This window comes from Dendropsophus ebraccatus, chromosome 9 (genome assembly GCF_027789765.1).
Source record: "Dendropsophus ebraccatus isolate aDenEbr1 chromosome 9, aDenEbr1.pat, whole genome shotgun sequence".
NCBI classification, from domain to species: domain Eukaryota; kingdom Metazoa; phylum Chordata; class Amphibia; order Anura; family Hylidae; genus Dendropsophus; species Dendropsophus ebraccatus.
The window spans coordinates 9,336,559-9,457,411 of record NC_091462.1 but is presented as its reverse complement, the minus strand read 5'-3'; the positions used below and the strand labels follow the sequence as shown (position 1 = coordinate 9,457,411).

The following is a 120,853-nucleotide window of genomic DNA, read 5'->3' as shown; positions in this document are numbered from 1 at the left end:
CAGAGCCTCTGTAGTATATAGCTGTCAGCTGCCAGAGGAGGAAGAAGAAGAGCCTCTGTAGTATATAGCTGTCAGCTGCCAGAGGAGGAAGAAGAAGAGCCTCTGTAGTATATACCTGTCAGCTGCCAGAGGAGGAAGAAGAAGATCCTCTGTAGTATATACCTGTCAGCTGCCAGAGGAGTAAGAAGAAGAGCCTCTGTAGTATATAGCTGTCAGCTGCCAGAGGGGGAAGAAGCAGAGCCTCTGTAGTATATAGCTGTCAGCTGCCAGAGGGGGAAGAAGCAGAGCCTCTGTAGTATATAGCTGTCAGCTGCCAGAGGAGTAAGAAGAAGAGCCTCTGTAGTATATAGCTGTCAGCTGCCAGAGGAGAAAGAAGCAGAGCCTTTGTAGTATATACCTGTCAGCTGCCAGAGGAGGAAGAAGAGCCTCTGTAGTATATACCTGTCAGCTGCCAGAGGAGGAAGTAGAAGATCCTCTGTAGTATATACCTGTCAGCGCCAGAGGAGAAAGAAGCAGAGCCTCTGTAGTATATAGCTGTCAGAGGAGGAAGAAGAGCCTCTGTAGTATATACCTGTCAGCGCCAGAGGAGAAAGAAGCAGAGCCTCTGTAGTATATAGCTGTCAGCTGCCAGAGGAGTAAGAAGCAGAGCCTCTGTAGTATATAGCTGTCAGCTGCCAGAGGAGGAAAGTGCAGAACCTCTGTAGTATATAGCTGTCAGCTGCCAGAGGGGGAAGAAGCAGAGCCTCTGTAGTATATAGCTGTCAGCTGCCAGAGGGGGAAGAAGCAGAGCCTCTGTAGTATATACCTGTCAGCTGCCAGAGGAGTAACTACATAACCCTGGTTGCAGAGGGTGGCGGCGGAGCTCTTACATTTGGGGGATGCCTTATTTTAAGCAATCCTGTAAATCCTCCACTATGTCTTATTTTCGGGGAAACGGGGTATCTGACTGTCCACCTGGCTGTGGGCACAGTAACTGGGCGAGTGTAGCCTCCAGCTCTGTTGGTGGATGTGCACATTTCTATACACCATGCACATCAGTGTGTGTGTGTGTGTTATTAACCCTTCATCACCTACCATGGTACAGAGCTAAAGTGTGACATAAACATGATAAAAACAGCATAAATGTACATGTTACTAACAGCAATAAGCCAACCATCTATAAGAAGCAATGTAATGTAATGGGACTATAACAGGCCCTGAGGTCCCAGCGCCGCTGGTGATCTCCCGCCTTCCCGGCCATCAGTTCTTGGTGTTTTCTTGCCATCAGCGATGATGAGATTAGGACTCGGTGATGGACGTCCCGGCGCTGGTAATAAAATTGTCATCTCCGCTAGTACAGAAACAGCAGGAGAGGATTCAGCCGGACGTCTTCATGATAAGTCACCAGTCAGATGAGATGCAGGAGACCAGCACAGTTGGGCACTGTTCACACTGAGGCCTGGATCTATCAACAGGTCACCCCAGATCCACTTGGAGATCACCCCAGATCCACCGGGAGATCACCCCAGATCTACCTGGAAATCACCCCAGGATCCATTACACAGGATCCAGTGCACAGGTCACCCCAGATCCACCTGGAGATCACCCCAGGATCTGTCTGTCTCCCAGCCTCAGTGCAGATGAGGACACTGGGTGTAATGTACACAGATCTGTTCTCTTCCTCAGACGTCACTCAGTCTTATTGATTGTCTATATGTCTCTCCGGGGTGGATAGATGAGGTTCTGCACTGTGGGGGCTCCCTGTGTATACCCGGCGGCAGCAGTGTATGTGTACAGTCACCTGGACCATCCAGTCTTCATCATCAGCATCAGAGACCTTCATCCTCAGCACCCCGTGTGCTATAGGGACATATCAGCTGGTTAGATTCATCATATATAGATGGTGGAGCTAAGCTTTCCGTATTCTCAGCTCCGGACCCTGCACAGACATAGAGATACATAACAGAGGGGGAGATGACTGCAGACATTTATTATTGGCGTCAATCTATCACAGTCTGCAGTGATCTCCTGAGCGCCCTCTAGTGGTGGCAGCAGGCAGGGAGAACCTCATTGTGTGGCGCAGTATTGGGCTCACCAACATACATGTGGTGTAATGCTGTCTGATAAATCACTGTGAGCACCTCCCGCTGTGTGTTCAGTGTGGTGTAAAGCCCTGTTCACATGATGTTTACCACACCTTCCCACAAAAGAAGAACACACCACCAGACCAGAAGCATCTCTGTGATGTATAACACTGCTGCAACGATAGAAACATCCCCCTGTGTGTGAGCTTTTCTGTCCATCTCCCCTCCTCCCCCCTCCCTTCTGAGACAGCTGATATAAACAAGTCCCTGTCCGGCTGTCTCTGCACTCTGTGATGCCGGGAAGGTAAATCTGAGGTCAAGTTGCTGGTAACTTATTACAAAATTCACGTATTCTCCATCTTATCATTACAGATGGTCACCCTGCAGGGATGCTGCATCCAACCAAGTTGTTCTATGTTCAATATCACAGTGATAGACTATTGGTGCCGTGTGTGTATATAGGTGTTTACACACCTATATAAACACGCTCATAGCAGCCCTTGAGAAAGCGAAGTGACACTATCACAGGTCAGCAGGAGGTGGCACGTCTCCGCTATTCCACAGGGAATTTGAATAAAGAAAATTATTTTTTTGGTGAGTGTCGCAGGAATGTTTTCTTTCTATAGAATGAGATTATTCTGTGGACTGCCGAGCCCCAACACAGCTTATTATTGAGATACTGCTGGGCAGTGTAGTGAAGAATCAATGACCTCAGCTGTATACTTATATACTTCAGCCCAGAACAGAACAGCCTTTTACATGTAGACCTGTGAGAGCAGCGCCACCTGCTGGATGACAGGAATGATGACACTTATGATGATATGTTTCCATATATCACAGCGCTGTACATATATTATATTCCCTCACTGTGTAGACTCCCAATATATGAAGCCCATCATCCCTGACCCCAGGAGCTCACACTCTAATTTCCCTATGTAACTGAATGTATCACTCCCATCATCCTCCCTCACCCCAGGAGCTCACACTCTAATCTCCTATCACACACAATGTATCATCACCCCCATCATCCCTGACCCCGGGAGCTCACACTCTAATCTCCTATCACACACAATGTATCATCACTCCCATCATCATCCCTGACCCCAGGAGCTGACACTCTAATCTCCTATCACACACAATGTATCATCACTCCCATCATCCCTGACCCCAGGAGCTCACACTCTAATCTCCTATCACATACAATGTATCATCACTCCCATCATCCCTGACCCCAGGAGCTCACACTCTAATCTCCTATCACACAATGTATCATCACTCCCATCATCCCTGACCCCAGGAGCTCACACTCTAATCTCCTATCACACACAGTGTATCATCACTCCCATCATCCCTGACCCCAGGAGCTCACACTCTAATCTCCTATCACACACAATGTATCATCACTCCCATCATCCCTGACCCCAGGAGCTCACACTCTAATCTCCTATCACACACAATGTATCATCACTCCCATCATCCCTGACCCCAGGAGCTGACACTCTAATCTCCTATCACACACAATGTATCATCACTCCCATCATCCCTGACCCCAGGAGCTCACACTCTAATCTCCTATCACACACACACTGTATCATTACTCCCATCATCCTCCCTGACCCCGGGAGCTCACACTCTAATCTCCTATCACACACAATGTATCATCACTCCCATCATCCCTGACCCCAGGAGCTGACACTCTAATCTCCTATCACACACAATGTATCATCACTCCCATCATCCCTGACCCCAGGAGCTCACACTCTAATCTCCTATCACACACACTGTATCATTACTCCCATCATCCTCCCTGACCCCGGGAGCTCACACTCTAATCTCCTATCACACACAATGTATCATCACTCCCATCATCCCTGACCCCAGGAGCTGACATTCTAATCTCCTATCACACACAATGTATCATCACTCCCATCATCATCCCTGACCCCAGGAGCTGACACTCTAATCTCCTATCACACACACTGTATCATCACTCCCATCATCCCTGACCCCAGGAGCTGACACTCTAATCTCCTATCACACACACTGTATCATCACTCCCATCATCCTTCCTGACCCCAGGAGCTCACACTCTAATCTCCTATCACACACAGTGTATAACCACTCCCATCATCCTCCCTGATCCCAGGAGCTCACACTCTAATCTCCTATCACACACAATGTATCATCACTCCCATCATCCCTGACCCCAGGAGCTGACACTCTAATCTCCTATCACACACACTGTATCATCACTCCCATCATCCTTCCTGACCCCAGGAGCTCACACTCTAATCTCCTATCACACACAATGTATCATCACTCCCATCATCCTCCCTGATCCCAGGAGCTCACACTCTAATCTCCTATCACACACACTGTATCATCACTCCCATCATCCCTGACCCCAGGAGCTCCCACTCTAATCTCCTATCACACACACTGTATCATCACTCCCATCATCCCTGACCCCAGGAGCTCACACTCTAATCTCCTATCACACAATGTATCATCACTCCCATCATCCCTGACCCCAGGAGCTCACACTCTAATCTCCTATCATACACAGGGTATCATCACTCCCATCATCCCTGATGGCCCAAATTTAATTTCTCTATATTACACCATGTATTGCTCACATCATTCCTCACCATAGGAGCTAACAATCTAATCTCCCCACCTCACAAACAATGTATTCCTCATGCCTGTCCTATCCCCAGGAGCTCACTATCCAGTCTTGTTATCCCACACAGACTGGATCACACCCATCATCCCTGGCTGGCCCTCACAAAATATTCTCCCTCTCAGACAAGGAAACATTGGAAACAGGAACTGAGATACATAAAGGCGACCTCCACCTCTCTCTTTACTTATCCCTCTCAATAAAGGTAACACACAATTCTTGGTCACAAAGCAGTAAACAGTCTCAATACTTAAAGGGGTACTCCACTGAGACATAACTTTTGATATGTTGCTACCCGTGGTGAGACTAACAATTCCTTCCATACTTGTTATTATCCATTCAGTCTCCTTCCCCCAGTTGTCAGCTGCTGCTTTCTGCTGAAGGCACAAAAATCTGTGTGTGAGCCATCAGCAACTTTACCTCAGATTAACCCACCCAGCATTAGGAAGAAGCTACAATGTTGCAGATACAGCCTGCCAGGGACTTGTTTAGGGGGAGAAGAAGGGAGGGGGAGAAAGAGAGAAAAGCTCACACACAGATTTTTTTTGTTTCAGCAGAAAGCAGCAGCTGAGAACTGGGGGAAGGAGACTGAATAGATAATAACAAGTATGGAAGGAATTGTTAGTCTCATCGTGGGCAGCAACATATCAAAAGTTATGTTTCAGTGGAATACCCCCTTAAATCACAAGGGAGCTCCCTGACATAGCTGAGGTGGGGTCCCTCTCTTCATTAACTGGTTAGGACAGGGCCGAACAGTCGTAGTCCATACAGTCCTTCTTCACATGGGTTCTGACACGTCTAGTACTCGAGTGCAGACAACGTGAGATGTAGCTCCCTCCATTCCCCTGTTGAATAGGTCTGGACGAAAGTCCAGGGGGTCCTAGAGGACAGTCAGGTCTTTGTGCAATTTAAAGGGGTGGTCTAGGCTGCCAGTAACCGAGCATCTCCTCTCCTCAGTTTGGGTGTAGAGGTTTTGCAGTTCACTTCCAATAGAGCTGAATTGTAATACCACACACAACCTGAGGACAGTGGCGGCGTTGTTTCTGTAAGAAAATAGCTGGGAGTTTTGTATGACTTGCAGGAGCTGGAGCTTCATGTGTACCCAAGGGTTTCAAGGCCTAAACTAGAGTATGGCGGCTGGCGGCACCTTACCTCTCACCTCTTTACTCAGCAGTTTACCTCCTTTTCCTACCAACAGGATATTCTCTCTCAGATCTGGGAGGGGATCGGACAGTGCGAAGGGTCCCCCACTTTCTAGGGATCTCGTATGTGAATATCTCACTTGCTTCTGGTCTTAATACAAAATAACCACTAGGTGGCACCAGCATTCTCAGTACACAGACAGAACCTCCTCAGTGTAGATACATTGCAGAACATGCCAACACAATGAGGGACGTAACACAAAAGTGATAAACGTGAGGATGACACGTCCGACAACCAGGAAGCAACAAGAACAACATGTGACCCGCGCCATCCAGATAAACTCCATTCCAACCCCTGGGTCAGGTGGGGAAGGATGGAGCCTGTCTTCCTATTGCAGTAACTCACAGTCAGTGACCAGCACAGTGAATCAGTCCCATGGGGTCCCTGACAGGACCGGTCACATATCTGGACACAGTCTGTGCTGGGGGAGCAGTTATTATATTACAGCTGCTATGAATAATATGTGATGTGTCCCCTGTATGTAGAGAAGAGACGCGGCACAGGCTGATCGGGAAACAGGGGCGTAGCAGCTGCAACAGGGCCCGTCTCATCAGGGGGCCCCATGGCCTGCTCCTGCAATACACTGGGCCCCTGAGCCGTCATCGTTTGCAGCACTAGGTGACCGAGCGGCCTTTCTGGGTTCTGCAAATGTCTCTTTGTGACATCTACAGTGGCTTGGGAAAGATCACATCAGATGGCGGTGGTATATACAGATCCTCCAGTCTATGGAGTATACGGGTTATTGTGGTGGTATATACAGATCCTCCAGTGGGTGTTGATGAGGACAGGGCTGGAGATCAATCTGTCATGATTAAGCAAGAATGACACCACTGGACACTTTAAAAGGAGGCTGGTGCTTGGCATCATTGTTTCTCTTCTGTTAACCATGGCTGTCTCTAAAGAAACACGTGCAGTCATCATTGCAATGCACAAAAATGGCCGAACAGGGAAGAGTATCGCAGCTAGAAAGATTGCACCTCAGTCAACAGTCTATAACATCATCAAGAACTTCAAGGAGAGAGGTTCCATTGTTGCCAAAAAGGCTCCAGGGCGCCCAAGACCAGCAAACACCAGGACCGTCTCTTAAGTGTGGTCAGCTGCGGGATGGGGCTACCAGCAGTGCAGAGCTTGTTCAGGAATGGCAGCAGGCAGGTGTGAGGGCATCTGCACTGTGCACTGTGAGACTGCGGAGACTCTTGAAGCAAGGCCTGGTCTCAAGGAGGGCAGCAAATAAGGCTAGGTTCACACTGCGTTTTCAGCATCCGTTTAACGGATCCGGTTTTTTTAACAGTCAAAAAAGTAGTGTCAACAGTACTTTATTGTGCGTAAAAAAAAAAACGCATCCGCTTTAATCCGTTTTTTTTTATAATGGAAGTCAATGGAAAAACGGATCAAAAACGGATGCACACAAATGCATCCGTTTTTTGCAATCCGTTTTTTTGCTGAAAAACGGATGCTGAAAACGCAGTGTGAACCTAGCCTAAGCCACTTCTCTCCTGAAAAAACATCAGGGACAGACTGATATTCTGCAAAAGGTCCAGGGAGTGGACTGCTGGGGACTGGGGGAAAGGTCCAGGGAGTGGACTGCTGGGGACTGGGGGAAAGGTCCAGGGAGTGGACTGCTGGGGACTGGGGGAAAAGTCCAGGGAGTGGACTGCTGAGGACTGGGGGAAAGGTCCAGGGAGTGGACTGCTGAGGGCTGGGGGAAAGGTCCAGGGAGTGGACTGCTGAGGACTGGGGGAAAGGTCCAGGGAGTGGACTGCTGAGGACTGGGGGAAAGGTCCAGGGAGTGGACTGCTGAGGACTGGGGGAAAGGTCCAGGGAGTGGACTGCTGAGGACTGGGGGAAAGGTCCAGGGAGTGGACTGCTGGGGACTGGGGGAAAGTCATTGTCTCTGAGGAATCCCCTTTCTGATTGTTTGGGACATCTGGAAAACAGCTTATTCGGAGAAGACGAGGTGAGCGCTACCACCAGTCTTGTCTCATGCCAACTGTAACCGGCATCCTGAAACCATTCATGTGTGGGGTTGCTTCTCAGCCAAGGGAATCGGCTCTCTCACAGTCTTGCCTATAAACACAGCCATGAATAAAGAATGGTACCAGAATGTCCTCCAAGAGCAACCTCTCCCAACCGTCCAAGAGCAGTTTGGCCATCAACAATGCCTTTTCCAGCATGATGGAGCACCTTGCCATAAAGCAAAGGGGATAACTAAATGGCTCAGGGAACAAAACATAGAGATTTTGGGTCCATGGCCAGGAAACTCCCCAGATCTTAATCCCATTGAGAACTTGTGGTCAATCATCAAGAGACGGGTGGACAAACAAAAACCAACAAATTCTGACAGAATGCAAGCATTAATTGTGCAAGAATGGACGGCTATCAGTCAGGATTTGGTCCAGAAGTGGATTGAGAGCAGCCGGGGAGAATTGCAGAGGTCCTGAAGAAGAAGGCGCAACACTGCAAATATTGACTTGCTGCAGTAACTCATCTAACTGTCAGTATAAGCTTTTGTTACTCATAATATGATTGCAATTATATCTCTGTATGTGATAAAAACATCTGACAAACACATAAAAACCAGAGGGCAGAGGATCATGGGAAAATATCAGATTTGTGTCATTCTCAAAACTTTTGGCCATGACTGTACGGTTATAGTGATGGTATATACAGATCCTCCAGCCTCTCCTCTATGGAGTATACAGGTTATTGTGGTGGTATATACAGATCCTCCAGCCTCTCCTCTATGGAGTATACAGGTTATTGTGGTGGTATATACAGATCCTCCAGTCTATGGAGTATACGGTTATTGTGGTGGTATATACAGATCCTCCAGTCTATGGAGTATACGGTTATTGTGGTGGTATATACAGATCCTCCAGTCTATGGAGTATACGGTTATTGTGGTGGTATATACAGATCCTCCAGTCTATGGAGTATACGGTTATTGTGGTGGTATATACAGATCCTCCAGTCTATGGAGTATACGGTTATTGTGGTGGTATATACAGATCCTCCAGTCTATGGAGTATACGGTTATTGTGGTGGTATATACAGATCCTCCAGTCTATGGAGTATACGGTTATTGTGGTGGTATATACAGATCCTCCAGTCTATGGAGTATACGGTTATTGTGGTGGTATATACAGATCCTCCAGTCTATGGAGTATACGGTTATTGTGGTGGTATATACAGATCCTCCAGTCTATGGAGTATACGGTTATTGTGGTGGTATATACAGATCCTCCAGTCTATGGAGTATACGGTTATTGTGGTGGTATATACAGATCCTCCAGTCTGCTTTTCTGTGTTTTCTATCCACTCCTGGCTTTGGTTGAAAAATCCTGTGTGTGAACACAGCCTAAGGGTACAAACACACACACCGTATACAGCAAATACGCAGCAGATTAGATCTAAATAACTGAACACAGCATCAAATCTGCTGCGTATCTGCTGTGTGTGTTTGTACCCTAAGGGGGGCATTCCCATCCCCTCAATCACAAAGTCAGCAATGCTTTACAGCAGCTAAATTTGTTTCACTTTCTGGCCAGATCAATAGTCCCAGCCTACCTCAGCTGGGCTGTACTAGTATATCACCTGTTTGATGGCACACTGCAATACATGTGTTGCATTGAACTGTATGAGCAAACAAATGACTCCTTATACAAGTCTCCTAGGGGCTCAAAAGTGTAAATAAATAAATAAATAATCAGCCCCGATATGGATCTTAAATGTAAGTGAAAAATCTGAACTTGCCAGGTCAGGAAGGAGTTAAAGGGATGAGAGATGGGAAAAAAATTCAATTTTTATACATGAGAAAACTTGTGTCGGAGGTTTAGTGAACTCTCCCACAGTCTATTAGACAGTCGTAGAGCGTCTCATTATACGATGACGATCTTTATTTACATCTGACCAGACGACATCTTCACATGTGAGTCAGGACATGTCACCCGCTAATCTGATGAGACACCCAGAAACCGGATCTCACAGATAAGAGACAGCCTGGGATGGAGCATTCCTAAGAGACAGTCAGGAATGCTCCATCCCGGGCGGATCTGCTCTGTCGTAATCTCAGGGTTCTGTTTAGGCCAGGTTCACACGTACGGTATCCACAGTGGATTTCACGCTGCGAGTTTGCAGCAAAATCCGCTGCGGATACAATCCCTGTCACTTTCAATGAGAGTACATACTGGCAGGGGGATGGTCATCCCGCAGTGAGTATAAAAGCCAGCCCCATTAACCCCCCACCCGCCGGGAACAGACTTTACCTGTTTCACGCTCCAGCTGCATCTGAGACTCTCGGTCCCCATAGGTCCCGCTCAGCCAATCAGTGCATGGCCCCGCCGCAGTCACTGATTGGCTGCGCGGGACCTCAGAGAGCCTGGAGCCTCAGATGGAGCTGTAGCATGGACCACGCAGGAGGTATACGAGTATACGCAGGTGGAGTAGGTGGTATACGAGTATACGCAGGTGGAGTAGGTGGTATACGAGTATACGCAGGTGGAGTAGGTGGTATACGAGTATACGCAGGTGGAGTAGGTGGTATACGAGTATACGCAGGTGGAGTAGGTGGTATACGAGTATACGCAGGTGGAGTAGGTGTTATACGAGTATACGCAGGTGGAGTAGGTAGTATACGAGTATACGCAGGTGGTATACGAGTATACGCAGGTGGAGTAGGTGGTATACGAGTATACGCAGGTGGAGTAGGTGGTATACGAGTATACGCAGGTGGAGTAGGTGGTATACGAGTATACGCAGGTGGAGTAGGTGGTATACGAGTATACGCAGGTGGAGTAGGTGGTTTACGAGTATACGCAGGTGGAGTAGGTGTTATACGAGTATACGCAGGTGGAGTAGGTGGTATACGAGTATACGCAGGTGGTATACGAGTATACCCAGGTGGAGTAGGTGGTATACTAGTATACGCAGGTGGAGTAGGTGGTATACGAGTATACGCAGGTGGAGTAGGTGGTATACGAGTATACGCAGGTGGAGTAGGTGGTATACGAGTATACGCAGGTGGAGTAGGTGGTACACGAGTATACGCAGGTGGAGTAGGTGGTATACGAGTATACGCAGGTGGAGTAGGTGGTATACGAGTATACGCAGGTGGAGTAGGTGGTATAAGAGTATACGCAGGTGGAGTAGGTGGTATACGAGTATACGCAGGTGGAGTAGGTGGTATACGAGTATACGCAGGTGGAGCATAGGTATATGCAGGTGGAGCAGGAGGTATACAAGTACACGCAGGTGGAGCAGGTGGTATACGAGTATACACAGGTGGAGCAGTAAGTATGCGAAGCCAGTATACAAGTATACGCAGGTGGAGCATAGGTATATGCAGGTGGAGCAGTAGGTAAACGAGTATATGCAGGTGGAGCAGGAGGTATACAAGTACACACAGGTGGTAAACGTATATAGGCAGGTGAAGCAGGAGGTATACGAATATATGCAGGTGGAGCTGGAGATAAACTACTATACGCAGGTGGAGCAGGTGGTATACGAATATACGCAGGTGGAGCTGGAGGTATATGCAGCCAGTATACATGTATACGCAGGTGGAGCAGATAGTATACAAGTATACGCAGGTGGAGCAGATAGTATACGAGTATACGCTGGTGGAGCAGATAGTATACGAGTATACGCTGGTGGAGCAGATAGTATACGAGTATACACAGGTGGAGTTAGTTCGCTGTGAAGTATTCCCTTTGTTCTTATCTATTATAATCCGTCTCATTATCAGATCGGGGGGGGGGGTCAGTGGATCCAGGAATCAGGCTGCTCTGGCTGAACTTGTTGCATTCCGCCCTCTGGCCTCACGTGTCCCGGGATCGGCCGTCAGCGCTGTGGAATCCGCCGCACACTTCCTCAGATAGTGGATCAGTGCCGATTGTCAGTGTGCAGTATGATGGGAGTTGTAGTCTCAGAGCGGCAGGAGAGATGCAGTTTGCTGCGCACAGGTTTATAGGGTTAATATGAGGATCGGTCATGTGACGGTGGATGAGTACATTAACCCCGTCCAGTCCGGCGGGTTTCTCACTTTCTTCCCCGGACTCTCCTCCGATGAGGAATGATCTGCATTCTGGGTGATCAACATTCCAGGGACTCCGCATTCTCCACCATCCGCCCTGTGACACAACAGCGCGGAATCTGGAGCAGTGACGGAGCGGCACATACCTGAGGGCGCGTCACCTCACGCACATGGCGCAGACACTACCGCCTCCTGTCATGTCTTCCTTCTACCCTCCCCCGCACTCTCATCACCTGAGACTCAACACCACTGTCCTGATACAAAGCTCCGAACCCTCTGCTGTACTACAGACTACAGTGAGCGCCCCCTAGTGCTGCACTTATCAGACCTTATGTGAGGAGCAGTCACCATAGCAACCAACCAGAATGCTCATTTCTAATAAGACCTGTAAAGAATGAGCGCTGGCATCTGACTGGTCGCTATGGTGACTGCTCCTCCACACAAGGCCTCATAAATCCCCCAATGCCTCAGCTGTGGAGATCCAACATGGCCGCCGCCTGTACTGCCGAGAACAAATAACTCTGAAAATATATCAAACATATAAAACCATAACATGGCAAATGATGGGAGTCACAGCCCCCGGCTACTACTCCCCTCATTATCTCACAAGCCGCCATGTATCATTGTAACAACACCTCCTCCAGTACAGGGGGCCACAGCAAGCACAGTGACAGGAGGGGTACAGGGGGCCACAGCAAGCACAGTGACAGGAGGGATACAGGGGGCCACAGTAACAGGAGGGATACAGGGGCCACAGCAAGCACAGTGAAAGGAGGGATACATGGGGCCACGGTGACAGGAGGGGTACAGGGGGCCACAGCAAGCACAGTGACAGGAAGGATACATGGGGCCACAGTGACAGGAGGGGTACAGGGGGCCACAGCGACAGGAGGGATACATGGGGCCACGGTGACAGGAGGGATACAGGGGGCCACAGCAAACACAGTGACAGGAGGGATACAGGGGGCCACAGCAAGCACAGTGACAGGAGGGATACAGGGGGCCACAGTAACAGGAGGGATACAGGGGGCCACAGCAAGCACAGTGACAGGAGGGATACAGGGGCCCACGGTGACAGGAGGGGTACAGGGGGCCACAGCAAGCACAGTGACAGGAGGGATACATGGGGCCACGGTGACAGGAGGGGTACAGGGGGCCACAGCAAGCACAGTGACAGGAGGGGTACAGCGGGCCACAGTGACAGGAGGGGTACAGGGCCACAGCAAGCACAGTGACAGGAGGGGTACAGGGGGCCACGGTGACAGGAGGGGTATAGGGGGCCACAGCAAGCACAGTGACAGGAGGGGTACAGGGGGCCACAGTGACATGAGGGGTACAGGGCCACAGCAAGCACAGTGACAGGAGGGGTACAGCGGGCCACAGTGACAGGAGGGGTACAGGGGGCCACAGCGACAGGAGGGGTACAGGGGGCCACGGTGACAGGAGGGATACAGGGGGCCACAGCAAGCACAGTGACAGGAGGGGTACAGGGGGCCACAGCAAGCACAGTGACAGGAGGGGTACAGGGGGCCACAGTAAGCACAGTGACAGGAGGGATACAGGGGGCCACGGTGACAGGAGGGGTATAGGGGGCCACAGCAAGCACAGTGACAGGAGGGGTACAGGGGGCCACAGCAAGCACAGTGACAGGAGGGGTACAGGGGGCCACAGTAAGCACAGTGACAGGAGGGATACAGGGGGCCACGGTGACAGGAGGAGTACAGGGGGCCACGGTGACAGGAGGCCACAGCAAGCACAGTGACAGAAGGGATACAAGGGGCCACAGCAAGCACAGTGACAGGAAGGATACAGGGGGCCACAGTGACAGGAGGTATACAGGGGGCCACAGCAAGCACAGTGACAGGAAGGATGCAGGGGGCCACAGTGACAGGAGGTATACAGGGGGCCACAGCAAGCACAGTGACAGGAAGGATACAGGGGGCCACAGCAAGCACAGTGACAGGAAGGATACAGGGGGCCACAGCAAGCACAGTGACAGGAGGGATACAGGGGGCCACGGTGACAGGAGGGGTATAGGGGGCCACAGCAAGCACAGTGACAGGAGGGGTACAGGGGGCCACAGTGACAGGAGGGGTACAGGGCCACAGCAAGCACAGTGACAGGAGGGGTACAGCGGGCCACAGTGACAGGAACGATACATGGGGCCACAGTGACAGGAGGGGTACAGGGGGCCACAGCGACAGGAGGGGTACAGGGGGCCACAGCGACAGGAGGGATACATGGGGCCACGGTGACAGGAGGGATACAGGGGGCCACAGCAAGCACAGTGACAGGAGGGGTACAGGGGGCCACAGCAAGCACAGTGACAGGAGGGGTACAGGGGGCCACAGTAAGCACAGTGACAGGAGGGATACAGGGGGCCACGGTGACAGGAGGGGTATAGGGGGCCACAGCAAGCACAGTGACAGGAGGGGTACAGGGGGCCACAGCAAGCACAGTGACAGGAGGGGTACAGGGGGCCACAGTAAGCACAGTGACAGGAGGGATACAGGGGGCCACGGTGACAGGAGGAGTACAGGGGGCCACGGTGACAGGAGGCCACAGCAAGCACAGTGACAGAAGGGATACAAGGGGCCACAGCAAGCACAGTGACAGGAAGGATGCAGGGGGCCACAGTGACAGGAGGTATACAGGGGGCCACAGCAAGCACAGTGACAGGAAGGATGCAGGGGGCCACAGTGACAGGAGGTATACAGGGGGCCACAGCAAGCACAGTGACAGGAAGGATACAGGGGGCCACAGCAAGCACAGTGACAGGAAGGATACAGGGGGCCACAGCAAGCACAGTGACAGGAGGGATACAGGGGGCCACAGCAAGCACAGTGACAGGAGGGATACAGGGGGCCACAGCAAGCACAGTGACAGAAGGGGTACAGGGGGCCACAGTGACAGGAGGGGTAGGGGGCCACAGCAACAGGAGGGATACAGGGGGCCACAGCAAGCACAGTGAAAGGAGGGGTACAGGGGGCCACAGTGACAGGAGGGGTACGGGGCCACAGTGACAGGAGGGATACAGGGGGCCACAGCAAGCACAGTGACAGGAGGGGTACAGGGGGCCACAGTAACAGGAGGGGTACGGGGCCACAGTGACAGGAGGTATACAGGGGGCCACAGCAAGTACAGTGACAGGAAGGATGCAGGGGGCCACAGTGACAGGAGGCATACAGGGGGCCACAGCAAGCACAGTGACAGGAGGAGTACGGGGCCACAGTGACAGGAGGGATACAGGGGGCCACAGCAAGCACAGTGACAGGAGGGATACATGGGGCCACGGTGACAGGAGGGGTACAAGGGGCCACGGCAAGCACAGTGACAGGAAGGATGCAGGGGGCCACAGTGACAGGAGGTATACAGGGGGCCACAGCAAGCACAGTGACAGGAAGGATGCAGGGGGCCACAGTGACAGGAAGGATACAGGGGGCCACAGCAAGCACAGTGACAGGAAGGATACAGGGGGCCACAGCAAGCACAGTGACAGGAAGGATACAGGGGGCCACAGCAAGCACAGTGACAGGAGGGATACAGGGGGCCACAGCAAGCACAGTGACAGGAGGGATACAGGGGGCCACGGTGACAGGAGGGGTACAGGGGGCCACAGCAAGCACAGTGACAGGAGGGGTACAGGGGGCCACAGCAAGCACAGTGACAGGAGGGATACAGGGGGCCACAGCAAGCACAGTGACAGGAGGGATACAGGGGGCCACAGCAAGCACAGTGACAGGAGGGATACAGGGGGCCACGGTGACAGGAGGGGTACAGGGGGCCACAGCAAGCACAGTGACAGGAGGGGTACAGGGGGCCACAGTGACAGGAGGGGTAGGGGGCCACAGCGACAGGAGGGATACAGGGGGCCACAGCAAGCACAGTGAAAGGAGGGGTACAGGGGGCCACAGTGACAGGAGGGGTACGGGGCCACAGCGACAGGAGGGATACAGGGGGCCACAGCAAGCACAGTGACAGGAGGGGTACAGGGGGCCACAGTGACAGGAGGGGTACGGGGCCACAGTGACAGGAGGTATACAGGGGGCCACAGTGACAGGAGGGGTACGGGGCCACAGTGACAGGAGGTATACAGGGGGCCACAGCAAGTACAGTGACAGGAAGGATGCAGGGGGCCACAGTGACAGGAGGGATACAGGGGGCCACAGCAAGCACAGTGACAGGAGGGATACATGGGGCCACGGTGACAGGAGGGGTACAGGGGGCCACAGCAAGCACAGTGACAGGAGGGGTACAGCGGGCCACAGTGACAGGAGGGGTACGGGGCCACAGCAAGCACAGTGACAGGAGGGATACAGGGGGCCACGGTGACAGGAGGCCACAGCAAGCACAGTGACAGGAGGGATACAAGGGGCCACAGCAAGCACAGTGACAGGAAGGATGCAGGGGGCAACAGTGACAGGAGGTATACAGGGGGCCACAGCAAGCACAGTGACAGGAAGGATGCAGGGGGCCACAGTGACAGGAGGTATACAGGGGGCCACAGCAAGCACAGTGACAGGAAGGATGCAGGGGGCCACAGTGACAGGAGGGATACAGGGGGCCACAGCAAGCACAGTGACAGGAGGGATACAGGGGGCCACAGCAAGCACAGTGACAGGAGGGATACAGGGGGCCACAGCAAGCACAGTGACAGGAGGGATACAGGGGGCCACAGCAAGCACAGTGACAGGAGGGATACAGGGGACCACGGTGACAGGAGGGGTACAGGGGGCCACAGCAAGCACAGTGACAGGAGGGGTACAGGGGGCCACAGCAAGCACAGTGACAGGAGGGGTACAGGGGGCCACTGTGACAGGAGGGGTACGGGGCCACAGCGACAGGAGGGATACAGGGGGCCATGGCAGCAAGGGGGGGGGGGGGGGGGGTTACAGGAGGCCAGGGTGAAAGGAAAAGTACGAGGGCCATAGAAACATGAGCGGTACAGGGGGCCACAGCAAGCACAGTGACAGGAAGGATATAGGGGGCCATGGCAGCAAGGGGGGGTACAGGGGGCCAGGGTGAAAGGAAAGGTACGAGGGCCATAGAAACATGAGGGGTAGGGGGGGCCACAACGACAGGAGGGGTAGAGGGGGCCATAGAAACATGAGGGGTACAGGGGGCAAAGGTGACAGGAGGGGTACAGGAAGGACAAACAAGGGGGCAAAGGTGACAGGAGGGGTACAGGAAGGACAAACAAGGGGGCAAAGGTGACAGGAGGGGTACAGGAAGGACAAACAAGGGGCCAGAGTACTAGGAGGGGTACAGGAAGGACAAACAAGGGGCCAGAGTACTAGGAGGGGTACAGGAAGGATACATCCCATCAATTTTTGGGGCAGCCATGTTATTTCCAAGTAAATGCGGCTTCCAGCAAAAGTGGAAAATCTGAGAAATAATAAAAGCGCCGCCACCAGGGGGCACCATAGCTGAAGGGTCAGGAGAGGTCATGTGACCACCACTCGTCACAAGGAGAGGACGCCATCATTGGGTCTTTTTCTGGTGATTTTCTTTCCATTTTTGCCTGTTTTTCTGGTCATTTTCCTTTCACTTTCGCTGTTCTGTAACTTTTCGCCATTCCGGATTTTCTCTCCCTTTTCCCTTTATTATAGTTATACTTTCCGCCACGGTCTCCGGTGATTTTCATCGTTATAATATTTGTCGCCTTTGTCTCCTTATTTGCGGGGTTTTCACCATATTAGACTTTTTGCCGCCATCTCCGCTTTCTTATTTTCCCCATAGTAGAACACTTTACGTTTTTTTCCCTCTTCTGGTGATTTTCTCTCCCGTTCCGTCTTATAACTTGTCGCCATTTCGGATTTCCTCTTCCCTTTGATCGTATTATACTTTGTTGCCATTGGTTAGTGCGGTTTTTGTATTTACTTCTCGCAGGAATGTCGCACTGCCATAAAGTGACTGCTGCAAATCTTAGATGTTCCTCTGATGACAGGTGTTGTGGTGGTGACCCGCTCCCTCCTCCCGGGGGTTGTGGTGGTGACCCGCTCCCTCCTCCTGGTGGTGACCCGCTCCCTCCTCCTGGTGGTGACCCGCTCCCTCCTCCTGGATGCTGGGGGTTGTGGTGGTGACCCGCTCCCTCCTGGGGGTTGTGGTGGTGACCCGCTCCCTCCTCCTGGGGGTTGTGGTGGTGACCCGCTCCCTCCTCCTGGATGCTGGGGGTTGTGGTGGTGACCCGCTCCCTCCTCCCGGGGGTTGTGGTGGTGACCCGCTCCCTCCTCTTGGGGGTTGTGGTGGTGACCCGCTCCCTCCTGGGGGTTGTGGTGGTGACCCGCTCCCTCCCGGTGGTTGTGGTGGTGACCCGCTCCCTCCTCCTGGATGTTGGGGGTGTAGTGGTGACCCGCTCCCTCCTGGGGGTTGTGGTGGTGACCCGCTCCCTCCTCCCGGGGGGTGGGGGTGGTGACCCGCTCCCTCCTCCTGGATGCTGGGGGTTGTGGTGGTGACCCGCTCCCTCCTCCCGGGGGTTGTGGTGGTGACCCGCTCCCTCCTCCCGGGGGGTGGGGGTGGTGACCCGCTCCCTCCTCCTGGATGCTGGGGGTTGTGGTGGTGACCCGCTCCCTCCTCCCGGGGGTTGTGGTGGTGACCCGCTCCCTCCTCCCGGGGGTTGTGGTGGTGACCCGCTCCCTCCTCCCGGGGGTTGTGGTGGTGACCCGCTCCCTCCTCCTGGATGTTGGGGGTGTAGTGGTGACCCGCTCCCTCCTCCCGGGGGGTGTAGTGGTGACCCGCTCCCTCCTCCCGGGGGTTGTGGTGGTGACCCGCTCCCTCCTCCTGGATGCTGGGGGTTGTGGTGGTGACCCGCTCCCTCCTCCTGGATGCTGGGGGGTTGTGGTGGTGACCCGCTCCCTCCTCCCGAGGGTTGTGGTGGTGACCCGCTCCCTCCTCCTGGATGCTGGGGGTTGTGGTGGTGACCCGCTCCATCCTCCCGGGGGTTGTGGTGGTGACCCGCTCCCTCCTCCTGGTGGTGACCCGCTCCCTCCTCCTGGATGCTGGGGGTTGTGGTGGTGACCCGCTCCCTCCTGGGGGTTGTGGTGGTGACCCGCTCCCTCCTCCTGGATGCTGGGGGTTGTGGTGGTGACCCGCTCCCTCCTCCCGGTGGTTGTGGTGGTGACCCGCTCCCTCCTCCTGGGGGTTGTGGTGGTGACCCGCTCCCTCCTCCTGGATGCTGGGGGTTGTGGTGGTGACCCGCTCCCTCCTCCTGGGGGTTGTGGTGGTGACCCGCTCCCTCCTCCTGGATGCTGGGGGTTGTGGTGGTGACCCGCTCCCTCCTGGGGGTTGTGGTGGTGACCCGCTCCCTCCTCCTGGGGGTTGTGGTGGTGACCCGCTCCCTCCTCCTGGTGGTGACCCGCTCCCTCCTCCCGCACAGTGTGGGTGCGCCCGGCCGGGTGTGTCGGGGGGCGGGGCTCCTCCTGTCACCTGGAGTTGTTGTCCCGGGCGGGTCACTCTGTGCCCGGCATCCCAGGTGACATGTCGGGCGTCGCTCAGCCATGAGGAGGCAGCAGCAGCAGGAGGAGGAGGCGGTGGCGGGTGAGCAGGGTCCCGGTGGCCCGCAGGGGGGCTGTCCTCTGCCCGGTGACCCGCTGCCCGTGCTGCTCGGGCTGGTGCGGCCGCTCTGCCGGGTGTTGCTGCTCCTGTTACCCGTCTATGTCTCCGGGCGGATCGGGCTCAGCCTCTCCTGGGTTTTCTTCGCACTTTTCCTCTGGATTTTCTGGAGCCGAAACAAGAAGTCAAAGTTGGCCCGAATGCGGGCGGCCTGGGATCTGCTGGACAACGAGAGCCAGGAGGTGACCCGCGGGCTGAACGCCCAACAGCTGCCCGCCTGGGTGAGTGAGGAGGGGGCGGGGCGACCACCCGCGGGAGATTATAGCTTTATAATGGACGAGTGCCGGGGGATTATAATGGACGAGTGCCGGGGGATTATAATGGACGAGTGCCTGGGGGATTATAATGGACGAGTGCCGGGTGATTATAATGGACGAGTGCCGGGGATTATAATGGACGAGTGCCGGGTGATTATAATGGACGAGTGCCTGGGGGATTATAATGGACGAGTGCCGGGTGATTATAATGGACGAGTGCCGGGGGGATTATAATGGACGAGTGCCGGGTGATTATAATGGACGAGTGCCGGGGGGATTATAATGGACGAGTGCCTGGGGGATTATAATGGACGAGTGCCGGGTGATTATAATGGACGAGTGCCGGGGATTATAATGGACGAGTGCCGGGTGATTATAATGGACGAGTGCCGGGGGGATTATAATGGACGAGTGCCTGGGGGATTATAATGGACGAGTGCCGGGGGATTATAATGGACGAGTGCCTGGGGATTATAATGGGTGAGTGCTTGGTGATTATAATGGACGAGTGACGGGGGATTATAATGGACGAGTGCCGGGGGATTATAATGGACGAGTGCCTGGGGGATTATAATGGACGAGTGCCTGGGGGATTATAATGGACGAGTGCCTGGGGGATTATAATGGACGAGTGCCGGGGGATTATAATGGACGAGTGCCGGGGGATTATAATGGACGAGTGCCGGGGATTATAATGGACGAGTGCCGGGGGATTATAATGGACGAGTGCCGGGGGATTATAATGGACGAGTGCCTGGGGGATTATAATGGACGAGTGCCTGGGGGATTATAATGGACGAGTGCCTGGGGGATTATAATGGACGAGTGCCGGGGGATTATAATGGACGAGTGCCTGGGGGATTATAATGGACGAGTGCCTGGGGGATTATAATGGATGAGTGCCGGGGAATTATAATGGATGAGTGTCTGCGGGATTATAATGGACGAGTGCCGGGTGATTATAATGGATGAGTGCTGGGGAATTATAATGGATGAGTGTTTGCGGGATTATAATGGATGACTGCCAGGGGATTATAATGGACGAGTGTCGGGAGATTATAATGGACGAGTGCCTGGTGATTATAATGGACGAGTGTCGGGAGATTATAGCCTTATAATGGACGAGTGGGTTTCAAGTGATTCTAATTGATCTGAGATTGTTGTGGTGATAATAATGTTATAATGGAGGCGTTGGTGTCTAGAGATTATAATGTAATGTATGTGTATGTCAGGTGATTATACTGGATGTTGGGGTGTCAGGTGATTATACTGGATGTTGGGGTGTCAGGTGATTATACTGGATGTTGGGGTGTCAGGTGATTATACTGGCTGTGTTGGGGTGTCAGGTGATTATACTGGCTGTATTGGGGTGTCAGGTGATTATACTGGCTGTGTTGGGGTGTCAGGTGATTATACTGGCTGTGTTGGTGCCAGGTGGTAATTATAATGTACGTCTCCTCTCGGCCGTCTTCTCACACTCTGCCTCCTGTGTTATTGGCTGAGATGATTCCTATTATTGCTGGTTGTGGTGCAGATCGGCCGGCAGGAGTGTGAGCGCCATCCGCTGGTTATATGCCGCATCTGTGGTTTGTTGGGTCTCTCTGTGGAACGCTGCTCTCTGATTGGTTGTTCTCCTCTTCATGCTCCTGAGATCTCCTCTGCTGGTTTTCCATTGGTCGCTGTTCTTCCTCAGGATGTATATATATATCTATAGGCCGCCCAGGGGTGATCTCAGGTCACACACCTCACTGCTGGGGTTTCACAATCACAGTAACAATGAGACAATAGATGATGTAGATCGTATACATGACGTAGCATCATATACATTATATACATCACAGGGAGCTCCACCCCAGACTACAGGCCGCAGCCACCATGTTACATGTTCAGGGGAACCCCAAGAACTCCACCCCAGACTACAGGCCGCAGCCACCATGTTACATGTGCAGGGGAACCCCAAGAACTCCACCCCAGACTACAGGCCGCAGCCACCATGTTACATGTTCAGGGGAACCCCGAGAACTCCACCCCAGACTACAGGCCGCAGCCACCATGTTACATGTTCAGGTTCATGTCTGTAAGATTAGAAAGAGACTGAACAAGTATGGCCTGGAAGGAAGAGTTGCCAGGAGAGAAGATCATGGCCGCACAGATTGTATGTAAGCCACAGGACCTCACAGGAGCAGGACACCTTTAGCCGACCATGAACTCTCTGTATACCCCGATATTCCAGAGTCAGACATGGAGCGTATGTTCAACATTCAAAGCCGAAACTGGGTCATGTGACCGGATGATGATCCCGAGCACAACAGTAAAGAATCCGAATCCAAACCTGAACCCAAAATGCAAAGAGATCTGTGTATAAACCAGTGCGACAACCCTCAAGGTCCTGAAGAAGAGTGGGACAAAAGGGACTAATGGGTTATAGGGGAACCCATCCTGCCAATCATGGCTGCTCCAGGGGTCCGCAAGCTGCTTCATCTCTGGTAAATTAATCCCTCTTACTTTCTGCGGAAGCCATAAGGCTGCAGCTTGGTCTTCACTCACCATTGTGGCCAGGGCCGGCTCCAGGTTTTCGCGGGCCCTTGGACGAATTAGCCTTAGCGGGCCCCTTTGTGGAGCAAATCATGTGGCCACAGCACTGAAATCTTCCGGCATCTTGTCAGCTCTTTCCTTTCTTGATTGGCAGAGCAGAAAGCCAATGACTTTTTGTCCTTTAAATCATAGCACTGAATTTAACTATATGTGTTCCTCAGGAGCACATACAGTAAAAGGCTGACACCGGCAAGGGGTCCACTACAGCCAATGCATATTTATTTTGCAGACAGCATTTACGAGTGCAGTGTTCAGTGGGCAACCTGCCTGTGTGGGCCTGGGAGTGGCTGCCCCCTTGCTCCCCCCTAATTATGGTACTACCATAGACAGAAAGTTTGTCAGGCTCCCATACTGATGGTTCCCTGCCTCCCCGCTCCGCAGTGTCACTCACCCCAGAGGCTGAAGGCAGATTTCTGGGAGTGGGACTGACTGGGAGAAGTAGTGACTACACCGCTCTCCTGTTCCCTGTGCAGTTTTGCTCGCGTGGGTTGCCAGCACATAAACCTCACAATATGTCTACAACATACACTATATAATATCTACAACATACACTATATAATATCTACAACATACACTATATAATATCTACAACATACACTATATGTACATCCTACAATACATACAGCACACATTGCATGAAGTATATGTACACCCCACATTACACACACTATACATATAATACAGCCCACAATACATTCACTATTATACATATAATATACACCCCACAATACATACACTATACATATAGTATACACCCCACAATATATACATTATACATACAGTATACACCCCACAATATATAGACTATACATACAATATATACACTATACACCCCACAATATATACGCTATACATACAGTATACACCCCACAATACATACACTATATACACCCCGCATTACATACACTATACATATAGTATACACCCACAATACACAGACAATGCATACATTGCATGCACTCTATACATTATACTATATACACTATACAGTACATATAGCATACACTACACATTATTGTACACACCACTATTTGTTTTAGCCCTGGTGCTCCTCAGAGCTTGAATGGTGGAGGACCTTGATCATGTGACTGTGATGTCACAAAAAGTCCTGCACTTTCCTTGTACAGTGTAGTAATGACCTATGCAAACATGCAGTGGCATTGCTGTGTATTTCTACCACACTGACCTGCAGCTGGTGGATGTGAAGCACGCCCGCTCCCCTGCCCCTTCCTCTCTCACAGGTATTGTGATCCAGCCGTCCGGTGCTGCTTCTGTGTGAGCCTTCAGCCCGTGCAGTAGCAGGATCACATACAGGCTGTGGCCTCTGCTTCATGGCAGGATTGCAGGGAAACAGTGTATTTAAACCTACAGTCACTACAGGAGAGTGTGACTAACTACACAGGTCCTCTTTAGTCCCTGCAGCCCAGCCAAATCTCCCTCGGGTCGTTCTATCTATATTAGCCAGCAGACTTGCAATACCCCTTCTGGGCCCCTAGAGGCGCTGTGGGCCCCGGCACTTGCCCTAGTCAGCCGGGTGCTGACGCCGGCCCTGATTGTGGCCACTGAGGAGTCTGCTGGGGGAGTTGTTGGTTGTAGGTTGTAGTTAACAAATTTTAAGACCATTTTAAAGGGGTATTCCACTCAAACATAACTATTGATATGCTGCTGCCCATGGTGAGACTAATGCTGCGTTTACACGAAACGATAATTGGCCCGATCGTACAATTAACGATGTCGGAGTAACGTTTTTTTTTTCATAAACGATCAGCGTTTAGACGGTACGATATGTCATATGGAAAATTTGTTTTGCGATCGCTTAAGCCTATCTTGCACATAGGAAAAATCGGTGAACGACTGTTTACACAGAACGATATGCGAATTTTTTACGACGACGATTTTAGAACATGTTGTAAACTCAAGATTTCTCGTTCCTCGTTTGATCGTTCGCTGCGTTTACACTTACGATTATCGTTCGAATTCGATCGTTATCGTGCAAATTCGCACGATAATCGATAACCGTGTAAACGCAACTTAACAATTCCTTCCATACTTGTTATTATCTATTCAGTCTCCTTTCCCAAGTTCTCAGCTGCTGCTTTCTGCTGAAGACACAAAAATCTGTTTGTGAGCTTTTCTCTCTGTCTCCCCCTCCTCCCTTCTGAGACAACTGATGTAAACAAGTCCCTGGCAGGCCGTATCTGCAACTTTGTAGTTTCTTTGTACTGCTGGGAAGTTTATTCTGAGGTCAAGTTGCTGATTAACTCACTGTGATTAACCCTCCTGCCATTACAGAGAAGCTACAATGTTGCAGATACAGCCTGCCAGGGACTTGTTTACATCACCTGTCTCAGAAGGGAGGGGGGAGGAGGGGGAGACAGATAGAAAGGCATACACAGAGATTTTTGTGTCTTCAGCAGAAAGCAGCAGCTAAGACCTGGGGGAAGGAGACTGAATAGATAATAACAAGTATGGAACAAATAGTTAGTCTCACCATGGGTAGCAACATATCAAAAGTTATGTTTGAGTGGAATACCATGCAGGAGATTTATCAAACTGGTGTAAAGTGAAATTGGCTCAGTCGCCCCTAGCAACCAATCAGATTCCACCTTTCATTCCTCACAGACTCTGGAAAATGAAAGGTGGAATCTGATTGGTTGCTAGGGGCAACTGGGCCAGTTTCACTTTACACCATGTCTGATAAATCTCCCCCTATGTGTTTTTTTTTTTATTCGGTCTGATATAGAAAACTAGGCACTCTGCTTGAAATTTCCACCCAAGTTCTGTAGTGTGCACATACCCTTCTAGTTGTGCAGCTGTTCCCGTCCTGGTGACCGCCCATGTGACCTGGTCCTAATCTATAGTCCCTATACAGGACTCCACCTTCCATACTAGACGGGACCTTTTCCAGCTTTATTTACACCAATAGCAGGGATAGAAAGGGTTTTTCTTTTTTTATTATAGTTTTTTACTACTTTAGCAACTGAACATTTTATGGAATGATTGTCGCACTGTGTGATCTTTCTAGAACCTCACAGAGAAATTATTAACTTTTATTTTTTTATGGAGATAATAGAAAAATAGGAATTCGTGTCATTAAGATCCTGGTGATACAGTGTGTGTGTGTGTGTATATATATATGTATATATATATATATATATATATATATATATATATATATATATATATATATACATACTGTATATATGACCCTGGTGATACTAAAATAATATATTTTATTTTATTACACACTTGCAGAATCTTGTATTCCATTACTTCAGGGTCCCGGTGGGGGCTGTGTGGCGGCCCCAGTGGGCTCTGTGTGGTGGTCCCGGTGGGGGTTGTTTCATGGTCTTGGTGGGCTCTGTGTGGTGGTCCCGGTGGGGGTTGTTTGATGGTCCTAGTGGACTCTGTGTGGCGGTCCCAGTGGGCTCTGTGTGGCGATCCCGGTGGGCTCTGTGTGGCGATCCCAGTGGGCTCTGTGTGGCGATCCCGGTGGGCTCTGTGTGGTGGTCCCGGTGGGGGTTGTTTGATGGTCCTAGTGGGCTCTGTGTGGTGGTCCCGGTGGGGGTTGTTTGATGATCTTGGTGGGCTCTGTGTGGCGGTCCCAGTGGGCCCTGTGTGGCGGTCCCGGTGGGCTCTGTGTGGTGGTCCCGGTGGGGGTTGTTTGATGGTCCTAGTGGGCTCTGTGTGGTGGTCCCGGTGGGGGTTGTTTGATGGTCCTAGTGGACTCTGTGTGGCGGTCCCAGTGGGCTCTGTGTGGCGATCCCGGTGGGCTCTGTGTGGCGGTCCCGGTGGGGGCTGTGTGACGGTCCCAGTGGGGGTTGTTTGATGATCTTGGTGGGCTCTGTGTGGTGGTCCCAGTGGGCCCTGTGTGGCGGTCCCGGTGGGCTCTGTGTGGCGGTCCCAGTGGGCCCTGTGTGGCGGTCCCGGTGGGCTCTGTGTGGTGGTCCCGGTGGGGGTTGTTTGATGGTCCTAGTGGGCTCTGTGTGGCGGTCCCGGTGGGCTCTGTGTGGTGGTCCCGGTGGAGGTTGTTTGATGGTCCTAGTGGACTCTGTGTGGCGGTCCCAGTGGGCTCTGTGTGGCGATCCTGGTGGGCTCTGTGTGGCGGGCCGGTGGGGGCTGTGTGACGGTCCCGGTGGGGGTTGTTTGATGATCTTGGTGGGCTCTGTGTGGTGGGCTCTGTGTGGCGGTCCCGGTGGGGGCTGTTTGATGGTCCTAGTGGGCTCTGTGTGGCGGTCCCGATGGGCTCTGTGTGGCGGTCCCGGTGGGGGCTGTTTGATGGTCCTAGTGGGCTCTGTATTGTTGTCTTGGTGCGTGTTTCGGGTGTTGATGCCGCGGTGTAATCCGGGGTGATTTGTCGCTGTCACTCTTCCTATATTTGTTTGTTGAATATGGAGGTGGTTCCATCACCACAGATCAAATAAATGTTGTCCTGGAGCGGCCGAGCCACGTTACTTAGGTATGGACGTGATCCAGAACATTCCTGGAGTGGGGGTGAGGACACAGCAGGACGGCTGTCACCATCTCATACACATCATCATCTTCCTCATCATTATCCTCCTCAGGACCTCCTCATCCTCCTCAGGTTCTCATCATCCTCCTCCTCCTCTGGATCTCCTCATCATCCTCTTTAGGTTTTCATCATCCTTCTCCTACTCAGGATCTCCTCTTCCTCCTCGTGCTCAGGATCTCCTCCTCCTCCTCTTTAGGATCTCCTCCTTCTACTCGGAATCTCCTCTTCCTCAGGATCTCCTCCTCATCATCATCCTCCTCAGGATTTCCTCCTCCTCATCATCATCATCATCATCCTCCTGAAGATCTCCTCTTCATCATCATCATCCTCCTCCTCAGGATCTCCTCGCCATCATCCTCCTCCTCATGATCTCCTCATCTGCATCCTCCTCAGGATCTCCTCATCTGCATCCTCCCCAGGATCTCCTCATCTGCATCCTCCTCAGGTTCTCACCACCATTATCATCCTCCTCCTCCTCAGGATTGCCTCATCATCCTTCTTAGGTTCTCATCATCCTTCTCCTCCTCCTCCTCCTCCTCCTCCTCCTCCTCCTCAGGATCTCCTCATCTCATCATCATCATCATCCTCCTAAGGATCTCCTCATAATCCTTCTTAGGATCTCCTACTCCTCCTCAGGATCTCATCATCACCCTTCTCCTCCTCAGGATCTCCTTATCCTCATCCTCTTTACGATGTCCTCATTATCACCCTCCTCAGAATCTCCTCCTCATCATCCTCCTCAGGATCTCCTCCTTCTCGTCATCCTCGTCCTCCTCAGGATCTCGTCCTCCTCATCCTCTGCTTCCTGTCATTGACTCTGGACATTAGTCGTTTCTATAAAGAAGCTATAAACTCCCTAAACAGCCTCACACAGCTGATGGGTTGTCACAGTGTAGCAGCGCAGGCAATGCTCTGTGAGCTAATCCATACAGCAGCCTCTGGTGTCTCCATTCACTGACCTCAAGCAGAGATAGTGGAAACTTAAGGAATATGAATAAGAAGGCTGTAAGGAAGCTGGAGCCAGTGTGGTTGTACAGGAAACGTCTCCCAGGCGAGATGCTCTGCATCTTACACATGTCTGGACTCGCAGACTTACAGAACCTGCAGAACGGGTCCCTGTAGTGCCTGCCCAGCCCCCCCCCCCCCCAACGCCTCGCCTATTATAGAGGATGCCATTGAGATGGGGGGTCACATGCTGCAGCATCCGGCGTCCCAAGACGTAGCGTTATTATTACATATCTGTCCATAACACATCAGAGTAAGGGCATGATGGGTAATTATATGTTACCCATGTGTATGTGACTGGTGGTGTATACAGTGTATGTGACTGGTGGTGTATACAGTGTATGTGACTGGTGGTGTATACAGTGTATGTGACTGGTGGTGTATACAGTGTATGTGACTGGTGGTGTATACAGTGTATGTGACTGGTGGTGTATACAGTGTATGTGACTGGTGGTGTATACAGTGTATGTGACTGGTGGTGTATAGAGTGTACGTGACTGGTGGTGTATACGGTGCACGTGACTGGTGGTGTATACGGTGCATGTGACCAGTATTCTATATACGGTGAATGTGACCTGTGGTGTATACAGTACAGTACATGTATACACTGCACATTGTGTCATATTCCATAGTAACTAGTCACATATTGTATCACTATCTATATATCCTGACAGCTAATGTTATGCTGCCTGGTGACATATGGTGTATACAGTGCATGAGGCATATTCCATACTCACATGTATATAGTTCCTGATATATTCCCTGGTGATTAGTGGGCTGTATGTAGTTCCTTATATATTCCCTGGTGGTCAGTGGGCTGTATATAGTTCCTTATATATTCCCTGGTGGTCAGTGGGCTGTATATAGTTCCTTATATATTCCCCAGTGGTCAGTGGGCTGTATATAGTTCCTTATATATTCCCCGGTGGTCAGTGGGCTGTGTGTAGTTCCTTATATATTCCCTGGTGGTCAGTGGGCTGTGTGTAGTTCCTTATATATTCCCTGGTGGTCTGTGGGCTGTATATAGTTCCTGATATGGTCCCTGGTGGTCAGTGGGCTGTATATAGTTCCTGATATATTCCCTGGTGGTCAGTGGGCTGTATATAGTTCCTGATATATTCCCTAGTGGTCAGTGGGCTGTATATAGTTCCTTATATATTCCCTGGTGGTTAGTGGGCTGTATATAGTTCCTGATATATTTCCTGGTGGTTAGTGGGCTGTATATAGTTCCTGATATATTCCCTGGTGGTTAGTGGGCTGTATATAGTTCCTGATATATTCCCTGGTGGTCAGTGGGCTGTATATAGTTCCTGATATATTCCCTGGTGGTCAGTGGGCTGTATATAGTTCCTGGTATATTCCCTGGTGGTCAGTGGGCTGTATATAGCATCTGATATTGTCCCTGGTGGTCACTGGGCTGTATATAGCATTTGATATTGTCCCTGGTGGTCAGTGGGCTGTATATAGAATCTGATATTGTCCCTGGTGGTCAGTGGGCTGTATATAGTTCCTGATATATTCCCTGGTGGTCAGTGGGCTGTATATAGTTCCTGATATATTCCCTGGTGGTCAGTGGGCTGTATATAGCATCTGATATTGTCCCTGGTGCTCACTGGGCTGTATATAGCATCTGATATTGTCCCTGGTGGTCAGTGGGCTGTATATAGAATCTGATATTGTCCCTGGTGGTCAGTGGGCTGTATATAGTTCCTGATATATTCCCTGGTGGTCAGTGGGCTGTATATAGTTCCTGATATATTCCCTGGTGGTCAGTGGGCTGTATATAGTTCCTGATATATTCCCTGGTGGTCAGTGGGCTGTATATAGCATCTGATATTGTCCCTGGTGGTCACTGGGCTGTATATAGTTCCTGATATATTCCCTGGTGGTCAGTGGGCTGTATATAGTTCCTGATATATTCCCTGGTGGTCAGTGGGCTGTATATAGAATCTGATATTGTCCCTGGTGGTCAGTGGGCTGTATATAGCATCTGATATTGTCCCTGGTGGTCACTGGGCTGTATATAGTTCCTGATATATTCCCTGGTGGTCAGTGGGCTGTATATAGAATCTTATATTGTCCCTGGTGGGCAGTGGGCAGTGTGTAGTTCCTGATATCTGTATTTGTGTGCTGTGATCTGACATTTTTCTCCTTTCCTCCACAGGTGAATTTTCCAGATGTTGAACGTGTCGAATGGATCAACAAGGTAACAATCGTCTCCATGAATGTCAGAGGGAAGTGAGATACATCCAGGAACCCATGACCGGTCATCTCTGTGTATGTGGGTGGTCAGGACACCAGTGACCGGTCATCTCTGTGTATGTGGGTGGTCAGGACACCAGTGACCGGTCATCTCTTGGTATGTGGGTGGTCAGGACACCAGTGACCGGTCATCTCTCTGTATGTGGGTGGTCAGGACACCAGTGGCTGGTCATCTCTGTGTATGCGGGTGGTCAGGACACCAGTGACCGGTCATCTCAGTGTATGCGGGTGGTCAGGACACCAGTGACCGGTCATCTCAGTGTATGTGGGTGGTCAGGACACCAGTGACCGGTCATCTCTCTGTAAGTGAGTGGTCAGGACACCAGTGACCGGTCATCTCTTGGTATGTGGGTGGTCAGGACACCAGTGACCGGTCATCTCTGTGTATGTGGGTGGTCAGGACAGCAGTGACCGGTCATCTCTGTGTATGCGGGTAGTCAGATCACTGGTGACCGGTCATCTCTTGGTATGTGGGTGGTCAGGACACCAGTGACCGGTCATCTCTTGGTATGGGGATGGTCAGGACAAAGTGCACCAGTGACCGGTCATCTCTTGGTATGTGGGTGGTCAGGACACCAGTGACCGGTCATCTCTTGGTATGGGGGTGGTCAGGACACCAGTGACCGGTCACCTCTCTGTAAGTGAGTGGTCAGGACACCAGTGACCGGTCATCTCTTGGTATGTGGGTGGTCTGGACACCAGTGACCGGTCATCTCTTGGTATGGGGATGGTCAGGACACCAGTGACCGGTCATCTCTTGGTATGGGGATGGTCAGGACAAAGTGCACCAGTGACCGGTCATCTCTTGGTATGGGGGTGGTCAGGACAAAGTGCACCAGTGACCGGTCATCTCTTGGTATAGGGGTGGTCAGGACAAAGTGCACCAGTGACCGGTCATCTCTCTGTATTTAGGTTGTGCGGCAGATGTGGCCGTATATTGGAGCGTATATGGAGAAACTCTTTCAAGAAAAGATTGAGCCGCTGGTCCGAGCCTCCAATGGTCACCTGAAAGCCTTCACCTTCACCAAGGTGCACTTTGGAGAAAAGGTAAGAACGACTGAGATGGACGTGAGACGGAGCGATAGACCTGCGCAGTGTTACATTGTATCCCTGGGTCTCATTGTTTCCTTCTGTCGCTTTACATAATGTTTTTACATTTTATGATGGTTTATGTGGTGTCATTATGTTACATTGTGTCATTGTGGTACTCTGTATCATTGTATTACACTGTATCATTGTGGTACTCTGTATCATTGTATTACACTGTATCATTGTATTACTCTGTATCATTGTATTACTCTGTATCATTGTATTACACTGTATCATTGTATTACACTGTATCATTGTGGTACTCTGTATCATTGTATTACACTGTGTCATTGTGGTACTCTATCATTGTATTACACTGTGTCATTGTGATACTCTGTATCATTGTGGTACTCTGTGTCATTGTGGTACTCTGTATCATTGTATTACTTTGTGTCATTGTGGTACTCTGTATCATTGTGTTTGTCATGGTCAGTCTCCCAGGATCAACGGGGTGAAGGCTCACACCAAGAAGGTGGACAAGAGGGAGGTCATCCTGGACTTACAGCTCTGGTGAGTCCTGCATCCTGTGATGTGTGTGGACCCCCACCCACCCCCGCAGTCCTCTCACCCGTATATAGACTGAGCTGCCTGTACACAGGCACAAACTCACCTTTATATATTCTGAGCTGCCTGTACACAGTCACCACCTCACCTGTATATAGACTGAGCTGCCTGTACACAGTCACCACGTCACCTGTATATAGACTGAGCTGCCTGTACACAGTCACCACCTCACCTGTATATAGACTGAGCTGCCTGTACACAGTCACCACGTCACCTGTATATAGACTGAGCTGCCTGTACACAGTCACCACGTCACCCGTATATAGACTGAGCTGCCTGTACACAGGCCATCCCTTCACCCGTATATAGACTGAGCTGCCTGTACACAGTCACCACCTCACCTGTTTATACTGAGCTGCCTGTACACAGTCACCACCTCACCCGTATATAGACTGAGCTGACTGTATACAGTCACCACCTCACCCGTATATAGACTGAGCTGCCTGTACACAGTCACCACCTCACCTGTTTATACTGAGCTGCCTGTACAGTCACCACCTCACCCGTATATAGACTGAGCTGACTGTATACAGTCACCACCTCACCCGTATATAGACTGAGCTGCCTGTACACAGTTACCACCTCATCCGTATATAGACTGAGCTGCCTGTACACAGCCACCACCTCACCCGTATATAGACTGAGCTGCCTGTACACAGGTCACCACCTCACCTGTATATATACTGAGCTGCCTGTACACAGGTCACCGCGTCACCCGTATATAGACTGAGCTGCCTGTACACAGCCACCCCTCACCCGTATATAGACTGAACTGCCGGTACACAGTCACCACCTCACCTGTATATAGACTGAGCTGCCTGTACACAGTCACCACGTCACCTGTATATAGACTGAGCTGCCTGTACACAGTCACCACGTCACCCGTATATAGACTGAGCTGCCTGTACACAGGCCATCCCTTCACCCGTATATAGACTGAGCTGCCTGTACACAGTCACCACCTCACCTGTTTATACTGAGCTGCCTGTACACAGTCACCACCTCACCCGTATATAGACTGAGCTGACTGTATACAGTCACCACCTCACCCGTATATAGACTGAGCTGCCTGTACACAGTCACCACCTCACCTGTTTATACTGAGCTGCCTGTACAGTCACCACCTCACCCGTATATAGACTGAGCTGACTGTATACAGTCACCACCTCACCCGTATATAGACTGAGCTGCCTGTACACAGTTACCACCTCATCCGTATATAGACTGAGCTGCCTGTACACAGCCACCACCTCACCTGTATATAGACTGAGCTGCCTGTACACAGTCACCACCTCACCTGTATATAGACTGAGCTGCCTGTACACAGTCACCACCTCACCTGTATATAGACTGAGCTGCCTGTACACAGGTCACCACGTCACCCGTATATAGACTGAGCTGCCTGTACACAGTCACCACCTCACCTATATATAGACTGAGCTGCCTGTACACAGTCACCACCTCACCTGTATATAGACTGAGCTGCCTGTACACAGGTCACCACGTCACCCGTATATAGACTGAACTGCCTGTACACAGCCACCCCTCACCCGTATATAGACTGAACTGCCTGTACACAGCCACCCCTCACCCGTATATAGACTGAACTGCCGGTACACAGTCACCACCTCACCTGTATATAGACTGAGCTGCCTGTACACAGGTCACCGCGTCACCCGTATATAGACTGAACTGCCTGTACACAGCCACCCCTCACCCGTATATAGACTGAGCAGCCTGTACACAGCCACCCCTCACCCGTATATAGACTGAGCTGCCTGTACACAGTCACCACCTCACCCGTATATAGACTGAGCTGCCTGTACACAGGTCATCCCTTCACCCGTATATAGACTGAGCTGCCTGTACACAGTCACCACCTCACCCGTATATAGACTGAGCTGCCTGTACACAGTCACCACCTCACCCGTATATAGACTGAGCTGCCTGTACACAGTCACCACCTCACCTGTATATAGACTGAGCTGCCTGTACACAGTCACCACCTCACCTGTATATAGACTGAGCTGCCTGTACACAGTCACCACGTCACCTGTATATATACTGAGCTGCCTGTACACAGGTCATCACCTCACCCGTATATAGACTGAGCTGCCTGTACACAGGCCATCCCTTCACCCGTACATAGACTGAGCTGCCTGTACACAGTCACCACCTCACCTGTTTATACTGAGCTGCCTGTACACAGTCACCACCTCACCCGTATATAGACTGAGCTGACTGTATACAGTCACCACCTCACCCGTATATAGACTGAGCTGCCTGTACACAGTCACCACCTCACCTGTTTATACTGAGCTGCCTGTACAGTCACCACCTCACCCGTATATATACTGAGCTGCCTGTACACAGTTACCACCTCATCCGTATATAGACTGAACTGCCTGTACACAGGTCACCACCTCACCCGTATATAGACTGAACTGCCTGTACACAGCCACCCCTCACCCATATATAGACTGAACTGCCGGTACACAGTCAGCCACTCACCTGTATATATACTGAGCTGCCTGTACACAGTCACCACCTCACCTGTATATAGACTGAGCTGCCTGTACACAGTCACCACCTCACCTGTATATAGACTGAGCTGCCTGTACACAGGTCACCACCTCACCCGTATATAGACTGAGCTGCCTGTACACAGGTCACCGCGTCACCCGTATATAGACTGAACTGCCTGTACACAGCCACCCCTCACCCGTATATAGACTGAGCTGCCTGTACACAGCCACCCCTCACCCGTATATAGACTGAGCTGCCTGTACACAGTCACCACCTCACCTGTATATAGACTGAGCTGCCTGTACACAGTCACCACCTCACCTGTATATAGACTGAGCTGCCTGTACACAGGTCACCACCTCACCCGTATATAGACTGAGCTGCCTGTACACAGGTCATCCCCTCACCCGTATATAGACTGAGCTGCCTGTACACAGTCACCACCTCACCTGTATATAAACTGAGCTGCCTGTACACAGTCACCACCTCACCCGTATATAGACTGAGCTGCCTGTACACAGGTCATCCCCTCACCTGTATATAGACTGAGCTGCCTGTACACAGGTCATCCCCTCACCTGTATATAGACTGAGCTGCCTGTACACAGTCACCACCTCACCTGTATATAGACTGAGCTGCCTGTACACAGTCACCACCTCACCCGTATATAGACTGAGCTGCCTGTACACAGTCACCACCTCACCTGTATATAGACTGAGCTGCCTGTACACAGGTCATCCCCTCACCTGTATATAGACTGAGCTGCCTGTACACAGTCACCACCTCACCTGTATATAGACTGAGCTGCCTGTATACAGTCACCCCCTCACCCGTATATAGACTGAGGTCTCGGTGTAGTTTATGCTGGGGGTTCTTACCTCCATGTTTATCTCGGTCTCGCACTGTGCCGCCGCCGCCCCGCGGGTACAGCTGTATAAATACACACACCTGTAATATCTTTTCCCTGCACGTTGGACTCATGAAATCCATAGAAATCTGGTAAAATCTGGAAATGGTTAATGTGGAGAGCGCTCTTAAAGGGACAGTACCTGAATGTGTGGTTGTCCCTCGCAGTCTTGGATTTGGGAGGTAAATGAGCCGTGAATGTTCTTCTCTGCTGTTAGATGGAACGTGGTGTCACTGCGATGCGACGGCCGGCCGGCCGGGATGGGTGACCTCTCTTAAAGGGACACTTCTGAGTGTTGATCCCTCAGTCCCCCCACAGAGGCAGTGACGCCATCAGGGTCCCCACATAGCATGAGGTTAGGACAGTGAACTAGAGGGCGCTATTGTCTATACTCAGTGTCCTCCAATCAGTGCTGGACAGTCCCCATGCCCCTCCCTCTGTCACCCTCTACGCCTATAAGCAGAGAAAAGAAGGGTCACATGACCCACATCCCTTTAAGTCATCGCTCCAGTGGGTTCACTAACTTGTGTTAAAGCTGTAAGATGGTAGAACAGGTTTCCAGGAGCCTGGTTGTGTTGTTGATAATGGTTCATCCCGGGGGGTGATGGTGCCTCCCATCGGTGATCATAGTGCCAACACACATGACGTCACATCCGTACAATCACCTCAACGGAGATATAACATAATGTGGTGCGAGGAGAGGCGGCTTATATCCCAGAGGACACCTGCCACCCCCGGGGGACAGAATTATTCATGAGGCAAAACATGTCACATGTTACCTGCTCCTCCTCCCTTCATATATTGAGCTCAGCGCTCACTGCCAGATACTCTCATATTACAGGTCATATAGCAATATAATCTCCTCCATAACAGGATCCCATATTATACCCCAGAGCTGCACTCACTATTCTGCTGGTGAGGTCACTGTGTACATACATTACTGATCCTGAGTTCCATCCTGTATTATACCCCAGAGCTGCACTCACCATTCTGCTGGTGGGGTCACTGTGTACATACATTACTGATCCTGTATTATACCCCAGAGCTGCACTCACTATTGTGCTGGTGAGGTCACTGTGTACATACATTATATTACTGATCCTGAGTTCCATCCTGTATTATACCCCAGAGCTGCACTCACTATTCTGCTGGTGGGGTCACTGTGTACATACATTACTGATCCTGTATTATACCCCAGAGCTGCACTCACTATTCTGCTGGTGGGGTCACTGTGTACATACATTATATTACTGATCCCATATTATACCCCAGAGCTGCACTCACTATTCTGCTGGTGGGGTCACTGTGTACATACATTACTGATCCTGTACTGATCCTTAGTTACATCCTGTATTATACCCCAGAGCTGCACTCACTATTCTGCTGGTGGGGTCACTGTGTACATACATTACATTACTGATCCCATATTATACCCCAGAGCTGCACTCACTATTCTGCTGGTGGGGTCACTGTGTACATAGATTACATTACTGATCCTATACTGATCCCGAGTTACATCCTGTATATACCCCAGAGCTGCACTCACTGTTCTGCTGGGGGTTACACCCTGTATTATGGGGTCAGGGGGCAGTTAACCCTCTAGTGACCGGCTTCTCATCTCTTTCCAGCTACGTCGGAGACTGTGAGATCAGTGTGGAGGTGAAGAAGTTGTGTAAGGCCGGAGTGAATGGAATCCAGGTGAGGAGGGGGGTGGAGCGCCCCCTACAGATACAGACTATACCTCAGGACGTTACATTGGGGGATGTTATTGATCACATTGTATTGGTGCAGTGCCCATATTCTCCAGTAGGGGGCGTTATCTGTGCACCTGCCCCCCTGTTGTCACCTGACTGTGTCTCCTTGTGTTGTGGTGCAGGTACACGGGACGCTGCGGGTGATCTTGGCACCACTTCTGCCTGATGTTCCCTTTATCGGAGCCGTCACCATGTTCTTCATCCACAAGCCGGTAAGTAGGGGGCAGAACCATTGGGGGGGGGGGGCAGGGGCCACAGGGGTCACGATAGGATGGGGAGGGGGGGGGGGTAGATGCTGCGATTTTACACATGATGACATCTTGTTGGCTTGTGCGGCAGCGGGCTGGCACTGAGCGCCATTCTCTGTCACACTCACAAACCTTCAGGAGATCTCTGAGCCGCCATTCATCTCTTCTTCTTCTTGTTCTTTGCAGCATCTGGAAATTAACTGGACGGGTTTAACCAACATCCTGGAGATCCCGGGGGTCAGGTGACTGCGCCTTAGTACACTATCAGTGATTATACCTCTATATACTGACCGCTCCATCCCCCCACTGTCCTGTATACTGACCGCTCCACCCCCCCCCCCCCTCCCACTGTCCTGTCCTGTATACCGACCGCTCCACCCCCCCCTCCCACTGTCCTGTCCTGTATACTGACTGCTCCATCCCCCCCCACTGTCCTGTCCTGTATACTGACCGCTCCATCCCCCCCCCCCCCACTGTCCTGTCCTGTATGCTGACTGCTCCATCCCCCCCACTGTCCTGTCCTGTATACTGACTGCTTCATCCCCCCCACTGTCCTGTCCTGTATACTGACTGCTCCATCCCCCCACTGTCCTGTCCTGTATACTGACCGCTCAATCCCCCCCACTGTTTTGTCCTGAAATACTGACCGCTCCTTCCCCCCCCACTGTCCTGTCCTGTATACTGACCGCTCCATCCCCCCCACTGTCCTGTCCTGTATACTGACTGCTCCATCCCCCCCCACTGTCCTGTCCTGTATACTGACAGCTCCATCGCCCCCACTGTCCTGTCCTGTATACTGACTGCTCCACCCCCCCCCCCCACTGTCCTGTCCTGTATACTGACTGCTCCATCCCCCCCCCACTGTCCTGTCCTGTATACTGACCGCTCCATCCCCCCCACTGTCCTGTATACTGACTGCTCCTTCCCCCCTCACTGTCCTGTCCTGTATACTGACCGCTTCATCCCCCCCCACTGTCCTGTCCTGTATACTGACCGCTCCATCCCCCCCACTGTCCTGTATACTGACCGCTCCATCCCCCCTCACTGTCCTGTCCTGTATACTGACCGCTTCATCCCCCCCCACTGTCCTGTCCTGTATACTGACCGCTCCATCCCCCCCCCACTGTCCTGTCCTGTATACTGACTGTTCCATCCCCCCCCCACTGTCCTGTCCTGTATACTGACCGCTCCATCCCCCCCACTGTCCTGTATACTGACCGCTCCACCCCCCCCCCCCCCCCTCGCTGTCCTGTCCTGTATACTGACCGCTCCACCCCCCCCCCCCTCGCTGTCCTGCATTCACCGCCTGCTCCGACCTGTCTGTAACCGCATGACCGGAATTTCCAGTTTGCTGAGAATTTGTCTCTGGAGTAGAAGAACAATCGGGATGTGGTTACTGCAGGGAGGGAGAGCGGCTGTAGGAAGAGCCGGCCGGCGTTACAGTGTGTCAGCGAATGATACCCTAGTGTAACAGCGTTACAGTGTGTCAGCGAATGATACCCTAGTGTAACAGCGTTACAGTCTGTCAGGGGATTATACTCCAGAGTAACAGCGAAGAAGAGAGACAGGGGGCGCTTCCTCGTGCAATAAAAGATAGCCAGGTGGATGGAAACAAGATCTTACAGGGATCCACTCACCTGGGTAGGTTGTGCAAAGATTAGGCACAACTCTATGTATAGCACGAAAAAGTATACTCCGCAGCTGTACTGGGGGACGTCACCACCAACGGTGGGAGAAGCAATTGTAGATGTGTAATCAGCTGATTACAGGACCAGGAATCGAATCCACACCAGAGTATAGTGAGCGCAGAAGTATATAAATTTGCACGCAGCGGTGCAGCCAGGAATCATCCAGAAGTAGATGGTATAATAAGCATATGTTCTTTATTGTTGTTGCGACGCGTTTCGGCCCTATTTCATCTAACATGGGCCTTTATCAAGCATACAAAGCAGACACTACATAGGCAATATATAGGCACATCCTGATGACATCATGTTGGGCTTCCAGGTCAATGACCTCAGGAAGTCCAAAAGCAAAATAAACAAACATAAGCACATGGTAGACAGAGATAGACAAATAAACACATATAGTTGGGGTGAGCAAATATAAATATAGAGTAACAGCGTTACAGTGTGTCAGGGGATTATACTCCAGAGTAACAGCGTTACAGTGTGTCAGCGGATGATACTCCAGAGTAACAGCGTTACAGTGTATCAGCGGATGATACTCCAGAGTAACAGCGTTACAGTGTGTCAGGGGATTATACTCCAGAGTAACAGCGTTACAGTGTGTCAGTGGATGATACTCCAGAGTAACAGCGTTACAGTGTGTCAGGGGATTATACTCCAGAGTAACAGCGTTACAGTGTGTCGGGATTATACGCCGGAGTAACAGCGTTACAGTGTATCAGCGGATGATACTCCAGAGTAACAGCGTTACAGTGTGTCAGGGGATTATACTCCAGAGTAACAGCGTTACAGTGTGTCAGCGGATGATACTCCAGAGTAACAGCGTTACAGTGTGTCAGCGGATGATACTCCAGAGTAACAGCGTTACAGTGTGTCAGGGGATTATACTCCAGAGTAACAGCGTTACAGTGTGTCAGCGGATGATACTCCAGAGTAACAGCGTTACAGTGTGTCAGGGGATTATACGCCGGAGTAACAGCGTTACAGTGTGTCAGGGGATTATACTCCAGAGTAACAGCATTACAGTGTGTCAGCGGAGGATACTCCAGAGTAACAGCGTTACAGTGTGTCAGGGGATTATACTCCAGAGTAACAGCGTTACAGTGTGTCAGCGGATGATACTCCAGAGTAACAGTGGGGGCTGCGTTCACACTATGTATATTTCAGTCAGTATATTTCAGTCAGTATTGCAACCAAAACCAGGAGTGGATTAAAAACACAAAGGATCTGTTCACACAATGTTGAAATTGAGTGGATAGCCGCCATAGAACAGTAAATAACGGCCATGAAACCAGAAGGCCCATTACAAAACAAAGCCTTAACCTAGAATAAAGACATGACAACTATTTGGTGAAAATAAGGGCACAGTGTTTTATTAAGGTTCTCTTTAATTACCAATTAAAACCATAAATATTAATCATAAATATTAATAAATAATAATAACCAAAGTCATTAATGTAAACCAGTCCGCAGAGATCACTCTGCGACATCATCCCCTCTAATAAAACACTGTGACAATTACGGACATTCCGGATCAGGGCGGGCGGGCGCTGCTCTCAGTGAGGTGCTGAAACTGACTGAGCGGTACACAGCTGGAGCACAGGTATAACTGCCTCTCACTCTTCCCACTCAAACAGCTGACCAATCATATTCCACATTTATTTAACAGCTGTTAATCTGCCCGCTAACTAGACCACCAACCATCAGTGAAGTCATTGACCACCGCGGCCAATTCGGACCCGGCTTACCACAAATAAGTCACCTAAAATAGAAATAGGGGAGGGGAGAGAAAACCGTAATACAACCTAAACATTATGCAGGGCCTCTGCTCTCATGCGCCCGCAATGCAATTGCATAGCGGGCTTCCCATTATTTCAATATAACAGCCGTTGTTCTAAAATAACAGGAAATATTTGCCATTATATGGCGGCCATCCACTCAATTACAACATTGTGTGATCAGATCCTTTCTGTGTTTTTAATCCACTCCTCCTGGTTTTGGTTGCAATATGAGGACCATAATACTGACTGAAATATACGTAGTGTAAACGCAGCCTTACAGTGTGTCAGCGGATTATACTCCAGAGTAACAGCGTTACAGTGTGTCAGTGAAGGATACTGCAGAGTAACAGTATTACAGTGTGTCAGTGAAGGATACTGCAGAGTAACAGTATTACAGTGTGTCAGTGAAGGATACTGCAGAGTAACAGTATTACAGTGTGTCAGTGAAGGATACTGCAGAGTAACAGTATTACAGTGTGTCAGTGGATGATACTCCGGAGTAACAGTATGTCAGTGGATCATACTCCAGAGTAACAGTATTACAGTGTGTCAGTGGATCATACTCCAGAGTAACAGTATTACAGTGTGTCAGTGGATCATACTCCAGAGTAACAGCGTTACAGAGTGTCAGGGGATGATACTCCGGAGTAACAGAGTTACACTGTGTCAGTGGATAAATGATGTAGCGTTACACTGTGTCAGTGTATAAGGGATGTAGCGTTACAGTGTGTCAGTGTATAAGTGATGTAGCGTTACACTGTGTCAGTGTATAAGTGATGTAGCGTTACAGTGTGTCAGTGGATAAGTGATGTAGCGTTACAGTGTGTCAGTGGATAAGTGATGTAGCGTTACAGTGTGTCAGTGGATAAGTGATGTAGCGTTACAGTGTGTCAGTGCAGGATAGAGAGAATCAGGCGTCACTGTAGATGTTGGTGACATTTATTAGAGGATCAGAATGGCGGGGATCCTGGTGATAGTGGGTGCGGCCTCTCAGCAAGGTGTGAACCTTCGGCTTCTTCTCGCTGTGACTCATTCTGTGTCCTGGACGGGAGCCCACGGGGCGGCACAGTTGGCAGCAAGTTGTGGTCTGTGTAGTGATAGAAGTTGACAGAGGGGAATGTACCAATCAATCACATTACCAGGAAGCGTCTCCTGGAGCCTGTAATGTGTGAAGAAATCTCAGCACTGACATTACATCCTATGTGACTGATATCAGCCGCTCCTCTTATAACGCTCCAGTACTGATATATCCTCCTATTACATCATATGTGATATCAGCCGCTCCTCTTATAACGCTCCAGTAATGATATAACCTCCAGACATTACATTATATGTGACTGATATTAGCTGCTCCTCTTATAACGCTCCAGTACTGATATATCCTCCTATTACATCCTATGTGACTGATATCAGCCGCTCCTCTTATAACGCTCCAGCACTGATATAACCTAATATTACATCATATGTGACTGATATCAGCCGCTCCTCTTATAACGCTCCAGTACTGATATATCCTCCTATTACATCCTATGTGACTGATATCAGCCGCTCCTCTTATAACGCTCCAGTAATGATATAACCTCCTATTACATCCTATGTGACTGATAACAGCCGCTCCTCTTATAACGCTCCAGTACTGATATATCCTCCTATTACATCCTATGTGACTGATATCAGCCGCTCCTCTTATAACGCTCCAGCACTGATATAACTTCCAGACATTACATCATATGTGACTCATAACAGCCGCTCCTCTTATAACAGTCCAGTAATGATATAACCCTTCAGAGCTCTCCTCTTCCTTTCCTCCATGTAACAGAAGACATGTGACTGCTGTGTATACAGCGCCCCCTTGTGTCTGCTGTACTGCGGCTGGCATCTTTCTGTGATTGGTCGCGCCCGTTGTTCATGGTTTTTCCCTCTTGCAGTGACATGTCGGATGGGATGATAGTCGACCTTATTGCTTCGTACCTGGTGCTGCCCAACAGATTCACTATCCCCCTGAGCGGCCTGGTGAATGCCGCTCAGCTCCGATTCCCTGTGCCGCAGGTGCGTATTATAGGGGCACAGGACATTGTGGTGGCGGGAGGTGAATAGGTTATAGGGTCGGGCGGACTCAGCACATTGTGACGACACTTCTACGTTTCAGGGCGTATTGAGAGTTTATCTCATTGAGGCCGAACACCTGATCCCGAAGGACACTTATCTGAGGGGCATCATAAAGGGCAAGTCTGACCCGTATGCCATCCTGAGGGTCGGAAACCAAACCTTCAAGAGCCGGACCATCAAAGAGAACCTTAATCCTCACTGGAACGAGATGTATGAGGTGAGAGCATGTGTATTTACCTCAGACAAGGGCAAGTAAATGTATTTACCTCAGGGATGGCAGTGATCAGCTGATCTAATAACAGTGTATGTACCTTTGACAAGGGCAATAACAATAGTGTATTCACCTCAGATATGGCAGTAATTTGATGACCCAATAATTTGTTACCTCAGACATGAGGGATGATCCAAAGGTCTTAAAACAGTATACTGTATATATATATTAGTGATGGACGATGAAAACGGGGTATCTACCTCAGAGATGTCCACATGGTGGTATAATAGCAGTATACAAAGCTCAGAGATGGGCAGTTATCTGGTGACGTAATAACAGTGTATTTACCACAGTGTGAAGCATTATCTGACAGTGTATTCACCTCAGAGATGGGCAGTGATCCGGTGATATAACAATAGTGTATTCACCTCAGAGATGGGCAGTGATCCGGTGATATAACAATAGTGTATTCACCTCAGAGATGGGCAGTGATCCAGTGATATAACACTAGTGTATTCATCTCAGAGATGAGCAGGGATCTGGTGATATTCACCTCAGAGATAGGCAGTGATTCGGCTATATAACAATAGTGTATTCACCTCAGAGATGGGCAGTGATCCGGTAATATAATATAATCTGGCTATACACCTGGTTCTATTCTTCCTTCCTCCCCCATACAAGAAAGTGTGACACGTTTTTTCTTGTTTCTATGGGGAGGAGTAAGCTGCAGCGAGACAGCTATGGCGCCTGTTTATCCCTCAGAGAATAATAAGGTTGGGTGGCAAAAGTCCAGCATGCCCAACGTTTCAATTGTTATATCACTGGATCAGTGCCTATCTCCGAGGTAAATACTGTTATTATATCACCAGAGTTATACCTAACTCTGAGGTAAATACAGCGTTATTATATTACCAAAGTAATACCTATTTCTGAGGTAAATACACCGTTATTATATCACCAGAGTAATACCTATCTCTGAGGTACATACAGCGTTATTATATTACCAAAGTAATGGCTATGTCTGAGGTAAATACATTGTTATTATATCACCAGAGTAATGCCTATTTCTGAGGTAAATACACCGTTATTATATCACCAGTGCACATACCGCACACCAAAAATGTAAATGCTTTAATTGTTTAATTGTGTGGGCGAGCTACAGTCTGTTTTGCGGGTTATCAGCCTCCTCTGGCCTCCTTATATAATTACAGTGTATTTGATCTGTTGATCCAGGGATATCATTAACCTCAGAGATGGCTCGTGATATAACAGTGTATTTTACAGATTGGCAGTAATATCTGTATGGCCGATCTGTGTGTATATAGATGTAACCTGTGGTCTCTCTTCCTCACAGTTTATCATCCATGAGGTTCCCGGGCAGGACCTGGAAATCGATGTTTATGATGAGGATCCAGACAAGGACGATTTTCTGGGAAGGTAACGGAGGGCTGTATGTGGAGGGTGGTCATACGTGTGATGTGGAGGGGGGGGTCATATGTGTGATGTGTGTGTGGGGGTCATACGTGTAATGTGTGTGGGGGGGTCATCCGTGTGATGTGGAGGGGGGGTCATAGGTGTGGTGTGAAGGGGGGGGGTCATACGTGTAATGTGGGGGGGGGGTCTTACATGTGATGTGGAGGGGGGGTCATAGGTGTGATGTGGGGGGGGTCTTACGTCTGATGTAGAGGGGTTGTACATGTGATGTGGAGTTGGAAATACTTAAGACGTGGAGGGTCATATGTTATGTGTGTGTGCTTTGTGTCCTGCAGTCTAGTCATCGGCCTGGAGGGCGTCATGAAGGATCGGATCGTGGATGAGGTGAGCAGCTTTTTGGTGTGTGGATTGGACAGTGACAGGTGACATGGCGCTGACCTCTGACCTCTGCCTCTTCTCTCCCTCCAGTGGTTCCCACTCAGCGATGTGGTCAGTGGATCCGTTCATCTAAAGCTGGAGTGGTTCTCGTTGTTGGCTACACAGGATAAGCTGCAGGAGGTGAGGAACCCTCCACTCCACGATGGTTCACAGTTACCCGACCCTGCCAAAACCTGTACAGTGTGCATGCAGGACAACAGTAGTGTTATAATAACTGTGTATTTACCTCAGAGATGGGCCGTGAAACGATGAAGTGATGATATAACAGTCTATTTAACTCAGAGTCATATAATAATACATTTACCTCAGAGACAAAACTTGTGATTTAGTAACTGTATTCACCTCAGACCTGAGCGATAATCTGGTGCGGTGTTACAGTAGCTATGAATTTACCTCAGAGGTGATCTAGTGATATAACGTGTTTCTCTGATGTGATATAATAATATTAGAAGATGAGGATGAAGTTTCATATATCGTACAGGGTATATTTACCTCAGCAATAGATTTAGTACTGTAATATAATAAGTGTGTTTACCTCAGGAGTGGGTGATGATCCGGTGGGTGGTGATAAAGTAACGTTGAGATGGATGATGATGGATAAGGATGCTGTGATATAATGGCAGTGTGTTTACTTCAGCAGTAGAAGATAATCCAGGGATCTAATAGCAGTGTATTCACCTCATAGATGGGGAGTGATTCACTAATATGCTGACAATGTATTTACCTCAGAGATGGGTGGTGATCTGATGTTAGAATAACTGTTGATGGATGGATAATGATCCGGTGGTAAAATACAACTGCATTTACCTTAGTGATGAGCAGTGATCAAGTCATGTTACAGTGATCCATTGTGTATTTAGATGATGATCGATGTATTTACTTCAGAGATAGATGATGGTCAGTGTATTTACCTCAAAGATGGGCCATGATCCGGTGATATAGTAGTGTATTTACCTCTGAGATAGATGATGGACAGGTCATGTTCCGGTGTCATAATTTTGTATTTACCTCAGTGATAGATGATGATCAGTGTATTTACCTCATATGGGTGATGTTTTGGTGTTATAATATTGTATTTACCTCAGTGATAGATGATGATCAGTGTATTTACCTCATATGGGTGATGTTCCGGTGTTATAATATTGTATTTATCTCAGTGATAGATGATGATCAGTGTATTTACCTCATATGGGTGATGTTTTGGTGTTATGATATTGTATTTACCTCAGTGATAGATGATTATCAGTGTATTTACCTCATATGGGTGATGTTCCGGTGTATTTATCTCAGTGATAGATGATGATCAGTGTATTTACCTCATATGGGTGATGTTTTGGTGTTATAATATTGTATTTACCTCAGTGATAGATGATGATCAGTGTATTTACCTCATATGAGTGATGTTCCGGTGTTATAATATTGTATTTATCTCAGTGATGATGATCAGTGTATTTACCTCAGATGGTTGATGATCTGGGGACAGCGTCTTGTACCGTCTTCTGACAGTTCTCGGCTCCTTTCTCTCCGCTGTAGGTGAATAATGGTTCGTCCACTGCCATGGTCATCGTGTATCTGGACAGCGCCGGTTGTTTGCCGGTAAGTGACGTACTCTGTGTGTCATGTGACGCTCGCCTCCACAGTGTTGCCCCCACCACTCACTTTCTTATTCACCTTACAGAAGAACCATTTTGAATATTCAAATAACGAGTACGCGGCTCGGAAGCAGCGATACATCCCGAAGGTGCGATTTCATTTTAATATTGGCAGCTGTTGTTCTCTGTTATCAGCCAGTCTGAGCAGGGAGATGACGGTGGGGTGTGGGGCGCGTCCTTAGTGTGTTTTCTGTGTTCTGTGCAGAGTGAGAAGGAGCCGAGCTCGTACGTCATCATGGCGGTGGGGAAGAAGACGGTGAAGAGTAAGGTGAGCTCATGTGGTGGTCGTGACCCCGCAGTCAGGTGACCTCAGTGTGTCAGTCCGGCATTGTCATGGCCGATACCTGCCCTTTATCATTAATGTCTCTTCTCCTTGCAGACCTGCTCCAACACCAAGGACCCCGTATGGGAACAGGCCTTTGCGTTCTTCATACAGGACGTACACATGCAGCATCTGCACTTGGAGGTAACATGACTGCTTTGCTTCGTATGGAAACAGTCCACCTAACTAGCTGTACTGGAGGACACACATGCTCAGTTACTCCCCCCCCCCCCTCCCAATATCCAGAGTGCTGGAGGACACACATGCTCAGTCACTCTCCACCAAATAAGCTGAGTGCTGGGGACACACATGCTCAGTTACTCCCTCCCCACCCCAACCAATATTCAGAGTGCTGGAGGACACACATGCTCCGTTAATCTGGGTGACCACCTAATAAGCTGAGTGCTGGAGACACATGCTCAGTTACTTATCCCATCCACCTAATAGGCTGAGGACACATATGCTCAGTCACTCCCCCTATGGCCAGGTCTCTGCATTGATTCTCTCCAGTAGAAGCAGTTGGTTCTAGTCCCGAATCTAGTAAGAGGGGACTGTACCGTCAGCTGCCAGAGGAGGCGGTAGATCCGCTGCAGGGGGTGAGAAGGGGCTGTATGTTTAGCTGCCAGAGGGGGAAGGAGACTGATTTCCTCCAGAGGCCGCATGTAGCAGTGCAGATGAGCGGCGGTACAGGAGCAGTACTGAGTAGTGTAATGTGATGCAGTTAGGTACGTTGCTTGTCGTGTTGTATTCTTTGGGTGAGTGAAGCTCAGCGGCTGATGCCAGAGAACACAATCTGTCTGTAGATGATTATAGGCGGGGTCTCATGTCTGCAGGTAAAGGACGATGACCGGCAGTGCGCCCTCGGTATGCTGGACATCCCCCTCCATCGCCTCCTGTCCCACGAGAACCTGACTGTGGACCAGAGGTTCCCGCTCAATAACTCAGGACCCAACAGCTTTGTCAAGATGAAGATTGTTCTGCGGGTAAGAACGGCCACAGTGTAACACGTATCACTGACCGTATCCCGTATATGTCACCATCACTGACCGTATCCTGTATATGTCACCATCACTGACCGTATCCTGTATATGTCACCATCACTGACCGTATCCTGTATATGTCACCATCACTGACCGTATCCCGTATATGTCACCATCACTGACCGTATTCTGTATATGTCACAATCATTTACCGTATCCTGTATATGCCGCCATCACTGACCGTATCCTGTATATGTCACCATCACTGACCGTATCCCGTATATGTCACCATCACTGACCGTATCCTGTATATGTCACCATCACTGACCGTATCCTGTATATGTCACCATCACTGACCGTATCCTGTATATGTCTCCATCACTGACCGTATTCTGTATATGTCACAATCATTTACCGTATCCTGTATATGCCGCCATCACTGACCGTATCCTGTATATGTCTCCATCACTGACTACGTCCTCTATATGTCACCATCACTGACCTTATCTTGTATATGTCGCCATCACTGACCGTATCCTGTATATGTCTCCATCACTGACCGTATCCTGTATATGTCTCCAGCACTGACCACGTCCTCTATATGTCACCATCACTGACCGTATCCTGTATATGTCACCATCACTAACCGTATCCTGTATATGTCCCAATCACTGACCGTATCCTGTATATGTCACCATCATTAACCACGCCCTCTATATGTCACCATCACTGACTGTATCCTGTATATGACACCATCATTTACCGTATCCTCTATATGTCACCATCACTGACCGTATCCTGTATATGTCACCATCACTGACCGTATCCTGTATATGTCACCATCATTTACCGTATCCTGTATATGTCACCATCATTTACCGTATTCTCTATATGTCTCCATCACTGACCGTATCCTGTATATGTCCCAATCACTGACCGTATCCTGTATATGTCGCCATCATTAACCACGCCCTCTATATGTCACCATCACTGACTGTATCCTGTATATGTCACCATCATTTACTGTATCCTGTATATGTCACCATCATTTACCGTATCCTGTATATGTCACCATCATTTACCGTATCCTGTATATGTCACCATCATTAACCACGCCCTCTATATGTCACCATCACTGACTGTATCCTGTATATGACACCATCATTTACCGTATCCTCTATATGTCACCATCACTGACCGTATCCTGTATATGTCACCATCACTGACCGTATCCTGTATATGTCACCATCACTGACCGTATCCTGTATATGTCACCATCATTTACCGTATCCTCTATATGTCTCCATCACTGACCGTATCCTGTATATGTCCCAATCACTGACCGTATCCTGTATATGTCGCCATCATTAACCACGCCCTCTATATGTCACCATCACTGACTGTATCCTGTATATGTCACCATCATTTACTGTATCCTGTATATGTCACCATCATTTACCGTATCCTGTATATGTCACCATCACTGACCACATCCTCTATATGTCTCCATCACTGACCGTATCCTGTATATGTCACCATCACTGACCGTATCCTGTATATGTCGCCATTACTTACCGTACCCTGTATATGTCGCCATCACTGACCATGTCCCTTATGTGTCCCCAGGTTCTGCACATTGAGGACCCTGACCCAGACACTGTCTATGCAGGAATTAACTCCCTGAAACACGGACCGGTCTCCATCAGACGGATGCAGCAGGAGAAATCCCATGGGAATAGCCGCAAACCCAGCGACGGTCAGCAGAGCCAGATCCACTACGTCCCGCAGAACAAGGTGACCCGGAAGGAGAGCACACAGAGCGCCAGACATCAGGTCAACCATGCTGGATCTGAGCAAAGATTGTCCTCCAGCCATGCTCCCAGACATCAGGTCAACCATGCTGGATCTGAGCAAAGATCGTCCTCCAGCTATTCTCCCATGGAGCAGTCCAACACCCCCGCTCCTCGCACCCCCAACCTGAGAAACCTGCACAGAATGGCGCCCAGCCTCGTATCACTCAACTCCATGGCCTCCTCGGTGTTTGACCTCAGTGAGGACCCCAGGTGCGTCTCAGTAACCCGCGTACATGGACAGGGGTGTCCCCTGATGTATCACGATTCTGATGGTCACTCTTGTTGTTTCTAGCGGCCCTGGTGTGGTGACCGGAGAAGTCAACATCTCTGTGCGATACGCCACGCTGCGACGCTCCCTCCTGGTGTCCATCAATGGCTGCAGGTAACGTGTGGGCTTATGGGGGACGATGTGTCCCTAACCTCACTGCATCCTTCTGCTCATATTGTCTTCTGGGCCTTTTCTGTGTCCTCCTCTAGGAACCTGATCCAGTGCTCGCCTCATGGAGCTGATCCCTACGTCCGCATGTACCTGCTCCCTGACCGGAGGTGGGCCAGCCGCAAGAAGACCACTATAAAGAAGAAGACCCTCAATCCCATCTACAATGAGAAGTTAGTAGTGCAGTCCCCTGAATCATGTGACCATAGTCATGGCAATTATCAGCACCAAATCAGAATATTTCAGTTTCTGGTATTAACATCATTCATTGCTGATGTCGGTACTCGTTCTGGTTGGTTGCTGATGCCGATATCTGTTCTGGTTGTTCCTGATGTCGGTACCTGTTCTAAATTTTGTCTGATGCTTCATGCTCCAGTCAGTGACTTCCAGGTTCTTTGAAGTAATTCACAGGTCAACAGGCCAAAGGCTCCTTTGTTCAAGCTTCTCTCTGGGAAACGTTCACACTTACCGGACCTGCAGCGTATTTTCTGCTGCGGATCCGCAGCAGATCTCATTTAAATAACTGAACACAGCATCAAATCTGCTGCGGTTCCTGTAGGTGTGAACGCACCCTAAAGGGTTTTTCCTTAGCATAGGCCATAAAATGCTGATCACTTTCACCTGATCATTGCCAGCATCCACCACCATTGCTGAGTAGCTATTAGGCGCTCAGTACTACCCACTGTGCATGGCATTCATGCTTCGTTCTTTGTGTAGTAGCGGCAACATAGTACTGGCTGTTAGTTCCCACCGACGCCGAACAGCTGATTGGCCCGGTTGTCATCTGGGCTGTGATTGACAGGCAAGGAAGCCCATTAGAGCCCGTTATCTGGCTCCTTACCATATCTGCTAACTCTGCTGGGAACCTGATTAGCACAATTGTAGCTCTGGCTACCCAGTGACTGGTTGTGTATGGGGGGAGGGGGCACAGTCAATCCTTGCCAGACAGTGGGATAGTATGGGACAATACAGGGATATGCAATGGCGTATACCAGAAACCCTTCTATATACCACAGCTTCCAGGATCCCACTGACTGACCTCCCCTCTGTGTCCTCCAGGTTTGAATTCCTTGTTACCCTTGAAGATGCTAAGAAGCGGATGCTGGACATCGCAGTGAAGAACAACCGGCCATTCGGATCACACGAGAGGAAGGAGATGGGGAAGGTGAGTGATGGACACTGGCAACTACTACTCCGAGTATCTGTGAGGTGCGGCCTGATATGAACGTCCTGTACCTTCTACTTACAGGTGCTGGTGGATCTGTCCCAAGAAGACGTCGACCAGGGCTTCACCAACTGGTAAGATGAACAACGTGACAAGACCTAGATGTGACCTTTTACCCTAACACAGAGCCACATGTGACACTCAGCTGGGGCCATGTACACGCATGATGTACTGTTATTCCAAATATCTCACATTCTCCCCCCCCTTTTTTTGGGCTTAATACATCTTCCCTATAGAAGCCATGTCTGATAGATGAATCTGTGATGTTAGGTGCAGAAAGGGAGGGTGCAGAGAATTCTGCCATCAACAACATACAGGTGTGAAGGAGTAGTGCACATCTACCAGGGAAGTGGTAGTGTACAGCTACCAGGGAGGGCACTCAGGTGGAAGAGGAAGTGCACAGCTACCAGGGAGGGCACTCAGGTGGAAGAGGAAGTGCACAGCTACCAGGGAGGGCACTCAGGTGGAAGAGGAAGTGCACAGCTACCAGGGAGGGCACTCAGGTGGAAGAGGAAGTGCACAGCTACCAGGGAGGGCACTCAGGTGGAAGAGGAAGTGCACAGCTACCAGGGAGGGCACTCAGGTGGAAGAGGAAGTGCACAGCTACCAGGGAGGGCACTCAGGTGGAAGAGGAAGTGCACAGCTACCAGGGAGGGCACTCAGGTGGAAGAGGAAGTGCACAGCTACCAGGGAGGGCACTCAGGTGGAAGAGGAAGTGCACAGCTACCAGGGAGGGTACTCAGGTGGAAGAGGTAGTGCACAGCTACCAGGGATGGCTCTCAGGTGGAAGAGGAAGTGCACAGCTACCAGGGAGGGCACTCAGGTGGAAGAGGAAGTGCAGAGCTACCAGGGATGGCTCTCAGGTGGAAGAGGAAGTGCACAGCTACCAGGGATGGCTCTCAGGTGGAAGAGGAAGTGCACAGCTACCAGGGATGGCTCTCAGGTGGAAGAGGAAGTGCACAGCTACCAGGGATGGCTCTCAGGTGGAAGAGGAAGTGCAGAGCTACCAGGGATGGCTCTCAGGTGGAAGAGGTAGTGCACAGCTACCAGGGAGGGCACTCAGGTGGAAGAGGTAGTGCACAGCTACCAGGGAGGGCACTCAGGTGGAAGAGGAAGTGCACAGCTACCAGGGAGGGCACTCAGGTGGAAGAGGTAGTGCACAGCTACCAGGGAGGGCACTCAGGTGGAAGAGGAAGTGCACAGCTACCAGGGAGGGCACTCAGGTGGAAGAGGTAGTGCACAGCTACCAGGGAGGGCACTCAGGTGGAAGAGGAAGTGCACAGCTACCAGGGAGGGCACTCAGGTGGAAGAGGAAGTGCACAGCTACCAGGGAGGGCACTCAGGTGGAAGAGGAAGTGCACAGCTACCAGGGAGGGCACTCAGGTGGAAGAGGTAGTGCACAGCTACCAGGGAGGGCACTCAGGTGGAAGAGGAAGTGCACAGCTACCAGGGAGGGCACTCAGGTGGAAGAGGTAGTGTACATAAGAGTGAAAGTCTGTTCCTGACTCTTGTCCTCCGCCTTCTTGTCTTGCAGGTTTGAGCTGTCAGCGTCCGGCCAGCCGAGCTCTTGACTTCCACCAGCCGCCATGTTATCTGCCTGTAAATATGTATATATGTAATATATCCCTGCAGATTTTATCACTGTAGGGGTGGGGCTGTATTCATGTAAAGTGTATTATATATAAATATGCCGGGCCCCGCCCTCCGCCATATTGTGCCCATCCACCGCTGCAGTTCTGCTTCTATTTATACAGACCTGATTATTTATTAAATAAACCACAAGTACGGAATCAGTGCCGCAGCCGCCATTGTTCATACCGGAGGAGAATAAAACTATTTTCGTTGTAATCGGCTCCTGAGATTATTTTTAGTAACGGCACAAAAAGAAAAAAAAAAAATACACAGGAAATCATGGCGGAATAGAAGCTGGTGCGGTATGTCAGAGAAGGGTGATCACCATGGAGACGTATAGCTCTGCAAAAGAGCTGCACACACATATGGGGAGTCAGAGAATTATCACCATAGAAACGCATAGCTCCGCAGAAGTGAAGCGCAGGCGGTATGTCAGAAGGGTTGTCACCATGGAGACACATAGATCTGCAGAAGGGCTGCACACACACACATGGGAGCTGAAGAATTATCACCATGGAAACGCATAGCTCCGCAGAAGAGCTGCACACACCCATGGGGAGTCAGAGAATTATCACCATGGAGACGCATAGCTCCGCAGAAGAGCTGCACACACCCATGGGGAGTCAGAGAATTATCACCATAGAGATGCATAGCTCCACAGAAGAGCTGCACATACACATAGCTCTGCAGAAGTGAAGCGCAGGCGGTATGTCGGAAGGGTTATCACCATGGAGACGCATAGCTCCGCAGAAGAGCTGCACACACATATGAGGAGCCGGAGAATTATCACCATGGAGACGCATAGATCCGCAAAAAAGCTGCACAGGAGCTGGAGAATTCAATTAGAAAGTCATTTTGGTTTTTATTTAAGACACTTTGCGGATTTATAAAAGTAAAATCAGGACGGAGTCGCCATCTTTACGTTATTTTATATGTCTGGATATTGTAGGACATTGTTGCCATTACAGAACTACAGTCCAAGCGTGATCCTCGTGTCCGGGAGACACCGTTCATCCTAGAAGTCCCTCCGCTCCCTACTGCTGAGGTGAGAGGTTGGTGCCACACGCCATGATCTCTAACCTGGGCTCTCTAGTTACAAAAACTACAACTCCCAGCATGCCAGGGCAGTGTACTAGCCGAAAAGTTGGTGGGGTCAGTGATCGACAGCCATCGTCATCGTGCTTCCACATCTTTTAACCTCTGAACCTCGGGCAGAATATCCTCCAAGTGACTGATCTCTAGAAAGACAAGGAAGACGCAGTGAGGCACAAGGGCCGACACTCCATCCGTACCCTGCCCCAGTAATGTAGTCGCTGATACCCACCTAGAATCTCCAGCAGATCTCTTATTAACTCCTCAAATGCTGGAAAGAACTCCTCATGCTCCTGGACCTTGTTTACGATACTGTAGACAATAAATCAGAAAGGGTTAAACACCAAAATATAACACCCCCACACACCCACTAGAATCCAGAGCTGCCCCCTTCCCCACCTGTCTATATCCAGCGTGCCCAGGATCTGCTGCAGTCCATGGCCTCCGCCTTCCTCCAGCTCTCTGCTCAGTCTCCCTACGGCGTTCACTACGGTCCCTGCACTCGCTGTGTCATCTGAGGACAACAGGGTGTGAAGGGTTAATTGTGGGGAGCATGGAGAAAGGGGTTAGTGGGAGGACACCACCTGGAGACCCTAAACAATGGGGGGGGGGAGGTGCTATGTGACTGGGTGCTTTGGACATCTTACCCAGGCCGAGGATGCAGCGCAGGTTCCTCATGGCGTTGGTCATCTCACCCAGCTTGCTGTAGACTTCGTTCATCCGCGGATAGATGCCGCTTATGGACGGGGCATCAAAAAGTTTCTGAAAGTGCGAGATGAGCGCCTGCAGCACGTGGGGGGAGACAGAGGGGCCCTGCGGACAGAGAGAGAGAGAGAGGTAGAAAATCTTACATTCTGAATGCTATAGTCCTGACTCCTGACCCATGAGCCCTAAAAGCCCCAGAACCAGGGTAACACAAAGGTACCTGGACACATGGATGGCTGTCAGGTGTATAAGGCTGAGTCATATGACTCCTATCAGCTGCTATGTAGTATGTCCTCACTAGACTCTTCTCAGTGGTGATTGTTGTGTACACTGACATCTAGTGGCCGCTGTGAATACTGCAGCCATCCTGTCTATAATGAGGGCTCAGAGTCTGTAGGGAGGTTTGGGATCGGCTGGCTCCTCACCTGCTTCCGGTTCTCCTCATCCTCCACCATCGTATCCACCAGAAGGAGAAGTTCCTCCACCCGGACAGCACCACACGTCTCTTCCGTTCTGTCCCCATGCTGGTTAGGTTGCAGCTTTTGTCTGAGCTTAGTCAGTGACCGATGCAGCGCCTACCAGAGAGATAGGCAGATTAATGGCAACAGCATAAAAACTCCACCAGACAAGTTCTCACCAGTGCAAGGCATGTAAGGCAGTTCCGCCATAGTGAATCTCCCTGACGGCTTGGATTACACATTGGGGTAGGGTGATCTTAGTTTGGTGACATTTAAAAGAAGAACTCCGGCCAAAAACTATTTGTCAATATGTTATTTCATAAGCAAAGTTAGACAAATTCATAATCTATATCATAAAAATCAAAGTCTGTCTGTCCTCTATAGACTTCCAAACGCCTGAACCGTTTGACCCCAAATTTGGCACACAGATACATTGGGTGCCCGGGAAGGTTATTGCGAAGGTCCCGTCCCCGCCAGATGTACAGGCGGGGAGGGGGAGGGGAAAGAGCGGTGCCCCATAGAGATGAATGGGAAAATCTCCTCACTGCAAACACAGGTGATATAATTAGCTGCAGCAGACACGGCAGTTGGAGCCTTAGCAACCAATAGGATTACTGCTTTCATTGTCACAGGGAGCAATGGTTGCTAGGGAAGCTGCCTCACAACATCCACAGTAATAACTGGTAGACCCCCTACTCCATCTATACAGTACAGGTATACAGGACCCCCTACTCCATCTATACAGGACATGTATACAGGGCCCCCTACTCCATCTATACAGTACATGTATATACAGGAGCCCCTACTCCATCTATACAGTACATGTATATACAGGAGCCCCTACTCCATCTATACAGAACATGTATATACAGGACCCCCTACTCCATCTATACAGTACATGTATATACAGGACCCCCTACTCCATCTATACAGTACATGTATACAGGGCCCCCTACTCCATCTATACAGTATATGTATATACAGGAGCCCCTACTCCATCTATACAGTACATGTATATACAGGACCCCCTACTCCATCTATACAGTACATGTATACAGGACCCCCTACTCCATCTTTACAGTACATGTATATACAGGGCACTACAAGTATACCAAACTGTAACTGGGTAACATTGCCACACCAGACCTGACCAATACCGCCATACTGTGACTGGATAACACTGCCATACCAGACCTGACCAATACCGCCATACTGTGCTGGATAACACTGTCATACCAGATCTGACCAATACCGCCATACTGTGACTGGATAACACCGCCATACCAGACCTGACCAATACCACCATGCTGTGACTGGATAACACCATCATATCAGACCTGACCAATACTGCCATACTGTGACTGGATAACACCGCTATACCAGACCTGACCAATACCGCCATACCGTGACTGGATAACACCGCCACACCAGACCTGACCAATACCGCCATACTGTGACTGGATAACACCGCCATACCAGACATGACCAATACCGACACACTGTGACTGAATAACACTGCCATACGGGTAAATACAACTCTGCAGGTATACAGGACACTACAGGTATTCAGGACCCCAAAACTATACACTACAGGTACACGGGACCTCCACAAAACTATATACTACAGGTATACAGGACCCCAAACTTTACACTACAGGTATAAAGGACCCCAAAATTATACACTACAGGTATACAGGACCTCCACCAACTATATACTTCAGGTATACAGGACCTCCACCGACTATATACTACAGGTATACAGGACCCCAAAACTATACACTACAGGTATACAGGAACTCCACCAACTATACACTACAGGTATACAGGACCTCAAAACTATACACTACAGGTATACAGGACCTACACCAACTCTATAATACAGGTATACAGCACCTTCACCAACTCTGTACTACAAGTATACAGGACCCCAAATATACTACAGGTATACAGGAACTCCACCAGTTATATGCTACAGGTATATAGGACTATACAAACTATACACTACAGGTATACAGGACCTCCACCAACTGTATACTATAGTTATACAGGACCCTCAAACTATTCACTACAGGTATACAGGACCCCCGAACTATATACTACAGGTATACAAGACCTCCACCAATTATACACTACAGGTATCCAGGACCCTCAAACTATAAACTACAGGTATACAAGACCTCCACCAACTATACATTACAGGTATACAGCACCAACTATATACTACAGGTATATAGGACCCAACTATACAGCACCAACTATACTACAGGTATATAGGACCCCAAACTATACACTACCGGTATACAGGACCTCAAAACTATACATTACAAGTATACAGGACCTACACCAACTCTATAATACAGGTATACAGCACCTTCACCAACTCTATACTACAAGTATACAGGACCCCAAATATACTACACGTATACAGGAACTCCACCAGCTATATACTACAGGTATATAGGACCCCAAACTATACACTACAGGTATACAGGACCTCCACCAACTCTATACTATAGTTATACAGGACCCTGAAACTATTCACTACAGGTATACAAGACCTCCACCAATTATACACTACAGGTATCCAGGACCCTCAAACTATAAACTACAGGTATACAAGACCTCCACCAACTATACATTACAGGTATACAGCACCAACTATATACTAGAGGTATACAGGACCCCCGAACTATACAGTACAGGTATACAGGACCTTCACCAACTGTACACTGCAGGTATACAGGACCTCCCTCAACTATACACTACAGGTATACAGCCCCCCAACTATGCACTACAGATATGCGAGACCCCTAAAAACTATACATTGTGGGTATACAGAACCCCTCCAACTATGCACTACAGGTATACACTAATTCCACTGATTGACTCAGATGAAACAATACCTTTAGCTTGGCCTTCTGGGCACCTTAGAACAAATCTAATTAACACACTGAGACTTTATACCCGGGCAGCGCCGGGTACATTTTCTAGTATACACTAATTATGGGAAATGCACATATAGTGTTATTTTCCTCAATTTACTAGATCAGGCAGACTTCAATTTCTCTCCATTCCTGTGCTCTCTGCTTAAAATTCAACTACACACTATAGAAGTGGGCTCTTGTGTTGTAATATCTGTCTACTGAGGGAACAGGTTCTTATAGGACGTAATTTTGGAGCTGGGGGCCCCCGGTAATCCCACCTACCTGCAGGGACAGTAACTGTCCGGCCCACAGCTCTATGGTCGGAAGCAGATGCAGGAAGGCCGACTCGTCCGTGGTCGCTGAACCTCCATTCTCCTGGAGCCGGGAGCTGTGCTTATAAAGTAGTGGAGGGGCCCGGGGACCGCAGAGCACAGCACTGATATCTGACAGGATCTGAAAGAGATGCTCACTCATCACGGCTGGGTCACAGCACCAGCACGGCGCTCACTCATCACGGCTGGGTCACAGCACCAGCACGGCGCTCACTCATCACGGCTGGGTCACAGCACCAGCACGGCGCTCACTCATCACGGCTGGGTCACAGCACCAGCACGGCGCTCACTCATCACGGCTGGGTCACAGCACCAGCACGGCGCTCACTCATCATGGCTGGGTCACAGCACCAGCATACAACTCCTAGGAAGCCAAGTAATATGGGAAGGCTACAGAGGTCAGTGCAGAACACATTCTAATTGTTAACGATTAACAATCTCAAACGACCGCTATTGTGAAAGGCCTGAAAACGTTCACTCATTTCTATGAAGTGATAATCGTTACTTATGATCGCTATTGCGTTCGTATCTATTGCGAACGACCGAACCATGTATTATTCAATGCGAACGATTTGATTTGCGAACGAGCAACGATAAAAATAGGTCCAGGTCTTATAAAGCGATCAACGATTTCTCGTTCGGTCGTTAATCGTTAACTGCATTTCAACCGAACGATTATCGTTTAGATTCGAACGATTTAAAGATAATCTGAACGATAATCGTCCGGTGGAATAGGGCCCTAAACCTGGATCCCACGCGGCTGCGCTCGGCACGTTCATTCTCTCAGGTTTGTTACCTTGTGCAGCTTAGAACAGGTCTTTGCTTCTCTGAATTTTGATGCAGCGACTGGAAGGAGACTCTTCAGATCCTGAACTCCGAGCTCCCTACAGATGTTCTATAGCAAAACAGGAGAACAACATGGAGGAGGCTGACACTGCATTAAGGGGATGGGGGAGGGAGGGACCACTCATAGGATTATACAGTATAATGTCCACAAAACTGATCCCGAGTTACATCCTGTATTATACCCCAGAGCTGCACTCACTATTCTGCTGGTGAGGTCACTGTGTACATACATTACTGATCCTGAGTTACATCCTGTATTATACCCCAGAGCTGCACTCACTATTCTGCTGGTGGGGTCACTGTGTACATACATTACATTACTGATCCTAAGTTACATCCAGCATTATGCCCCAGAGCTGCACTCATTATTGTGCTGGTGAGGTCACTGTGTACTCAGGTCTATGTGTAGACTGTATAGAGGTGAAGATGGGGGGGGGGGGGGTCACTTAGCTATAGAGACAATGGATGTATTAGATGGGACAGCAATGTTTGGGGTAAATACTGTATCCTGTGGATACCTGTAAGAGCCGCTGACATTTGCCATCTGACAAAAGCTCCACCCCCAGGATGTCATCTCTTTCAGGCTCCGCCTCTTCCTTCTCTCGGGTTACACCTCTGCACCTGAACCATAAAAGAATCAGGTAAGAAAAAAATGGCAGCAAAAAGAAAACAAGAACTAGATTACAGCGGGTTACACTGTGTCCCTCTCCTGCCGTACGGAGCGGACGTAACGCTGAGGGCGGAGCCGCACATCCTCACCGGAGATTATTCTGGGTGAGAATCTTCTCCATCTTCCTCATCTGCTGCTTGTAGGTTCTGAATTCTCTGACTGACGGTCTAATGTGGAGGGAACAGACATGTGGTCAGGTCTGAAGGGCAGGGAGGGCTGCTGTCTGATCCTGGGAGTCACACACAACAGGACGATCTACAGCCATCACATAGGAAGCAGCTGAACAGGGTGGGGTGCTGCCTAATTCTGGGGGCTCATACACAGGACAATGAGCTGCAGCCATCACACTGATCTATATAAAACCTCTCCGCTCCCTGGCCTGACAAGTGAGACCTCATGTACATGTACACATCCACACGTACCTGGCCTCCATCTCCTCCTTCAGCTGCCCGTTCTCCCGCAGCAGCTGCTCTTCCTTCCTGTGAGCGTCTCGTATCTGCTCCTGATAAGACTGAGAGAGAACAGGGTCAGAGGTTACAGCGCTCCATGTGTTGGGCCCAGCTGACCCCGGACAGTACTGAATGCCTCCACTCCCGTGCATCACGCAGTCCCCGATCCTCCGCCCCCCGCCCGTCACACAGTCCCCAATTCTCCGGCCGTCACACAGTCCAAATCCTCCACCCCCGCCCGTCACACAGTCCCAATCCTCCGCCCCGCCCGTCACACAGTCCCAATCCTCCGCCCCCGCCCGTCACACAGTCCCCAATTCTCCGGCCATCACACAGTCCCAATCCTCTGCCCCCGCCCGTCACACAGTCCCCAATCCTCCGCCCTGCCCATCACACAGTCCCAATCCTCCGCCCCCGCCCATCACACAGTCCCAATCCTCCGCCCCCGCCCGTCACACAGTCCCAATCCCCCGGCCCCAGCCTGTCACACAGTCCCCAATTCTCCGGCCGTCACACAGTCCCAATCCTCCGCCCCCGCCCGTCACACAGTCCCAATCCTCCGCCCCCGCCCGTCACACAGTCCCAATCCCCCGGCCCCAGCCTGTCACACAGTCCCCAATTCTCCGCCCGTCACACAGTCCCAATCCTCCGCCCCCGCCCGTCACACAGTCCCCAATTCTCCGGCCGTCACACAGTCCCAATCCTCCGCCCCCGCCCGTCACACAGTCCCAATCCTCCGCCCCCGCCCGTCACACAGTCCCAATCCTCCGCCCCCGCCCGTCACACAGTCCCAATCCTCCGCCCGTCACACAGTCCCAATCCTCCGCCCTGCCCATCACACAGTCCCAATCCTCCGCCCCCGCCTGTCACACAGTCCCCAATTCTCCGGCCGTCACACAGTCCCAATCCTCCGCCCCCGCCCGTCACACAGTCCCCAATTCTCCGGCCCCGCCCGTCACACAGTCCCAATCCTCCGCCCTGCCCATCACACAGTCCCAATCCTCTGCCCTGACCATCACAGTCCCAATCCTCCGCCCCCGCCCGTCACACAGTCCCAATCCTCCGCCCCCGCCCGTCACACAGTCCCAATCCTCCGCCCTGCCCATCACACAGTCCCAATCCTCCGCCCCCGCCCATCACACAGTCCCAATCCTCCGCCCCCGCCCGTCACACAGTCCCAATCCTCCGCCCCCGCCCGTCACACAGTCCCAATCCTCCGCCCCCGCCCGTCACACAGTCCCCAATCCTCCGCCCTGCCGATCACACAGTCCCAATCCTCCGCCCCCGCCCATCACACAGTCCCAATCCTCCGCCCCAGCCCGTCACACAGTCCCAATCCTCCGCCCCCGCCCGTCACACAGTCCCAATCCTCCGCCCCCGCCCGTCACACAGTCCCCAATCCTCCGCCCTGCCCATCACACAGTCCCAATCCTCCGCCCCACCGCCCGTCACACAGTCCCCTGGTCTCACCTTGATCAGGGCTTTATAATTGGGGGTGGCGTCCAGGTCCAGGGAACCTTCTGAGTGACTTCTCTCCAGGACCGGACCCTCAGAGGACTCATATTTCCTGCAAGTAACAAATCCAGGAGACACAGATGAGAGCACAACCCAGTCTGGATGACCTATAGCAGGTGGGTGTAGATCAGGGGTCTCCCCTCCAGGACCACCTATTATTATTACCTCCCCTCCATAGAGAATCACATCATGGATTTATTTTAGAGCTGCGGCAGACAGGTAAGCAATGCTATGATGTCATCTCCCATCCTCCTTGTGTCTCATCAGACGCTCACACCCTGAACCCTAACATCCCTATATCAATAGCCGCAATGAGAGGGGTTGTCCAGGATCTGATTTTAGCAGATACATCGGCCTCCGGAGCAGCACTCACCTGATCTCATCCTGCAGCTTCTTCACCCGGCGCTCATACCCATCAATGAGATCCAGAATCCTGTAAGATCAGAATAGAATAAGGGAAGAAGCTAGAGAGAAGTCCAATCATCCTCCAAGACCACACTGTGTGATCAAGGGTTATACCAGGGGAGTGGACGGATCTATGCCAAGAAGCTGAGATATGGGGAGCTGTTGGGCGGGAGGTTAGCCAGGCAGGGACCACTCTGCTTGTGGAGCTGCAGGTTCAGAGCTCAGTGGACGTTCCCTGTGAAGCTTCTATCAATGATATAGCTCAGGGTTCCCCCTTAAGCACTACAACTCTCAGCATGCCTTGTTAGCGGATAATGGTTACATGCACATCATTTCCTTCTCACTTACACAGACGTGGATGATGGGGGTGGTAGTGGTGGTCAATGTCACACTTACTGCTGGTCCAGGTGGCTGTTCTCCTGCGGCTGCCGCTTCATCAGACGCAGGAAGGTCTTCCTCCTGTTCTCCAGCCTCTTCTCCTCTGCAGCTGCCGCCTGGGAGAGACGCTTCCTCAGCTCTGCTATGCGGCGTTCCTGCTCCCGCAGCTTCTCCTGGTGCTTCTGACAATGTTCCTGAGAGGAGGCGACAGACTCCATGATAAAATGTTTAATGCATCTGGCCCCCAAGGTATCCAGTGTGTGACAGGACCCAGAAGCCTCCAGGACCTCCCTGATCTGTACTGACAGAGGCCATCACTGGCACCACAGTAGCTGCAGATGTGTACAGAGTCCAGTCCTGCCTGCACACACTGCAGCGTACACCTATAGATGTGTGACCGTATACAGCGAGCGATCCGCGTGTACTCACATGTGCCACCTCCTTCTCCTTCAGTAAACCCTTCACCTCGCTCTGCTGCTGCTGCATCTTACAGATAAAGTCGTCCTCCAGGTCCCGGATTTTGGTTTTGACGCTGTCCAGAATCCGCTGCAATTCATCGGCCCTCTGCTCCTGACGGCCGGCTCTGTCCTGCTGCATCCGGACGTCATCTCTGCAGAAGACAAGAGAAAAAGTTGAGCCCAGTGTACATGTGTATGAAGGAGGAATAGCTGAGCCCAGTGTACATGTGTATGGGGGAGGAGGAGGAATAGCTGAGCGCAGTGTACATGTGTATGGAGGAGGAGGAATAGCTGAGCCCAGTGTACATGTGTATGGGGGAGGCGGAGGAATAGCTGAGCCCAGTGTACATGTGTATGGAGGAGGAGGAGGAATAGCTGAGCCCAGTGTACATGTGTATGGGGGAGGCGGAGGAATAGCTGAGCCCAGTGTACATGTGTATGGAGGAGGAGGAGGAATAGCTGAGCCCAGTGTACATGTGTATGGAGGAGGAGGAGGAATAGCTGAGCCCAGTGTACATGTGTATGGAGGAGGAGGAATAGCTGAGCCCAGTGTACATGTGTATGGAGGAGGAGGAGGAATAGCTGAGCCCAGTGTACATGTGTATGGAGGAGGAGGAATAGGTGAGCCCAGTGTACATGTGTATGGGGGAGGAGGAGGAATAGCTGAGCCCAGTGTACATGTGTATGGGGGAGGAGGAGGAATAGCTGAGCCCAGTGTACATGTGTATGGAGGAGGAGGAGGAATAGCTTAGCCCAGTGTACATGTGTATGGGGGAGGAGGAATAGCTTAGACCAGTGTACATGTGTATGGGGGAGGAGGAGGAGGAGGAGGAGGAATGTCTGAGCCCAGTGTATATGTGTATGGGGGAGGAGGAATAGCTGAGCCCAGTGTACATGTGTATAGTGGAAGGAGGAGGAAGAATAGCTGAGCCCAGTGTACATATGTAAAGGGGAAGAAGGAGGTGGAGGAAGAATAGCTGAGCCCAGTGTACATGTGTATGGAGGAGGAGGAATAGGTGAGCCCAGTGTACATGTGTATGGGGGAGGAGGAGGAATAGCTGAGCCCAGTGTACATGTGTATGGGAGAAGGAGGAGGAATAGCTGAACCCGGTGTACATGTGTATGGAGGAGGAGGAATAGGTGAGCCCAGTGTACATGTGTATGGGAGAAGGAGGAATAGCTGAGCCCAGTGTACATGTGTATGGGGGAGGAGGAGGAATAGCTGAGCCCAGTGTACATGTGTATGGGGGAGGAGGAGGAATAGCTGAGCCCAGTGTACATGTGTATGGGAGAAGGAGGAATAGCTGAGCCCGGTGTACATGTGTATGGGGGAGGAGGAGGAATAGCTGAGCCCAGTGTACATGTGTATGGGGGAGGGGGGAGAAATAGCTGTGCCCAGTGTACATGTGTATGGGGGAGGAGGAGGAATAGCTGTGCCCAGTGTACATGTGTATGGGGGAGGAGGAGGAATAGCTGAGCCCAGTGTACATGTGTATAGGGGAGGAGGAGGAATAGCTGAGCCCAGTGTACATGTGTATGGAAGAAGGAGGAATAGCTGAGCCCAGTTTACATGTGTATGGGAGGGGGGAGGAGGAATAGCTGAGCCCGGTGTACATGTGTATGGGGGAGGAGGAGGAATAGCTGAGCCCGGTGTACATGTGTATACAGTATAGCACGGCAGTCTTACTTGAGTTGGTTGTTGGACTGGATGAGGCCGTGGATCAGGTTCTGACGTCTCTCTGTATCTTCCACAAGTGATTTAATGGCTGATCTGAGCGCCAGTGACGCCTGGGAGTCTAGGGTCACTCCTCCTAGATAGAGAGAACGAACTGAGAACATTAGAAGGTGGAAGACCCTGCATCCCCCAGTATAAACCTCTCATCACATGTGGATCCAGTGTTAGGTCTGCAGAGACCACCACATTTCACACATCACATAGACGCCATTACCCAACAGGTCGTCCCTCGGAGACACGCACACTGCCGAACAGCCATGACGCTTCAGGATCTTATTGATATCCTCCCATCCTGACAGCTCTGCCTGCAGCGAGATAGAGAAAATGGCTCAGACAACTCCACACACAACAGGTGCCGCACCACAGAAGACCGGATCCACACACAACAGGTGCCGCACCATAGGAGACTGGATCCACACACACTGCCATAGAAGACATTCATTAAAGCAACTCTGTACCCACAATCGGTCCCCCCCCCTTCAAACCACTTGTACCTTGGGATAGCTGCTTTTAATCCAAGATCTGTCCTGGGGTCCGTTCGGCAGGGGATGCAGTTATTGTCCTAAAAAACAACTTTTAATCCGGCAGCGCTGTGTCTAACGGCCGGGGCTTACATCTGTATATGCACTAGGCTGGCACACCCTCTCCGTCCCTCTTCCCCACCCTCCTCATTAGCACTTGTTTAGCCCGGCACATGGGCTGGATCGTTAATACACCAGTGCAAAGCTCAAACAGCAGTAAATGTTCCTGGATCATTCCTAATGATGAGGAGGGTGGGGAGGAAGGACGGAGAGGGTGTGCCAGCCTAATGCATATACAAATGTAAGCCCCGGCCGTTAGACACAGCACTTCAGAATTAAAAGTTGTTTTTAGGAGAATAACTGCATCACCTGCCGAACGGACCCCAGGACAGATCTTGGATTAAAAGCAGCTATCCGACAAGTGGTTGGGGGGGGGACAGATTGTGGGTACAGAGTCGCTTTAAGGTGAGTGGGGTGGAGTTGTAATACCACACACACCCTGAGGAAAGGGGTGGCGCTTAGGGCGTGTGCACACTACGGAATTGCCGCGTATTCCCTCGCCCATCCCCGCACGCGGCAGCGCGCATTTCCGCCCGTGCCATATTCTGTGCACGGGCGGATTCCGCGTTCCGTCGAAAGAATTGACATGTTACTTCTTTCGGCGGAACGCGTAATCCGCCCGTGCATAGAATAGTGTCTATGGCAGGGGCGGAAATGTGCGCCACCGCGTGCGGGGATGAGCGACGGAATACGTCGCGGGTAAGACGCGGCAATTCTGTAGTGTGCACGCGCCCTTACTTTGAAAAAAAACAGCCATCTATTTGTAATCCTGGATAACCCCCTTTAATACACTCCTCAGCAAGGAAACTGCAACACGAGCTCCAGTCTGTGATATGGGGAGGGGGCTTTAGTGATATATAAGGCATAGAGAGCACACAATCTTATCCCAAACTGAGAGTCAGATCCCTTGAAGGGGAGACTGGCCTACACATCTATACACATGTAGGCCGAGGTCTCAGCGCTGTTCAGGGTTACGTGTCCATGTCGGTGTGAGACAAGTGATGAAGTAGACACATTATTGGTCACAATTGCTGATCCAGAGGATTTGCTGCTGATCCTGTGAGTTCTATAATTCCAGGACATCTTGGTGTTGCAGGGTTAATGCTGAGGAGCGTATCTGCGGGGGACATCTCTGCCAGGAGCCCCCCAACAGTAATATCATCAACCTTCTCCTCTCACCGCTCCAACATCATTCACACAGAAAGGACAGGACAAAGTGGCGTGGGGGCGCGGCTGGTCAGCTGTATGGGAGAGGCTGGACCCCCCCTCTCAGGCCCCCGCCATGCTGATGATGGATCCCTGCTGGTTACTGACTTACCATAGAGGAAACCTCATCAGCGTCTGCAAGAGAAACAAGACAGAGGGATGAAGGAGCATAGAACTACAAGCAGAAGGTTATAGGGGGGAGTGGGGGCCCGGGGCGAGCACTACACCCCATCATCTTCTCCACAACATTCCCCCTATGGGGTCCTCACCTGCCAAGCGGCTCATGTCCCCTCCCCCGAGCAGAGGAACCTGGAGGGAAGAAAGAGCATTACCCCAAATACACATATTTACCTACCATATATCACACCCCAACATCATACTACACCCCCAGTTATCATACTGCACCCCCAATCTACCACATATCACATCCCAACATCATACTACACCCCCAGTTATCATACTGCACCCCCAATCTACCACATATCACATCCCAACATCATACTGCACCCTCAGTCTACCACATATCACCCCCCAACATCATACTGCACCCTCAGTCTACCACATATCCCACCCCATCATACTGTACCCCCAATCTACCACATATCACACCCCAACATCATACTGCACCCCCAGTCTACCACATATCACCCCCCAACATCATACTGCACCCCCAGTTATCATACTACACCCCCAATCTACCACATATCACACCCCAACATCATACTGCACCCTCAGTCTACCACATATCACACCCCAACATCATACTGCACCCTCAGTTTACCACATATCACCCCCCAACATCATACTACACCCCCAGTCTACCACATATCACACCCCAACATCATACTGCACCCCCAGTCTACCACATATCACACCCCAACATCATACTACACCCCCAGTCTACCACATATCACACCCCAACATCATACTACACCCCCAGTCTACCACATATCACCCCCAACATCATACTGCACCTTCAGTCTACCACATATCACCCCCAACATCATACTGCACCCCCAGTTATCATACTGCACCCCCAATCTACCACATATCACACCCCATCATACTGCACCCCCAATCTACCACATATCACACCCCAACATCATACTGCACCCTCAGTCTACCACATATCACCCCCCAACATCATACTGCACCCCCAGTTATCATACTGCACCCCCAATCTACCACATATCACACCCCAACATCATACTGCACCCTCAGTCTACCACATATCACACCCCAACATCATACTGCACCCTCAGTCTACCACATATCACACCCCAACATCATACTGCACCCCCAATCTACCACATATCACCCCCCAACATCATACTGCACCCCAAATCTACCACATATCACACCCCAACATCATACTGCACCCTCAGTCTACCACATATCACACCCCAACATCATACTACACCCCCAGTTATCATACTGCACCCCCCACATATCACCCCCCCAACTAAGGATGGTCCGAACCTGCCGAGGTTACGGTTTGTATGAACCTGAACGCTCGGCATCAGATTCCCGCTGTCTGCCCGCTCCGTGGAGAGGGTGGATACAGCGGGAGGAACGCCTGGAAAACAGCCTATGGCTATGGCTGTATCCCAGTTTTCCAGGCGTTCCTCCCGCTGTATCCACCCTATCCACGGAGCGGGCAGACAGCGGGAATCTGATGCCGAGTGTTCAGGTTCATACAAACCCGAACCAGGTTCAGACCATCCCTGCCCCCAACAACATACTGCACCCCCAATCTACCACATATCACCCCCCCCAACATCATACTGCACCCCCAATCTACCACATATCACACCGCCCAACATCATACTGCACCCCCCAATCTATCACATATCACCCCCCCCAACATCATACTGCACCCCCCAATCTATCACATATCACCCCCCCAACATCATACTGCACCCCCCAATCTATCACATATCACCCCCCCAACATCATACTGCACCCCCCAATCTATCACATATCACCCCCCAACATCATACTGCACCCCCCAATCTATCACATATCACCCCCCCAACATCATACTGCACCCCCAATCTACCACATATCACCCCCCCAACATCATACTGCACCCCCAATCTACCACATATCACCCCCCCAACATCATACTGCACCCCCCAAACATCATACTGCACCCCCCAATCTATCACATATCACATCCCAACATCATACTGCACCCCCCAATCTATCACATATCACATCCCAACATCATACTGCACCCCCCAATCTATCACATATCACCCCCCCAACATCATACTGCACCCCCCAATCTATCACATATCACCCCCCCAACATCATACTGCACCCCCAATCTACCACATATCACCCCCCCAACATCATACTGCACCCCCAATCTACCACATATCACCCCCCCAACATCATACTGCACCCCCAATCTACCACATATCACCCCCCCAACATCATACTGCACCCCCCAATCACATATCACACCGCCCAACATCATACTGCACCCCCAATCTACCACATATGAAACCCATAATCATTACATACCCCAAACTGCAACATATCACACCCCATACTGACACCCCATTCACCAATATATCATTACCCATCATCAAACTGCACCCCACCCCAACATCCATTAAAGGGGTAGTTCATCCAAAACATTTTTTTTTTTTTTTCAAATCAACTGGTGCCAGAGATTTATAAAATACTTCTATTCAAAAATCTCCAGTCTTCCAATACTCATCATCTGCTGTATGTCCTGCAGGAAGTGGTGTATTCTCTCCAGTCTGACACAGTGCTCTCTGCTGCCACCTCTGTCCATGTCAGGAACTGTCCAGAGCAGCAGCAAATCCTCATAGAAAACCTCTCCTGCTCTGGACAGTTCCTGACATGGACAGAGGTGGCAGCAGAGAGCAGTGTGTCAGACTGGAGAAAATTCACCACTTCCTGCAGGACAAACAGCAGCTGATAAGTACTGTAAGACTGGAGATTTTTTTAATAGAAGTTTATAACAAAGCTCTGGCATTTTCCAAGACCAGTTTCCAACCACCCCCCTAATTACAATATATCATACAGCCTCACCACACCTCACTCTATACCATGCCCCACACCCATTCATTACACTGCTCCCTGCTATAGCCACACGTTTCTGCTCACCCCCGTTTATGGGTCTTGCTGTCTTCCAGTCCGATCACACTGGACGCTTCTATGTTCCGGGAAGGGGCAGTTTCCTCTACAGACGGTTTAAATTCAGCCGCTTTAGTTTTGATGGTTTCTCTCCCGGCTTCCGTCCGTTTCCAAGGAGACGTCAATCGAATTGCCAGCAAAGGGCGGGGCCAAAGCGGAGGATTCTGACAGTTGATTGGTTGTAGAGAGACAGGTGACTCCGCTTTTTATCAGTGACCGTTGAACATGTTGTCAACCAAACTCGTTTTAACCCTTTTATTGCTCCGCCCCCAACGGCTTCTCGTCAAATCAGCGAGGAGCGTGTGACCTGTCACTGTCAGCAGGGTTGGCTGCGGCGCTTGGACCGTGTGACAGAGCGGCCCGGACAGGTGAGGGAGTCCCGGGAAGCGGACAATGGGAACCGGTGGGGAGGGGGCGGCGGTATGTATCCTCCAGGGGGACCGGAGAGAGAACGGGCAGGACAATGCAGGGAATGGTGAGGGATGGCCGGGCACACGGAGAGCTTCACCGACACCTGCAGCCGGTGGAGACGCCATCCGGTGTATACGGGAGATAACGTACAGGACGTTATATATGGAGAGAGATAATGTACAGGGGGCCGCGTATATATATAATGTACAGGAGGCCGCGTATATATATAATGTACAGGAGGCCGCGTATATATATAATGTACAGGACGTTATATACTGTATATAGAGAGAGGCCGCATATACGTAATGTACAGGGGGCCGCGTATATATATAATGTACAGGGGGCCGCGTATACGTAATGTACAGGGGGCCGCGTATATATATAATGTACAGGACGTTATATACTGTATATAGAGAGAGGCCGCATATACGTAATGTACAGGGGGCCGCGTATATATATAATGTACAGGGGGCCGCGTATACGTAATGTACAGGGGGCCGCGTATATATATAATGTACAGGGGGCCGCGTATATATATAATGTACAGGGGGCCGCGTATAGGTAGTGTACAGGGGGCCGCGTATATATATAATGTACAGGAGGCCGCGTATATATATAATGTACAGGAGGCCGCGTATATATATAATGTACAGGACGTTATATACTGTATATAGAGAGAGAGGCCACGTATATATATAATGTACAGGGGGCCGCGTATATATATAATGTACAGGAGGCCGCGTATATATATAATGTACAGGAGGCCGCGTATATATATAATGTACAGGACGTTATATACTGTATATAGAGAGAGAGGCCACGTATATATATAATGTACAGGGGGCCGCGTATATATATAATGTACAGGAGGCCGCGTATATATATAATGTACAGGGGGCTGTGTATAGGTAATGTACAGGGGGCCGCGTATATATATAATGTACAGGGGGCCGCGTATATATATAATGTACAGGGGGCCGCGTATATATATAATGTACAGGGGGCCGCGTATATATATAATGTACAGGGGGCCGCGTATAGGTAATGTACAGGGGGCCGCGTATATATATAATTTACAGGACGTTATATACTGTATGTAGAGAGAGAGGCCGCGTATAGGTAACGTGCAGGGGGCCGCGTATAGGTAACGTACAGGGGGCCGCGCATATATATAATGTACAGGACGTTATATACTGTATATAGAGAGGCCGCGTATAGGTAACGTGCAGGGGGCCGCGCATAGGTAACGTACAGGGGGCCGCGTATATATATAATGTACAGGACGTTATATACTGTATATAGAGAGGCCGCGTATAGGTAACGTACAGGGGGCCGCGTATAGGTAACGTACAGGGGGCCGCGTATATATATAATGTACAGGACGTTATATACTGTATATAGAGAGAGAGGCCGCATATAGGTAACGTGCAGGGGGCCGCGCATAGGTAACGTACAGGGGGCCGCGTATATATATAATGTACAGGACGTTATATACTGTATATAGAGAGGCCGCGTATAGTTAACGTACAGGGGGCCGCGTATAGGTAACGTACAGGGGGCCGCGTATATATATAATGTACAGGACGTTATATACTGTATATAGAGAGGCCGCGTATAGGTAACGTGCAGGGGGCCGCGCATAGGTAACGTGCAGGGGGCCGGTCACCTCCTCCGCTATCTCTCCGCTCCGGCCGCTGCCATATTACAGTGTGCGCCGCCTCTTCTCCTTATCAGCCGCCCTGACCTCCATACTGCAGCATAGTGATTACAGCTCCGGGGGATAATACAGGATCAGTCATGTATGTACACAGTGACCCCACCAGCAGAATAGTGAGTGCAGCTCTGGAGTATAATACAGGATCAGTAATGTATGTACACAGTCTCTCTCTTACAGCTATGGCGAGCCCGACGTCTGGGAGCAGCAGGTCTATGGAGAATGGCAGTCAGAGGAAGAGGAGGGGTCCCGGAGCTTTTGCCACTGCCTATCTGGTCATCTACAATGTGATAATGACGGCCGGGTGAGTGGCTCCAGGGGTGTGTATTGGGGTGACTGGTTCCTGTGGTGATGTTGGGGGATGTGTAAGTAATATAGGGGCCCCCGGGGTGCGGGACTGGTTCTGTACTCGCCATCATCTGATGTTATGTTTATGATGCGTCATCACCCTGCAGCGTCTCAGATGATCTGCAGCCCCCCAGGCCATGACCTTTGCCCCCCAGGAATTATTTAGTCACATGGGGATGATTGGTATATACTGTATACACTGAGCGGCTGTGCTCTGTGCCCGGCAGGTGGCTGGTCATAGCGGTGGGCTTGGTGCGCACGTATCTCGCCAAGGGCAGTTACCACAATCTCTACTACTCCATAGAGCGGCCCCTGAAGTTCTTCCAGACGGGAGCGCTGCTGGAGGTAATGGCCGCTGCCCGTGCTCTGTGTGACTATAGTCTATGGGAGTTGCTGCATAGTGACACTGCTGTCTTTGTGTTTGCAGATTGTACATTGTGCACTGGGTAAGTGACTGGTGGACGTCCATAGCGGCCGTGTCAGTGTGTGACCGCCGGGCAGTAAGTTACAGAGAGATGCCGGTTGTGGGCATCATACGGACCCCAGCCTCTATACATACACCACACGGACCCCAGCCTCTATACATACACCACACGGACCCCAGCCTCTATACATACACCACACGGACCCCAGCCTCTATACATACACCACACGGACCCCAGCCTCTATACATACACCACACGGACCCCAGCCTCTATACATACACCACACGGACCCCAGCCTCTATACATACACCACACGGACCCCAGCCTCTATACATGCACCACACGGACCCCAGCCTCTATACATACACCACACGGACCCCAGCCTCTGTATATACACCACACGGACCCCAGCCTCTGTATATACACCACACGGACCCCAGCCTCTGTATATACACCACACGGACCCCAGCCTCTGTATATACACCACACGGACCCCAGCCTCTGTATATACACCACACGGACCCCAGCCTCTGTATATACACCACACGGACCCCAGCCTCTGTATATACACCACACGGACCCCAGCCTCTGTATACACACATACATACAATATATATATATAATATTTATATTTATTCCGGCCCCACTGACGCTCGGTCTCTGCTCTTCCAGGTATCGTGCCGTCCTCTGTGGTCCTCACAGCCTTTCAGGTTTTGTCTCGGGTGTTCCTGACCTGGGCCGTCACACACAGCGTGAGAGAGGTAATTCTCTGCCACGGGTCGTCTTAAAGGGATTTTTTACTGGACAGATGTGAGGAGGAAGGGGTTAATCTCCTGTTCACTTTTCAGGTGCAGAACGAGGACTCTGTCCTGCTGTTTGTTGTTGCCTGGACAATCACTGAGATTATCCGCTACTCGTTTTATACCTTCAGTCTCCTAAACCACCTGCCGTACATCATCAAGTGGGCCAGGTGAGTGCGGGCATGGGGTATCCCCGCTGAGGTGATGGGTATCAGAGGGGGCAGACACTGTCATTACTAACAGCCCCTCCTGTGTGTATGGACCCCCGGCTACGCAGCAGATCTTCCCCCACAATAAATATGTACAACTTGCAGACAGGCTGGCGGCCATGACAGTGGATCTGTGCTGTGTTTGCTTCTCAGGTACACCCTCTTCATTGTCTTATACCCCATGGGAGTAGCAGGAGAATTACTCACCATCTATGCTGCACTGCCCTACGTCAAGCAGACTGCATTATACTCCATCAGCCTGCCCAACAAATACAACTTCTCGTTTCATTACTACACCTTCCTCATCCTCGTCATGGTGTCCTACATCCCCAGTGAGTATCCAACAGTGTCATCACCACCTTTTATCATATGTGACTGCTGATATACAAGACAGAACTTCTGATATATACCAGCTGCCGCCCCGCTGACTGCTGAGATATACCAGCTGCCGCCCCGCTGACTGCTGATATATACCAGCTGCCACCCGCTGACTGCTGATATACCAGCTGCCACCCCACCGACTGCTGATATACAAGACAGAACTGCTGATATACCAGCTGCCACCTTACTTACTGCTGATATATACCAGCTGCCGCCCCGCTGACTGCTAATATACCAGCTGCCGCCCCGCTGACTGCTGATATACAAGCTGCCATCCCACCGACTGCTGATATACAAGACAGAACTGCTGATATATACCAGCTGCCGCCCCGCTGACTGCTGATATACAAGCTGCCATCCCACCGACTGCTGACATATACCAGCTGCCGCCCCGCTGACTGCTGCGATATACCAGCTGCCGCCCCGCTGACTGCTGCGATATACCAGCTGCCGCCCCGCTGACTGCTGCGATATACCAGCTGCCGCCCCGCTGACTGCTGCGATATACCTGCTGCCGCCCCGCTGACTGCTGCGATATACCAGCTGCCGCCCCGCTGACTGCTGCGATATACCAGCTGCCGCCCCGCTGACTGCTGCGATATACCAGCTGCCGCCCCGCTGACTGCTGCGATATACCAGCTGCCGCCCCGCTGACTGCTGCGATATACCTGCTGCCGCCCCGCTGACTGCTGCGATATACCAGCTGCCGCCCCGCTGACTGCTGCCATATAACAGCTGCCACCCCGCTGACTGCTGACATATTCAAGCTCCCATCCCATAGACTGCTGATATATGCCAGCTGCCGCCCCGCTGACTGCTGAGATATAATAGCTGCCGCCCCGCTGACTGCTGACATATAACAGCTGCCGCCTATAGGTCTATGAGCAGCCTACTCCAGCGGGGGTGGGGTCTCCATTCCATACAGGTCTATGAGCGGCCTCCTCCAGCGGGGGTGGGGTCTCCATTCTATACAGGTCTATGAGCAGCCTCCTCCAGGGGGGGTGGGGTCTCCATTCCATACAGGTCTATGAGCGGCCTCCTCTAGCAGGGGTGGGAGTTCCTGGTCTATACATGTTTGTGGGCAGCCTCCTCCAGCAGGGGTGGGGTCTCCAGTCCATCTGTGCCTATTGGCGGCCTCCTCCAGCGTCCCTCTGCTCTCCACGTTCACCAGTCTTCTCTTTTCTCTGCAGTTTTCCCGCAGTTATACTTCCACATGCTTCACCAGCGAAGGAAAGTTCTTCACGTCGAGCGCAAGAAGTCCGATTAACCCCGCGTCCCGTCGTCTTCTCCTCCTTTTTTTCTTTTGACTTTTTCTTTTTGTTTTTTTTTTCCCCCTAAAACTTCTAGAACCCCCAATGCTGCAGTCTTTTTGAGTGCGCCCTTTCCCATGAGAATGCTGGATGAGGTAAATGCCTGCAGGGATGGCGTGTTTACATACTAACCTCGGCCACTACCCAGCATGCACTAGGACTGTCGCGGCTGACTCGCCTTCTTTTATACTACTAAATGCTTGAGTCTGGTTCAGCAGCCGCTCTGAGCTGGAGCCTCCATGGCGCGGGATGTTGTGTTGCTGCATGCACAGTGGACTTGGGTTGATGGGGGGGGGGGGGGAGGTAGTGGTGGAAGCTGATATATTGGGGAAGGGGGTACCCCAACTTCTGGTACAATCTCATTGGAGCCTCTTCTAAACCTGCACTGGAATCTGCCTCAGGTCTGCACCCCTCCAGCTGTGACCACCGTACCTCAGCGCCAGCCCTCCAGGGCAAAGGCAGTGCCTACAGGAGGGGGCGCTGTTCTATCAACTGACACGTATGAACCTGCAGCCTTTATCCCTCCCCCATGTATAGGGCTGGGGGTCTTATCGGCCCACCAGAACCTTGCTTACCTTCTAGCACTCAGGGAGGAGTATTACTGCCCCATCACCTACAGCTCTGACCTACTCCGACCACTGACAGGTACAACAATCAAGTGACAACACTAGATGGCGCTGTGCCTCTTGTGTCCTGTACAGCAGTAATGGCAAACCTTCCGCCCTCCAGCTGTTGCAAAACTACAATTCCCATCATGCATGGACAGCCAAAGCATGATGGGAATTGTAGTTTTGCAACAGCTGGAGGGTGGAAGGTTTGCCATCCCTGCTGTACAATATGTGAGGGAGATGCCTTTGTGGCTGTGACTGCACAACAGGGGGAGGGGCCACATCCGTAATTTCCCGATCCAGTAGAAATCTCCAGAGTTAACGGTACTAGTCCTCTATGGGCCGGAGCGCTGCCGGCGTTAACCCCTAAGTGGCCATATCCCGGCTTCCTCTGCATGTAGAGCGGTATGATGGAGTCGGATCATGTTTACACTCAGCGTCTCGTGCTTGATATAATAACTTTGCAGACGTTTCTACTGACGAGGCCACAACCAGTAAAGGTTTTGTGAAATTTTCATCGTGTGTGGGTCTTTTTTTTTTTTTTTCTTGCCTGGGACCCCTGTTACACTGTCCAGCGCTCCCTCCTGGCTGTGGTCATGCCTGGTACTGCAGCACTGGGTCAGCGCTATTGGAATGGGACCATGGATGAGATGTGAGTGGTGACTGGCTGCTACGTAAGAGACATGATAATGGGGCTATCCCAAGAGCTACATGATGGATGACTGATCAGTGGGGGTCTGACCACTGGGGGAACGGAGGTCTGTTGTGGTGCTTGGTTACTTCTCATACTGCAGGGAAAGGGAGTCTGTGGCCCTCCAGCTGCTACCAAACTACAAACTAGGGGCTACAGCTTCCCTTATCCTACTCATTTGAACGTCTGAAAATCCAGCAGTCCCATAGACAGTGAATGGAGCCTGCACCCTCCACGATCAGTGTGGCCCCCAATAAGCTGTTGAGTTCCCCTTTAAGGTCCTTAGTAGAGGCTGTAGCTCTCAGCGCAGAGGGACCTTTGTACTGGGAAAGTTGATGGCAGTAATCTCTGTGGAGCTCCAGACAGCACCTCCTCCTCCTCTGCAGGGATTTGTCATGATTTTAACCCCTTTATATCTATGGCGCAGTGCCAGGCTATGTGCACATAGACTATTTCAACAATTTTTATTTACTTTTTGCATTTTAAAAAAATTTTAGGGTACTCCAGCCAGGACCCCTTTTTTGGCAGTGGGTAAGAACAATAACATCCACTCCCTCCCTGGCTGCAGCGCTCCGGTCCGGTTGTTACATGGCAGGCCAGTCTAGTCTCGGCAGCAGGTGGGGCACTAGAGCCAGGGAGGTAAATGGATGATTTTGTTTATCCACCCCCTCCTTGGCATTAAAAAGGGGCCCGGCTGGAGTACTCCTTTAGGCTGGGTTCACACACAGTATATTTCAGGCAGTATTTGGTCCTCATAGCAACCAAAACCAGGAGTGGATTAAAAAAGACAAAGGATCTGTTCACACAATGATGAAATTGAGTGGATGGCCGCCATATAACAGTAAATAACGGCCATTATTTCAATATAACAGCCGTTGTTTTTAGATAACAGCAAATATTTGCCATTAAATGGCGGCCAGCCACTCAATTTCAACATTACATGAACATAGCATTTCTGTGTTTTCAATCCACTTCTGGTTTTGGTTGCTATGAGGACCAAATACTGCCTGAAATATACTGTGTGTGAACCCAGCCATAATGTGCAATTTGCAAACTGGATGTTTTTTGAGGAAATGGCTGAAACAAAAAACCTTGGGGACATTTAATATTGAGTCTTCGAGTATACAGAGTATTCTTCTGTTTTTTTACCCAGCCAAACAGGACTAATTTAACCCCTTCACATCAGCCATATGGCTATATACGTTCCTGCTGCCGATGCCCCATGCAGCAGGGCTGTTTCAATGCGATTGGCCCTGGACACATTAGTGTCCCCAGGATTGGAGAAAATGACAGGCAGATACGATCACGCATTTAGATGCGGTCACCATTTATTTAAAAAAAAAAAAAGGTTCCTTAAAATCACTCCATTCCCAGGCTTATAGCGCTTTTATCCTTTATTCTATGGGGCTGTGTGAGGTGTAATTTTTTGCGCCATGATCTGTACTTTCTATCGGTACCTTGATTGCGCATATGCGACTTTTTGATCACTTTTTATTACAATGTTTCTGGATTTTATGTGACCAAAATTGCGCAATGTTGCACTTTGGAATTTTTTTGCGCTTACTCCACTTACCGTAAGAGATTAAGAATGAAATAAATTAATAGGTCGGGCGATTGCGCACACAGCGATACCAAACATGTTTGTTTATTTATATTAATAAAATGGGAAAAGGGGGGTGTTTCTGACTTTTATTAGGGGAGGGGATTTTTTTCAGTAATAAAAAAAAACACATTTTTTTTATACACATACCAGAAGTCCCCCCTGGGGTTTGGGTTATTCCCCCTGGGGGACTTCTAGTATATGCACACTGATCTTTCATAGAGATCTATGCAGTATAGATATATAGATATATTATAGATACACTGCATAGATCAATGAGATCTGTGCTCTATTGCTTTCGGCTGTTGCAGCCAAAAGCAATAGAGTGCCGAGCCGGGATCAGCGCCATTATGGTGCAGACCCCGGCTAGGTAAAAAGCGGGGATCACTCCTCCACGATCACGTTGTGAGGGGGCAATTTCCACCCCCCACACACACACTAAACACTAAAAGCAGCTGTTGGACCGTGCCCGCTAATAGCCCCGGTCCCGGGCTGCAGATAGCACTCGGAATTGTGGCGGTTCAGAGCGGGGTCGCTGTGCGGCCCCCCTCTGAACAGCCTTAATGACGCCGGGGCGTACATTTTCGCTCTTGGTTGTTAAAAGTTAAATGCCATGATGCAAAGTGATCAGGAAGTGATAAGGAAGTCAGTGACAGGATATGCACCTGTCACTGATCGGGACCGGGTCCGATCACTTACACTGACAGGCATGGGTAAGAACCTTAAGGCCCTATTAGACAGAATGGTTATTGGCCGATAATCGTCCCGTGTTATAGAAGGCAACGATCAGCCGACAGCCGGCTGATCGTTGCTGTTGTTTGTCTTTCACCATGTTGAAAGATAAGCAACTGTGATAGCAGCGACCTGCTGCCGTCCCTCCGTGGAATAGAAGCGGTGGCAGCTTACAGCGCTCGTTGGCTCCTCTTTGTCGCCCCGTGGAGTATCGGCTTTACCTCCATCCTGTTGGATTGGTGATCTGTACATAGTCTGCTCTCAGGCGGTCTATGCAGATAGATAGAACTGATCAATGCTATTTAACTGTAAAAGAAAAAAAGTTTCAAAAAAACCTTATAAAATAAACCCCAATAAAAGTTTAAATTACCTCCTTTCCCATTATAAAAATATGTAAAAAATAAATATCGTAATGCGCAGAATTGTCCGATCTAATAAAACGGTGTAAATGGAGAGAGAGAAAAAAACACACCAGGATTTCAGTTTTTTTTATTGTTATATATTAGAAATTAATAAAAGGCGATCAAAATTTCTCTCTTACACCGATAAAAATCATGGCGCAAAAAAATGACCCCCCCCAACCAGCCCTATAGGTGGAAGAATAAAAGCGTTATGGCTTTTTGAAGCAATGTTCCTCCTCGTCTTATATGTGACCCAGACATCCGGGCACCAATGACCTTTGACATGAAGGGGTTTTTAAACGTTTCATAAATTTGTGAGTAGAATATTCTCAGAATAGTCACATAAATTGCACAAGCACATTCACCCTTTACTGACCAGACCTAGGCCTGCATCAGTGCGAATGTTGGGAAAGTCCCGGATTATGTAAACTTTTGGGTGAATACTGAAATCGGGCAGATTAAAAAAAAAAGTTGCATCTAATAGTTGGTGTCTGTTCTGAGGACTCTGGTGAGTGCCGGCCTCTACACGTATTATGCAGGGACCTTTCTAGGTCTAGTGACTCACAGGTGACGTCTCACTTTTCTTTTCCAATCGGCCCGAGCCATGACTCTTCTCTTCACAATCTACCACAGGAACATTTTAGGTTCCCTGCTCCAGCCCACATAGTAGTTAGATCCCCTGTGTGTCCCCATCTAGCAGTTTGGCCCCCTCTGTGCCCCTTATGCCCTCTCTATGCTCCTATATAGTATAGGCCTCCTCTGTACCCCACACAGCATTAGTCCCCCTGTGCTTGCATAAAGCATAGCCCCCCCCCCACCACTGTGCCCCTGTATAGTATAGGCCCCCTGTGCAGCAGTCTTCATATAGTATATGGCCCTCATGTGCAGTATCCCACATATAGAATATGGCCCACTTTCCAGCAGCCCCATATAACATAGCCCCCTGTCCAGCGGTCCCCAAATAGTATAGCTCTCTGTCTATCACATTAGTCCCCATATAATATAGCCCGTCCAGTGCCCCCCCCCCCCCATATAGTTTAACCCCCCCATCCCCATATAATATAGCCCCCTATCCACCAGTCAACATATAATAAAGCTGCATGTGTGTAGAAATTCCCATATAATATAGCCCCCTGTTGAGAGGTCCCTATATCTTATAGCCCCATCCAGCAGTACCAATATAATATAGCCCCCTGTCCAGCAGCCACCTAGTATAGGTCATCACTGAGTAAAACAAAAACAAAATCATACTCACCTGTCCTATCACTCCCCAGCAGCCGCTCTTTCTACCCGGAGATTGGTTCAGCATCTATTCAAAGAGCTTCTGATGCCGGCTGCCTGAAATTTAGCCTACATGGGAAGTTCTCTGCTCCAACGCTGCGGCCCCAGCAAGCTCTCTTCTTCATCAGGGTCGTGTAGCACAGTGCTTCTCAATTTCAGTCCTCAGGCCTCACCAACAGGTCAGGATTTGAGGATTTCCTCAGTATATCACAGGTGATATAATTATATAGTGCATCAGGTATTAGCACAGCTGTTTTTTGTATTGGAAATCCTCAAAACATGACCTGTTGGTGAGGCCTGAGGACTGGAATTGAGAAGCACTGGTGTAGCGGATGCGGTGAGTGCAGAATCGCCCCTGCCAGCACCCCCTAGCAGCTGGTTAATTAGTGTTCTTCAGCGCCCCCTAGCAGCCTGTTCTCCAGCCCCCCCCACACCTGTTCTCCAGCCCCCCCCCCCACACCTGTTCTCCAGCCCCCCCCCCACCTGTTCTCCAGACCCCCCACCACCTGTTCTCCAGACCCCCCACCTGTTCTCCAGACCCCCCCTCCCCACCTGTTCTCCAGGCCCCCCCTCCCCACCTGTTCTCCAGACCCCACCACCACCTGTTCTCCAGGCCCCCCCTCCCCACCTGTTCTCCAGACCCCCCCCCCTCCCCACCTGTTCTCCAGACCCCCCCCTCCCCACCTGTTCTCCAGACCCCCCCCTCCCCACCTGTTCTCCAGACCCCCCCCTCCCCACCTGTTCTCCAGGCCTGCCCCCCCTCCCCACCTGTTCTCCAGGCCCCCCCCCACACACCTTTTCTCCAGGCCCCCCCCCCCCCACACACCTTTTCTCCAGCCCCCCCCCCCCCACACCTTTTCTCCAGGCCCCCCCCCCACACACCTTTTCTCCTGGCCCCCCCCCCCCCACCTTTTCTCCAGGCCCCCCCCCCCCCACCTTTCTCCAGGCCCCCCCCCCCCCACCTTTTCTCCCGGCCCCCCCCCCCCACACCTTTTCTCAGGCCCCCCCCCCCCCCACACCTTTTCTCCAGGCCCCCCCCCCCCACACCTTTTCTCCAGGCCCCCCCCCACCTGTTCTCCAGACCCCCCCTCCCCACCTGTTCTCCAGACCCCCCCCCTCCCCACCTGTTCTCCAGCCCCCCCACTCACCTGTTCTCCAGCCCCCCCCCCACCTGTTCTCCAGGCCTGCCCCCCCTCCCCACCTGTTCTCCAGGCCCCCCCCCCTCCCCACCTGTTCTCCAGCCCCCCCCCCCACCTGTTCTCCAGGCCTGCCCCCCCTCCCCACCTGTTCTCCAGGCCCCCCCCCCCACACACCTTTTCTCCAGGCCCCCCCCCCCCACACCTTTTCTCCAGGCCCCCCCCCCCCCCCCACACCTTTTCTCCAGGCCCCCCCCCCCACACCTTTTCTCCAGGCCCCCCCCACACCTGTTCTCCAGACCCCCCTCCCCACCTGTTCTCCAGACCCCCCCCCTCCCCACCTGTTCTCCAGCCCCCCCCCCACCTGTTCTCCAGGCCTGCCCCCCTCCCCACCTGTTCTCCAGCCCCCCCCCCCACCTGTTCTCCAGGCCTGCCCCCCCTCCCCACCTGTTCTCCAGGCCCCCCCCCCACACACCTTTTCTCCAGGCCCCCCCCCCCCCCCCACACCTTTTCTCCAGCCCCCCCCCCCACACCTTTTCTCCAGCCCCCCCCCACACCTTTTCTCCAGGCCCCCCCCCCCCACAACACCTTTTCTCCTGGCCCTCCCCCCACACCTTTTCTCCAGGCCCCCCCCCCCCCCCACACACCTTTTCTCCAGGCCCCCAAGAACAGTGGGAGATGGAATGTGGTACTCAGCTGATGGGATTAGATACACATCTCAGCAAGCAGTATCACACATAATATTAGATACAGTATTCAGTGTCACGTGACGTAGTCCGGGAGTTGCGGAGCGCATGCGCAGTTGTGGCAGTGGAGGCCGCGCTCCTCTGGTCGCTTGGAAACTGTTGCCGGGCAGCGGAGGCCGCGTCACTGTTACTTCCGGCCGCGGAGACCGTCAGGTAAGGCCGGGGGATCGGTGCACCGACACCGGGGGCCGGGGAAGAGGATACCTGCACTTACCGGTCATATACACCGCTCCTCACTACCGGCAGCCAGTGTATAACATCCCGGTATACCGCCGTGTATATACATCCCCATCCGCCGATACTCCGACCTGTGGCCCCAGCTCTATGATAAACTACAACCACCACCAGGCTTCAGCTGTCAGGGCATGCTGGGGGTTGTAGTTGTGCAACAGCTGGAGAGCCACAGGTTAGAGAACACTGAACTGCACCGTGTATTCCCCTATATACAGCAGTACACCTATACCTTATATACAGCAGTGCTCCTATACCTTATATACAGCAGTACACCTATACCTTATATACAGCACCATACTGATCCCCTATATACAGCAGTATACCTATACCTTATATACAGCACCATACTGATCCCCTATATACAGCAGTATACCTATACCTTATATACAGCACCATACTGATCCCCTATATACAGCAGTGCACCTATACCTTATATACAGCAGTACACCTATACCTTATATACAGCACCATACTGATCCCCTATATACAGCAGTATACCTATACCTTATATACAGCACCATACTGATCCCCTATATACAGTAGTGCACCTATACCTTATATACAGCACCATACTGATCCCCTATATACAGTAGTGCACCTATACCTTATATACAGCACCATACTGATCCCCTATATACAGTAGTGCACCTATACCTTTTATACAGCAGTACACCTATACCTTATATACAGCACCATACTGATCCCCTATATACAGCACCATACTGATCCCCTATATACAGCAGTGCACCTATACCTTATATACAGCACCATACTGATCCCCTATATACAGCACCATACTGATCCCCTATATACAGCAGTGCACCTATACCTTATATACAGCACCATACTGATCCCCTATATACAGCAGTACACCTATACCTTATATACAGCACCATACTGATCCCCTATATACAGCAGTACACCTATACCTTATATACAGCAGTGCACCTATACCTTATATACAGCAGTGCACCTATACCTTATATACAGCAGTACACCTATACCTTATATACAGCAGTGCACCTATACCTTATATACAGCAGTACACCTATACCTTATATACAGCAGTGCACCTATACCTTATATACAGCAGTGGTCTGATCCCCTATATACAGCAGTACACCTATACCTTATATACATCACCATACTGATCCCCTATATACAGCAGTGCACCTATACCTTATATACAGCACCATACTGATCCCCTATATACAGCAGTACACCTATACCTTATATACAGCAGTGCACCTATACCTTATATACAGCAGTGCACCTATACCTTATATACAGCACCATACTGATCCCCTATATACAGCACCATACTGATCCCCTATATACAGCAGTGCACCTATACCTTATATACAGCACCATACTGATCCCCTATATACAGCACCATACTGATCCCCTATATACAGCAGTGCACCTATACCTTATATACAGCAGTACACCTATACCTTATATACAGCACCATACTGATCCCCTATATACAGCACCATACTGATCCCCTATATACAGCAGTGCACCTATACCTTATATACAGCACCATACTGATCCCCTATATACAGCACCATACTGATCCCCTATATACAGCAGTGCACCTATACCTTATATACAGCACCATACTGATCCCCTATATACAGCAGTACACCTATACCTTATATACAGCACCATACTGATCCCCTATATACAGCAGTACACCTATACCTTATATACAGCAGTGCACCTATACCTTATATACAGCAGTGCACCTATACCTTATATACAGCAGTACACCTATACCTTATATACAGCAGTGCACCTATACCTTATATACAGCAGTACACCTATACCTTATATACAGCAGTGCACCTATACCTTATATACAGCAGTGGTCTGATCCCCTATATACAGCAGTACACCTATACCTTATATACATCACCATACTGATCCCCTATATACAGCAGTGCACCTATACCTTATATACAGCACCATACTGATCCCCTATATACAGCAGTACACCTATACCTTATATACAGCAGTGCACCTATACCTTATATACAGCAGTGCACCTATACCTTATATACAGCAGTGCACCTATACCTTATATACAGCACCATACTGATCCCCTATATACAGCACCATACTGATCCCCTATATACAGCACCATACTGATCCCCTATATACAGCACCATACTGATCCCCTATATACAGCACCATACTGATCCCCTATATACAGCAGTGCACCTATACCTTATATACAGCACCATACTGATCCCCTATATACAGGAGTATACCTATACCTTATATACAGCACCATACTGATCCCTATATACAGCAGTACACCTATACCTTATATACAGCACCATACTGATCCCCTATATACAGCAGTACACCTATACCTTATATACAGCACCATACTGATCCCCTATATACAGCAGTATACCTATACCTTATATACAGCACCATACTGATCCCCTATATACAGCAGTATACCTATACCTTATATACAGCACCATACTGATCCCCTATATACAGCAGTACACCTATACCTTATATACAGCACCATACTGATCCCCTATATACAGCAGTGCACCTATACCTATATACAGCACCATACTGATCCCCTATATACAGCACCATACTGATCCCCTTATATACAGCAGTACACCTATACCTTATATACAGCACCATACTGATCCCCTATATACAGCAGTGCACCTATACCTTATATACAGCACCATACTGATCCCCTATATACAGCAGTACACCTATACCTTATATACAGCACCATACTGATCCCCTATATACAGCAGTACACCTATACCTTATATACAGCAGTGCACCTATACCTTATATACAGCAGTGCACCTATACCTTATATACAGCAGTACACCTATACCTTATATACAGCACCATACTGATCCCCTATATACAGCAGTACACCTATACCTTATATACAGCACCATACTGATCCCCTATATACAGCACCATACTGATCCCCTATATACAGCAGTGCACCTATACCTTATATACAGCACCATACTGATCCCCTATATACAGCAGTACACCTATACCTTATATACAGCACCATACTGATCCCTATATACAGCAGTACACCTATACCTTATATACAGCACCATACTGATCCCTATATACAGCAGTACACCTATACCTTATATACAGCAGTGCACCTATACCTTATATACAGCAGTGCACCTATACCTTATATACAGCAGTGCACCTATACCTTATATACAGCAGTACACCTATACCTTATATACAGCAGTGCACCTATACCTTATATACAGCACCATACTGATCCCCTATATACAGCACCATACTGATCCCCTATATACAGCACCATACTGATCCCCTATATACAGCACCATACTGATCCCCTATATACAGCAGTGCACCTATACCTTATATACAGCACCATACTGATCCCCTATATACAGGAGTATACCTATACCTTATATACAGCACCATACTGATCCCCTATATACAGCAGTACACCTATACCTTATATACAGCACCATACTGATCCCCTATATACAGCAGTACACCTATACCTTATATACAGCACCATACTGATCCCCTATATACAGCAGTATACCTATACCTTATATACAGCACCATACTGATCCCCTATATACAGCAGTACACCTATACCTTATATACAGCACCATACTGATCCCCTATATACAGCAGTGCACCTATACCTTATATACAGCACCATACTGATCCCCTATATACAGCACCATACTGATCCCCTATATACAGCAGTACACCTATACCTTATATACAGCACCATACTGATCCCCTATATACAGCAGTGCACCTATACCTTATATACAGCAGTGCACCTATACCTTATATACAGCAGTGCACCTATACCTTATATACAGCACCATACTGATCCCCTTATATACAGCAGTACACCTATACCTTATATACAGCGCCATACTGATCCCCTATATACAGCAGTACACCTATACCTTATATACAGCACCATACTGATCCCCTATATACAGCAGTACACCTATACCTTATATACAGCACCATACTGATCCCCTATATACAGCAGTGCACCTATACCTTATATACAGCACCATACTGATCCCCTATATACAGCACCATACTGATCCCCTTTATACAGCAGTACACCTATACCTTATATACAGCACCATACTGATCCCCTATATACAGCAGTGCACCTATACCTTATATACAGCACCATACTGATCCCCTATATACAGCAGTATACCTATACCTTATATACAGCAGTGCACCTACACCTTATATACAGCACCATACTGATCCCCGATATACAGCAGTACACCTATACCTTATATACAGCACCATACTGATCCCCTATATACAGCAGTGCACCTATACCTTATATACAGCACCATACTGATCCCCTATATACAGCAGTGCACCTATACCTTATATACAGCACCATACTGATCCCCTATATACAGCAGTGCACCTATACCTTATATACAGCAGTGCACCTATACCTTATATACAGCACCATACTGATCCCCTATATACAGCAGTGCACCTATACCTTATATACAGCACCATACTGATCCCCTATATACAGCAGTGCACCTATACCTTATATACAGCACCATACTGATCCCCTATATACAGCAGTACACCTATACCTTATATACAGCACCATACTGATCCCCTATATACAGCAGTACACCTATACCTTATATACAGCACCATACTGATCCCCTATATACAGCAGTACACCTATACCTTATATACAGCACCATACTGATCCCCTATATACAGCAGTGCACCTATACCTTATATACAGCACCATACTGATCCCCTATATACAGCAGTGCACCTATACCTTATATACAGCACCATACTGATCCCCTATATACAGCACCATACTGATCCCCTATATACAGCAGTACACCTATACCTTATATACAGCACCATACTGATCCCCTATATACAGCAGTGCACCTATACCTTATATACAGCACCATACTGATCCCCTATATACAGCAGTACACCTATACCTTATATACATCACCATACTGATCCCCTATATACAGCAGTACACCTATACCTTATATACAGCAGTGCACCTATACCTTATATACAGCAGTGCACCTATACCTTATATACAGCAGTACACCTATACCTTATATACAGCACCATACTGATCCCCTATATACAGCAGTGCACCTATACCTTATATACAGCACCATACTGATCCCCTATATACAGCACCATACTGATCCCCTATATACAGCAGTGCACCTATACCTTATATACAGCACCATACTGATCCCCTATATACAGCAGTACACCTATACCTTATATACATCACCATACTGATCCCCTATATACAGCAGTACACCTATACCTTATATACAGCACCATACTGATCCCCTATATACAGCAGTACACCTATACCTTATATACAGCAGTGCACCTATACCTTATATACAGCAGTGCACCTATACCTTATATACAGCAGTGCACCTATACCTTATATACAGCAGTACACCTATACCTTATATACAGCAGTGCACCTATACCTTATATACAGCACCATACTGATCCCCTATATACAGCACCATACTGATCCCCTATATACAGCACCATACTGATCCCCTATATACAGCAGTGCACCTATACCTTATATACAGCACCATACTGATCCCCTATATACAGGAGTATACCTATACCTTATATACAGCACCATACTGATCCCCTATATACAGCAGTACACCTATACCTTATATACAGCACCATACTGATCCCCTATATACAGCAGTACACCTATACCTTATATACAGCACCATACTGATCCCCTATATACAGCAGTATACCTATACCTTATATACAGCACCATACTGATCCCCTATATACAGCAGTACACCTATACCTTATATACAGCACCATACTGATCCCCTATATACAGCAGTGCACCTATACCTTATATACAGCACCATACTGATCCCCTATATACAGCACCATACTGATCCCCTATATACAGCAGTACACCTATACCTTATATACAGCACCATACTGATCCCCTATATACAGCAGTGCACCTATACCTTATATACAGCAGTGCACCTATACCTTATATACAGCAGTGCACCTATACCTTATATACAGCACCATACTGATCCCCTTATATACAGCAGTACACCTATACCTTATATACAGCGCCATACTGATCCCCTATATACAGCAGTACACCTATACCTTATATACAGCACCTACTGATCCCCTATATACAGCAGTACACCTATACCTTATATACAGCACCATACTGATCCCCTATATACAGCAGTGCACCTATACCTTATATACAGCACCATACTGATCCCCTATATACAGCACCATACTGATCCCCTTTATACAGCAGTACACCTATACCTTATATACAGCACCATACTGATCCCCTATATACAGCAGTGCACCTATACCTTATATACAGCACCATACTGATCCCCTATATACAGCAGTATACCTATACCTTATATACAGCAGTGCACCTACACCTTATATACAGCACCATACTGATCCCCTATATACAGCAGTACACCTATACCTTATATACAGCAGTGGTCTGATCCCCTATATACAGCAGTACACCTATACCTTATATACAGCACCATACTGATCCCCTATATACAGCACCATACTGATCCCCTTTATACAGCAGTACACCTATACCTTATATACAGCACCATACTGATCCCCTATATACAGCAGTGCACCTATACCTTATATACAGCACCATACTGATCCCCTATATACAGCAGTATACCTATACCTTATATACAGCAGTGCACCTACACCTTATATACAGCACCATACTGATCCCCTATATACAGCAGTGCACCTATACCTTATATACAGCAGTGCACCTATACCTTATATACAGCACCATACTGATCCCCTATATACAGCAGTGCACCTATACCTTATATACAGCACCATACTGATCCCCTATATACAGCAGTGCACCTATACCTTATATACAGCACCATACTGATCCCCTATATACAGCAGTACACCTATACCTTATATACAGCACCATACTGATCCCCTATATACAGCAGTACACCTATACCTTATATACAGCACCATACTGATCCCCTATATACAGCAGTACACCTATACCTTATATACAGCACCATACTGATCCCCTATATACAGCAGTGCACCTATACCTTATATACAGCACCATACTGATCCCCTATATACAGCACCATACTGATCCCCTTATATACAGCAGTACACCTATACCTTATATACAGCAGTGCACCTATACCTTATATACAGCACCATACTGATCCCCTATATACAGCAGTATACCTATACCTTATATACAGCAGTGGTCTGATCCCCTATATACAGCAGTACACCTATACCTTATATACAGCACCATACTGATCCCCTATATACAGCAGTATACCTATACCTTATATACAGCACCATACTGATCCCCTATATACAGCAGTACACCTATACCTTATATACAGCACCATACTGATCCCCTTATATACAGCAGTACACCTATACCTTATATACAGCAGTGCACCTATACCTTATATACAGCACCATACTGATCCCCTATATACAGCAGTATACCTATACCTTATATACAGCACCATACTGATCCCCTATATACAGCAGTACACCTATACCTTATATACAGCACCATACTGATCCCCTATATACAGCAGTACACCTATACCTTATATACAGCACCATACTGATCCCCTATATACAGCAGTGCACCTATACCTTATATACAGCAGTGCACCTATACCTTATATACAGCAGTGCACCTATACCTTATATACAGCACCATACTGATCCCCTATATACAGCAGTGCACCTATACCTTATATACAGCACCATACTGATCCCCTATATACAGCACCATACTGATCCCCTATATACAGCAGTGCACCTATACCTTATATACAGCACCATACTGATCCCCTATATACAGCAGTGCACCTATACCTTATATACAGCACCATACTGATCCCCTATATACAGCAGTGCACCTATACCTTATATACAGCACCATACTGATCCCCTATATACAGCAGTACACCTATACCTTATATACAGCACCATACTGATCCCCTATATACAGCAGTACACCTATACCTTATATACAGCACCATACTGATCCCCTATATACAGCAGTATACCTATACCTTATATACAGCACCATACTGATCCCCTATATACAGCAGTACACCTATACCTTATATACAGCACCATACTGATCCCCTATATACAGCAGTACACCTATACCTTATATACAGCACCATACTGATCCCCTATATACAGCAGTACACCTATTCCTTATATACAGCACCATACTGATCCCCTATATACAGCAGTGCACCTATACCTTATATACAGCACCATACTGATCCCCTATATACAGCAGTATACCTATACCTTATATACAGCACCATACTGATCCCCTATATACAGCAGTACACCTATACCCTATATACAGCACCATACTGATCCCCTATATACAGCACCATACTGATCCCCTATATACAGCAGTGGTCTGATCCACCATACAGACAACTACTACTACCCCTGATCCACCATACAGACAACTACTATTACTACCCCTCTCATCCACTATAGAGACGACAACTACTACCCCTCTCATCCACCATGCAAACAACTACTACCCCTCTCATCCACCATACAAACTACTACCCCTCTCATCCACCATACAAACAACTACTACCCCTCTCATCCACCATACAGACAACTACTACTACCCCCCTGATCCACCATACAGACAACTACTACTACCCCTCTCATCCACCATACAAACAACTACTACCCCTCTCATCCACTATACAGATGACAACTACTACCCCTCTCATCCACTATACAGGCAACTACTACCCCTCTCATCCACTATACAGGCAACTACTACCCCCCTGATCCACCATACAGGCAACTACTACCACTCAGATCCACCATACAGACAACTACTACTACCCCTCTCATCCACCATAAAGACAACTACTACTACCCCTCTCATCCACCATACAGACAACTACTACCACTAACCCTCTCATCCACTATACAGACGACAACAACTACCCCCGTACCTCCGCCGTGCCACACCACCAGCCCCGTGCCTCCGCCGCGCCGCACCACCAGCCCCGTACCTCTGCCGTGCTGCACCACCAGCCCCGTACCTCCGCCGTGCCGCCAGCCCCGTACCTCCGCCGCACTGCACCACCAGCCTCGTACCTCCGCCGTGCCGCACCACCAGCCCCGTACCTCTGCCGTGCCGCACCACCAGCCCCGTACCTCCGCCGTGCCGCTCCACCAGCTCCGTACCTCTGCCGTGCTGCACCACCAGCCCCGTACCTCCGCCGCGCCGCACCACCAGCCCCGTACCTCTGCCGTGCTGCACCACCAGCCCCGTACCTCCGCCGTGCCGCTCCACCAGCTCCGTACCTCCGCCGCGCCGCACCTCCAACCCCGTGCCTCCGCCGCGCCGCACCACCAGCCCCGTGCCTCCGCCGTGCCGCACCACCAGCCCCGTGCCTCTGCCGCGCCGCACCACCAGCCCTGTACCTCCGCCGCGCCGCACCACCAACCCCGTACCTCCGCCGTGCCGCACCACCAACCCCGTACCTCCGCCGTGCCGCACCACCAGCCCCGTGCCTCCGCCGTGCCGCACCACCAGCCCCGTGCCTCTGCCACGCCGCACCACCAGCCCCGTACCTCTGCCGTGCTGCACCACTAGCCCTGTACCTCCGCCGTGCCGCACCACCAGCCCTGTACCTCCGCCGTGCCGCACCACCAGCCCCGTTCCTCCGCCCCACCGCCAGCCCCTTACCTCCACCATGCCGCCATCCCCGTACTTCCGCTGCGCCGCCAGCCCTGTACCTCCGCCGCACTGCACCACCAGCCCCATACCTCCGCTGTGCCGCACCACCAGCCCCGTACCTCCGCTGTGCCGCACCACCAGCCCCATACCTCCGCTGTGCCGCACCACCATCCCCGTACCTCCGCCGCACTGCCAGCCCCTTACCTCCACCACGCCACCATCCCCGTACCTCCGCCGCACTGCCAGCCCCTTACCTCCACCACGCCACCATCCCCATACCTCTGCCGCACTGCCAGCCCCTTACCTCCACCACGCCGCCATCCCCGTACCTCCGCCGCACTGCCAGCCCCTTACCTCCACCACGCCGCCATCCCCGTACCTCCGCTGCGCCGCCAGCCCACCCGAAATGATTTTTTGTAAAAATCGGATTTACGATTTTCACAAAAAATCTAATAGTTTTTCAAATTCTGGCTGAATTAATTTGATTAATCTCCCAGCCCTATCTCAGTCTTTCCTTTATAACCTGATCTCTGTTTATAGTTTGTTTCTGGCTTTGGCTTCAAATCTTTGGCAGATAATCTGTCTGTGTAAATGGACCCCTAGGTCCATGGTCCATCTCAGCACGAGCAGCAGAGACTCCAGGAAAGTAAGAAGCCTCGGAGGAGACTGGTATACGGGAATACAACGGCCATCAGCATTACACATTACCCGTATACAAATAACACTGCATCATGTAATATCCATTTGCTGACTCCATCCTCACATGACCCGGGGGCTGCGCCCCTTCCCTCAGTCCAGCTGACAGCCACGGCTCCCAATAGTGTTAAGCAACGTTCTCTGAATCTGAGCGCTCAACGTGTGATCGCCGGTGGCTGGAGAAGTTGGATGCTGCCCTAAGGAGTCCTGGAAAGTCTAGCTACATCCTGGGACCTATGGCGGCACCTATGTATTCCAGGGCGGCATCCAACTTCTCCAGCCGGTGGTCATTGGATGCTGCACGCTTGGGCTTGGATGGACCCGAATGTGCTTGAGATTGGCTCATCTCTATTGGTGATCGTCAGGAGAAGCTATCAGCTGGGGAATCTCGTATCGGCACTAAGGTTGTATACTACTAGCAATTGCTCTCCTTCACAGTCTGTAATAAGTGTGTCAATCAGAAGAATAATCGGCACCATGGAACTCCTTTGGTGGTGCTCAACATATTACCACAGTCTCATAATCGCCACATGTAGAAAGTATTGTGGCACTCGCCAGGAATAGAAAAGCGTTATTCCATGTCTGGTCGTGTTGGTGGAGGGTATGGGAGGCGTGCAGTGTCCCCCCTGTGCTTCCTATGATACAGTTATGGCCTCTCCACATGAATGGCGTCAGGGTCACAAAATGAACCCTATGCAAAGGCAACAGGGTTACCCTATAGAGATATCAACTAAGGTAGCAGTCTATAGGGGATGTATACAGGCTATATGTGCACAGTCTATAGGGGATGTATACAGGCTATATGTGTACAGTCTATAGGGGATGTATACAGGTTATATGTGCACAGTCTATAGGTGATGTATACAGGTTATATGTACAGTCTATAGGGGATGTATACAGGCTATATGTGCACAGTCTATAGGTGATAATGTATACAGGTTATAGGTGTCTATAGGTGACAATGTATACAGGCTATATGTGCAGTCTATAGGGGATGTATACAGGTTATATGTGCACAGTCTATAGGGGATGTATACAGGTTATATGGGCACAGTCTATAGGGGATGTATACAGGTTATATGTGCACAGTCTATAGGGGATGTATACAGGCTATATGTGCAGTCTATAGGGGATGTATACAGGTTATATGTACAGTCTATAGGGGATGTATACAGGTTATATGGGCACAGTCTATAGGGGATGTATACAGGTTATATGTACAGTCTATAGGGGATGTATACAGGTTATATGTACAGTCTATAGGGGATGTATACAGGCTATATGTGCAGTCTATAGGGGATGTATACAGGTTATATGTACAGTCTATAGGGGATGTATACAGGTTATATGGGCACAGTCTATAGGGGATGTATACAGGTTATATGTACAGTCTATAGGGGATGTATACAGGTTATATGTACAGTCTATTGGGGATGTATACAGGTTATATATACAGTCTATAGGAGATGTATACAGGTTATATGTGCACAGTCTATAGGGGATGTATACAGGCTATATGTGCACAGTCTATTGGGGATGTATACAGGTTATATATACAGTCTATAGGGGATGTATACAGGCTATATGTGCACAGTCTATAGGGGATGTATACAGGCTATATGTGTACAGTCTATAGGGGATGTATACAGGTTATATGTACAGTCTAGGTGATAATGTATACAGGCTATATGTGCACAGTCTATTGGGGATGTATACAGGCTATATGGGCACAGTCTATTGGGGATGTATACAGGCTATATGGGCACAGTCTATTGGGGATGTATACAGGCTATATGGGCACAGTCTATTGGGGATGTATACAGGTTATATGTACAGTCTATAGGGGATGTATACAGGTTATATGTGCACAGTCTATAGGGGATGTATACAGGCTATATGTGCACAGTCTATAGGGGATGTATACAGGCTATATGTGTACAGTCTATAGGGGATGTATACAGGTTATATGTACAGTCTAGGTGATAATGTATACAGGCTATATGTGCACAGTCTATTGGGGATGTATACAGGCTATATGGGCACAGTCTATTGGGGATGTATACAGGCTATATGGGCACAGTCTATTGGGGATGTATACAGGCTATATGGGCACAGTCTATTGGGGATGTATACAGGTTATATGTACAGTCTATAGAGGATGTATACAGGCTATATGTGCACAGTCTATAGGGGATGTATACAGGCTATATGTGCACAGTCTATAGGGGATGTATACAGGCTATATGTGTACAGTCTATAGGGGATGTATACAGGTTATATGTACAGTCTAGGTGATAATGTATACAGGCTATATGGGCACAGTCTATTGGGGATGTATACAGGTTATATGTACAGTCTATAGGGGATGTATACAGGTTATATGTGCACAGTCTATAGGGGATGTATACAGGCTATATGTGCACAGTCTATAGGGGATGTATACAGGTTATATGTACAGTCTATAGGTGATAATGTATACAGGCTATATGTGCACAGTCTATTGGGGATGTATACAGGTTATATGTACAGTCTATAGGTGATAATGTATACAGGCTATATGTGCACAGTCTATTGGGGATGTATACAGGCTGTATGGGCACAGTCTATAGGTGATAATGTATACAGGCTATATGTGCACAGTCTATTGGGGATGTATACAGGTTATATGTACAGTCTATAGGTGATAATGTATACAGGCTATATGTGCACAGTCTATAGGTAATTGTATGAGGCTATACGTCTCTATACCGTAAGCTCAGGAGTAGGTTGCCATATGAATGGTTGTCGCTTTCTCTCCTCTTCCGCTGCTGACGGGATCAGTGGTTATGGCGGCATCACGTGAGGAGGTGACAGTATATGAAGATGAAGTCAGGTAACGTATAGCCCCCGGTCAGCGGTCATCACACCTGGGAGCTTCCTCTTCCCCTGTGGGGTCCCCTGTAGTGTATGACACCTATAGAAGTGACTGTCCCCGCTCCCTGCAGGTAGTTGTCCATCATCCTCTCCACCTGGAGTAATCCTGCTTAGTGTATAATCTGATCATCCTCCTGTATCCCCTCCCCCGCACACATGCCTCCCCCTCTCCTCACCTGCAGATCCCGTTACGGCCACCTGGAGAAGATGACCGACCTTGTGGCTGTGTGGGAGGTCGCGCTCAGTGACGGGGTCCACAAGATTGAGTTTGAACATGGAACAACGTCAGGGAAACGCGTGGTGTATGTGGACGGGAAGGTGAGTGCACTACACCGACTGACCGGGGGCACATGGTATGATGGGGGTAGTTGTAGTATAATGAGAGGATACATGGTATGATGGGGGTAGTTGTAGTATAAGGCCAGGATACATGGTATGATAGGGGGTAGTTGTAGTATAAGGCCAGGATACATGGTATGATGGGGGGTAGTTGTAGTATAAGGGGAGGATTCATGGTATGACGGGGGTAGTTGTAGTATAAGGAAAGAATACATGGTACGATAGGGGTAGTTGTAGTATAATGAGAGGATACATGGTATGATAGGGGTAGTTGTAGTATAAGGAGAGGATACATGGTATGATAGGGGTAGTTTTAGTGTAAGGACAGGATACATGGGATAGGGGTAGTTGTAGTATAAGGACAGGATACATGGTATGATATTGGTAGTTGTAGTGTAAGGACAGGATACATGGGATAGGGGTAGTTGTAGTATAAGGAGAGGATACATGGTATGATAGGGGTAGTTTTAGTGTAAGGACAGGATACATGGGATAGGGGTAGTTGTAGTATAAGGACAGGATACATGGTATGATATTGGTAGTTGTAGTGTAAGGAGAGGATACATGGGATAGGGGTAGTTGTAGTATAAGGACAGGATACATGGTATGATGGGTAGTTTTGGTGTAAGGACAGGATACATGGGATAGGGGTAGTTGTAGTATAAGGACAGGATACATGGTATGATATTGGTAGTTGTAGTGTAAGGAGAGGATACATGGGATAGGGGTAGTTGTAGTATAAGGACAGGATACATGGTATGATGGGTAGTTTTGGTGTAAGGACAGGATACATGGGATAGGGGTAGTTGTAGTATAAGGGCAAGATACATGGTATCATGGGGGTAGTTGTAGTATAATGGGAGGATATATAGTATGATGGGGGAGTTGTAGTATAAGGGGATGATACATGGTATATTGGGGGGTGTTGCTGTATAAGAAGCAGATATATAGTATAATGGGGGGAGTTGTAGTAAATGATGGGGGTAGAAGCCCTGTGTTACGGTGTGACACTGCTGTGTGGATGAACCTGATGATTGTGTCTGGTCTTTTCTCCATGTTCAGGAAATCATCCGGAAGGACTGGATGTTTAAACTGGTCGGGAAAGAGGCGTTTCCGGTGGGAGCCTCGCAGACCAAGGCCACCATCAACATTGACGCCGTCAGCGGTTTTGCCTACGAGTACACCCTGGAGGTGAATGGTAAAAGCCTGAAGAAGTACATGGAGAACCGATCCAAGACCACTAACACCTGGGTGCTGCACATCGATGGCGAGGACTGCCGGGTGGTGCTAGGTGAGGGTCCGCTGCCCACCACCTTCTATCATCCACCGGTATTAATGGGAATCCTATATACACAGCAGCAAACCCTCTGCTATCAGGAGGTAACGCTCTGTGGATGCAGCCTGCAGTGTAGAGAATGGAGGATGATGATCTTTACACTGCAGGCTGCATCCAGAGAGAGGACAGTAGTGACCCTTAGACTGCCAGCAGGGGGCACCACTATGTTAGGGTCACTCAGTTTATGGGTCACAGATCTCTATGTCTGACCCTGTCCCTGATTTTGTTTCAGAGAAGGACACGATGGACGTCTGGTGCAACGGCAGAAAGCTGGAGACTGCGGTAAGTGAGCGGCCATGATGCTGGTCATGTGATGTCAGTGGTGCTGCTGCTGTTAGACACAATAGATGATGTAGCTGAGCTGGAGTCACTGGGTGGAGCAGAGCTGTGTTGTATAATATGGGGGACAGGCAATGTAGCTGAGCTGGAGTCACCGGGTGGAGCAGAGCGTGCTGCACTTTCTGTTCTCTCCAGTGAGCATGCTGTTGTCTCGCTGTTATCTGCCATGTCTTCTCCACATCATCCCTGACCCGTCTTCTTCTCTACAGGGAGAGTTTGTAGACGACGGTACCGAGACGCATTTCACAATTGGCGACCATGACTGCTGCATCAAGGCGGTGAGCAGCGGCAAACGCAGAGAAGGCATCATCCACACGCTGATCGTGGACGAGCGGGAGATTCCAGAGAGTGTAGAGTGACAGCCGGCCGCGTCCATCTCTCAGGGATCCCGCTCCTGTAGGACATGGCGGCTGTGCGGCGAGTGGGGCTGTTCAGGGCCGCTCCTCCTGCAGCGCTTAGTGCAGACATTAGTGGACATAGCCTGGATCTCTGGGCCAGGCCGCACACATAATAACCTTCCTGCCATCGTCCTCAACGGCACAAACTTCTAGTTTTCAGAGGAATTTATTTTGTTGATAAGAAATGAGTTTTAGTTTTTTTACTTTTGTCGGATGAATTGTCTTCATGATGTCACGAAATGCATCAGAAAAGGTGCAATAAAACACTAAACCCTCTGTGCTTATCCTGCAACGTATCATGTCTTATGCTCGAATCACCTTCAGAGCTGCACTCACTATTCTGCTGTTATATCACTCTGAGAGCTTTTGTACTTCAGCTGAAAAGCCATTGGCAGAATAGCACATCTGCATGATATTAAACAGCAGGATAGCGAGCGCTGCTCTGGAGGACAAGACATGATGTAACAGCAGAATAGTGAGCGCTGCTCTGGAGGACAAGACATGATGTAACAGCAGAATAGCGAGCGCTGCTCTGGAGGTGACTGGATGTACAAGAATTTTTTGGGGATCAGTTAAAGTTAAATCAGCAAGCGCTTCAGTTCGGTAAGGTCACCTCTATGTCTTTCTATAAGAGATCGGGCGCTGGTATAAAAACCGCCGCTGCCAATAAGAGACCAGCCATGGCGTCAGACCCTCTTGGTGGTCACTTCCTGCCGCCGCTGCTGGTTTTTATATCAGATCTTTCATGATGATTTATGCTGTAAATATTGTAACATTTTACTTTGCATATTTTCTTGTACGATTTTAAATCTCAATAAATAGGAACATTTCCTGGATGATGTCTGCTGTGTTATTACTGCCTCATAGTCCTCCTGACCCCAGGTATAATGGGCTCGCTGCAGCTATTCCTCCTCCTCCCCCCCCCCCCCCCAAAATACATGTACACTGGGCTCAGCTATTCCTCCTCCTCCCCCATACACATGTACACTGGGCTCAGCTATTCCTCCTCCCCCATACACATGTACACTGGGCTCAGCTATTCCTCCTCCTCCTCCATACACTTGTACACTGGGCTCAGCTATTCCTCCTCCTCCTCCTCCTCCTCCATACACATGTACACTGGGCTCAGCTATTCCTCCTCCTCCCCCATACACATGTACACTGGGCTCAGCTATTCCTCCTCCTCCATACACATGTACACTGGGCTCAGCTATTCCTCCTCCTCCATACACATGTACACTGGGCTCAGCTATTCCTCCTCCTCCATACACATGTACACTGGGCTCAGCTATTCCTCCTCCCCCATACACATGTACACTGGGCTCAGCTATTCCTCCTCCTCCCCCATACACATGTACACTGGGCTCAGCTATTCCTCCTCCTCCATACACATGTACACTGGGCTCAGCTATTCCTCCTCCTCCCCCATACACATGTACACTGGGCTCAGCTATTCCTCCTCCTCCATACACATGTACACTGGGCTCAGCTATTCCTCCTCCCCCATACACATGTACACTGGGCTCAGCTATTCCTCCTCCTCCATGCACATGTACACTGGGCTCTGCTATTCCTCCTCCTCCATGCACATGTACACTGGGCTCAGCTATTCCTCCTCCATACACATGTACACTGGGCTCAGCTATTCCTCCTCCCCCCTCCCATACACATGTACACTGGGCTCAGCTATTCCTCCTCCTCCATACACATGTACACTGGGCTCTGCTATTCCTCCTCCTCCATGCACATGTACACTGGGCTCAGCTATTCCTCCTCCATACACATGTACACTGGGCTCAGCTATTCCTCCTCCCCCCTCCCATACACATGTACACTGGGCTCAGCTATTCCTCCTCCTCCCCCATACACATGTACACTGGGCTCAGCTATTCCTCCTCCATACACATGTACACTGGGCTCAGCTATTCCTCCTCCCCCATACACATGTACACTGGGCTCAGCTATTACACCCACACACACATGGACACTGGGCTAATAGTAGATTATATGTTTATTCTGTTAATCACAGTGAATCAGTATACAGGTTTCCATCTCTAGGTATCTATAAGGCACGCGATACAGAATAGCCGTAGTCACCAGTGTATAGCAGAGAATTGGATTATATTGCGCTGTGTTCACTTACTACAGATGTTTACAACTAATGTGTACACAGCTGTCATGTAGCCTATCACATAACACAAGGCACAGAGGTGTTACTGGCCATAGTGTAGAGAGACCGCATGGCCGCCTCCACTGTACGCACAGCATTACGCTTTACTTCTGCAGGTGAACACATACTGGGGATTTGCTTGGAAACGATCATATATGCTCCAATGCTCTGGAGACCTCCCTCCATCATTCAGGTTGTCATATACCTGCAGAGCGTCTGACCCTTTACAGGAGAGAACTGGCTGGGTATGGGTATATATGGCGGTGGCACCAGTCACCACCTCAGCCTGGAGGATATAGAACAGCCCGTCTTTCAACTTGGATGCCTGGAACCTCTGCATGATGTTGGGCAGAGTCTTCTTAAAGTAAACCCCGTCTCTATACTTTTGTTCTAAAAGAGAGAGAAGAGCACATGATACCCGGGGCACGTGGGGAGCCATCAGTGACTGCAGCAAATCCCACTGTCCTCATCTGATTCATAGTTACATTACAGATTTATACCTCGATGCCAGGGAACTGAGAACACAGCACCAAGGGTTAAATACGGGGGCGCCCTTTGTCACAGGCTTGTTGTGGCCACCTCTCACACTGGTATAGGGGTGTATTCACAAGGGTTAGATTTGTGTTTTTGATAGCTATCACCAGGAGTCAGTAGTGATGGCAGCCCATCATTGCATCCTCCAGAAGTCAAATGATCCTTCCAGTGAGGCTGACAGGGATGACGCAACTCCAGAACATGTTAAAAAGGTTATCCAGCACTTCAAAAACATGGCCACTTTCTTCCAGAGACAGCCCCACTCTTGTCTCCTGCTTGGGTGGGGTTTTGCTGCTCAGTTCCATTTAAGTGAATGGAGCTTAATTGCAAACCGCACCTGAAATGGAGACAAGAGTCGTGTTATCTCTGAAAGAAAGTGGCCATGTTTTTGTAGCACTGGATAACCCCTTTAAAGAGACTCTGTCAGTAAGTTTATGCTGTCCTATCTCATGGTAGCATAAACTAGTGGCAGAGAAGCTGAACAGGATGATGTATCATTTACATTGCTCTGTGCAGCTGACCCAGAGATCTCCCCTTGAATAACATGAGTAAGTAGTCCTCTCCATTATGTGCATGAGCCCAGTAGTCCTGGATATTCATAAGAACCAGAAAACTCCACCCATCAGTTGCTGATTGGCAGTTATCTATTCATGCTGTGTATAGGGAGTCAGCTGCCAATCAGCAGCTGGAGGGTGGGGGCGGGGTGTGGCAAGAATCCTATTCTCCTGCACAGCTGAACAGAGTGATAGAAGTAATAAACTGATCTGTTCAGCATTTCTGTCACTAGTTTATACCTGCCCTCATCTAAGGCAGAATAAACCTAGTGACAGGTTCCCTTTAAGCACACTGCACATGCAGTAACTCTGCATCAGTCCGGGGTATATTGCTTAAGCAGTAAGTTTGGCCATTGCGGCTTCTTACCATGGGGCGTCACGTATAGTCTGTGGAATCCACCAGCACAGATGTCCTTCCAGAACTGTCTGGGAACCAGCTGATACATCTGCTCGGTGCCCAACATCTTCTGCCTTTTCTCTGCCGCTTCTTTCTTGGACTGGAAGACCCCGGCCAGGAGCTTGTTCTGCACCGTCTCCATCTACAGAGAGTGGAGAGTGTGATTATCCTGCCCGTCCCTCACATAGAGTGCTGCTTCTCCATGCTGACCACTGCTACATCTGCACCCCTATATCTACCCATACACATAATGGGGTTACCTTTAGAAGGACGAGACCTGCTTTCTGGAATTCTCTACTCTGTTCTTTGAACTCCGGACTACTCTCCTTCACTGGCTCGATCTCCGGCTTCAAACTTATCTGGACTTTTTGGAGGGAGAGTAAACCTGAAGGAAACAATTACGTTGGAGGCTTCATAGGTAAAAAGAGCTGGCTCTCGTCTTGTGTCCCTCATTCTATGCAATTCTCCCCATTAATGGTGTAGTTTGTGTGGGAGGGGGATATGGCCCCATTACATGTCCTGCAGCCCACAGCCCGACTAATGGAGCAAACTCCATCATGAGGACGATCACTCCTACCATCTCCATGATCCATGCTGCAGCCGTGAGTGTAACTTAGGAGATGTGTCTGCAGTGTGCCAGTTTCAGGAGACATGCCCCACAGTGCCCCAGTATCGGGAGATGTGACCCACAATACATCAGTATCAGGAGACGTGCTCCACAGTGCCCCAGTATCAGGAGATGTGCCTCATTGTGCCCCAGTATCAGGAGATGTGCCCCATTGTGCCTTAGTATCAGAAGATGTGCCCCATTGTGCCCCAGTATCAGGAGATGTGCCCTATTGTGCCCCAGTATCAGGAGATGTGCCCCACAGTGCCACAGTATCAGGAGATGTGTCCCACAGTGCCACAGTATCAGGAGATGTGCCCCAGTATCAGGAGATGTGCCCCATTGTGCCCCAGTATCAGGAGATGTGCCCCATTGTGCCCCAGTATCAGGAGATGTGCCCCACAGTGCCACAGTATCAGGAGATGTGCCCCACAGTGCCACAGTATCAGGAGATGTGCCCCATTGTGCCCCAGTATCAGGAGATGTGCACCACAGTGCCACAGTATCAGGAGATGTGCCCCACAGTGCCACAGTATCAGGAGATGTGCCCCACAGTGCGCCAGTATCAGGAGATGTGCCCCACAGTGCCACAGTATCAGGAGATGTTCCCCAGTATCAGGAGATGTGCCCCACAGTGCCACAGTATCAGGAGATGTGCCCCATTGTGCCCCAGTATCAGGAGATGTGCCCCATTGTGCCCCAGTATCAGGAGATGTGCACCACAGTGCCACAGTATCAGGAGATGTGCCCCATTGTTCCCCAGTATCAGGAGATGTGCCCCACAGTGCCACAGTATCAAGAGATGTGCCCCACAGTGCGCCTGTATCAGGAGATGTGCCCCCAATTCCCCAGTATCAGGACTAACAGGAGACGTTCACCAGAGTGCACCAGTATCAGGAGATAAGCCCTGCAGTGCTCCAGTATCAGGAGATGTGCTCCACAGTGCCACAGTATCAGGAGATGTGCCCCACAGTGCCACAGTATCAGGAGATGTGCCCAGCAGTGCCACAGTATCAGGAGATGTGCCCAGCAGTGCCACAGTATCAGGAGTTGTGCCCCAGTATCAGGAGATGTTCCCCTATTGTGCCCCAGTATCAGGAGATGTTCCCCTATTGTGCCCTAGTATCAGGAGATGTGCCCACAGTGCCACAGTATCAGGAGATGTGCCCCACAGTGCGCCAGTATCAGGAGATGTGCCCTATTGTGCCCCAGTATCAGGAGATGTGCCCCATTGTGCCCCAGTATCAGGAGATGTGCCCCATTGTGCCCCAGTATCAGGAGATGTGCCCCGCAGTGCCACAGTATCAGGAGATGTGCCCCGCAGTGCCACAGTATCAGGAGATGTGCCCAGCAGTGCCACAGTATCAGGAGATGTGCCCAGCAGTGCCACAGTATCAGGAGATGTGCCCCACAGTATCAGGAGATGTGCCCCACAGTATCAGGAGATGTGCCCCACAGTGCCACAGTATCAGGAGATGTGCCCCACAGTGCCACAGTATCAGGAGATGTGCCCCGCAGTGCCCCAGTATCAGGAGATGTGCCCCAGTATCAGGAGATTACCCCGCAGTGCCCCAGTATCAGGTGATGTGCCCCGCTTTGCCCCAGTATCAGGTGATGTGCCCCGCTGTGCCCCAGTATCAGGAGTATGAGGAGATGTGCCCTATGTGTAACTTTCCTGCATATATTAGTCAAAGGTGATAATATATGTTATAATAATCACCAATCCCACAAGGCCAAACGCCCTGGGGAATAAAGCTCTCCTTTAGGGAACCTGACCAAGATATAACTTTTAATTCATAAAATATAATGCAATAGAAAAGGGTAGATAGAAGAAAGTTAAAAACACAATGTACAATGCTCTGATACAAACTGCGGATAGTACAGACCGGAAAAAAAAACGGTGCAATGTAGAATCTGTCCACAGAAGAGCACGATGTGATCGCTGACTAAATCCTTACCAATAGCCCCTTCTACAAATTATACCTTAGTCAGGTTCCCTAAGGGGAAGGCCTTGTGGGATTGGTGATTACTGTAACTATTGAGACCCCCAACCTGTTAATGTAGGTCCTGTATATGTAAATATATATTATATACACTTACTTCGTCTCCGGATGTCATACTTTCGCCCTCCCTGCCGTGCAGTGCGGTTCACGATGTCAATCACATGACCGGGCGGCGCCTTCAGGGTGATGTTGGTTTTGGAGGCGTGGGCTTCCTCCAGTTCTCTGGCGGCCTTTGCCGAGTATTTGTGACTTTCTGATTGACTTTCATAGAACCAGACGACTGCGGCCTCCAGCAGCTCCTCCTGCAGGGACTCAGCCAGCTTATCCTGCACATCCAGGAGGAGGCGCTCTGCCTGTACGGCCACCATTACCCTGTCTGGCTTAGGACCGCTGATCCTGAGGGTGACCCGACCGTTGATCAGATCTTCTTCTACACCTGCTGTATCAACACTTGAGGAACCAGATGCTAAAGCCTCATATTCTTCACTTCCAAAGAGCAGCAGGAGGTTGTTGTGTATGATCAGGGGGTCATAGGAGAGGACCCCCCGCAGCCAGGCCTCCGCCTCCGCCTCCTCCTCACTGCGCTCTCCGCTGATGCTTACACACATTACTTCAGCAGGAGACTCCGGGGCTGCAAAACAGAAAGAAAGGGTCAGATGGTCCATCAGGACTGTCCCATCCATTGCAGACACCTAATATAGAGGGTTCATGATCAGCAACCGTCTACAGCAGTGATCTTTAACCTTTGACCTTACAGCTATTAAAAAACTACAACTCCCAGCATGCCAATGGCTGTCTAGATATGCTGGAAATTATGGTTTTCAACAGCTAGAGAGACCTCTGCTGTAGAGCTCATGAGCTCCCCCTAGTGGTGGCTGCAGGCAGTAAGAATATTAGAATGTGACCCTATAAAGTGGGGTCTGGTCCCCCCCCCAGTGTATCCCACCAGCTCACCTCTCCACCTCTCGGTAGGCTCCACAGTCTTATTACTCAGGTTTTCACATGTTCTGAACTTGTGCTGAAAAGCCTTCAAGGAGAAAGCAAGAGAATACGGATTATTACTGTAGCAGTGCGACCGACCAATCCTTGTACCGTCATTAGGCCAATAAAGAACCATAAGACCTTATCACACGATCTGTGCACAGTCTGTATATTCGGACGATGTGCAATGGGGCGGATTATGGGAACTCCCGGCATCATGTATCATTATTAACCCTGGGAGATCCCAAATGGTTTAAAACATCATGGGACTGTACGGACACAGCCACAAAGATTTAAATGGTATCGGAGCTCTCAAAGTAATAATGACACATGATGCCAAGAGTTCCAGGAGCACCCAGGGCAAAGCAAAGTATTGCTCCCCCCCTCAAGGATGACCCTACTATTATAATTAACGCCACCCCTATGATGCCCTTTGTATTGTAGTTAACCCCACCCCTATGATGCCCTTTGTATTGTAGTTAGCCCCAGCCCAAATGATGCTCCTGGTATTGTGGTTAACCCCACCCCCCATGATGCCCCTGGTATTGTGGTTAACCCCACCCCCCATGATGCCCCTGGTATTGTAGTCGAGGCAGATTAACTTTACCATAGGCCCCAAGCTGTTCACCAGGCCTGGGCCCCCCACCCTACAGTAACTATAGCAGCACTAGCGTGGTGTTCATAGTACAGGATAGAGAATGTCATGATGTCCTGATTTTGCACAAAATTTGCACAATTTGCGGTAAAAAAAGCTGTGATTTTTTGCAAATCATTGCAGAATTGTAGCCAGGTGACAGTACACCGCTTAAAGTATAAGTTTTTTTGGGTGGCCATGGGCCCCTTATGAGCTCAGGGCCCCGGCGTACCGCCCGAAACGAACCTATTAAAATCCGCTACTGATTGTAGTTGACCCCAACCCCCCATGATGCCCCTGGTATTGTAATTAACCCCACCCCTCATGATGCCCCTTATACTGTAGTTAACCCCACCCCTATGATGCCCATGGTATTGTAATTAACCCCCCTCATGATGCCGCTTAAACTGTAGTTAACCCCACCTCCCATGATGCCCCTGGTATTGTAATTAACCCCACCCCCATGATGCCCCTGGTATTGTAGTTAACCCCACCTCCCATGATGCCCCTGGTATTGTAGTTAACCCCACCCTCCTCCTCTAGGGTGTCCCTAGTATTGTAGTGTTTTAGTGTAAAGGAGCAGGAAGTCATTACGTACATTATGTAGTACGCTGGGGGCTGAATCTAGCTCCTCCCTTACCCTGCGCAGGTCAGAGATCATGCCCATAACACACTCCTATAACAGTCAATAAGTGATGTTCACAGCTCCCCTCTCCACCTGCACAGTGACCTCCGTACAGGTCATACACACCACACTATCTGACAGATATCAATAGATGATGGTCACAACTCATTTCCTCGCTTAGCCTACACACTGCCCTCTGCACAGGTCACAAAGCATGCCCACAACACTTTCTTATATCCCACCTAGGCCTCCTTAATCCCTTGTATCCAACAAATTGCCCAAATTCCCCTTGCTCCCTATAAACTAAGATGAACCTTCAATGTTTCCTTGTCACTTGGGTGGATGACGAAATAAACGTCCATCATGCACGGGAATTGTCTGGCGAAGTCGAGAACCGTCTGGGTCATGATGTCCGCCACAATTCCTTTATACAAACCAATGGCTCCAGTCCCCAAAGCTGGGAATGAGATGGATGGAGACCTGTGCTGACGCGCTCTCATCAGACACTCCTTGGTGACTTCTGGTAGAATCTGGAAAACATCTCACATGTAATATTATATAATTACGCACCAAGCGATGGTGACAAACCGTGACCTCTGAATGAAGAGTAACCCTGAGAGAGCACAGACATCATGATGTGGAGACCCCCGACTCTGACACCTCTAAAGATACAATAGGGAATTAAAGGGATCAGACTGTCATCGGTATATGTCAGGGGCAGAGACATCATGGAGCCCATAGTCTTACCGGTAAGTGTAGTAGTGTGAGGCCCAGGAAGACAACCCTTACCTTCTCTGCCATATATTGGGAATCGAGCGGTAGTATCACATGGTAGACATATCCGCAGGACAGGTTGTAGCCGCGGGTGGGGATCATGTGGCCGGACCCGGGACCTTTTTTCCTGATTTCCTCCTGAAGCTTCGCACCAGCTTTGCTGTAAATGGCTTGGGATATGACTCCACGGCTCAGGGTTAGATCTGAGGAGACTGAGTTCACAATGATTTCTGTCTGGAAGAAAAAGATCAATATAAGACGACTCTGTAGTTTTCTATCACAGTATTACATCCCCCCCACACACTATGGTACACAGCTCCTTCTCTGGGTCAGGACAGATCACTGTGGACCCAGCATGAACATAGAAGTATTAGACCAGATTCACACGTAATGTATCCGCAGCGGATTTTACGCTGCATTTTGAATGAGAAGACTCGCAGAGAGATTGACATCCCGCTGCGAGTATGTAAATGCCGCCCTGTTAACCCCCCAATAGCCAGAGCATACTGTACCTGCTCCGCGCTTCGGCTTGTTTTGGGGGTTACCGGCTGGACGTCCCACTCAATTAGTGCGCTGCCAAGCCGGAGTGTGGAGCAGGTAATGTATGCACCAGCCAGCGGGGGTTAATGGGGCAGCATTTACATACTCACAGCAGCATGTCAGAAGATCCGTTCCGTGTGAATCTGGCCTTAGACCGTATTTTACCTGCACTGGTGTCACATAGAAGCTAGGTCTATACGGACGCATTATGTGAATGAAACACACAGAGGGGGAAATAAGTATCTGACACGCTGCTGATATTGCAGGTTCTGGAGGGGGGGCGGGTAATATTTCTGGTCGGTAACTTGACCTGTGAGAGACAGAATCTATAGAACATTCCAGATAATCACATAGTAGGATTTATAGATAATTATTCACCATTTTATTCCATGAAATAAGGATTTAGGGTACAAACACACACGGCATATACGCTGCGTATTTACTGCTGCGATACGCAGCAAATACGCAGCAGATACGATCTAAATAACTGAAAACAGCATCAAATCTGCACCATCAAATCTGCTGTGTGTGTTTGTACCCTAAGGGTATAAACCCACACACCGTATACGCAGCAGATATGCAACAAAAACGCAGAAGATTTGTTGGTACAGATTTGATGCTGTGTTCAGTTATTTAGATCTAATCTGCTGCGAGTTTGCTGCGAGTTTGCTGCGTATCGCAGCAGCAAATACGCTGCATATACGGTGTGTGGGTTTATACCCTTAGTCACCGACCGACCAGCAGGACTTCTGCCTCTCACAGAGCTGTTAGGGCCCTTTTACACGGAAAGATTATCTGACAGATTATCTGCCAAAGATTTGAAGCCAAAGCCAGGAATGGACTATAAATAGAGATCAGGTAATAAAGGAAAGCCTGAGATTTCTCCTCTTTTCAAATCCATTCCTGGTTTTGGCTTCAAATCTTTGGCAGATAATCTGTCAGATAATCTTTCTGTGTAAAAGGGCCCTTAGTTTCTCTATAAGAAGCTCCTCCTCCTCTGCCCTCATTACCTGGATTACCTGCACCTGTGTCATCTCATTACCTGTATAATAATCACCTGTCCTCACACTCCAACCTCTCCACAATAGCCAAGGCTTTAGAGATGTCTAAGGACACCAGGGACAATACTGTAGACCTGCACAAGGCTGGGATGCAGCGCCGGGACAAGGAGTTTTGGTGCCCTAGGCAGAGAAGGCAAAAGGCAAATGTGTATAGACCCCACATACAGTATAGTCTCCTGGTTGCCCCCATATAGTGTATAGAAGGGGTCCCTAAACTTTTACACAGGGGGCCAGTTCACTGTCCCTCAGAGCGGTAGGGGGGCCGTACTATATACTGCTGCTATATCTGGTCTGCAGGGAGCCCTGTCCGCTGGAGTATCGTTCTGCTCATCTGTCTCTGGTCCGGGGGAGGAGCATCGGGGGTGGCTTAGGATGGTGGAGTTGTAGTTCTACCACAGCCACACAGGAGCATCCTGGGAGTTGTTGTTCTACCACAGCCACACAGGAGCATGCTGGGAGTTGTTGTTCTACCACAGCCACACAGGAGCATGCTGGGAGTTGTTGTTCTACCACAGCCACACAGGAGCATGCTGAGAGTTGTTGTTCTACCACAGCCACATAGGATCATGCTGGGAGCTTTAGTTCTAACACAGCAACACAGGAGCATGCTGAGAGCTGTAGTTCTACTACAGCCACAGGATCCTGCTGAGAGCTGTAGTTCTACCACAGCCACAGGATCATGCTGGGAGTCATTGTTCTACCACAGCCACACAGGATCATACTCGGAGTCGTTTTTATACCACAGCCACACAGGATCATGCTGGGAGTTGTAGTTCTACCACAGACACACAGGAGCATGCCGAGAGTTGTTTGTTATTCTACCTCAGCCACACAGGTGCATGCTGGGAATTGTAGTTCTACCACAGCCTCATCTGTCGGCAGGGGGGGGGGGGGGGCGGGGGTTGTCTCTGCACTTCTCCCCTCTCTTGATTGGCTCTGGACGTCATGTGACATTGGTCAGAAGCTTTTCTTCAGCTCTGGAGCCAAGCAGAAGAGAGGAGGAGAGCAGGTCCAGCTACTGGGGGCAGAGCGGGGAAGGAAAGCTGCCGCGGGTGAGGTCAGGTGGGGGGATTTTTACTTTAGGATACATTGCGCCCCCTGTAATTCAGCAGGAGATGACACCCTAGGCCATCGCCTACCCTTTGTCCCGGCCCTGCTGGGATAGGCTACAGAACAATAGGCAGCAGCTTGGTGATAAGGCAACAACTACTAGCGCAATTATTGCAGAATGAAGGAAACACAAGATGACTGTGAATCTTCCTCAGTTTGGGGCTTCATGTAAGATCTTGTCTCATGAGGTCAGGATGATTCTGAGAAAGGTCAAGAGTCAGTCCAGAACTACATGGGAGGACCTGGTGAATGACATGAAGAGAGCTGGGACCACAGTCTCATAGATTACTGTAGTATCACACTACACCATCATGGATCATGCAGGGCACACAAGGTCCCCCCTGTTCACACCAGCACATGTCCAGGCCCAATGACCATCTACATCAGAGGTGTCAAACTCAGATACACAGTGGGCCAAAATTTAAAAAATTGGACAAAGTCGCAGGCCAACCATGATAATTATTGAAGCACAAATGAGGCAGTCCTGGCACAGTCAGAGCAGCGTGCAGTGTTCCTGGTACTGTCAGTGGTGTGCGTCCCTCAGCCCAGTGCACTATGATAAATGACATGATAAATTACTATGCCATGATTAAACCCCAACACATATAATAGCCAACCACACAATTTTGCCCCATGTAGTAGCCAACCCAACCAAAATTGTCCCACATATTAGCCAGCCCTCCCAATAGTGCCCAAATAGTAGCCAGCCCCCCAAATGTCCCATATAGTAGCCAGCCCTCCCCCAAAGTCTCTTATATAGTAGCCAGCCCTCCCCCATAGTCTCATATATAGTAGCCAGCCCTCCCCCATAGTCTCTTATATAGTAGCCAGCCCTCCCCCATAGTCTCTTATATAGTAGCCAGCCCTCCCCCAGTCTTATAGTAGCCAGCCCTCCCCAGTAGTCTTATATAGTAGCCAGCCCTCCCCTGTAGTCTTATATAGTAGCCAGCCCTCCCCCAAAGTCTCTTATATAGTAGCCAGCCCTCTCCATAGTCTCTTACATAGTAGTCAGCCCTCCCCCGTAGTCTCCTATATAGTAGCCAGCCCTCCCAATAGTCTCATATATAGTAGCCAGCCCTCCCCCATAGTCTCTTATATAGTAGCCAGCCCTCCCCCATAGTCTCTTATATAGTAGCCAGCCCTCCCCATAGTCTCTTATATAGTAGCCATCCCTCCCCCATATTCTCTTATAGTAGCCAGCCCTCCCCAGTAGTCTTATGTACTAGCCAGCCCTCCCCCAAAGTCTCTTATATAGTGTCCAGCCCTCCCCCATAGTCTCTTACATAGTAGCCAGCCCTCCCCCATAGTCTCTTATATAGTAGCAAGCCCTCCCCCAGTCTCTTATAGTAGCCAGCCCTCCCCAGTAGTCTTATATAGTAGCCAGCCCTCCCCTGTAGTCTTATATAGTAGCCAGCCCTCCCCCAAAATCTCTTATATAGTAGCCAGCCCTCCCCCATAGTCTCATATATAGTAGCCAGCCCTCCCCCATAGTCTCTTATATAGTAGCCAGCCCTCCCCCAGTCTCTTATAGTAGCCAGCCCTCCCCAGTAGTCTTATATAGTAGCCAGCCCTCCCCTGTAGTCTTATATAGTAGCCAGCCCTCCCCCAAAGTCTCTTATATAGTAGCCAGCCCTCCCCATAGTCTCTTACATAGTAGTCAGCCCTCCCCGTAGTCTCCTATATAGTAGCCAGCCCTCCCCATAGTCTCATATATAGTAGCCAGCCTTCCCCTATAGTCTCTTATATAGTGTCCAGCCCTCCCCCAGTCTCTTATATAGTAGCCAGCCCTCCCCATAGTCTCTTATAGTAGCCAGCCCTCCCCAGTAGTCTTATATAGTAGCCAGCCCTCCCCCAGTCTCTTATATAGTAGCCAGGCCTCCCCCAAAGTCTCTTATAAAGTAGCCAGCCCTCCCCCATAGTCTCCTACATAGTAGCCATCCCTCCCCCAGTCTCTTATAGTAGCCAGCCCTCCCCAGTAGTCTTATATAGTAGCCAGCCCTCCCCCATAGTCTCTTACATAGTAGCCAGCCCTCCCCCATAGTTTCATATATAGTAGCCAGCCCTCCCCCATAGTCTCTTATATAGTAGCCAGCCCTCTCCCATAGTCTCTTATATAGTAGCCAGCCCTCCCCGTAGTCTCCTATATAGTAGCCAGCCCTCCCCATAGTCTCATATATAGTAGCCAGCCCTCCCCCATAGTCTCTTATATAGTAGCCAGCCCTCCCCATAGTCTCTTATATAGTAGCCAGCCCTCCCCATAGTCTCTTATATAGTAGTCATGATGGGCCAGATGTAATTGAAACTATGAATTGCCTGGTGGGCCAAAAATAGTGGCACCATGGGCCAGACTTGGCCCGCGGCCGGGGTTTGACATGACTGATCTAGATGATCCAGAGGAGAAATGGGAGAAGGTCATGTGGTCAGATGACACCAAAATAAAACATTTTGGTATCAACTCCACTCATCGTGTTTGGAGGAAGAAGAAGAATGAATACAACCCCAAGAACACAGTCCCAACTGTGAAGCATGGGGGCATCATGTAATGGGGGCTTTTCTGCAAAGGGGACAGGACAACCGCACAGTATAGAAGGGAGGATGGATAGGGCAAACAACTATTGCCAGATTTTGGGCAACAACCTCCTTCCCTCAGTAAGAGCAATGAAGATGGTAGGTGGCCGGGTCTTCCAGCTGACAATGACCCAAAACCCAGAGCCGGGACAACTAAGGAGGAAACCCACAGCCGGGACAACTAAGGAGGAAACCCAGAGCCGGGACAACTAAGGAGGAAACCCACAGCCGGGACAACTAAGGAGGAAACACACAGCCGGGACAACTAAGGAGGAAACACACAGCCGGGACAACTAAGGAGGAAACACACAGCCAGGACAACTAAGGAGGAAACCCCCAGCCGGGACAACTAAGGAGGAGACACTCAGCCGGGACAACTAAGGAGGAGACACACAGCCGGGACAACTAAGGAGGAAACCCACAGCCGGGACAACTAAGGAGGAAACACACAGCCGGGACAACTAAGGGGGAGACACTCAGCTGGGACAACTAAGGGGGAAACCCCCAGCCGGGACAACTAAGGAGGAAACACACAGCCGGGACAACTAAGGAGGAGACCCACAGCCGGGACAACTAAGGAGGAAACCCACAGCCGGGACAACTAAGGAGGAGACCCACAGCCGGGACAACTAAGGAGGAAACCCACAGCCGGGACAACTAAGGAGGAGACCCACAGCCGGGACAACTAAGGAGGAAACCCACAGCCGGGACAACTAAGGAGGAGACCCACAGCCGGGACAACTAAGGAGGAAACCCACAGCCGGGACAACTAAGGAGGAAACACACAGCCGGGACAACTAAGGAGGAAACACACAGCTGGGACAACTAAGGAGGAAACCCACAGCCGGGACAACTAAGGAGGAAACACACAGCCGGGACAACTAAGGAGGAAACACACAGCCGGGACAACTAAGGAGGAAACACACAGCCGGGACAACTAAGGAGGAAACACACAGCCGGGACAACTAAGGAGGAAACACACAGCCGGGACAACTAAGGAGGAAACACACAGCCGGGACAACTAAGGAGAAAACACACAGCCGGGACAACTAAGGAGGAAACACACAGCCGGGACATCTAAGGAGGAAACCCACAGCCGGGACAACTAAGGAGAAAACACACAGCCGGGACAACTAAGGAGGAAACTCACAGCCGGGACAACTAAGGAGAAAACACACAGCCGGGACAACTAAGGAGGAAACTCACAGCCGGGACAACTAAGGAGGAAACTCACAGCCGGGACAACTAAGGAGGAAACACAGAGCCGGGACAACTAAGGAGGAAACACAGAGCCGGGACAACTAAGGAGGAAACTCACAGCCGGGACAACTAAGGAGGAAACCCAGAGCCGGGACAACTAAGGAGGAGACCCACAGCTGGGACAACTAAGGAGGAAACTCACAGCCGGGACAACTAAGGAGGAAACCCAGAGCCGGGACAACTAAGGAGGAAACACACAGCTGGGACAACTAAGGAGGAAACTCACAGCCGGGACAACTAAGGAGGAAACCCACAGCTGGGACAACTAAGGAGGAAACCCACAGCCGGGACAACTAAGGAGGAAACACACAGGACAACTAAGGAGGAAACCCACAGCCGGGACAACTAAGGAGGAAACACACAGGACAACTAAGGAGGAAACCCACAGCCGGGACAACTAAGGAGGAAACCCACAGCTGGGACAACTAAGGGGGAAACCCACAACCGGGACAACTAAGGAGGAAACCCACAGACAGGACAACTAAGGAGGAAACACACAGCCGGGACAACTAAGGAGGAAACCCACAGCTGGGACAACTAAGGGGGAAACACACAGCTGGGATAACTAAGGAGGAAACCCACAGCCGAGACAACTAAGGAGGAAACACAGAGCTGGGACAACTAAGGAGGAAACACAGAGCTGGGACAACTAAGGAGGAAACCCACAGCCGGGACAACTAAGGAGGAGACCCACAGCCGGGACAACTAAGGAGCAGCTCGGTAAGAAGCATTTCATGGTCCTGGAGCGGCCGACAGTCTCCACACCTGAACCCAATAGAAAATCTTTGGAGGGAGCTGAAACTGAATGTTGCCCCCAGCGACAGCCCCGAAACCTGAAAGCTGTGGAGAAGATGTGTATAGAGGAGGGGGACACAATCCCTGCAAACCTGGTCAAGACCTCCAGGAAACGTCCGACCTCTGTAACTGCAAACTAAGGTTTCTGCCCCAAATAGGAACTTCTCTTCTTCTATTGTATCAAATCCTTATTTCATGTAATAAAATGCAGAATAATTATCCATAAATCCTACAATGTGATTATCTGGAATGTTCTATAGATTCTGTCTCTCACAGGTGACAGACCAGAAATATTACCCCCCCCTCTCCATTATGTGTAAAGGATCAGCAGAGGATCAGATACTCATTCTTACTGTATCTCCAATGTACAACTATTTATTAAAATGTAACATGTGAGAGATATAGACTCACGAATCATGTGCTATTCTGTTTGATAACCTGTTGCCCCTGGTTACGGCCCGCCAGGCCTCCACTAGGTTGGGTCACACATGCTCAGTTTAACTGCAGTCACATGATCTTTCCCATTACTACTGGCAGTTGGTTTTCAGTTGGGATTTTTTCTTTTTCTTTTTTTTTCAGGGGAAAGCGCGAACGCAGTCGCCCACTACCACAAATTATGCAGTCGAGTTTCCCGCATTTGGGGAAATCGCAGGGGTCAGCACACCCGGAGTGCAATGGAGGAGCCTCCCCCTGGGAGAACCACCTTAGTGATCATGGTATCTCCCCTGCCAGGTAAGTATAGTTGGGATTCTCTAACACAGAGTAGGGGTGGACTATGCTTAGTGTGGTCGTCTCCCGGCTCGTTCTCCCGATCATTACAGGTGTGAACACTCAGACCCGGACCAATCAAAACTTTTGACATGTCTCTATGATATGTCATTACTGATCCTGAGTTACATCCTGTATTAGGCCCCCTTCACACGTCCGGAAAAACCATCCGGATTTCCTATCAGGAAATCCGGACGGATTTCCGGACCCATACACTTTAATTAGTCACGGACACCCTTCCGGATTTCTCCAGAAGGGTGTCCGTTCCAGAAAATAGATCCGGAAAAATAGGACATGTCCTATTTTTATCCGGAATTCCGGCCCGGACGCTTCCATAGAAGTCTATGGGAGCGCCGGAATCACGGGCACTTTCCTGAAGTACATCAGGAAAGTGCCCGTGATTCCGGATAAGTGAGAGCCGGCCGGCCCCCGCAGCCACTGGCACCCCTACCTCCCCACCGCACAGGCAGCGGCAGCACAGGCCTCCCTCCCGGCGCCACGACCCCCGCCCCCGGACAGCTTCCACCAACTCCGCCCCCTCCCCCCGGACCGGACAGCTTCCAACCCCCGCACCCCCCCCCCCGGACCGGACAGCATGCACCAACCCCCCCCCTCCCCCCCCCCCCGGACCGGACAGCTTCCCCCCCTCCCACGGACAGCATGCAGCCAACCCCCCCTCCCCCGGACCGCAGCCGCCGGATTGCCCGTACGCACAACGCCAGCGCCCCCCCCCCCCGGGACTCACCACTCTTCGCTGCACCGCCGGACCGGACAGCAGCCGCCCGATCACCCAGCTCGCCACTCTTCTCTGCATCTCCGCCGGCCCGCCCGGGACTCACCACCAGCCGCCGCCGACAGGTGAGATACAACATCCCCCCCCCGAACTAAAACTCCCATCATGCAGGCCATGATGGGAGTTGTACTCCTGCTGCCTGTGGCCATCCAGGTTGCAGAAGTACAACTCCCATCATGCCTCTGCTGACAGGCCATGATGTGAGTTGTACTTCTGCTGCCTGTGGCCATCCAGGTTGCAGAAGTACAACTCCCATCATGCCTCTGCTGACAGGCCATGATGGGAGTTGTACTTCTGCTGCCTGTGGCCATCCAGGTTGCAGAAGTACAACTCCCATCATGCCTCTGCTGACAGGCCATGATGGGAGTTGTAGTTCTGCAGCCTGTGGCCATCCAGGTTGCAGAAGTACAACTCCCATCATCCCTTATGTTGGCATACTAGACCATATTAAGAACTATTTTTTTTTTCTCATCAGGAAATCCTGAAGGTTTTTCCTGATGGTTTCCTGATGGTAAAAACGGATTACTGTCAGGAAATCCTGATACTATCCTGATGACATTTGAGGTCTCCTGATCAGGATTTCCTGACAGTAAAAACTGACACGGACGTGTGAATGGGGCCTTATACTCCAGAGCTGCACTCACTATTCTGCAGTTTGAATCCTAATCACCCAGCTTGTCCCAACCACAGGAGTAGTTCTGGTTCATATGACACTTACCTTCTCATTCTCAATACATCCAGTCTTAAGGTGAAGGTTGAGGCCATTAATGGTGAGGGGCAGTTGTGAAGATGCCTCCTGATCCCAAACCTTGGGCTGTGTTGAGGATGGGGCGGAGAAGGAGGAGGATGTTGCAGAGTTGGATGTTGCTCCGCTCGGCCTATCACTACTCCCGAGTATCTTCTCGCACGCTGACTTCATGGCTTGCACGGTTTTGTCGTCGTTGTTCACTAGCCGGATCTCCTTCAGGTCAGCTCTTCCTGTAGTGGTGCAGAATATCTTTACGGTTGTCACTATGATATCGGCGCAGAGGTCAAGAGGAAAGCCGAAGATGCCGGAGCTGACTGCTGGGATGGCCACGGAGTGGAGGTCTCTCTGAACGCTCACATAGTCCAGCACCTTTCTGATGGCTTCCCTCAGCTGATCCACACACATCTGTGCAATACCTGGAGACCACCGCGGCCCCACCGCATGGACAATCTTCTTGCTGGGCAGCCTTCCTGCACTGGTCACTGCGATGTCTCCCACCGCCAGGTTTCCCCTCTTAGAGATGATGTCATTACTTTCCTGGACGATCTGATCTCCTCCGGCCTTCACCAGGGCCCCTGCCAGCCCAGCCCAATGCCCCAATTGCTCATTGGCTGCGTTCACCACCACGTCGGTGTCTTGTTGGGTGAGGTCATCCTTCCACACACTGACCAGGGGTCCTCCCAGCAGACGCTTCTCATAAAGCTTAACTCCGTCAGACCCCCCGACTGCAGCAGACCCCCCAGCTCCAGCAGACCCCCCGGCCAGGCTGGGCCCCACCACCTCAGCCGTGCACTGGAATCTCCTGATGAAGAGGTCGTTCAGATCATTCTTCCCGGTGAGGAGGACGCGGTAAACGTCTTCTGGAACCAGAACCTTCCGGACACGATCCATGTCCTAGCAACAAAGCAAAGGGCGTCATGGAGGCGGCCGTCACAACAAAACAGTCCCATATGTCTATTCACAGTGCTACTGCTAAGTAACATAGTGACCTACCCCAGGGGGGGCCTATAAGAAGATCGCCATCTAGTGGTCAACAGCAGAACCAAAGACCATTCACTGACTACAGGGGGATATACAAGCTGTATAAAGGACATCTGGTTTTATATAAAGGGATAAGCAGCCTGTATATAGGGGACATGCCGGCTGTATACAGGAGACATGTATGATGTATATAGGGGGCATATATGATGTATATAGGGGCATGTATACTGTATATAGGGGCATATATGATGTATATAGGGGCATGTATAATGTATATAGGAGACATATATGATGTATATAGCGGGCATGTATACTGTATATAGGGGACATATATGATGTATATAGGGGACATTTATGATGTATATAGGAGACACATGATGCATATAGGGGCATGTATACTGTATATAGGAGACATATATGATGTATATAGGGGCATGTATACTGTATATAGGGGACATATATACTGTATATAGGGGCATGTATACTGTATATAGGGGACATATATGATGTATAGAGGGGCATGTATACTGTATATAGGGGCATGTATACTGTATATAGGGGCATATATGATGTATATAGGGGCATGTATACTGTATGTAGGAGACATATATGATGTATATAGGGGCATGTATACTGTATGTAGGAGACATATATGATGTATATAGGGCATGTATACTGTATATAGGGGACATATATACTGTATATAGGGGCATGTATACTGTATGTAGGAGACATATATGATGTATATAGGGGCATGTATACTGTATGTAGGAGACATATATGATGTATATAGGGCATGTATACTGTATATAGGGGACATATATGATGTATATAGGGCATGTATACTGTATATAGGAGACATATATGATGTATATAGGGCATGTATACTGTATATAGGGGACATATATGATGTATATAGGGCATGTATACTGTATATAGGAGACATATATGATGTATATAGGGGCATGTATACTGTATATGGGGGCATATATGATGTATATAGGAGACATACATATATATATACTGTATAGGGTTCCCTTGGGTCTTGTTGTTGGTTTCCCCGGATACCGCTCCTTACCCGTCCGTGCGGAGAGCCGGGAGTGATGTGGAATGTTTCTAGGGTTCCGGGTGTCCGCGGTTCCGGGTTTCTGTAGTGACTGTGAAGTCCCGGGTGTCCGCCGTTCCGGGTGTCTGTAGGGTCCCGGTTGTCTGCGGTTCCGGGTGACACTTACTTTCGGTTCCCTCTTGGCTCCTCCCTCTTCTAGGAAACCGTCTGTAAGTGAAAGTGAAAGAGTAAACCGGGGAGGAGACGCCCAGAGAGCCCGACACCCGGAACACAGAGACCGGACACCACAGCCCGTACCCCGAGCACCGGATACCGGAGGACAGACATACAGCATGGAGGACGTGAGGGGACAGGGGGGCCCAGACTATACGGGGGGACAGGGGGGCCCAGACTATACGGGGGGACAGAGGGGCCCAGGCTATACGGGGGGACAGAGGGGCCCAGGCTATATGGGGGGACAGGGGGGCCCAGGTGATATAAGGGGACAGGGGGGCCCAGGTGATATGGGGGGAACACAGGACATGATGGGAGGACAGACCCACAGACTCAGCGTGGAGGAGAGGAACCTGAGAGGACAGGGGAGCACAGACTATATGGGGAGACAGGACACGGTGGGGCAGGTGGGGGGCGCACAGGATGTGAGGGTACAGGGGGGCACAGACTATATGGGGAGACAGGACACGGTGGGGGGCGCACAGGATGTGAGGGTACAGGGGGGCACAGACTATATGGGGAGACAGGACACGGTGGGGCAGGTGGGGGGCGCACAGGATGTGAGGGTACAGGGGGGCACAGACTATATGGGGAGACAGGACACGGTGGGGCAGGTGGGGGGCGCACAGGATGTGAGGGTACAGGGGGGCACAGACTATATGGGGAGACAGGACACGGTGGGGCAGGTGGGGGGCGCACAGGATGTGAGGGTACAGGGGGGCACAGACTATATGGGGAGACAGGACACGGTGGGGCAGGTGGGG

At 49.9% G+C, this 120,853-nt stretch overlaps 5 protein-coding genes and 1 non-coding gene across 11 annotated transcripts; 3 read left to right on the top strand and 3 right to left on the bottom strand.

The window, feature by feature from the left end:
- The first annotated feature begins 19,387 nt into the window (after positions 1-19,387).
- On the top strand, positions 19,388-53,285 carry ESYT3 (extended synaptotagmin 3). The gene is made up of 23 exons (XM_069982495.1): positions 19,388-19,809; positions 30,123-30,164; positions 31,133-31,267; positions 31,743-31,819; positions 36,935-37,004; positions 37,183-37,272; positions 37,495-37,550; positions 42,706-42,826; positions 42,927-43,103; positions 44,452-44,534; positions 44,867-44,915; positions 45,000-45,089; positions 46,503-46,565; positions 46,648-46,710; positions 46,827-46,889; positions 47,001-47,087; positions 47,777-47,926; positions 49,550-49,986; positions 50,069-50,158; positions 50,254-50,385; positions 51,272-51,377; positions 51,462-51,511; positions 52,972-53,285. Exons 1-23 carry the CDS (start codon positions 19,474-19,476, stop codon positions 53,006-53,008), a joined length of 2,604 nt encoding a protein of 867 aa, XP_069838596.1. The 5' UTR covers positions 19,388-19,473; the 3' UTR covers positions 53,009-53,285.
- A 621-nt stretch (positions 53,286-53,906) lies between these two features.
- On the bottom strand, positions 53,907-70,448 carry CEP70 (centrosomal protein 70). 2 transcript variants are annotated; one of them, XM_069982488.1, is made up of 19 exons: positions 69,965-70,448; positions 67,093-67,132; positions 66,936-66,958; positions 65,251-65,341; positions 64,989-65,112; positions 63,273-63,453; positions 62,862-63,037; positions 62,434-62,493; positions 62,016-62,112; positions 60,519-60,607; positions 60,186-60,263; positions 59,945-60,047; positions 59,377-59,475; positions 58,531-58,701; positions 55,292-55,441; positions 54,809-54,974; positions 54,561-54,675; positions 54,394-54,473; positions 53,907-54,307 (listed from the first exon to the last, which is right to left on the bottom strand). In XM_069982488.1, the coding sequence occupies exons 2-19, from the start codon at positions 67,106-67,108 to the stop codon at positions 54,243-54,245; spliced, it is 1,884 nt and encodes a 627-aa protein (XP_069838589.1). In that variant the 5' UTR covers positions 67,109-67,132; positions 69,965-70,448; the 3' UTR covers positions 53,907-54,242. The 2 variants fall into 2 exon arrangements, with proteins under 2 accessions (XP_069838589.1, XP_069838590.1); XM_069982489.1 differs by lacking the exon at positions 67,093-67,132.
- HACD2 (3-hydroxyacyl-CoA dehydratase 2) lies at positions 70,215-76,715 on the top strand. Of its 4 annotated transcripts, none has more exons than XM_069982493.1 (8): positions 70,215-70,362; positions 72,286-72,423; positions 72,695-72,812; positions 72,895-72,913; positions 73,565-73,653; positions 73,741-73,862; positions 74,055-74,233; positions 75,473-76,715. In XM_069982493.1, exons 2-8 carry the CDS (start codon positions 72,302-72,304, stop codon positions 75,547-75,549), a joined length of 726 nt encoding a protein of 241 aa, XP_069838594.1. In that variant the 5' UTR covers positions 70,215-70,362; positions 72,286-72,301; the 3' UTR covers positions 75,550-76,715. The 4 variants fall into 4 exon arrangements, with proteins under 4 accessions (XP_069838594.1, XP_069838592.1, XP_069838593.1 ...); XM_069982491.1 differs by having other exon boundaries at positions 70,217-70,362; positions 72,300-72,423; XM_069982492.1 differs by lacking the exon at positions 70,215-70,362 and adding an exon at positions 70,391-70,414 and having other exon boundaries at positions 72,300-72,423.
- A 6,137-nt stretch (positions 76,716-82,852) lies between these two features.
- FAIM (Fas apoptotic inhibitory molecule) lies at positions 82,853-99,743 on the top strand. Of its 2 annotated transcripts, XM_069985049.1 has the most exons (5): positions 82,853-82,940; positions 96,678-96,813; positions 97,897-98,125; positions 98,403-98,452; positions 98,719-99,743. In XM_069985049.1, exons 2-5 carry the CDS (start codon positions 96,703-96,705, stop codon positions 98,866-98,868), a joined length of 540 nt encoding a protein of 179 aa, XP_069841150.1. In that variant the 5' UTR covers positions 82,853-82,940; positions 96,678-96,702; the 3' UTR covers positions 98,869-99,743. The 2 variants fall into 2 exon arrangements, with proteins under 2 accessions (XP_069841150.1, XP_069841149.1); XM_069985048.1 differs by lacking the exon at positions 82,853-82,940 and having other exon boundaries at positions 96,492-96,813.
- A 1,157-nt stretch (positions 99,744-100,900) lies between these two features.
- On the bottom strand, positions 100,901-120,220 carry PARP9 (poly(ADP-ribose) polymerase family member 9). Its single transcript, XM_069982487.1, has 9 exons — positions 119,889-120,220; positions 117,800-118,723; positions 108,202-108,420; positions 107,727-107,942; positions 106,127-106,199; positions 105,270-105,803; positions 102,823-102,947; positions 102,533-102,704; positions 100,901-101,467 (listed from the first exon to the last, which is right to left on the bottom strand). Exons 2-9 carry the CDS (start codon positions 118,718-118,720, stop codon positions 101,175-101,177), a joined length of 2,553 nt encoding a protein of 850 aa, XP_069838588.1. The 5' UTR covers positions 118,721-118,723; positions 119,889-120,220; the 3' UTR covers positions 100,901-101,174.
- On the bottom strand, positions 116,097-116,260 carry LOC138802259 (U1 spliceosomal RNA). Its single transcript, XR_011364725.1, has one exon. It is a non-coding gene; the product is annotated as a U1 spliceosomal RNA (small nuclear RNA).
- Positions 120,221-120,853: the final 633 nt, after the last annotated feature.

What these genes read in the sequence shown, in the direction of transcription:
- FAIM (XM_069985048.1), top strand. Translation starts at nt 96,652, where the DNA reads ATGCCTCCCCCTCTCCTCACCTGCAGATCCCGTTACGGCCACCTGGAG. An exon ending in TGGTGTATGTGGACGGGAAG is followed by an intron (nt 96,814 to 97,896) that starts GTGAGTGCACTA and finishes CTCCATGTTCAG; the next exon opens with GAAATCATCCGGAAGGACTG. An exon ending in GCAGAAAGCTGGAGACTGCG is followed by an intron (nt 98,453 to 98,718) that starts GTAAGTGAGCGG and finishes TCTTCTCTACAG; the next exon opens with GGAGAGTTTGTAGACGACGG.
- PARP9 (XM_069982487.1), bottom strand. Translation starts at nt 118,720, where the DNA reads ATGGATCGTGTCCGGAAGGTTCTGGTTCCAGAAGACGTTTACCGCGTC. An exon ending in CAGGTCTCGTCCTTCTAAAG is followed by an intron (nt 102,705 to 102,822) that starts GTAACCCCATTA and finishes CACTCTCTGTAG; the next exon opens with ATGGAGACGGTGCAGAACAA. An exon ending in ACTATACGTGACGCCCCATG is followed by an intron (nt 101,468 to 102,532) that starts GTAAGAAGCCGC and finishes TCTCTCTTTTAG; the next exon opens with AACAAAAGTATAGAGACGGG.
- CEP70 (XM_069982488.1), bottom strand. An exon ending in AAGCTGCAGGATGAGATCAG is followed by an intron (nt 62,113 to 62,433) that starts GTGAGTGCTGCT and finishes TGTTACTTGCAG; the next exon opens with GAAATATGAGTCCTCTGAGG. An exon ending in CTCACCCAGAATAATCTCCG is followed by an intron (nt 60,048 to 60,185) that starts GTGAGGATGTGC and finishes TTTATGGTTCAG; the next exon opens with GTGCAGAGGTGTAACCCGAG.
- HACD2 (XM_069982493.1), top strand. Translation starts at nt 72,302, where the DNA reads ATGGCGAGCCCGACGTCTGGGAGCAGCAGGTCTATGGAGAATGGCAGT. An exon ending in TACATCATCAAGTGGGCCAG is followed by an intron (nt 73,863 to 74,054) that starts GTGAGTGCGGGC and finishes TTTGCTTCTCAG; the next exon opens with GTACACCCTCTTCATTGTCT. An exon ending in CATGGTGTCCTACATCCCCA is followed by an intron (nt 74,234 to 75,472) that starts GTGAGTATCCAA and finishes TTTTCTCTGCAG; the next exon opens with TTTTCCCGCAGTTATACTTC.
- ESYT3 (XM_069982495.1), top strand. Translation starts at nt 19,474, where the DNA reads ATGAGGAGGCAGCAGCAGCAGGAGGAGGAGGCGGTGGCGGGTGAGCAG. An exon ending in GTGTCGAATGGATCAACAAG is followed by an intron (nt 30,165 to 31,132) that starts GTAACAATCGTC and finishes CTCTGTATTTAG; the next exon opens with GTTGTGCGGCAGATGTGGCC. An exon ending in GACCTCAGTGAGGACCCCAG is followed by an intron (nt 49,987 to 50,068) that starts GTGCGTCTCAGT and finishes TGTTGTTTCTAG; the next exon opens with CGGCCCTGGTGTGGTGACCG.